The 144179-nt window shown below is 40.5% G+C and overlaps 1 protein-coding gene and 1 long non-coding RNA gene across 3 annotated transcripts; one reads left to right on the top strand and one right to left on the bottom strand.

The window, feature by feature from the left end:
- The first annotated feature begins 461 nt into the window (after positions 1-461).
- Positions 462-9534, top strand: LOC110369361. Of its 2 annotated transcripts, XR_004933462.1 has the most exons (3): positions 462-713; positions 4613-4681; positions 8858-9534. It is a non-coding gene; the product is annotated as an uncharacterized LOC110369361 (long non-coding RNA). The 2 variants fall into 2 exon arrangements; XR_002428970.2 differs by lacking the exons at positions 462-713; positions 4613-4681 and adding an exon at positions 6616-7762.
- Positions 9403-71667, bottom strand: LOC105935584 (zinc finger protein 469). Its single transcript, XM_036151162.1, is given in 4 exon segments — positions 9403-12895; positions 12897-21926; positions 71295-71503; positions 71601-71667. Coding segments are annotated over 2 exon segments (11292 nt in total). The 5' UTR covers positions 21738-21926; positions 71295-71503; positions 71601-71667; the 3' UTR covers positions 9403-10444.
- Between the last annotated feature and the right edge of the window lie 72512 nt (positions 71668-144179).

Raw genomic sequence — 144179 nt, forward strand, 5'->3', positions numbered from 1 at the left:
CGGACAGCAACACCAATCTCCACCGATGCAGACGCCACAGCAGGCATCCATCTCAATGCACTCAGAAGGGGCTCCTTCTTTTCCTGTTTCTGTTTTTTTTTTCATTCCCACTGATCTAAAAGAATTAGATGGGTCAAGGTGGACTGCCCATTAGGCACTAATAGGAGACACACACAGAGAATGTGGAGGAGCAGGAATAAAAAAAAGCTCAATGTAAAACTCCTGGCAGGAATGTTACTTCAGTAGAGCTTTATTATGAGCAGTAAAAAAAAAAAAAGGGAAAGAGATTCAGCTAAAATTAATAGTGTCGCTTCTGTTAGGCTCTTGTTATTCTGCATAGAGCCACGGTTTTAGTGTTGGGTCATTCACCTGTGGTGGCTTTGAAAAATAGCAGCAATAATAGGAAGAAAAAAAAAAGAGATAAAATAGTAGAATAAGGGAGGGAGAGATGGGAGGAGTATACTACTGTATGGAGTGCGAGGCTGGGAGAGATGGGGAGAGGGAAACACACACACACAAACACACACAGAGAGAGGGTGCAGATAGCGGGAGGGGAAAACCTCCTCTCTGAAAGGGATGATGTCAGTCTCTGCAGCTGAGCCCCATTTCCCGACTCTCCCTGCCTCCTGAAAACACACCGGCAGACTGATCCACATGAGGGGAGCACAGGCAAACTTCGAGGGGGAGAACCCGGCGGCTGACACCCCCTCCAGGTACGTATCCCACATTATCACCCATCAGTTAGTGCAGGTCATTCACTGTTATTTTGTCACCTGCCGTTATGCTTTTAACTGCTTTGAGCGGCTCACCTCTTCAGGGCGCTATCACTGTTTTCACAGTGTGTCACAGCAAAGCTCCCAACGGGGGTGCGTTTAGTGTAGACTTCTGCATCTCAGCGAGAATTTGTGCAGGTTTATGTGAGTGTGTGTATTTCATGTGAGTACGAATGAGAGATGCACACGCACCGATTTGTGGAAAGTTTCTTTTATATTCAAAAGGGAAGGAAAACGTTGCCAAAAATCCAAATCCAACCAGATTGGAAGACAAAGATTTATTGTGAGAAAGAGAAAAAGCATTGACCAATGCATGTTTGTTAGAAGGTTCTTCCTTTGTTTGCATTTAGGTTCTATTTGGTTAAAACGATGCCTTTCGGGATAGTGGTGACATAGCTTTGGTGAGTCATCCTGTAACATCTGTCACTGGCACCTCTGCTTCCCATTTTGCTTCTGGGACGATGTTACGGTATAATATGTTAATTAAAACATCCAATCACACACCTCTCAGGCGGTCCAAAGAATGTGTTGTTTATTGCAACAGGAAAATTGATTTCCTGCTGCTGGGATTAGTTATGAATGTCACCAGCAATCCAGGACACAATGTGTGGAGAGTCACATTCAACGCACAAAACAACAAGAGATGATATTGATAAAAAGTTTATTTCTTCTCTCTGTCTGATGAGTACCTTTTTGGCCATCAGAATAAAAAAGCAGGTCCAAGAAGCCGGCTATTTATACGCTAGGGCTGTTGGCACATCACTCAATTAGTCACATTGTGGATTGCATTCTACGAGGGGCTCGAGGACAAAATCACAGTGGATATCCAATTTTGTGCCACATTAAATGTCAGGTTAGTCACCTCAGATTTTCTGTAATGAATACAGACGGTTGTGGAATAAGATGACAGAGAGCATCTCACAGGAAGGGGGGATAAAGGTTGTAGTGGGAAACCAATCAGGTTGGGCGTAGGTGGGGAGAGGAGAGCTGTAGAGGTTTTTGATGTGGGCGATGTGGCTCGCCATCCTGGGTGGCATTCCTTCAAGGGGCAGTACAAGCACTCAAGAGAGAGAAAAAAAACAGTACGTCAGCTGCCACCTTGAATTTTGTGTACATATTTGCTTGTCAAATCAATTAGAAGTTGGGACCCCCGTGTTGCGCACAATGAAACAATAAATATCTTTGCTTCTTGGATCTCTGACAACTTAGGAATCACTGAACCCAGCGGTAAATCGAGGCGGTATTTCAAAGTTTTAAATGAATCGGAATTGCATTTGAAAATCTCTAGTCAAATATCTGGAAGGCTTTGACAGGTAGAACACGAATTTAGTTGTTTTACAATGAAACAAAGTTTACATTGTGTTTTAGCAGATCTCAAAACAAAATTTGAGATCTTCTAAACCTTTATTTTAAATGTGAAAACATGAATAATTAGGTTTCTTAAAAGTAATGTCAAAAGGTGGTCCCCCGTTTTGACATTTTGTGACTCCCTTAGATTTAAAACCGGTATTGATAAACCAGACTAAATTTGAAGGACACATTTCTCAAAATGATATTGATCAATCGGTTTCAAATGCTACATTGTCAAACCACAACAAAAAAAAGAAGAATGTGTCTGAAAACAAAATTACTCCAGCTTTATGGTCAATGGTGCACAAAAGGTGAGGTATCTTCTCCAAGCCGTGCCAGATCCAGATCAGTTAACGTCTCTGTTTGTCTTCATAGAAAGAAAATACTTTCTGTATTTACATAAAATAGCTACAAGTGAATCTTTTGTGCTTTTAAAATACTACAAAATAATATTAATAACAAGAGAGCTCGCTGAAGATAAAAATATCTCTATGGTGCAAATTTTTCTTTTTCTTTAAAACAGTAGCCTGTCCTCAGTGAAGCCAGCAGCTCTGTACACACCTGCTGCTGTTTGCTGTGTTGCACTTACACTAAAAGCCTTTCATTTGTTTGCAAAGCCGCGCCATTTATTTCTGTAAACCTAGGACATCGACACAGGTACTTTTAGCCATCGTGTACAGCCCGCTCCCTCCTCTGGTGCTGACTGAAATGACAAATGGTCGAGTTGACAAAGGCTCTGTTGGCTGAAAGAGACCACGACTTCCTGGTGAGAGGCCCCATTCATTTGAAAATCTAGAGCAAGCTTAGTATTGCTTTTTTTTTTTAGTTTACTTTTTGCACACTGGCAGGTGCACCTCCACAAGTTTTATAAGAGGTTCCAAGAAGGGCGAGGGGGAGGGGGGGGGGGGGTGCTACACTGAAACCAAGAGCTTTAAATTAGGTAGCTTTGCCTTGAAATTCAAGTCAGCTCAAAAATATAAAAATATAATATGATAATCTTGATTCATCTTAAAAATACTTCAATATTTTTAAGCTTGTGGTTTCAAGTGCCTTTGTGCTGAAGATCAACTGATTTGATGGAAGTGAAAATTTCACCATGAGTTCCATGTAACCCTCCTTAATTTTAGACTTGAATATGTGAGTCTATGACAAGGGGTGCTGAAGAGGACTAAAAAGAAAGCATATTGATTTAAATACATAGATAAATGCTGCAACTTGTTGAAGTTTATTCTTTCATCTCAGATATTTGTGCATAAAAACTGTGTATATATATGTTGGTTTGGGGAGAACGCTTTGGCCCCTTTGGTCCCCCCTTGGTGACACCCTTGCTTAGCAGTTTAATTGGTTCTTACAATCCACACTTGTTGATTTGATTTACAACGGGACCAGGGGATGTGAGAGTATTTCAGCAGAATGGCTAAAGATCAAAAGGTGAATTGTCTTTTTCATCTATGCACCTGATAATTTTGGAGAGTGTGGGCTCGAATATTCAGAATAATCATCTACATCTTTACCAAAACTGTCGACTGCAATTACACATTACCATCACTTTATCTGCGGGATGAATATTTCAGTCTTCAAAAACAAAACATTCTCCCAGAAATTTGGATTTGTCTCACTGCCCCCACCACCAATAATTTTATGCTTAATACTCCCTAAACATTCTCATGCCACACATAAATGATTTTAGACATAATCCCAAAACAAATTTATCATATGTGCTGAAAAACAGGTTGCTCACTCATCCCTCCCGTTTAGTGCAGCAGATTCTTCCCCATATTTCTATCTGGTAATCTCCCCTCGACGGTTAAAGCCTCAAATTCCCAAGAGAGGCGACCCGAGTGGCCTCACAGCCCACATGTCATTACCGCTGACCAGCAGCCCATCTCTATCTGCCCCTGATCTCATGACCTCCCTCAGAGGCAGCCGGCAGCACGATCCAGAGCGAGACAGGAGGATACGAAGTGAGGGAATGGAGATAGATGCAGAGGAATAGGTGGATGTCTGGAAAAGGAGAGGAAACACTGGGGGGAAAATAGCAGTTTCACTGAGATAAAGGGAGGCAGAAGAAATTGGGGAGAGACACAAAGAAAAACAGGAAGAGGGGCTGACGCACAGAAATGGAAATTGATGGCAAGGAGGCAAGAAAAGCAAGGGAGAAGAGAAGAGCGGGAAAATGAGGGTGGCGACTGAGGAAAATAGATGCGGGAGAGAAACAGCAGAGAGGGAGAGAGAGAGAGAGAGAGATGAGATGCTATTTCAAGACCATACTTACTGATAATGTCACTCTACTTCAAAGTGCAAAGCGTTCCTGTCATGCTCCTGCATAACTGTGCCTCTGGAGAATTTCCCTCATAGATCAGATGATAAAAAGACGCCTGACAGTGGGGTGTGTGGGTCTCCCACTCACTCTGTGTGACACATTCTGGGCTAAACTTTGACAAAACGCACTGAAGTCTCTGCTTTAATTCTGTCTTAATCAACCACAGCTCCTGACCAGAGGGCCCCGGGGGGGATTTTCACCGGTGCAGAAAGGCAAAGCGCGGGACGAGGTTCAGGTAAAAACCATGTGCACATGCAGCAAAAATATATAAAAGAGAAAACACTTTCATCCTTCTTTAAATTAATAAAACAGTTTGATCATGGGAAGATAGATTCAAAAGGTAAAACGTACCTTTTCTTACCGTTTCACGCTGTGACATGTTAATCACAGGCCTACTGCCTGCACTTCTCGGTGGCTCTGACGTCACCGAAGTCATCAATCATGCAGCCTTCAGGGCACCGTGCTCATGAATGAGTCCTTGACTCGCCAAGATTCCTGTGGTGTGATGTATTTTAATCCCAGCTTGCATGAAAAATGAAGCGTGCATCCTCTGAAGAAGCCGCTAAACTTAACTTATTATTCACACAGAAACTCTGGCAATGGCAATACTTATTTCTGCATATTTTTGGCCACATTATCATCAACACAGAACATGTTGATCAAGCTGTTCAGCACAAGCTCAAATTGTTCAGAGGGAGATCCAACCACTTTCGGTGTTGTGTGTATTTAAATGCCTCATTTGTGTAATTACGTCAAGTCTCATTACAATCCACGACTAGTAATTTATTTTCTAATCATAGTTTTTAAAACGACATTCAAATAGGGGTTTCCATTTACAGCCGCAGCACTAACAGATGGCTATCCGTGCTTCCCCTCTGACCCTTCCTGCTGCCAGAAATTCAAATAGCGGTTGTACCGAAGGCAGGGAATGGGAACTAAACCACTGAACATTTGATGCTTTTGTTGCGAAGCGCAGCAGTAGTCTCTCAACGCATCAGCAGACTTAACGGCAACATGTCGGCTGATAGCAACTGAAAATCACCAAGGTATGTCAAAGTAATCAGGAAAGGCTCCATGAAAAAAAGTATTTTTGCAATTATTACAGTGTCAATCAAAGCCCGTTCACCCAGTCAGATGCCTGCAGGCAGCCAGTTTTTGTCTGGAAAAAGGCAGACTAGAACTACACTGATTAATTACTGATTATAATATTTATAGGCTGCACAAAAGTAGGCAGGCATTATGCCTCATTTCATGAAACATCTTCATTAGAGAAGATTAAACCTATTTTTCTGCCGTCTCTGTGCGTTTAAAACTATGTAGATTCTGCAAAAAAAATTCATATTTCCAAATATTAAAATAATTTAGATAAAATAATTAATAAAATTAATTTAAAATAATTTAGAATTTATGGTAATTTTGGCTAAACAAAATGTTAAAAACAGTATTTATTTGGAGTTGTGCCAAAAATTAGTCTGAGACCAGAACTGCCTGATCATGAATTTGATCAACCATGATCTGCGATTTGCTGGAAGGGAACTGAAAAATCTGAGCTTTTTTCTGATTAGTGAAAGCACCATACATAGATTATAGACCCTGTTACCAAGAGAAGGAGGCTCAGAGTTGGCTACTTTTCAGTATCCTTGAGGTTTTCAGAAGTTAGGCAAAGCAAAACAATTAAAGAATCTGCAGTTAAGTCAGGATGTAAGAGAACAAAACTTTGGGCAGATAACAGGAAGGCAGAGCATCCATCCATCGCCTGACACTTATCCTGGATTGGGTTGCAGGGTGACAGTTCCGGGAGGGAAACCCAGAAATCACTCTCCTCAGACGTGTTCCCAAGCCGGTATATATTCTCTTCCTTCTCTCTTCTCTGTCTCTTCCCCGGAGTCTCCTTCTAGTGGGACATGTCTGGCAAACCTCCTAAAGGAGGCGCTCAGAGCAGATGCCTGAAGCCCCTCAAAAGCAGCTCCATCCTGGATGACGAAGCTCTTCAACCTATCTCTAAGACTGATTCCAGCCATCCTCTGAAGGAAGCCCGTTTTGTCCACTTTTGTCCAGGATCTCATGTTTTTGGCCATGATCCGTACCTCATGACCATATTTAAGGGTTGGGATGTAGATGGACTGGTAAACTGACAGTTTTACTTTTTGTCTCAGCTCTTTCTTCACAATAGACGGAGCAGTGCCTCCATCACTGCTGACAAAGCCCAAATCCTCTGCTTCTGGTAGAGACTGACCCCCGACCCAAAGAGGGCAATCCACCATTTTCCGGTCGGGGACCATGGCCTCGGGCTCAGAGGAGCTGACTTTCATCCTGGCCGCTACACAGTCCAAGAGGCCAGGACCCCCTCCTCTCCATGACTACGCCTTGAGATCCTATCCATGAACACCACAGCCAGGATCGGTGACAAAGGGGCAACCCTGGCGGTGTCCAGCTCGTGCTGGGAACAGGCTCGACTTTGTGCCGAGAACGCTGACACAGCTCTTGCTTTTGGCATGCAAGAATTGGATAGCCCTTAAAAGCCACCCAGACACCCTATACTCCCACAGCACCCCCCCACAAAATACCTCGGGGGACAGGGTTGTTAGCCTTCTCCAGATCCACAAAACACACGACAACCGCAGACGCATACTCCCACTGTATGACGCCCTCAGCAATTCCACGAGGTTAAATATCTGGTCCACTCTTTCACAGCCAGGACGAAAGCCACACGGCTCCTCCTGGATCCGAGGTTTGAATATCATTCAGAGCCTTCTTACCAACACCCCAGAGTAAGCTTTCCCAGGGAGGCTGAAAACGGTGATCCCCAGATAATTGGAACACACGCTCCGATCCCAGAAGGCAGAACAAAGCACGGGTTTATCTCTCTGAGCTTTAAACCTCTGTCTGTCTTGAAAAAACACTAAATCTGACAAGGTTTGGAGTCCTTTGGAAATCTCAGCGTGAAGGTAAAAGGTCCATATTCTCCAGGGAATGCATATTGCTAATTAATTGCTCATAAAGGATTGTGAACTTTGCGATAATTTAATCTTTTCAAGTTTTGAGTAAAACCTTGTTTTGCAGCGATTGCTCTCTCACGGACCCTGTGTGACGTCACTTCTGCTTCTGATGAAGGGCTAAATATCAGAAATAGGGGGCCAATATACTAATAGCTGCATTTCCAACAGACATGGACCATGGGAAGAAGGAAAGATGTAAAATCTCCAAGTTTGATGAAAAAAAATTCAAAAGATCTGCTGAAAGTTGGAGATTTCTGTGAGATTCCCTATCTCTGCAAAAGAAAAGCTGTCTTGACAGATGCCTGCAGAAACTGAGAGTGAGTTTATATCCTTAGCATGCTGTTCATGAATTTTACTGGACCGTAACAAAAGGTCAAAATGTAACACACCTGCCAACGTTCTGTTGAGAATTTCAATGCAACCCTCCTGGTGAGACTTTGATAGCGTGTACGACTCTGCAGAGACCGGCATGAACCAAGGTCTGTAATTCCCCCCCAAAATGTTAAGCTTGTTTTATTTCCTGCTGTCACCGAGTCCAGAAATATGGTGTCTGTGGCTGCTGCCAAACCGCCGTTCCCACTAAATTAATTAGAGAGGTATTTCAGAAGCACTGTTTTCACCACACTGACTTCGAATCAACACTCAGGCAGACGGCAGCGTATACTGAAAACAGCAGCGTGGTAATAACGCAAATGAGAGCACCAGTTGGAAATGATGGCAAGCACATTGTTTTCTTTTCGTATGAATGTGTTTTGGTGAGCCTTATGATTATTGTTGCACCGCATATATCATGTATTACGCATCTTATATGAAAAAAAATTAAACACAATGTTTTATGATTTACATTCCAGAGCTTAGAGTTCAAACCCAAGTCCTACTTTTACTTTTAAATATGTTAGAATATCATTATGAAAAGGAAAATACATAGATTAACACAGACTGAGGAAAGCCTGTATTTCTGTTAGTTATGCTCCAGCTAATAAAAAATACTGCATCTGACTAATAAAAAAAAAGCTAATTTCTTTATGCAGAAATAGGGGCTTAGGAAAAAGTTCAACTGATACCAGTTCAAAGTAACTTTTTCCTAAAGGGGCTTTCAATCTGACAAACAAGCCTGTCAGAAATGCATATCTTAACTTATTGAATCAATCCATCTATCAATGTATATATATATATATATATATATATATATATATATATATATATATATATATATATATATATATATATATACATAAAACTTTCATTCTTCAGTTCAAGTAAATTTACTTTAAAAGAAAAAACAACGTAAAACTTAAACTTCTCTGATTCTTATTTCTAAAGAAATACATTCATTTTAAGTTTTGATAAGCATACATAAATAAAATGACTTATTTTTCTCTATTGTTTCTTCTTTCTCCAATCTTCCTCAGGTCTCATGGTAATTCAGGAAGAGGAAGATGTGAGCGCACGCCTCCTTACTCGCAGTCTCTGCGTTCTACATGCAAGCCACGGTGTAATATGGCTTTTTATTCCTATGTGATGATACAAAATATTCATGTAGGAATAGAAGCTATTTTATATGTGGTAAGAGAGCAGCACAACACACGCAAGAACCGCTGGCCGCTCACGGAGACAGACGCACGGCTGGATAAATGTCTCTGTCTTCTGCTCAATGCTTCCCTGTAGTAAAAAGGTACATTTATGCTCATCTTTCAATTGATGAGAGAACTCACTGAAGTGCTCATCTGAAAGAGGGAGAAAAACAGAAAAAAAGAAAGCAACAAAAAAAAGAAAACAACAAAAACAAAAAAAAAAGTCAGACTTTGTTGTGTGTGCACCTGTTTTTTTGCCTCTAGGCACAAGCAGCCTCCACTGCTTCGGCTGTTTGATGCATTTGGTGACAGATGCCGTCCGCGGGGAAGCAGGAAACATTTGCAAAACATCCCAAGAACAAAGGAAGAGAAGAGCAACGAGAGACCAATACAGATCTTTAATAACAAACTGTAAAACAGGCACTTTAGTGAACCACTTTACAACCTGCAAGAGGCAGTTTCCCTTTCTGTTCAATGTCATTCATTTTGCAAATTATTAAAATAAAACTTTGTCATGAAGCATTACATCAAACAATATCCTACCTACAATACTATACAATGAAGGTACATACAGTATAAACAAGATAAAGCACCTTTGTTGTCCTAGTAAATACTATTAATAATTAAACATTTGGAGTTACAGACACAGATAAACGAGTTGTCATTTGTGTGTGGTATTATCAGTGCATGGAAATAACTCCAAATACAGGTCCTGGGACTGACGTCCTCGCTAGCACCTGAGTTTACGTATACACCAGAAGCTGTTGTAAGTTGTGAGTTTTTAATCAGCCTACACACCAATGACTTGGTTTATACAGTTTGTTCAATAAAGTACAAAAACAGTCGGATGTATATGCTATAACTGCTACAGATCTCCTGTTCCCTTCTGAGGACGTCGGCGTTCACATTTACATTTAAACAACACGTAGCACCAAGGTGTTTATACAAAGCCGTATAGTAATGAATGCCAACGCGGTACAGTAAAGTGTAAAAACAATACAAAATGTATAGTTCGTAAGCATGTACTCAAGGTGCACAAATGTCCTAGTAAGATACGGCACAATTTGGTCCTTTAGCTAAAAAAAAAGGGCTAAAAAACTTCTGTAAAAAATGGAGATCAATTTCTTAAAAGAACATAATTTTACTTTGTTTTCAAGTATACTTTTTTTTTTCTTTTCAAATCTCCTTTATGTAAGTGATGTTTTAGCCCCAACTGGAAGATTCAGTTCATATCTCCCATTCGTCCTCACATTTGTGTAATTAAAAAAAAAACACGAACATAAGAAGACATAAAGTGACTACGGAAGTAATTAACGATAGCATTTCACAGAAAACAGCTGTGCAATCTCATTCACCATAATGACTTGTCTTAAACATTTATAAGTGTGAAAATTTACAGACTCTTATTCACAGACCCCCCCGCTCTCAGTTCATAGATTCGGATGTGTCCTTCCTCAAAGGAATCTTAAAGCTGGTGAGCTTTTGACCAAACAGCTGACTCAGAATGTGGTTCTGGGACTCTGCTGTCCGGTAGGAGTTACTCTCCACTGTCCTGACCCCCATCTTTGGCCTTGGCTTGTTCAGAGAATTGTTTATTGGAACTGAAGGCACTTTAGACCCAGGAGAATGCACAGATCTCCCAAGAGGTCCCCTTTTGGCTTTGTACTCCCCGTTTTGAGGTGTAATGCTGTCGGGTTTCTTGGGCGTGCAGCTTTCAAGCAGACCCCGTCTCGCCTGTAAGCTGAAGTTTACATTCTTGCACTTGGAATTTATTTTGTTGCTAACGACGTCATCCCGCACGGAGGAGAGCACGGGATACTCGTTAGCTCCGTCCGACTTCCTCTGCAGGGAGGGATTTGCACACTTGCTCGGCCGAAATTTCTTTTTGGGCTTAGAATCAACACCGAAGTTCTCTTGCGTGACCGCTGAGGAAACCCTCTGCATCGTGTTCGCGGATTTCATGTCCTTCCTTCTCTTCTGCGGTTTCACCAAGTCCTTGTTGTCGCTTGTAGCCGATGCCAGAAGGGATGCCTTGGACAGGGGGGCTGGTGTTGCTTCTATTACCTTTGCACAGCCAGCTCCAGCAGCGGTTTTAGCGTTATCTGGCGTTGTGGCTGGGACAGCATTATTTTTCATCTGGCTGCTACTTTCTTGCTCAGCACCGTGAGATAATGCCTGCTGTTTAGTGTCATTACAAGACAATGTGCAATCCCCCTGCTCATCATCGCCCTGCTGGTTCATCTCATCAATGGCTAATTCTGCAGACTCAGGTGTCTGCAGAAAAATGGGATTTTCTGTTGAGCAGACAGAAGAGTTCTCAAAAACAGCTGGAGGCAAATCTGTTTTATCTTTAACCACCCCCTCCTCCCCTACTATGCTACTTTCTTTCGACGCCGTACACGAAGTAGCCTCTGTTCTAATGCAGACTGACTCGTGCTCTTCTTTTACATCGCACGATTCACTAATCGATTTCCCGTCGCCCTCTTTATCGAGGTTGGGCAAAAGAGTCCCATCGGATTCCTCTTTCTTGGGTGTGGCAGAGCCAGACGAGCTCAGATGAATACAGTTCTCCAAGTCGTCAAGCAGCTGAGAGCAGTCGGCAGTAATGTCCTCCATTTTCACAGTGGCATTGCTTGAGCTGTCGCGGTATTCATTCGGGACGGTCTGCGTAGAGTCGTCGGCGGTGGACACGCAGGGCTTTGAAGACTGCGTGTCGGCGTTCTGATTTAAGTGGAGTGAGCTCAGGCTGGAGATGCCACTGTCTGAGCTGTTTTCTGTCAGGCTGTCAGAGAGAAGCCTTTTCTTCTTACTCGCAGGTGAATCACACTCATTTTCTTTGGAGGCAGACGCTTTGACAGGTCTGAGGACGCCCCTGAATTTGAAAATCTTATTCCCCCCCGACATGTGCTTCTCCATGTGACGGTCAAACTGCTCTTTTTTGGAGAATGTGTAGTTGCAGGTGCTGCAGATGAAGGACTTTTTAATCACGTGCATGACGTCGGCGCAGAGCTCGCAGGTGTAAAGAGTCGTGTGCTTCGAATCCAGATCGTCGACCTCCTCGTGAGCTCTCTTCAGATGCTTTTTGAGCTCCTGGGCCTCCTGATAGGAAATGGGGCACTTGTGGCACAGAAAAATCCTCTCCAGGTTGTGCACCACTAGGTGCCTCTGGAGTTTGAAGGGTTTGGGGAACTGTTTCCCACAGTGGTGGCAGTCTCTTGAAGGGTCCTTGCAGTTGGGATGCATCTCCACACTCTTAGGTGCTTCTGTTTTGTGGAGGACCTCGATCGGGGTTAAAGTGCTCTGTTTCCCCCCTCCTCCGCTGCCGGATTTAGTTTTGTTCGCTTTCGTCTCAGCCCCCTCCGAGATTTTTCCCTCTCCTGTAGCTGCTTTCTCCTGTTCTTTAGTAGCTTTGCTGCTTGCCGCTCTGCTGGCTTTGCTGGGCCGCTGCTGCATGATGGAGGAAATAAAGTTCTTCACAGCCGTTTCCTGCATCAGGCAGCCTGAAATGCCAAGCATGGAGCCTTGAGCCTGGCCTCTCCTGGCGAACTGAGTGGCGTGCTCTCTTAAGTGCTCGTTGTACATCCAAACGTCTGAGATCTCCTTCAGACACATGCCGCAGGTCCAGATCCCCGTCTTGTTCTTGGCGTGCTTTTCCCTCAGGTGGTCTCTCAGCTGCTCCCTGGAGCTGAACTTGCGCTGCACGCACATGTAACAGGTGGGAGGAGGGGAGGGATTGTGGGAGAGCTTGTGGAAGTTCAGCTCTCCCAGAGTGAGGAACCAAGTGAAACACACCTTGCATTTGTACTGCTTGTCCTTGACCTTCATTCCTCCGTCTTGTCGCTTCCGGCCCCGGCGCTCCGTCTCTTTCTTTGACTTTCTCATCCTCTTTGCCATCCACATCGGCAGCCTCAGGGAGGGGAGCCACTTGGACGTCTTTTTCCGAGTCAAAGAACTGTATCTCGGGAAGCTGAAATGTGGTGTTGATGTTTTGTATGTCGATGGTTGGGAAGGACTGGGCACCCTCTGTGGCCTGCGGCTCTACCACGCAGGGAGCAGATGGTTGAGGATCTTCATGTTTGCAGCTGTTGGGTTCAGAGCTCCCTACTGGGCAGACGCTAAAGCCGGTGAAATCACTGGACGAGCTCCAGTCAGCTTTAGATTCATGGACAGCGCTTTCGAGGGGATTCAACAGGTTTTTGCCGAGCTCACAGACATCTTGCTGATCGTTTGGTTTAGCATCCGGCACTGACTTGCCGTCAGCCTTTAAAGTGCTGTTGTGACACATGTTTAGCATGATGGCATCATCAATGGAAATGGTCTCGTATTCACAGCGACTACTTTGATGGTCAGTGATGGTCTGCGCACTTTGGGCTTCCACATATTGGTCTTTATTTTGCACGAAGGCTTCAGGAGCGACGTAATCTGCGGCCACGTCCGAAGGGGTCGATACCTTCAGTCTTTTGTTTCTCTTGCCATACACCCTGGGGCACTTTTTCCTCTTGGCTTCCTCGTCTCGGGGGAACAGCTGCGAGAATGTGGTGTCGTCGTCGAGTATGGCCCTCAAGTCCGAGCTGATGCCGGGTGGACTGGGAGGGGGGGAATTCCTGCAGGAGAAGGGATTTAGATTGTCGGCAGGGCATTTTATGTCTGCTGAAACGTTTCGTGGAATCTCCTGGGCTGGGCCGTCCTCCATTCCTTTCGGTTCGGTCTTGTCAAAATCTCCAGTAATCTCTTTCTCTACAGATGCACTTTCCACATGTCCTTCTGTACGCGTCTCTAAGTACGCCACCTCTGTCACGTTCTCCTCTCCGAACTGATTGTGCGACACGGTTTCACTCATCTCGTTTGGTTCTTTGGCTGGGGTTGGGGTTGCGTTGTGAAAGGCAGGGTCTGCAGCGACGCGGTAAAGGAACTCCTCTGTCCCAGCAACAGTTTTTACCTCGAGGGATTTGCTTTGCTCCTGTAGGGTGTTGCTTTTAAACTCGGGGGTTATGGCTTGAAGTATGTCTGTTTTTAATATTTTCAAGAGCTCATCAGAGAAGGGGTCAGGATTCAGCTCACTGCTCTTGTTCTTTCTTCCTTTGTTGCTCTTCTTTGCCTTTGCCTGCACTGGGGGGATCTGATGGCTTAGTTCATCTGCCGCCGCGCTGCTCATCTCAGTTGCCATTTCCTCCAGGACTGATTCCATCTCTGCTGTTTTAGAGGTGAGAGAGTCGCTTATCTCAGGCAGCCCATCTATTTTAGTTATTGGGAAACACCTCTGTGAATCATCTTTTGGCTTTTTCACCGGCGCTTCATAAATAAGCGCCGTCCCCTCATGGCTGGACGTCGTGCTCTGTGTGCATTTCTCAGCTCTGATCACATGCTTCATGGCCTTGTGTCTCTTCAGCCCAGGCACAGTTCTGAAACACATGAAGCAAATCTCACAGAGCACTTTGCCCTGTGGATCGCTGCTCTGCGGCTTCTTGTGTGTTGTCTCTTTGTGTGTTTTCTGACCTGCTGAACACGGGCCACTCTCTATTGTTGGCTGCTTCTCCGGGGGGAGGGGCACTTTCTCACAAACGATGAGTGGCTGGGCTTCTTCGGGAAGAGTAGCGTCTTCAAAAGGCGCCTTGTGAGAATCTAAAGTGGCTGATGCGGCTTTTGTCAGGAGGTCAGGCTGGCTGCGCAAATCTTCAACAGGCTGAACGAGATCATGGAATACCTGCAGGCTTATCTTTCCATTATCAGCTGAGGAGTTAGTCTTTGGGATGTCAGGTGGGAGACCCAATGAGAAACAGGAGAATTTCATGCTCTCCTGTAGGACCACGGGCTCATCGGACGGCTGTAGTTTAGCTTCAGGAACTGAGCCGAGTGGCATTGTTGCTTCTGTCTCAGTTTGATGAAAAATCAGTGCAGGGTTAACACTCAGGTCACATGACTCGCAGCTCTCTGTGGCTCTCTGCTCGGTGCCAAGAGCCTCCTCAGGCTTGCTGGCAGGTGATATCGGTATGTAGTTGTACTGATTCAGCTGTGGAGGCTCATCTGAGAGGTCCTTGTAGTTCAGGGGGCTGAGCTTTAAATCATACATCAGATCACCTTTTATAACTCCGTCTGTCACCTCTGGCCGTTCTGCTGTATGGCTCGTAGGAACAGGAGCGGCGCTGACAGTCTCCGATGTTGGCCTCATGCTGAAGTCCAGCTGAGGCGTGTTTATCAGAGGACATTTCAGCTCAGCCGCGCTCTTTAATGAATCAGCGCTTACTGCCTCTTCGTGGTCCTTTAATGCGGGAGACTTTGCATTTTGAGAGTGCTGGTCCAGAAAATCATTGCCGCATTCATCTTTTGCATTAAAAGCTCCTTTCAAGTCAAACTTCTGTGCTGTTGTTGGATGAGATAGTAAAAGAGGGCTGGCTGGCGAGGCAGAGTCCAAAAAGACGCAGCGGCTTTCTTCTGCCGCCTCTCTGCATGGGGAGTTGTGCTGGCTTGCCATGAAATCGACAGGAAGATGCTCTTTGATGTCCTGAACATTCAGAATCTCTTCTTCCTCAGCAAAGACGATGCCCGTGTCAGTCTGTAACGGCTCATTAAACGGAGTCACTTTGCAGGAATCGCCGTTAATGATGCCGTCAGACTGTGACAGGATCAACAGATTGTTTTGTCCCTCTGCAGATTGGGTGTCACGGAGGGGCGAGAAGCGTCTTTCTGGATTGCTTTTAACCAGCTCAGGACTGCAGGGCTTATCTTTCATAACCATCTCTGATGACATATTCGATTTACTGTATGGATTTGAAGGGCTCGAGTCGTCAGAGCCAGACATTGCAATCAAATTACCTTGTTTCGACGTCTCAGTTATTTCACCCACTCTCGACTCTGCAGCTTGTGATGAACTAATGTCTTCAGGATTGTTGCTGTCATTAGCGTATTGTTGCTGCAGCGCAGCTTTAATCACATCTGCCATTTTCTCGCCAATCTCCTGAGTGGGGTCAGCTGGAGCTGGTGATGAGGGGTGACCTTCAGGTTGATGAGCGATCTCCTCCGCCGCCTCTGGTTCCTCGCGGCCTTCTCCGCCATCGCTGTTGTTTTGAATCAGCTGATTTAACTCGGGTCCCTCCCCGCCAGCTGAGCAGTAAGCAGACCTGACGTCTGATGCAACTGTGGCTCCTGCGTCGCGATCCTCGCTCTCTGCGGGCTCGCGTTTCTTCGAGGAAACTGTCTGCTTGCCTCCAGATGAAGGGTCAGCGCCGTTGGGGACCGATGACTGCGGCTCATCGAGAATGATTTCAATTTCATCCTTCTGCTCGTTGATATTTGGAAGCGATGAAATGCTCTCCCTTACGGTAATTGCTTCCTTCTCGCAGCAATCTTCCCTCTCAGCTGCATCAGGGGCCTGACATTCAGGTTGTTCATGTTGTTGACTGGTGGGAGATTTGACATTTGGCTCCTTATGTTCTGATATAATAGGTTCTTTTTGGAAGATAGAGTCTGAAATCACCTCCAAGCTTTTCATGAGATTTTCAGCGTATCTCCTTTGCTCTAAAATGTCTTCTTTTGTTTCTGCGCAAGCCTCCTCCTCGGCTCCGCTCTGCCCTATTTTTATGTCACGGTGGAGGTGCTCGTGTTTAAGGGCCGCTGCTTCACCGTGAATCTGAGAGTGGGGGCTGTGGCTTTCACTCACCAGGTCAAACTGGAACGCACTGGGCCACGGGAGTTCTGAGTCGGCTAAAGTCTCCGAAGAGTCGATTGTTAGATCAGAGCATTTAATGTTCAACCTGTTCCCTTCACGCTCGTCAGCAATTCGTAAAGGTGAAAATTTGCTCATCTGCAGCTGCTTTGGGGTCTCCTGTATCAGGAGCGGTGGGCTTTCCAGCTTAGTCGTCTGAAGCTGATTTTCAAGCTCGTTTACTATTCTCTTTATCTCCAGCTCGTCCTCTGATACACAGGTGCCGAGACTCGCGCTGTAGTCGATTATTTTCTCCGGCAGAGACAGCGGGATGTGACTATAATCTGACTTCTTCTCGTTTGACTTCTCGGAAATACCTTTGTACTGAGCTGTCTCGTCTCGTAGCACGGGGTTGACCATGAGGTTCCAGTCTCTTTGTTCCATGAAAGGAGAAAAAGGTGAGACAAACGCCTCCTTTTTGTCAGTTGTGCTATCCACTGAATGGAAGCTGTCTTTCTGAATGGGCATCTCCGAGTAAAGGCCGCTGTCAAAGCCCGCGAGGTCCCCGAACATGGAGGAGGTGTCAAAGGAAAGTGGGGATTTGATGAGGCCGTGCTCCTGATCCATGGAGTAGGGCATGAGGTGGAGTGCATCTTTCTGTATCAGTGGGCTCTGGCTTTCAGTCGGGGACAGGCACACCTCATCCATCAAAGACGTGCAAAGGGATGTGGGTCTGTGTGCATCTAGGTCATTGACCAAAATAATTGCCTTTTTCACCATGCAGACGCTCTCACTCTGTTTCTCCAATGTGGCAGCGTCTGATAGCCGGAGCTGCGCGGCTTTTGGCCCCTCGCCTGTTTTCCTCTTTGTGTCTCTGTCTACATTAAAATCAGCTTCTCCGGTGATAGCAGGAGTTGGTACCTCGACCTCTAGGATGCTGTTCTGTGTTGGTCCATCTTCGCTGTTTGGTTTCTCCATCCCCTGCAGGGCGTTGGAAACTGAGAAACGCTCCTTTCTGTCAGGCGCAGGTTTGTCTCCAGATTTGGCCTGAGAGTTCTTCACTGCCTCTCTTGCTTTTCGGGGAGATGGCAGCAGATCGGGAGCTTCTGGATTTGAATACTTCTCTGGGTCCTCCGCCGTTCCTTTGCTATCGGAATGCTTTGTCTTGTCGATATTATATTTCTTGACAGATTTTGTGAATGTCAGTGCGAGGGTGCTGGACTCTTTAAAGAGCTTCTGCGGGCTGGATTTGTCATGGTTCTTCTCCTCTGTGAAGTCTTTCTTTCTCTCGCTGTCTGAATCAGTGCGGTCGGTGCTTTTGGGGCTCACAGACGTGCTGAGGTCACTGCTCGTGGACGACCTGCTGCCTCGCCTCCTCAGTCTTGGGTGTTTCTCTGGCGTGAGAGACAGCTCCTCGCTTTTCTTCATCTCAAAGCACTCTTTGGACTCGTGCCTCCACGCCGCCTGCTCTCTCTCGCTCCTCGCTCGCCATTTACACTGCTTGGTGTAGGTGTATTTACAGCGGCTGCTTTGGTTCAGACGGCCTTGGCTCGCTATCTTCACGGGCTCGCACTCGTCGTCCGAGTCGGAGACGTAATCGTACTCTCCAAACGCAGGATTCTGCACGGTTGGGGTGAGCCGCTCCATCACCAGGGAAAACTGCAGATTTTTGGTACCTTTAACGTGAAGCTTGTGGAGTTTATTTTTCTGCTGCACTATTTTGTGGATGAGCTCTTTGCTCCAGGTGCCCCCTCCCGTGCTTTTCCTCTTGCTTTCTTTAGCTCCGGCTCTCAAGGTTGGAGACGTGGAGGCCTGCGAGGCTGCTGACCCTCGCCGCTCAGGGCTGTCCTGAAAGCTTTTTAAGCCACAATTCTCAGAAAACTTGCTGGAAAGGAGAAACCTTTGTGGGCTCGTGTTTTTGTCCACGCTTTTACACGGCTTTCTCGTCTCTTTCACTTTGCTCTCTTGTTCCCACGCCTTCTCCCTGGAGGCGAGTTTTGAATTTTTATGAGAGCCATCTTTTTTAATGCTAATTTTTTGGTCTCCCTGTAAACTCGTAGCCATTTTCCCTTTGCTTTCGGCATCAAAGTTGTGACACTTTTCCTGTGCGAGGGTTCTTTCATCGGCCGCTTGTTTAGCTTTGCTCTCAGGAAGGGCAGGTTCTTTTGTTTTCAGACACAGTTTGCTCGATGATGTTTTGACTGTGGTGAGGTCATCATCAACAAATGCGTCAATAAAGCTGCTGTCAATCTCCGCATTGTCGGACTGATATCCAAGTCCATTCAGAGCTTCTGTTATCAGGCTGTCTAGCTTGGCGTCCTCCATCTCCAGCTCCGGCAGCGAGACGGGACCAGAGAACAAACCCAGCTTCAGCGGGTCATCTTTACCGTCTCCTTTTCCTTCACTGTCAGTAATCAGCTCTCCATTTTTGTTGAGGCCCAACAACGAGAGGTGAAGGTCCGACGGACACCTTGGGAGTGAAGTATTTGACACAGCTAGAGCTGCTTTAACTGGTTCTGTGTGGAACTTTCTGTTGTCCTCCATTTTGGATAAATCTTTGAGTTCATTCTGGGCAAGCGTGTTCTGAGCGCAGTACTGCTTGTGGCCTAAAAATGATGCCAGGTTGCTGAAATTCTGATCACACTGTTTGCACGTCAGGAGCACGTCCAACTGATCCAGATTGGCGGTGGCGAGCGGGCTGGCTAGGAGCGGGTGTGCAGAATAAGGAGGAGGAGGCTGGTGGTGCTCCACACCAAAACTATCCACATAGCCTTTACTACTGTCCATGGCTGTCTTTGGATGTGTGCTGTTCTGCAGGTAGCTCATTGTTTCGTCTTTGGCTCTGTCTGGCGCGTAGGGAAGGCTTCGTTGAGAGTTGGAATGCACCTGGTGGGAGTGCGTGTTCATGTGATCTGATTGGATCTGAGCTTTGGCCTGTGGTGGCTGATAGAACAGATGAGGCGGGCCTGACTTTGACATCTGACTCTCTTCTGAGCTGATATTGACGGGGCTGGTGGATGCCGGGGAGAGGGAGGAGCAGGTACTGCTGGATGCAGGGTTGTGGACTGGAGATGGCAAAGGAGACTCATATGGGGACACCTTTAAAAGCCCCATGGGTGAGACCTGCAGTGGCGGATAGCTGTAGTTTCTCGATGGAGCTGTCGGAAGGGTCGGACTGAGTCCAAAGTACACTGATTTATTCTTGGCCTCGCACACCTGTGCGTGGTTCATTTCCAGTTTGAAAGCTGAGACGGTGGTGCTGTTGTGTTTTACGGTTTCGTGCCTTTGGTTTGAAAGCACGTCCCCACTTCTGCTGCCCTGGAACGAGTTATGCTTGTGCACTTTACTCTCATCCTGCCAGTCAGATGGAGCGACTATATAGGGCATTTTCTGATTGCTGATTTGCCTTGACGGGTCGATCCTGTTAAAGTACGGAACGGCAGAGTTTGGCTGTATTTGCTGCCAGGGCATTCTGTTGCTCTTAGACGAATTCGGCCGGTGGTCCATTGCTGTCTGGTTCTGGAACTGAAACTTCTCATTCATAACAGGGTACTGAGTGGTGTTTTGATCCGCTGTCAAATATGCCTTGTTAGGCCCCTCCCACGAGTGCGGGAGCCTATTCACGACCTTACTGTTGACGGATTTATCAAAAGGCGTGGAACCCGAGCGGACGCTGTTGGCTACAGGAGTGTTAAATGTTCTGCTGGGAAAGTGCATAGGGGAGCCTGGACTCTGTGAAATGTTTCTTGCGCACACACCAGCCTGGATGAGTGTTCTCTGGCTGGCAGCTGCATCTTTGGGGTGACAGTTTCTCTTACTCCCAGATGTGATGGCTGCATCCTGACAATCTCCCTGAGAACTCGTGTCTGAGCTCTCAGGTAGAGCAGTCTTCCCCTGTTCTGATTGCTGTGAGCTGGAACCCGAGCTGTCACTGCTGGGTGAGTCTTCACTCAGAGTTCTGGATCGCTGGATGGATGATGCCACCCCCTGAATAAATTGGGGCTGCTGTGGGCTGGGATAAGAGCTTCTTTCCAGCTGATGGTCGGCGCTGAACTGAGAGCTGTTCTGAGAAGTGTTTTGCCCATTTCCAGGCGAGAAGGAAAAAGGGTTCTGGGTGATATGTGATTGGGAGTTCTGATCGCAGGCAAACGATTCGGGGGTTGATTGCTCCAGTAAATGATATCCGTACTGAAACTGAGCAGGCACAAAGGCGCTCGCCTTACCGGCTTCTGACAGAGCGGTGGACTTTTGTGATGAAACCCCATAATTAGCACCATTATAGGTCCGTTCAGGAGACTGCCACACATTTGAACCACTAAGTGGACACTCAGCCATGATCAGCTGACTTCCAGGCGGTGCGCCGTTAGTCTCCATCGACGGCGGCTGTTGCTGTGGCGGGGGTGCGTGTGAGTGCGATGATGTTCCGCTCGAGGAGCCCAGTGCCTGTGAGGTATAGCTTGGGGAGGTAACGTTAGAGGGATTCTCCTGGAAGTAGCGGCTGTAGCTGACCTCTTGCTGCTGCAGCTCAACCTCTCTGTCTGGCATGGTGGGAACGTTCAGTCTGTAGCTGCCCGACACCGGGCCGCGGCCAGGCTCCAACTTCTTGGTTGGCAGAACCTTCTGTTGTGGGTAGGCTATTCCAATGGTGCGAGGATTTGTAATGCTTAGTCGGTACAGCTGCTGGGGATTGCTACGCTCTGTTTTTCCCGACCTCTTCCCCTTCTCCCGGCTGCGGCCCTTTCCACTCGGTGACTGGGGACTGACTTTCCCGCTCGACCAAGTCCGATCAGTGACAAATTTTGATCTGTTCTGCAGTGAACTGAAATCAATCTTCCCCGTCTGCTGTGGCCTTATGACAGCTTCACGCTGCTGAGGACAGTCCCTTTCTTTCTCTAGTTTTTCAGCCTTGGCCCCTCCAGTGCTGAGCCCGGCCTCAGTGCCTGTGCTTGAAAAGTGCTCCAAAGACGCCCTTGTGGTTTTATCGCTCTGCTGTTCCAGCGCCGTCCCCTCATCCTGCTGTTTGGACTCAGCATCCAGCTCTTTGACTGTATGCATTTGCTGAGTCTCTCCTGCCATGGTGCACAGTCAGTGCTGTGAAGGCCTGGTCCTCAGAATCGCTATCTGGGAGACAGGGACATCATCTTCTGGGTAACAGGATTCAGCAGATGTCCAGTGGCAGGAACTGCAGGGTTGGGGCTGCTCGCTGCAAGCTCATCTTTTTACCCTCATGGTGGACACCGGATCTGGCACTGAAGCAAAGCAGACCTGGAGGTAAAAGAAAACAAGAAAAGGTTTTAGTCTTTTGCTTTACAATGTATTTTCTGTGTGTCTTCTAAAAACCTGGCAATATATTTTTAATCTGATAAACATCTGCTTCTAAAATAAAGGTGCACCTTTAAAATTACTTATTTTTGTCTAGGTATTAATACAGAAAACTGAGCTGTGAATTTCTTAATAAAGCAAATAAAAGACTAGGCTTCACTACAGGTTAAGAAGAAAGCTTTTTCATTCAGGTTCTAATGAGGGTCAGTGGGTCAAAACGTTAGCCTCTATTAAAATATGAGCCTGGAAGAAACCGGGGGAATGAGAGATCCGCCAACCTTAAGGCAAAGCCTTAATGTTATAATATTAGTGTTGCCATTATAAACCTTCATTCTGCACTGATACTGTGTTTTCTGTTCCTGCCAGCAGAGAGCACTATTGCATTATTACACTGCAGTGCTGTTGCTGCACAAGACTGAACGTAATTACTGAGGATTTTAAGTAATCACCATACTCCTATTTCTACTCATACAACCCCTATAGAACCTATCATTAAATTACCCACTTCTGAGAAAAAGGAGGCGTTTATAAAAACATAAACACAAGATTTTTTTCCTGAGAGTCACATTACTGCCCCTTTAAAAACAGCAGTGACTGGATAGTACATCAAAAGTCTGCATCCCCAATGCAAACGGTCACAAAAGAGCCAGTTCAGGCCTAAAAATATGAAATGCACTAGAGCACTGAATATAAGAAAATACAGCGTACGGATCCAAAAGGTTTTGCCAGTAAATGAATCACAGGCTCCTTAAGAGCAGGGACACAATGCCACAGTGTTCTGTTGCTGCAGAGGGCTTCAGGTTTAGATCATGGAGGAATATCGAGGATTAGTCAGCCAGCCCTCAGAAAGTGAGAACTGTGGGCATGAGGATGTCTGTTGCCCTTCCACAGGCATCCCAGACACAACTTCTCAGGTCTGGGTTTACTTTGGCCTTTTGCTTCTTTTGAGGTCCGACCAAATGAAGCCGGGACTTAGCACCAAAATGGGATTTCTAGGCCTGGTCACTGCACTTTCATCCAAAGTTCCTGTCTGTGTCCCCTGGCCATCAGCGATGGCGGGGGAGGCCTGCGGTCACAGAGACTACAGTTTATCTCTGTTTTAGCTAATATCCAATATACTGAAGAGCCCTTGAGCATTCTTCTAGCTTTGCTGGAAAAGAGTCTTGATCTGTAGGAGTCAGCAGAGATTTTATAATGAAATCCCAACCCTAATGTATAAAACGTTTGGCATCTTTTGCACAGGGCCTCTCCCTTGGGCAATGACTACTCACAAGACTGTCAAACACACCTACTGCAAGATGCATTTTCTCCAGTCTGCACCATAAATTTTTTCAACCGTCTGAGAACTGGTCAAATGTGCAAAGATGAAAAGATACCGTAAACATATCAATCCTCATAAATCTCTCCAGAGATCGTGTTTTTAAAGCTCTCAGGGTCATTTTGGGCTCAGCACCTGATTTTGTTTCCTGCTTGAAAGCCTCTTTATCAGTCTAGAGGCTTAGTAGCTATCTTATGCTGCGGCAGTAATTGCATTATATGAAGGATTCTGAGTCTGTCACATTTTCCATTTTAAAGCAACAATGCTGAATGAAGTTAAAATATTTATTAAACACACTCTTGCTGAATAAGACACCTAGGTTTAGTAGATTTCAGCCATAAACAGACAATGAGCAGTTCGCTCTATATAAAGGCCACTACAAACAATGCCATGACAACATATTCTTATACCTTGGATTTCTGTTTCAAATAAGTTTTTATGGTGTATAGCTTTACAAAGTAGTGTATGATCAAGATTTAAGAAGTTTTATTGTCACTGTGTGTTACTGTGGTGAAAGTATTACATTTTTTAATGTAATACTTTTTTTTGTCAGCCGATTCAAGTCAATACATTGTAAAACACTTTTTAGTGTAGCATCAGATGCAGGTACTGGTATTCTTCTGCCACAGCTTTGAACAACGTCTGACAAGAAAGGTGGACTGCTTTGTGGCATAGTGTGGAAACAATCATCTCATTCTGAATGTGGAAAAAACAAAGGAGATTTCAGGAGAAACAGGATTATGTCTAACACTATTACCATCCTGGGAGAAGAAGCGGAGGTGGTGGAGGAGTATAACTACCTTAGTGCTCACCTAGATAACAAACTGTCTACAAGAAAGAACAGAGAAAGCTGTACTTCCTGAGGAAGCTTAGGTCCTTCAGTGGGATCTCCTCTGCCATCATCTGATGGGGTGGAAGCATCAGAGCGACTGACCTAAAGAAGCACAGCAAGCTGATAAAGAAGACAGGCCCTGTTGTGGGGACTCTTCTAGAACCTCTGGAAATGACTTTGCAAAGAAGGATTCTTCATAACATTAAAAACATTATGGACAACGTCTTTACCTCTTAATCTGCTTTAACAACAGAGTGTCTTCACTCAGAGGCTTTCCTTATCTCCTGTGAGACAGAACGCTACAGGAGATTATTCCTGCCTGCAGCCATCACCGTCTACAACAACTCGTTGAAGGAAGCTCTGTAACATGAGTTACGCAAGCATTTAATTTCCCTTTGGGATTAATAAAGTATTTTTGAATTGTATTTTTCATTTTTACTTAAGGTGGTCTTTCTCTGGTGTCTGTTCCCCTGTCTCATCTTTGCTTAACTTTCTGGAGGTATTTAACAGGTTACAAGGGAACCTTCAGACTGAGACCTAGTCGGGTTTTGGTCTGGTTGTGAAAAATCACATCCCCTTTACACCTCTGCAGAATCTGAAAGCCAGTGTCTGCTACTATCTCCGCCACGGGTTGGGGAAACTGGGGTTAATGGCCCTGCCAGCATTTCCAGTGGGTAACACTTGATCTAGCACCGCAAAGTCAACAGGGCTCATAAATCACAACTCCAATTGTGTTTACCTAGACTGGCTGTTGCGGTTTCGGCCTTCGAAAGAATACCTCCAACAACAAAAAGAGCAGTATGAGTATCACAAGGACTTTAGAGAAGTAGCACCGAAGCCTGAGCTGCCAGTTTGCAAAGAGTGAGAGGTCATTTATGTCCTTTCAGATGCCTTGTTGACTTCCCCTACTGCCCCGTGCGGCTAGATAAATCTTTCCTTGCATCAGTTTCCTCCATATAAGTCGGAATTACTTCATACACACGCTCTAAGCTTATTAATCTGCCGCCTTTGAGGCATCTTTGGTTTTCAGTTTTATCTCAAAAAGCATAAATTGCTCTTGGGCTGTGTATAAAAGAAAATGTGGTGGTGACAGAATTGCAAGCTGGGTATATCCTGATGTGAAATCCTCAGCGACCAGTCTAAAATTTGTTCTGTAAAATTGTGCTTTAATGGAGTTTTTACAAGTCAATTAAGACGCATGTGCGTATGTGCACTCTTTAGGCCTCCCGTTGAATCCCACAACCTCTCCAACTGTGGCGCCCCATATGGCTTGACCACAACACCACCCTGATGCGTGAGACTGCTGAGTGCTTAAGGACTGGTGTATTTGTGGTGTGCGCCCATCTGTGTTTTGTGTGTGGGCAAGTAACTAACCAGACCAAAAGTGGATGAACTTTTTTTTTTTCTTTTCTTCATTACTCTCACAGGGGTGTGTGTTGATTTCTCGCAGGAATGAGGGAGTGGGTAAAAGGTGCTAGAATGAAAAGTCAATTTCCTGAAAGTCTTTTTCCTGTCATTTTTGTGGAGGATGTATGCGGTGCTGGCCCGAGTGAAAAGCACTGGGCAGTAGCACTGTGAAAATCTTTGTCCATTCATCACATCAATGCCTTACATAATTACTTCTGCAGTTCCTAAGAGGTAATAGGTCCAAATAAACATTCCTGTTTCCTTGGACTCTCACTGCTTTTGCACTTATTTTTCACAAGTGGATGACTAGAGACAAGCGGTCAGGCCTAGAAAACAGATCTACAGTATCTGAAAGTGACTTATTCAGAAACTGGAATAGCAAAGACCTAAAACAGGCAGAGGCAGTTCATGCATGAATGGCAACCTGGAAGAGCCCCTTCTTCACGACTCCTTATATTTCAAATGTCAAATTGTCTATACATAAATATAAAGATGCCCTGATGAAGTGATACACTGACATGCATACTTATAGTATGGTAGCTGTTAGCAGATGGGATGTAATAGAGAGCAAGGGAACATTTTGTCCTTGAAGTTGGTCGGTTAGAAGCAGGAAAAACCAGCCAGCGTAAGTATTAGAGTGAAATTAACAAGGACCAGATTGTGATGGTTAGGCAACTTGGCCAGGGCAGATCCAAACCTGCGGTTCTTATGAGGTGTTCCCAGTCTACAGATGTTCGGATCTGGGAAACGTTGTCCAGGGAAGGAACAGTGGCGAGCCATTTAATGCTAAGGCTCACTGTAGCAAACTGCAACCCTAACCCGGAAGTGAAGGTTATCCTTTGTGGTCCAGCGAAATACATGAGTGACTGTAGCTCAGACTGCTAAAGAGGTTAATGCTGATTCTGATGGGAAAGTGTCCGAACACACAGTGGATGCCACCTTGTTGCCTATGAGGCTGTATAGTTGCTGCAGCTCCTCTCAGCAGGATAACGCAGCGTGCCACAAAACAAAATTGGTTCAGGAATGCTTTTAGGAGCGCCACAAAAAACAAGTTTGAGGTCTTGACTCTGCCTCCAAATTCCCCAGATTCTAATCCAATCAAGAAGCTGTGGGATGTGTGTAGAAGCAAGTCTGATAAACGAACTATGAGTTTTTGAGACACGTTAAAGACTACAGAGAGACACCAGGCTTTATTGAGGATCTGTTTTGCTCAAAGTTGGCCAAAAGGCCAACAAGTGGTTCTAGTGTCAGCTCTTATATACTAACCTTACACATGGAGGAATGTTACTACACCTGTATGCATTATCAATACATATATCATCACCAGCTATCAGCTGAAGTAGTTACATATTTTAAGACTTAGATTTCTAGGAATAGTATTGGTTCCTAAGTTCTTTCAGCTATGTTCTAGTTTGTGCACAGAAGCAGGGAAAGAAGGCAATGGCTGCAATTACAATGGACATGATGGATGATTATACAACGGTAAAGAAAATTAGTTTCTACACTAACGCTAACTACAAGAATTACAACATCTTGGAGGCAGATACCGCATCACACCTTCTCTGTCTCAATAGTAGAGGACAGTTTCGGCCAACATGCTATTCAACAAGTGGTATGGCAAAATTGTGGTAGAAATAATTTTCTTTCTTTCACAAAAACAGAAAAGGTTTAAAAGAAAATCACAAACTGTATTTTGAAAAATCTACTAAACGCTGGATTATCTATTTCAAGGATGTCCAGTCTAAGCATTTTAGATTTTGAACCAGAGATAATAAAAGCACTCCAGACTACTTCACCAGGAGTGAAGCATCCCTTTCCTGTTGTTCAGAATAAGAAGCTGTGAATCAGATCGTCAGCACCGGTAGCCAGTGGCAGCGTACAGCCATACTTTCTCACAGTGTGCACAGCACAGACTAGCCACACCCCATTGATTACACATGGTAAGAAATAACATAAAACTAATTTGGGACCAAACTAATAACTTATTTTTTTTCTTGTCCATGCTGCCCCTCGACAGAGTGCTGCCCTGGGCAAAAGCCAGGTCAGCAACATCATAAACAAGAGTTGAGAGACTTCAGCTGATCAACTGCTGAATTTCAGGGAATCAACTTGTTGGTCTTAAAATGGTGCTAATCAAAACCGCACTCTTCTGATAATGGTCAGTTTCTGGACTAAAAAATAGTTGAGAAAGCAGCCGTGTGTAAAGATGAAATATTTTTCAAGACAACGTTAAGAAATTACACACTAATTTAAGTCACTCAGGCAAAAAAAAAAAAAAAATTGAGGCTTGAATGAAGACCTTTTCTACCGGACAGCATATATGACAGAAACAGTTGTGGCAACAGTGATAGCCCAAAGACACAAAGCTCTTATAGAGCCAGCAGAGAGGTAGCAGCCGGGCGAGCAATCCACTCCTACAAACAATGACTTCTTTTATAATAATGTAAACCAATAACTGGCACTAGCAGGAATTTCTCAGCGTGTTCATCCTTTCCAGATGCTTGCACACTGAAATATCATCACAAAGTGGTCTCCGAGATCAGAGACAAGGCAAAGCCAGATGAAGATGAGGGATGATGAGGTCAGAGTCAATGGAGAGTAAAGGTAATGTATTATCTGGATCGCAGGGAATGCCATTAAAGAAAGGGAAAATGGTACAAAGTGGTAAGTGTCAGAAAGCAAACAGAGAGGGAGGATGATGGGCTTTCTGCATGCGTAGTCTAGTAGGCTGTGTAATGGAAGTGATGGAGCGGGCCTGGATCAGGTGGCAGAATGAAAAGCGTCTGACTGCTCCCCTCACACCTCATCCAGTACTCATGGTCCAGCGCAGGGAATGCACAGTGAGAAAGGCTGGCCCAGGGCCCGTGCTGGGGCGCGCCGCCAAACCTCGGTCAGCTCGCCTGCCTACTCCTCTGTATTTTTGGAAACATCTATTATGCAAGCATTTCAGCTTTAAGATCTTTCCGTCTTTCTGTCTGTTTATAAAGGAGGAGAGAGGAGGGGAGATATGTCAGAGAGTCCTACCGTCTTTCACAACTCAGCGACCACACACTTATTAAAACAGAAGCCCTTCATGTGGATGCGCTAACAGTGGCTCCCCTTCAGAGCGCTGCAGCTTTAATTTCTCAATTTCTGATTGAGACAGCATAATTAATAAGCCATCTGGCGGGGGGCTGGTGACGTTCCGTCAGAACCCTTCGGAGCATTTGAAAGATGCCAACGTCTCCGCGCTTCAAACGAAACGGCGATTGCAGTTATCCGTGCGCCTTCATACCACCGTCAACCCAAACCCCACCCTTCGCAGAGTGCGGTGAACTGCTCTGTGGGGAAGACACAGGCAGCACGAATGTGTGCTTGTGCACATTGGAGTGTGTGTCTAATGGGTTTTGGCGTGTAATTCCAGAGGCTCCCCTTCAACTCCCCCCTTCAAGATTTTCCTCCTTCTCAGACAAACTTTTTCTTTTCTTTTCTAACCACTGGATTCTGGACCCAGTCTGTTTCCATATTACAAACCACAACATTCCACAAACATGATGGAATCTTTGTTTTAGAGCATTAAAGGTTATTTTTTCCCCCCCGTTTTTTGACCCAATTTTCCGGATTTGAGCATGTGTGTGGAATATTACGTGTGTGGCTGGAAAAGAAATAGGTTTTCGGATATAGACTGAAGAACATGACAGAGTAGATAAGGATATTAAGGGTGGCCCAGACAAAATTTCCTGGCTCCAACTTATAGCCACAGTAATTTCATCCTTAATGGACAAAATCCTGCTTTCAGATGTTATCCCTCTTTAATGTGTCAATATTTGCTTGTCCTTTCTTCTGCTTGGGCTGAAGTATTCGGTTGCCTTTCTAAATTGCTACAGGTTTATTAAATGGAAAGAAACTGAGAGGAAATAAGACGAGGATTCATTAACATGAGCTATGCAACCTCCAAGGTAATTACTGCACCGTTGTCTGGGGTTGCGCGGGTGCACATTAGGGGTGATTTTAATCAGGCTGCAATTAATATCATACCACACACTAAGTTGTAGAAGAAAAACATCTAACTTGTAAAGTCTGCAAAAATACTTATTAGTAATGGGTGACTAATTCAGTGTTTTAAGCAGACATGTTGAAAACATGGTAAGCTAATTAAAGATCATCTGGTTAAAATGTCCTAATTTTTGCACACAATGTGTCTGTAGGGCTCAAGACAGGCAGAATATGGTCATTTGCATAACAAATGGAAGTGTGCAACTGTGGTGGCTTTTCAATAGTCAGGTGCAGCCACAATGAAAAATGCCGTAACAAAGCGCAGACACAGAAAACATTAACTGTGAAATGAAAAGTAATTATCACATCTGTTCTCTAATAATCGATTTTTCAGTATTTCCATTCCATTTTGGGGTTATTTTTTGTGTAAGTCCTATTTATAAATGGCATGGGACACTGGACAGACGTTTGGACATTTGTAACCTTTTGGCTTCCATGGGACTTCATGCTGGTCTCTAATTGGGTACTTAAGGATTCTACTCGGAGCGCCGGTGGCCAATCATTGCTTTTTGTGTCATTCTTCATCCAGACAGATTAAATCATAATACCACACCCCGTCATTTTAGGCACAAATGTAATTTAAAAGTAAAAATGAAAATTGGAAGAGTCAAACAAGAACGACATGAAGACAGGAGAGAATGGTACAGGGGAAAAAATTCAGTCATTTATATACAAATTAATAATTTTACAAGGGTTTGGCTGGAAGAAAAAAAATGGTTAAAGGAATTTTGACTAGACCGACTGGATTTAAAAATCCAACAGCAACCAAGAGACTAGACACATTTATTTTTAAGTAAAGTTAATGGTTGTGCTGTAAATCCTGACTCCTAATGCACTCATCCCCACAAAAAACTTTTTTTTTTAATCACCAGCTGCCAATGTTGTGCAATATTTGTTAAGTGAGGCTCTTTTATAAGATTGTAAGCAGTTAATATCTTACAACCAGTGGACAACGTTCTCGGCCTCTTTTTGTAGTAACAGTCCATATTAGTTGCACCCAAAGGATTAAGACAATGGCTATTCTGAGAGGGGTTAAGACCAAAGTGGATTTAAACTGTCCAATGTCCAAAACATCATATCAGTTTATGGAAAGGTTATTTTTCTGATATTTATGTAGCCACCCTTTTCTATTGGGTCATCACTATGTCCGTAACGTCTAAAATACTTAATGTTCACACAGGAAAATCAATCGTGGCACAACTTCTACGGCCTCCATTTCCTGTGTAAATGATTAGCAGTATATGTGTAAATGACATCCATATGAAAATGTAACTATGATTAAAAGGTGAATTAAACACTTTCAAATGAGCTGGTATTGCATTTTTTTTTAACTAAAGTTGTTTTAAGATATTACATATCTGCTTTAGACTTGGCCTGTCTTGGACTAGCCATTGGCTTCAGTCTCTGGGATTAATTTATGTGATTTAAAAGAAAATCTAAACTGTACCTTTAATATTTCTCAGAATATTAGAAAACGAGCAATTTTTACTTTAGTCTACTACAATAACAATTATGATGGACTGTATGTGCTTTAATATCAATGTCACTATATGCCTGGACTGTATAAGAAGAAAATCAATTGACTTCAATCGAATATAGACTGAAGTTGATACAAACTGTACCTGTTTGGCTGAATGGACATGGCATTTCCTGTAATTTGGAACCATGTGAATAAAACTGAGTTAAATTCAGTTGAATCAAAAAAGTGAGGAGTTGTATGTCTTCTTTAAGCAAGAGCGAACTATTTGCAATAAAATAGAACCACTATAATGAATATTTCTAAACATTGGATAAAGGTTCGGTGAATTTCCTGATATGACAGATATCATAATGATTTAAAGGCACAGGGTTATTTTAAAGCTGCCATTGTGTCAGCAGTAGTGTTGCAGTGGTTGGACCTCCCAGAAGTAAACAAAGACTGAAGGGATGAAATATGGGAACCTCATCTTCAGGCTCACGCAACAAGGAAATAATAAATCAGCCATTTAAGCCGTCCTTCCAATTGCAGAAGGGAACTGAACCTGCAAATAACAACAAAGTCGGCAAAACTGTGTTTTACGTTTTCAGCAGCAGATTTGTGACGCTGGGGTTAGCCATACAAAAGAAGAGACTTTTCATTTTAACTTCTGAGTTCAAAATGTGGACTTTTCATCTCAAAATGAGACAGATGTTCTTGGAGCCTTAAATCTCCCTGTGTCACATTCATTTTCCAGCTCAACATACGTCAAATTACACCTAAAAGAGTTCCAGCTTTATGTACAGTGCTAAGAAGTTAGTGTTTATCTATTATCTAACGCAAACATTTCTGCAGTTCCATGGTTACTAAGTGATTTCTGCAAGCGCACTTTAACAGTCTCCCATTGATGATTGCTGCTTCGGAAATCCATCACAGGGGAAGCTTTTTATTTTTTGAAGGAACTGCATGTTTTGCTCCATTACTTCAAGGAAGCTGGAGTCAGCGAGTGGTGTGTGGGGCCAACGTCGCATAGGTGAAAGTCCAGAGATGGGACTGGGCCTGCAGAGGCATAGTTAGAGCCCGGGTCTCAGTGGCCTCTGGGGACTCTGCCTTCTCCTTACTGACCTGTCACCCAGCTGCCCATGAATCACTGAGCAAACGCACCCGGGGAAGGCGTGCACAGACAGGCAGGCTCGTGTGTCCTCGTGCCACCGCGTTAGGCCTGACGTAGAATGCGTGCACTGCAAGACAATCCTTCAGTGCTGCCCGTTTTATTTGTACAGCGTTACCAAAGTTCAATAATGATTTTCACAGATGGTGTGTGGTTGGTGCTTCACAGTAGGGGCCTGATGTTTTTGAGCAGTTTGGACGTTTTATGTTCTTCTGCAAAAAAACAGAACCAAACAAAACAAAACAAAACAAAACTGAACAGAAACCCACTGATAACTGGAATCTAAGGCACCCCATGTGTTCAAATAAATAAATAAAAATAGCTAGCATAAATTAGCATTTTTCACAAAAGCAACTCAGCTGTGTTGGATTCTTTGCAATATCACTTTCAAACTGAGTTTTATTTAAAAAGTGACACGTCTTAAGGCTATAAGGAGAAAGTTTATTTGCCCTTTGGGCAACCCTAGTAACCTTTCACCTTGAGCAAAGATTGTTGCTTGCAAGGCAGAGCTTTCTTTGCATTTAACAAGAGGATAGACAGTCGAGTCCCAACATGTGACCGCGGAAGGGATTTTCCTTTAAACCCGAGGGACTAGGCTTCATGAATTCACCAATGCCAAATAAAATAAGCTACATTATGTAAAATGTGGTCTTCCTGTGAGACTATAAACCTAACAGATGTACACAAGAGCCATTTGTAAACAAATCCTTGGTCTAAGTTCATTAGAGCAATTAGGAGAATTGAAGGCTTTGGGCGTTACGTGACTTCACAGTGCGTGCGACTGCTATATGCCATTAAAATGTGTATAAATGTGAAGTATGCAATTTATTTAATGTGTAATTTTACTATTCGTTCTGTGATTGACATACCTTTTGCTTGGGAATTTTTTTTTTTTTCAAAGAGTTGCTTCCATGCACCTTTATTAGCAGATGAAGCCACATGTGAAATTGGGGCAGCAGACAAGCACATACAGGGTCTTGTATGCGAATTCCCTTTGAACTTTGTCACACTTTGTTACAACGCAACCACAAACGTAGTGCATAAATATGAACTCAGAGGAACATGATGAATAGCTTTCTAGTCCTTTACAAACAAAAATTGCGTGAATGTTAAATGCATATTTGTTCAGTCTGTCTGAGTCAATACTAGAATCACTTTTGGCTGCATTTACAGCTTTGGGTTTTGTGTGGTATGTCTCTACCAGCTTTGAGGAATCTAGACATGGAAAATGTTTACCGTTTCTGCTTTGCAAAATAGCTCATTCCAGTTGGATGGAGGGCATCTGTAAGCATCAATTTTCATGTCTTGCCAGCTGCCACGGATTCTTAATTGGATTTAATTGCACGGTTATAGTCTTTTTCCTTCTAGACGAGGAACCTTCACCAAAAGCCTGTAGATTTGTACAACCCCTGGGAGGTTTTCTTCAGAGAAGCTTCCCTATCCCTTTCGAAGAAAGGCATTCCCGCAGCACGATGCTGCCACTAGCACGTTTCACCAGGGGAAAGTGTGTTCAGAGTGATGCGAAAAGTTAGTTTTTTACCATCCAGCATTTTGCATGTGTGAGACCCTCACAAAGAGTGAAATAGTTTTTATTTTAATTGAAAATGAAAATGCAAGTTAAAAGTATTTTAATGTACTGTAATGGTTATTTAGCCAAATAATATCAGTAGAAATCCGCTGTAGATCGCTAGGATGAGAAACGGAACCTTTCTGTCATAGTCCGTGTTTCCAGGTGCTCCCTCCCCTCAGAGGAGTTTTGGAAACGAAAGAGAATGGTTCGGTGTTCTTGATCCTGTGATCATTCACTCTGTTTTTCAGGTTAGTACAACGTGAAAACAACCTCAACTTATCCCTTAAGATTCAATAGTTTATGTGAAGTTACTGGGAGACCGTTTATGACATTTTTGAGTGCTTTAGATCGAGTTTTAGACACTATAAAAAGTCCGCGATTTTCGCCGGTTGTGCTGCTGTTATTGCCATGGCAACGGGCGGCTTTGTGACACTGAAGATGGTGCCGTCCACCGCATGTACTAAACACAGAGAGATGGTTGTTTATATTCATCTACGATATTACTACTGTTGGTTACCTGATTACTTGACAACTGTATTTTATTAGGTGAAGGGTTTTGTTATCTTTACATTTATTATAATACTTTAATATTTCTTCTCTTTACATTTCCAAATATTTGTGTTTAAGGGTTTACTGTACACTATATGGTTTATGAAGATAAGTGAGCCTTTGGTACACTTATTGTTGTTGGAATGGTTTGAACATATTTGTTATTTTTCATTTTTATTCCCCATTTGCAATGATGTCAATACGTTTTGAAAAGACATATAGAGTATTCTGAGCAGCTTTAAGCTAAAGAAAATGAAAGTGGATTCATATTGCACTATAGTTGTGATTAGCAGCACTACAAAAACTGCACTGGCTAACAGTATTATTTGTACTATTTAATGGCAGCTATATGGAATAGTACCTATACAGAGAGTGCCCGTGGATATATATATATTTCAATGTGAAATGATGATGGGTTTAAGTGTTTATTGAAGTCGAAGCGTGATACTGAGTGTGAGAGGACACTGAAAGAGACACTATTGCAGATTTTGGGAATATTTTATTGGTTGCTTGATTGATTGTTTTGTTATATAATTGTGAATAAATGAGAGGAGTTTTGGAAACGAAAGAGAATGGTTCGGTGTTCTTGATCCTGTGATCATTCACTCTGTTTTTCAGAGCCCAAAGCCAGCGAGACACTGAACACTCATCTTCATCTTTTTTTCAATATTGTGACGTGGTACCCGGCCCAGCTTGGGACCCGTTACACATGCAGGACAAAAAGTTTAATTTTGCTCGGATCTGACAAGAGCACCTTCTTTTCTGCATTCACTGTAACCCCAACTAACTTCTGCTAAACCTTACAGAAGAGCCTTATGGCTTTCTTTACTGTCATTCGTCCTTAAAGGCCCACAGAATCCCTCATGTGGGCTGTAGGCCTCGGCATGATCTCCACGTCTGGGCCAGTCAGTTTGAGTTGCACAGCCGTGTCTTAGTAAGTCTGCAGTCCTGCCATATTCCTTACATTTTCAGATGATGGATCAAACAGAGCTCTGTGAGATGTTAAGAGCTTGGGATCTTCTTTTCAAACCTGAACTTCTTCACAACTTTATCCTGATGGTGTTTGTTCAGTGGTGTTCTTTAACAAACCTCGGAGGCCTTCAAAGAACAGCTGAACTTATTCTCAGATTACATCACTCACAGGTTTACTAACAGGGTGATTTGTAAAAAGTCGTAAAATTGCTTTCTCTAGATTTTATTTATCAGAGTAAAGTGGTTGCTTACAAACGCACATGATGCTTTATTGGATTTTCTTTGTTTTGTTTTAGCAAAACCATTAATCCTTTTTTACTTCCCTTTCACAATTACATGCCACAATGTGTTGGTCTATAAAATAAAAACTCAATAAATTGTTCTCCGAGTGTAAAAACGTTCAAGGTGTACAGATCACTTCCCAAAGCACTTTAGACATCTAAATCAAAATTAGGTCAGATTGATTAAAATTGGTAAATTGTTTCTTTAAGACTTGGCTGCAGATAATTCACGATGTAGACTGAGATCAGAAACTGATAAAAAAAAATTGGCCAAAGATCCAAAAATGGCTCAAAAAGGGAATACGGATAAACTTCCACCAAAACATGTCCATGCTTCTGCTCTTTCTTTAGTATTCCTCGCTGTATGTTCAGTCTTTCCTTCTTTCTTCAACCTACACGCACATGAAAGCACGTTTCTTGACCTTGGCATCAGGCCACGGGAACACAAGGGCAGGTGGGGGTTTGTGCTGGGAGGAAACAAAAACATTTATAGAAGATTTAGGATGAAGTTAGTGGAGCAGCAGAATGACTGGCAGTCATGGCTTAATGCTAGAGGAAACAGAGCTAACGCAAAGAATAAGGCCATGAGCTGAGATTATTTGGAGTTAAGTACTGCGGGGGCGAACCTCAAAAGTTTTTCTCTACAGCTTAATTTTGGATCTTATAAAAAGAGATGGTTGGAAAGGGCAACGGAGAACAAAAACTCACATTAATACTTTTTTTTTTGGTATTTTCTTTACTTTTCGGTTTCAATGGTAAAGAGAGAATTCCAGGCAGTTTGTTTGAGTCAGAAGCATTTTCCAAATTAACTCTGCCTGCATCTCTTTAAATAGCCCAAGGAAATGTCCAAATGACCTAATTACGACCCAGGCTTTCCCAAGCAGCCTGCGTTGACGCATTTCAAGGTTTTCAAAAATACCAAGAGTCAAAAAAGCACACACACACAAAAAAAAAAAAACAGCAGAAATCTGGTGGCAGATTGCTCTTTTTCTGCTAAGGTTTTATTGGTGGGACAGCAAGCTGGATTATGTCAGCTTTTTATGGTTCTTTCTTTTGTCTCATAACTCTCAAGGCCGTCCATGTTCGGGGGCAGACCTTCAAAGAGTCGCTGGACTTAAACGATCTGCCAGACATTCACTGTGGTAGATTTGACCAGACTACTTCATCACTGAATGTTGCAATACTCCACAAGCTCTGTTTCAGTGAATCTCCGAAGAGCCCTCAGAGCACTGCTCAACTGTGACATTGATTGGCACTTGCACTAAAAAGCTGCGTTGGCTGAACAAACACCATTAAAAAGTTCTTTCAGTTTTGGCACCCAGATGCATTGGTCCACTTCAGCTGCACGTTAAAAACAGGATTTGGAAACAATAACATTGAATCGCACAAAAACCTTATTCACAACAAGCAAAATCAAAGCTGAGCTGCCGTGTAGTGAAAATGGAGAAGATGTTTTTACTCTGTTCGTTTTGGTGCATTCGGAAATATGTTATAGACCCTTTAAGCAAATCTTGTTTGGAACCGTTTGGACAAGCCATGGCAGTAAAATCAAAATGAAGCGGGGTGCTAGACATGATGAAGTGCTTTGCATTCTTGAAAAAACATTTTAAATGTTTCATTAATCAGTCACGGTGTTTTATATCTTCGGCAGGAGAACATTGTGTCCGCAAACTCAACATGTTCAATGCAGGAAAAATGGGACAGCGTAAGGATCAAGTCTAAACATGGCCAAAACTGTGATGGCCAGACAACGGGATCAGAGCATCTCCAAAAGCTGCAGCTGCTGTGGGGTTTTCCCAGTCTGCAGTGGTCACTATCTGTCAGAAATGGCCAAAGGAAGAACCAGATGTGAACCTGAGACAAGGTCATTTAGACACAAGAGGCCTAATAGACAAGTTGCTGTAGCCTACGCTGTCAAGCCGCCCATGCTGTCAGTTAACCATCCATCCATCCATGCATCCATCCATCCATCCATCCATCCATGCATCCATCCATGCATCCATCCATCCATCCATCCATGCATCCATCCATCCATCCATGCATCCATCCATCCATCCATCCATCCATCCATCCATCCATCCATCCATCCTCTTCTAAATTGTTATGATTGATGCTGCTGCCATATTCTGCCATTTATTTCCCATGCAGCAATCTTTTGGATCAGGTTCACCTGCACCTCATCTAATCAGTCTCCAGCCACAGCTCTTATCTGTTACATAAATACCTCAGCTCAGTCTCCGCCTCCTTGCCAGATTAATCAACTGCATTTGCAAGCAGAGATCCAGCATTTCCTTCCTTGTTTATTGATATTGACCATTGTTGTTCGAACATGGATTCGGCACCTCTGCCTAGGCCTTGAAGGATCTTTTCAGCAAATCTGTATACTGGACAATGAGCCTTGCTCTGCTTTATGACCTTCAGTCATTGCCTGCCCCTTTTGGAGGACCATTGCCTGTCTACTGTTTTTGTCTTTGGATTCTGGATATAGCCCCAAAGGGGAGGTTTTTTTGTGCATCACTTTGTGCTTGAAGTTACACAGATTGAAGATGATGGCCTGTTTAATTCAACCCCCCCTGGTCAAGTCAAGCCTCGGAGCTTCCTTTTCCTTATCTTCTCTGACGGCACTGAGGCTACAGCTGTTTAACACACTTTAAAGGTTGGTTGGATTTACCGTCTCTTACTTTTTGCAGTGCCAAGCAATCTCACTCTTCTCACAGTGCTTCCAGAGGAAGGTCCATTGCTGAATATCCCGTCAGAAGTTTCAATAAACCTTTTTGTAGTTTATCCACTCCTCTGATTTTCTGGGTTCCCGAGTATGAATCCTAATCTAATAACAAGTCGCAGAGGTTATGAGTGTAGACATCCCTCTCACCAGCAACACTCTCCAACTCATTCTTGGAGGATCCAAAGGTGCTCCCAGAGTGGAAGGGATCTATAAACTATCCCGTCAGTACTGAGGCTGGCTCTTTGACTGCTTATGGTCAGGAGACATTCTGATCAGAGGCATGATCCATCTCATGAGATCCCCCCTTTTTTTTTTTTTTTTTACTTTTGGAGTGAAGGAGCGAATCAACTTCAAGCACTCCCATCCAACCCCTAGATCACAGAGCTCCTCACACTATCTACAAAGCTGAAGCCAGATCATGATGCATACATATCTGACAGCCAAAGGTGAGGGTCAGATTGAGGATGGACCAATGAATTGACAACTTTGCTTTCAGGCTTAGTTTCTCCACTATGACAGTCCACAGCAATACCTTCATTACTGCAGAAAAGGCTTTATTCGGTCTGTATAGCCTTCACTAATGAATAAAACACAAAGATACCTGAACTCCTCCGCTTGAGTAATAGGCTCACCCTCAACCTACTTTTTTTCCCTGCTTGAAAACTGTATAGTAGACGTTTGTGATTCACCTTTCAAAATAGTCTGGGAAAAAAAAAACAGAAATTACAATAGAAGGGTGCAGAGAGAGGATATTAGGAAGAGGAGAGGAAGTCAAGCAGAGAGGAGACAGATTCCTGGTCCCAGAGCTCTGAGTGCAGACCGCCAATCTCCCAACCATCCAGGATGAGATGATACAGTAGCTTTTCTTTACCAGACAGATGCAGTTCAACAGGATCCTCTTGAGCGGAGGATGGAAATAAAATATGCCGTCCTCCTGAGGGTTGAGCTACGTTTAACAGTAATTGCATCAGCCTTCCCTACATTACAATAGACATTATCCAATTCAGCTTAATGTCACCTGGACTCTGGTTTCAGCAACACTTTCAAAGATTTCTTGTCATTATTTCACCCGATTTTCAATCTTTTGCTCCCATCCCACCCTCAGCATTCTTTCAGCATCTGTCTCATAAGCATGTGACCCAAAGCATGATGGGGCTGCAGCGGGAGGACTACCTGGTGTGTCGCTGTGCCGAACGCGACCAAGAGGTCCACTGTTGAAAAGGGGCTCTATGCTGCATCTGCAGGATCACCTTACACGACCACTTCCTGCTTCCGACCCCGCTCCTCACAGGCAAGCCCTGTATGCCAGTGCCGAAAAAAGCTCACACAGAGGGGTTCAGTGCACCCAGGGGCTGAGCACAGGACCCTATTCATCCTCTTCCTGAAGCTCCTCCCTGTTACTCTCCGACCAGTCTCGGTAAAGCTTTATTTAAACAATTTCAGGAATATTCCTCTCTCTGAGGCACCCAGATAAAGCAACTGTCCGGTCTTCTCTTTTCGGGGGAGCTTAGGAGACAAAGCTTGCCAGCTCTTCCATAAAATTTGGCAAAGGAAACAAGCCAGTGTCTTGTCTTGTACAGCCTTTGTCTGTTTGGCTGGGTTATGTCTGGCTAGATGAGGAGATGAGGAGCTGACAATGAGGTCAAAGATAAGATGGTACTCTAAAAAAAGAAAAATGTACAAAAGACACTTCATGGCACAGCTTCTTTCAATTGTATTGATATGCTTTAAACTTTTACACATGTCCCATTATGACAACAAATTTCAATATATTTTTTCAGAATCAGCTTCATTTGCCAGGTATATGTATACATACGAGTAATTTGACCCCGGATTGCACAATTCTCATGATGTGCTTACTTAATGCAGTAATAAAAAATAACCACAGTCTGCAGTATAGAGGACACACACTATAAACAAGCGGACAGATTGATAAAACAACGCAATGGTGCAATAAGCATAGTGCAAAGGATGCAGGAGTATTTATCATTACAATTGTTGTTATTTACACCTTGGAGGTGGGATTGATGTACAGGTGCAAATACACTTGGAAAAATATGTTTGCAGTGATTTATTTGGTTTTTATGTGATGGACCAACACCTAGCGGTGATTAATTGTGAAACGAAAAGAAAATGAAGCCAAGTTTTCAAAAAATATTGTATGAAAAAAGGGAAGAAATGTCCCATGTATTTATATTCAAGCTACCTCAGTAAATTCTTTGTGGAGTCACATTTTGCGGTAATTCCAGCTGCAGTTCTTTTGTGGTACTGCATGCCTCTATCAGCTTTGCACATCTACGTCCTGAGATATATTCCCCTTACCTGTTTGCAAAATAGTTCAGACCTAGTCGGATTGGATGGAGAATGTCTGTGAAGAACAATCAAACCTGAGTCCTGGACTTTGACTAGGCCAGTCTAACATATATACATATATATGTTTACCCTGGCTGTTGTCCTGCTGAAAGGTGAACATATTCTGTTACAGCCTCTAACAGATTTTTTCTTCCAGTAGTGCCCTGTGGTAACCATCCTCCTATCACCTCTGCTGACGTAAAGCGCTCCCAGAGCATGATGCTGCCACCGCCACGTCTCACAGAGGGTGGTGTGCAGTGTCAGCTGTTTTGTAGCTTGTAGCTTGAATTTTTAGTTTAAAAATATTTTTGAAAGCCATGTTTGTTTTCCATCCACTCACAATTATGCAGCACTACTTTGTGTTGTTCCATCAGATAAAACCCCAATAAAATACATCAAAAGTTGTGTGTTTTACCGTCACGTGTTACAAATCCATCAAGGAGTGTGACCTCTGTGTCTGGGGGGGTGGGGTGTGAGGGGTGAGTGCAGGTGGAAGCTGCTGGAGTCATGCTGCTATTCCTGGAATGCTCACTTAATCCAATCGAGACCTGGCATCAGAAGGATTGTAGGCTCCACCTGAGCTGGAATATTTTCACAAGAACCCTACGAGGGCGAAGGGAGCAGGGGCATTTAAGATTCTTGGGGAAATGGTAAAGTGGGGAAAAAAAAGTCCAAAGATCAACAAAACCGAGGCATTAATGATGATCGTGTCACTGCAGTGGATGGTGTTGCTTCCCTCTCCTCTAAACAGGAAAGCCTCAGCGAACCTGACTTCACTACTGTCCTTGTCATCACACCTTGGCCGGAGGACACTGACTTGTTTTTCTACTTTAAATGCATTAAAACAGCACCTGATATATCCATTCCTACCAGGGGGGACAGAAAAACATTTAGCTTGCAGACTCCCTGGGCTTCCCCCTCGTGTGTCAGCCTCAGATGAGGCGCGAGAAGAATGAGGCTCTGTACGGCCGCTGCAAGAAGCCATTCATGCAGAAGCGGCTCGAACGGCAGAGAGCGCAGAACCTACCCATCGTGGCTGAAACAGAACCAGTACTGATCCGTCGCCCCTGCTGTCCCAGCATCCCACAACATCGGTATTGATCTAGTCCATTCTGAACAAGCCTGGCTCTGGTCAGACTTCATGTTCAGAGACTGAGCAGGATCACTGCTGGGTTTCATCAGGGTGGACAATATCACCTCTGATTCCACCAGAAAGATGGGCTGTCTGCAGGATTTTTCTGAAGACCTGCATGGATCAGTAAAAACATGGGGATACTCAACCTTGCACACCATAAGTCCCTGACAGAGCACCGACAGAGGTTTAGCAGCACGTTGAAAACCTGAGTTTACACAGCTAATCATGGCTGATCAACAAACTCATTCAACCCAGACTTCTGTCCTTTCTCTTGAGCTCTCCCCATTGCTGAACAGGGGCTCTTATTATTTGCTGGTGACTAACTGGACACTTTAGAACAAACCAGAGTCCCTGGCAGAGCTCATGTTGTTCCCCTCGGAGAGGCTCAGGCTCGCTGGAGACCAGTGCTGGAGGCTGTGAGAGAGAAATGAGCTTCTGTGCATCTGCAACGCTCCAGCCTGTCAGCCTGCACATGCCTGTGTGAAACGCTGGCAGCCGGGCCAAGCCAAGATTCACCTAAAACGAACAGTGTGTATTTAAGAATTTATTTTTTTTAATTAAGTCCTGTGGAAAAACATTTCCTGCTTTGACAGGATGAATAAACAGGTGATATTTTGTCCATGTCCCCAACTTGATGCTGAGCTGCTAAAGGTGCAAAAATCGAGGCCTTTATGAAAGCGTCACGAGGAAAACGCCATTGTTCAAAGAAAAGCGAATGAAGGACAGCTTCCAGGGTGCCACAAACCAGAGACAGAGCAAACATGTGGAAGAAGGTCCTCTGGTCAGAAGAGACGGTTTTTGGCGTACATGAAAAAATAAACATGCGTGGCAGAGAACTATCACAGCAGATCCCCCTTAAAATATTATCTTTACAGCATGGCGTTGGGAGTATCATGCTATAGGGTTGCTTTCTTTCAGCGGGGATTTGGAAGCTGGATAGAGTTAATGGTAAATAGTAAATGCGGGTGAAGTGTGTTGCCCAAGCACACAACGACTGAGAGGGTCAGTAAAGGGGATCGAACAGGCAACCCGCCAGTCACAGGACTAACTCCCTAACTGTGCCACCATCACCACCACAGGTTCACCTTCCTGCAGGATAAAAACCCTAAACTAACAGCCAGAACTGTATAGATCAAAGCATATCCATGTGTTAGAATGGCCTAGTCAAAGTCCAGACCTGAATACAACTGAGAATCCTTGGCACAACGTAAAAATAATAGTTTACAGACACTCTCCATCCAATAAGACTGAGCTTGAGGTATTTTACAAATAAGAATGGGCAAAATGCACCAAACAACTCTAAGCCGTAAGTGCAGCGAAAAACAAACTACTGATGACCGAATACAGATGCATGACACATTTAATCAGAAAACATTTTGACAACCATACATCATTTTCCTTCCAGTTCACATTTATGCATTGCTGTGTTTTCGTTAACAGGTCGTTAAAATACATCAAAGGTTGTAATGTGAAAGAAAAACTCACAAAGTTCAAGGGGTATGAATAACTCCATAAGGTACTGTACACACACATGTAAATGTTGCTTTTTTATCACTGTAGAGAACAACAATGTCAAGGAGAAGTGTAAACACTGCCAAGGAAAGTTTAGAACAGTATTAAAACAGTCGATAAAATAGTACAAACTTGGAGATCTCTATGTAAACAAAAAACTGCGGAAAAAAATCGCTATCTGTATCCGTGACAGGTTTAAACTTTGATGTACAACACTGAAAGGTATAAAGAAATCTGTACAGATTAAAATGCTCACAAAAGTGTTTCTTTTTAGAAATCCACCAGTCAGACATGACTAGGCCGAAAGCCTTTCAAATGTATGCATACACATTCCTGCCATCTCTGAAATAAAGAAAACTAAATGATGCAAAAAAAAAGTACTACAGGTGTTTGTTTCAATAGCTTCATGGTTCTAAAATAGCAATTTTCACTTATCTTCAATACATCATTTATCAAAGTAACACAAATAGAATGTAACTTAATATTAAAGTATTGTTATTAATCCGTTTTAGAGTTTTCTACCTGTTTTATCAGTTTAATGTTCTGTTCTCTGTAGTCGTCAGCACCTTGCAATCGTCAAAAACAATCTCTTTCTCACTATAGTTCTGAGTTTGTGGAATCTTGGTCGTCTACTTTCTTTGTCATCCCTGAAAACTACCCGCTAGTCCGGGAGGTTTCTAGTAGCGTCCGAAACGCTTCTAGATGTAGTCACTTCCCACTGCATTGCACACATAGAGACTAAGGAACAAGCTGGAAAGATGCTACATTGTAGTATTTGTAACCTGGAGTAATGTTGTCCCCCGTCTCATGAATCATATTTTCCTTCTCCTTCATATTTTTACAGCTGTGAAAAACTAGATCTGCTCAAATACTTTAATACTTGTTGACTGGAGGGGAGGCAAGACATCCAGAAGCTCAGTTTCTCACAGTAACTCAACCAATCAATTATTCCCTCTTGACCCTAAATACACAAGATTATTCATTTACATGCACTGTAATGTATATGTGCCTGTTTCCATGGAGCACTCTGGAAAAAAATGGCATGCCAGGATATTTTTGAGCAAAACCTCTGATAAGACTATTCTATTTTAGACCAGAGGACAGGAAGCTACAGTGAAACATCAGACAGTCTCAACATGGACACTTGGAAAGAATCGAGTGAGTCACCAAAGAGAAAAATACTGTCTGAGACCAGCAGTGTTAAGGGTTGTTTTTCTTTTTCATGCCAAAAAAACTCATTTAAACTGTTAAAACATACATATTACAACTTCAGCCTCTGTTTTGTGACCTGTAATCAATACCCCAGATGAAATGACTGCTTGCAGACTCAAGGCAGCACTGCTGGCAACTTTTACTTTTTGGCTTATAAGTCTCATCAGATGGAAACGTTTCCACTTACACAAACCAAATCTCGGATAGCACACTTCAACTTATGTGTCAAACTGTATGCCTAAAATGTGCTAGTGCTGCACCCTGAGCAGCTCTGATGAATAAACCATTTGGCCAGGCTATCAGGATCGGGGGCCCTGTCACAGTCCATTAAAAGTCTGAGGCAGAGCAAGCAGTTAGCATCTGTAAACCTGTGCTGGTGACCTTCCAGCTTAGTGTTGTGATCCTAATTGTGTTCCCATAAAGCTCCACGAGAGAAACTGTTGGTTTGAGCCTTGAAAAGCCTTCTGCTTTTCTGCCCCCTCCTCTGTCATACTAGTATCGCGTGCCCAAACATTTGTGTTGGCACATCCTGCATCTCTGGGCACATAAAACCTATTAATCTGGAGCCAACTGGATTTCAGAGGACCACTGGTCACTAAAACACATGTCTACCTGCTCAGACATTTAGTCATATATATATATATATATATATATATATATATATATATATATATATATATATATATATATATATATATATATATATATATAAATTTGACATATAAAAAACAACATACAATGGATTTCTAAATCTGTAAAGACTATGAAATGCCGCATTGTTAGGATAAATGATTCCATGATGAATTATTTTAGGACTTTTTCCGCTTTTACTGTGAACTTCATCCTGCACAAATCCACAGAAAAATAGTCTGGAGAAACTAGAAAATCTAAAAGCAGTAACCTGGTTGCAGAGAACCCTAAAGTGTGCATATGTCAAAGCAGATTTGTATTCTGTCAGCTTTCAGTCTTCTCTGGCATAAGACTGCCACATATCTACTCAACTATGCAAGAGTTATGCAGATCTATCAGACAGCGATTTCAGGACTCATGCTAGGAGAGTCATAAACTTTAAATATCTGCAGGTGACGCAATTCTTTTTTTGGTTTGTTTCAGTGGATCGTTTTCACTGTGATGGTGAAAAATGAAACCAGTCTTTACCTTAAACTGTCCAGCTGACACCAGAAGGTTCTGGGTCTAAACTCACTGGCATTTCAAACTCTTTATAGTTTCCTCCATCTTGAGCATGGATGAAGTTTAGTTTTAGCGAATATTAGCCAAGCCAGGATGTTTTTTTTGGATAATAACATTTCTGTCTTGCAAACCTGCACCATCGTCCGGACATATGGAGAGAATACAGGAAGCTGTCGTCACAAAACCTGCTGGAAATTTCAGCAGTATCTCCATTGCTGCTGCAGGCTTTTCTACGGTCTCCATGAGCAGTTGTCAACTATACAGAAATATCTGCTTTTTTTGAATGTCACTGAAGTAAAATATTTTATTTACTTCAAAAGGCCTTTCTTCAATGTACCATGTTATATAACTAAAATGTTGAGGTGTTTTGCCCCCTATATGAACAGTTAACCTTTTAACTGTTTTTAACTATCTTGTTGATCTATTTTAGCTTTTCTGCGTCTAACTTGTCTAATTATTTAAATGTTATTGTTATTTTCAGTATATATTTAAAGCCCTTTTCTTACCCAGGTTATTTGAAAGTGCTTTATAAGTAAAAGTGGTATAGTATGGTATGGTATGGTTATTAACTGGTACCTTTGTACAGTGATATTCTTTTCATCTTTTGTATCTTCTATGCAAACTTTAGCTAAAGGAGGCAAATCCTATTCGGACAGCTGAATTTTGTCTTGGCTCATCTCATTCACTATAAATAATGCCATGATCAACAGAATTCAAAATGTTACATTTCACAGAAAGTGTAAAAAGTTTGAAAACATGTTATTATTGTCTCATTTTTGTAACACAAAGCACAATGAGGGTTTATCACACATTATATATTCACTGTGTGTAACAGCAAGGCTTTTATTATGGAAGGAATTAAAAAAAGTAAGAATCTTGTAACCTTTCTTTTATATTTACAAAAAGAAACATTAAAAGTTAATGAATGTAAAACTATGAGGGGTTGTTTCTCTTCCCAGAATTCTAAGACGGATTAAACATGAACATAATCTTGTCTGATAATCAAGAGACAGTATCCAGTGACCATTCATTCAAGAAGTCAAAGGAGCAGAAGGCAATGAAAATGTAATCTGATATGTTAAAGTTTAGAGGCAATTAGAAACTGGCTCAAAGAACCATTAGGAGCATGTTTATGTTGCTGTGAATAAAATGATAAATAGAAACTGCATTTATAGGCCTGCCTTTACTGTAAATCTGCCCAAGCATGTGTTGTTTTCTCATACTGGCATACCTTTCTTTGTATGGTGAGGAAGTCTGCTCCCACTGCTCAGACGCAGCAATGAGAGCAATTACAGAGTCAAACATGTCACCAGGTTTCATATGCTTGGCAGCAATAGAGGAGGAATTTATGAATGGCTTTTGGTTTGTCTCCTCGTTGGTCTCAGCAGTTTTTCAACCATTTTATTTCCCTCAGACTGCTGCTGCTCCAACACTTGAGTACCCTTAGTGATGCAATCTCTCCACAGATGTGGAGCTGCTGTTCCATTGTTAAAGGAAGCAGAATCTGGGAGTGGGAAAATTACGTCACTACGTTAAAAAGGCAAAGCTGATAAGACTTTTAACTGTAGGTTCCTTATGCAATCTTGTTCTAAACTTGAGGAATCCATATGTTGCTTATCGGCTATAGTGGGTAACAGCACCATTGAAATTGAACTCTTGGCATCCAGAACTTTACGCCATCTGAATATCTGGAGGGAGGTGAAGCTGGAGAAAGAATGACAGAATGTCTTTACAAGTCCCTGTTAAAGCTGGAATGTTAAAATCAAGCGAGATGAGAGTCTGTGCCTCACTGGGAGTCAGAAGGAAGGAGATATGACTTGTGGCAGAGCCAGGATTTTATCAGAGTAAGAACTGAGTGGAAACACATTGTTGCTTCAAACAACTCAGTTATAATTGGAGAGTCACATTTTAACACACTAGGTAATGTTTGGCGAAGCAACCACTTCAAATGAGAACAATAACATGAAGGAGAATTAAGCAACCCACTTTAAAACTAATTCTACGTGTTGGTTGCCATCTTGGAAATGCCTTTGGACCAATATTATGAAATTTATCAGGGGGAATGCATGTTACCCTGTTGATTGGGTCCAGTGAATACACCTAGTAGCTAATGTTCTTTAAATAATACTCAGTACTTCCCCTCGTTGAACTCCTCTGCTTGGTGCAAAGACTGACCCCAACCCAAAGGGGGCAATTCAGGAGGACTCAGAGTTAAAGGAGTGGTCTCTCATCCCAGTAGCTTTCTATATGTTGTCTCCAAACCATTGCTAGAAAACACGCCATTATTTCTAGACCCTATAAGAAACTACCAAAAAACAACTAAAACACTAGATTAACAAAGCCAGCCCTGTAGCTCTATCGGCTCTAGAGTAGATACTTTACAAATGGAGATTTTTCCCATTCCACATTTGTCTCAGTTTGCCTTGAATCTGTTCCTACTTAACTTCAAATATTATGTGGCTAATGACTACAAGAAAAGGGGCAAAGCATGCAAAACAAGGGAAACCTCCCAAAAACTAAACAAAACAATCCCACAAGAGCTGCAATGTTTTTGGTTAGAACCCCTACTTTAGTGCTGTTTTAGAAATGTTCAAACCCTTCTTTTGCATTTTGATGTCCTTAACGGTATAGTGGATGATTTTTCTGGAAATGTAGCCAAGAAACGGCCAAGTTCGTTTTTGAATAACTCTGCATGCACAAGACCATCTTAGCTGTTCTTCCGCTCGTCAAGGGGATCGCGTGAAAGAATCTCCCAAATACACTCTGGTCTTACTTCTTTCTTCTGAGGACTTCCTCTTAGTCTCATAAACTTGTAAGACAGTTTGCTTCTTGCAACTCTCAGCCATTTCCAAAGTATACGGTGAGAGCAGCTAATGAATGGTTGAAGCCGAAGCCCACTGGATGCATAAACACTAGAAGTGCGCAGCCGCTAAGAGGAACCTAGCAAGGATTCATTAGGCGAGCCTGTCACAATGATTGGCATGTGGGACAACCAATAGATAAGATGAACCCCTGGAGATTATAGCCGAAAAAAGATTGTCCACTATACCTTTAATGTTAACATTATTACTGCCTGATGGTTGTACAAAAGTATTACAATATTTTTTAATGAAATTCATATAGTACAACTATGGTTTTTCACAAACCATGAAAAAAAATCTATTTTAAAAATAATTGCGTATCCAGAGCCTGTATGTGGTGCTGAAATGCCACCAATATAATAGGCTAAGAACACAGAAGAATGCACAGAGTATGTGTATAAACACTATTAAAGGGTGCCATTTCAGGATTATTTTGACTTTGAAACATGTTAAAACCCAATAGTTTCAGGGCTCCTACAACAACGTTATATGTGGATGAAAGGCGAAAATAAACACAAGTAATAAAATAATACAGTTGTATTATTCTTATGTCCTTGTAGTAAGTTAATATAGATTTTCAGATGTAGATGAATTTGGGTGATTTGAAACTGCCATTAGGTTTTTGCTTTTGCAACTTTCCAACAACATAACTGAATAATTTTTTCCAGGTTTGCAAGACAATTTACTTTTTGATGAAGTGGATTTCATCTTTGAATTCCCACATGGCTTTCTGTTTAGGGTTAAATTGAAACCACAAATAAAAAAAAATTATTTTCAAATGCAAAGGTTTGACACCACAATTTATTTTGTAACAAGCTTCGCTTTTATTTTCAAGGGTTACCATAAGTACCTGTACTGAGCATGATATCATCTGCAAACATTTGGTTGCAGTTTGATGTTGTTTATTACCAAACACAGATGGCTTTCTGTTGCAGTCTGATTGTAATGCGATACATTGCACGTAAAAAAAGTCTGTATGAGTATCCTGTACTTTGAAAAAATATCCTAAGTTGTGGGAACAGGAAACAAGCGAAGTATGCAAGGAGAAGACGTATCTGATGATGAGTTGAGATGAATGTTAGTGAACAGGGTCAGAGAGTGTTTTAGTTTCCAAGGAAAAGTCTGAAAATCCCATCCAAGGGCGATGTCTACTATTTCTGGAACTATTCTCAGTCTTTGTTAAACGCTCTTTAGTCTTTGGTGCAAATCACCAAATCCTCCCAAAAATAAACACTGTCTCGTTCTGCTAATTTTCCTGTTAGTCAGTGGAAAGAGAGAAACAGAACAGTAACAGATGAGGATGAGCCGCCAGGATGGGTGGAAAGCTGCTTGGACACAAAAGGCAACCTGTGAGTTCCCTGCATGCAGACTGGAAAGCAGTGAGGCATCTGAGGAATGAATGACTGTTTGGTATGTGAGTGAATCAGTGCATGTGTGGTGACCTTGTTGGAAAAGGGCCATGCCAGCAGCCCTTTAAAGGTTCCTCAGTTGTTCCATATTTCCAGGCATAAGGTGGTTTTATTGCCGCACCGGCACTCAAAAAAGCCCCAGGGCCAAATACTGATTATGCATAATAGCACCAAACTTGTCCAGGGAGCCTGGCCGGTGGGGTGAAAGTAAATATTTGGCACAGCACTTGATCCACCCACTCGGTATCCTCTCGGGCTTCACTAACTGTCAATTTCTTGAGGAATCATCTGTTCCCAGGACTCTCCCTCCTTTGCATTTGTTGCAGTTACTCAGCGTGTGCCCTCCCACCCCATTTTCCATTTCAATCCCTCCCTCTTGCCTTGACTCTTCTTTTTGTTTGGTCCTCTGTCGCTCTTTTGAGTCTCCCTCTTTGGAGACAAACTCCTTAACAAGCCCGCCCCAGTGGGCAGTAGACAGAGAGGAGAGGTTATTTTTAGATTACCCACAGATTAAAAGCGGAACATTTTTCTTCATCCTCGTAAAAAAAAAGTTCTCTTCCTCCCCTTTATGACAGAGTTTAGCTCCTCTGCTGGGGATGTCTTGTCGCCCCCTCTGTGCAAACTCTTCCCTTCCCAGACTTATCAACCCCCCACCACCACCACCACCCCCACCCCCCACACACTCATGCTCTCCAAACACTGACATCATTTGACAGACTGTACTCTTTCCTCTGCCTGTGGGGGCTGCTCTGTTCCGTCTGCACACCATGAAATGGGTGAGGATAAACTCTTGACACAAATCAAGCAACGGAAGAACAAAACAAGCTGTCAGAAAACACACATCTGCTGCAGAAAAACAAGCCCAATGCATCATTGGGTCCTTAGAACAGTTCTCCTCACATGACCTTTTTCCTCCGCGACACCACTGCATTAGACTCGTAGCTTGCCATTACTAATTCTTGCATATGTGCAGATTCACACCAACAAAAACTCTCACAAGTATGATGTATATGGTATGAATCACGCAGTAATTAGGCCAGCACTTTATCCGGGAGTCTAGCAGGTGACGGGTGGGCTTACTTCAGCGTTTTCCTGTCTTGGACCAAAACACGTGGCTGACTTTTTCCTCCTGTCTCTGCAAATACAAACACACTTACCCCGAAATTCCCCCACCATGTGGATCACATCATCTCTGGCCTGAAATGGTGAAGCAAAAAAAAAAAAAAGAGGGGGGGGGGGGGACACGGTCCTATTGATTTTACTAGTGCTACGCTTCATGACCCATGCAAAAGGTCTACAGTTGAATGTAGCTCCTGTTAGTTTCCTTGAAAATGGCCCTGTTTCTTTAAGAGATATTCTGTTTTTAGACTCACAGCTTTTCCCTCACCCTTAATTTAAAGGAGCGACTTCTTAAGCAGCAGGAGATATTGCGTGGTAGTCGGCCTGGCACGAACAGAGCAGGAAATCTTTCATTAAAACTCACTCCGGGTCCTTCGTGACTTAAAGCTGTGTGTTTGATTTTGACTAAAAGAGACCGAGAAAAGTTCAGCTGAAGGCAGTGGTGGTTCCTGCATAAAATCGGCCCTGGGAGAGCCCCTCCATATAACTTCCACCCCATATATGTAGTAATATATAACAAAAGTAATTCAGAGAAAGAGTAACAAATTAGACACTTTTTTTTAAGAATTTGAATTAATGTGGAATAATTCTGTTGGGTCAATCAATTGTATTATTCACACTTTTCTTGATCAAAGGTAGTCCAAATATCAAAAAGGAAGTTCAGACAGGAAGTTAAATGTATATAGGGCTGTTACAAGCTTATAAAAACGACCAAACAATCGTTTGATCATGATAAAATAAAGTTATATACACTAAACCTCCACCCTGATAATGTTTTGATGATCCTTTTGTGGATAAAAATACCCCCAGCACCAGGTGCGATGACCAGATATCAACAGATGTCACCACATCAATATCACAGAACTATCATAATGCCAGCTTGCTTAACTAATAAAACAGTATTAAATAATACTGGACCAAGCCTGACCCTCTACAATGCCTTGGAGTAAAGTGGCAGCTTGGCATGATCAAAGACCAACCATTATTAATTAAATACAACAATCTACAACATCTTTAAGAGCCTCGTATCAGAACATTTACTCACGTCATTCAACTTTGAGCAATCGACAGGTTTAGTGTCCGCTTCAGTGAACTCCAACGTTTATATTGTATACCCAGCAACATTCCAGTCTTTTCCTTCTTGGAATCATAATTTTTTATTTATTTTTTTTAACTGGATCTTGGACCATACTACAATGTTTCACTGGGAGACGCTAATAGCCGTTAGCTTCTTCTTGTTTTATCCCCTGCTGCACATGTGCAGTGTTGTACTTCTCTGTTATTAAAATAAACACAAAAGGCTTTACTTACTAACAAATTGAGCAAAAACAAAGTGTAAAATGGCAAAATAATAACTAATACGCCAGCAGGACGCAATAATCTTTCATAAAAACTTTATATGCAACCAGAGTGAACTACTGATGCATAAATAAAAATGTCAAATAAAGGTGGCTATGCACCTTTAAGCATATTTTTGAGAAGGCAAAGAATCTAAATTTTCTAAATGTTTTTACAAAAGGAATAAAGGTTTAATAAACCGGGAATTGTATTTTGTTCAGTAAAGAACAATCTGATTCACGTTCTACTTGTATTTTAGATTGTTAACTAGACATAAAGAAATGTTGCTCAAATTGCTTTTATAACATTGAACCAGCTCCTTTAGCGCTAAGAACATAAGCAGTATAAAATTTGCTATTTTGTTTCTCTTTGGGGTGCTCATGCCACCCCCTAAAAGGATGATGTCCTGGGCAGTGAGCCACAAAGCCAATTTAAAAAGCTGCCCTTGCCTGAAGGATTAGCTAGTCCTGCATCGCAGCCTATGATGAAAACAACCACGGTTGTAAAGTCATGTATCAAGCTTTGGGATTTGAAGTGTTTGTGTGTGTGTGTGTGCGTGAGTGAGTGTGTGTGTGTGTGTGTGTGTACATGATCAAAGACTTGCTTTTCAAATGAACTTTTAGGATATGCTCACAGTAAAATCTCCACAAAGAGCAAAGGCAAAGAGCTAGCTGCTGTAAAAGAAAAAAGAGAAACTTGAGAAGAGAAGGTGATAAAGATGAACCCAAGGAGAATATAAAGTCTAATAACAGAACACTTTGGTAAGTTACCATACATCAAACCACTTTAAAATGCTCTTTCTCAAGCCCATTTTATTGAAGCATCAGGAGCTGTAGTCAGAAAAAAAGGAACAAATTTGGGCTAATTGACAATTACATGTAAAAATATCTATGTGGATTTGTTACTTTATCCATAACACATGCTGCAAATGAAAGAAACAGTCCTGCACCCGAAATCCATCTTCTCTTTCACTCTCACTCTCTTTTTATCTTTCATCTCACTCACTTAGAAAAGCTATGGAAAAATAAATGTCCGCAATAATAGTTATTTTTCTGCAATGCAACTGAGCTGGGCTGAAACATAATTTCTTTAAAGCAGACTGCTTCAAGTACTTTTGGAAATATAAAACAATCTCACAACAGATCAGGGTCAGACCAATAGCTGGCAGTTCTGCAGTTCTCCTAAGTGGGCCTTCCTTGTTGTGCTAAGGTGATTAGACTACAGCGACGGTGTAGAGTTTCACACAGTCAAGAGGATTTAAAGGGAGCAAAATGAGGTGAATCGACAGGTAACATTCCCCTACATGCAGGGCAGCAAAGACTTGAGGGTGTGTTTACGTCTGGGGACATGAAAGAAGGAGCACCTGATGTAGAAAAAAGACAGAAAGGGTTTTGTACAGAAAATTGGGGTAGAGAAGGAGTTTACATTAGTGCTCCTTGTTGAAAGTCAGCACATTCTGTTTAACTTCTCAAATAAAAAAACAGAAAAAGAACCTTTCTTGGTGTTGGTGTGCTCATTAAGTGTTCTACTATACAAAGAAATCTGATATGTTTCCTCTTTTTCTGATCTGCAGCAGGAAAAGTGTTTCCACTCGAGGCTATGGAGCATTTATGTTAACAACTTGGCCTCCTGTATGAAATCTCTTATGCAGCTCTCAGTCAATGCAAATAACAGCCTAAAGTTCTGACATAGTATGTCATAGTAGGCCTTTTATTGAATGTTGATAGAAATGGTGGAATTCTCTAAAAACGTCCCTTTCATGTCTTATTTCTTGTTCGTACATAACAACCAAATAATATAAACATGCTTGAGAAGTAAAAGATCCCTCTTTAGGCACTAACCTAATGTAAGTCACACTAGGCCTATAGTATATATATTTTTGGCTTAGCAGTTGTGGATAACTACTTAAATCATATTACAGATGGTTCTGGAAAATACTTGGTGTCCTATACTTATATCTTGTGGAAAACTAAGCATTCTCGTTTTTTATGTTTCGCAAAGAATCCAGGTTTCATACACCACAAATATTGTTATCTGTGATATGTACATAAGAATCCAGTCTACATTTGGCAAGTCAACATATTATGTTATTTTACTAATTCTAAGCTGGTTCTCACCCCAAAAAAGAAAGAAATAACAAACAAATTTGAAATGCTTCTTTTTGTGTTCTAACTAATACCATGAAAGGTTTTATAAATGACTAAATGTGTTTAAAAGAATATCTGTTCAGTGTGGGGTCATCCAGGCAAAGTTTGATCAGTATTCAATTATTGTTGAAAAACTATGAAATAGCCTTTTAGTTTAGCGCTGACTGGAAGTTATAAAGCAGACACTAACAGATTGTACCAGCTAGCCGTTTGTGATGTCCTCATGGTACTTACGAGTCAATTTATGTGTCTCACTCTGTTATGATTTTTTTCCCCCACTGAGTTTGAAAAATGTTAGTACAGAAACCTTTTAAGGTGATGGAAGCTTTTTCAGTGCTTTTGTTAGAACATAATTTTAAGAGCTGTCTGCCTGCTAATCCACAATGCTTTTTTTACAACACAATCTTGCAGTTGAAGAGGTACTTCCTTCCTCACTTCAAAATAAGAGTCTAAAACCTAGACACAACAGGGTTTCAAGCTCAAAGCTCTCCCTATTACATCCAATTTCCATAATAACATTTATTTCTTATATTAGACAAAGTCACACACTGTCAACTACTGGATAGTTCTCTATTAAAATACTTTGTTTAATGAGAAATTTTGCCATTTTAATATCACCCCTACTATGTCTACAACTGAATGGTACTTACTGAATGGTTGATTTGTGCTTTTGAAGCTCAAAGATGAGAAAACTTAATTTGTGTCAAGTCTTGATGTTTTATTAACTCCCTTTTTCTAATAGCTTTGATTAGAGGCTTCTGCAGAGTTCACTATATATATATTCCCTGGGAATATTTATACTCCTGCAACAATGTGGCCAAATCATTGCTTTACTTGGGTGCTCAGTTTCTGATGTAAATTCAGTGTTGAGTGGAATTAACTCTGACTTTATCGGGTTATCTGTTGTTTAACAAATGTTGAACAACAGTTAATTTTACACAATGTGTTGCAGCCCCCGTGACCCCATGAGGGATTAAGTGGGTCAGAAAATGGATGGATGGATGGATGTTGCAACTGGGATGTAAAAATCAGAATTTCTGTAACATTCATGGATGTTGGTTAAAAACTGTAACAAATTTACAATTTAACATAGAGTTAACCAAAGCACATGAACTCAGAATCCATCATTCCAAAGGGCAAGAAACAAAAAAAAATCATCCCTACCAATTTAAAGAGAGATTAAATATTATGAATAAATGTGCTATTTTTAGAAGGTTTACCTTAAAAACACAGAAAGAATAAGAAAAAAACCTCTATCCCAAGCGACAGAAGTAATTGCCTTGCTCTTTGGCTGTCAAGGAGTTGTTAACATCTCGCAGATTGTCAGTCTAATGTCTAACGTTCAGAGAAGGTGAAAGAGATTGGCAGATGAAGCCACACTCTTTGACCTGCTTGCTGCCTTAACAGTTCCCATCTGCATCAGCAATCACATATGGTTCACATAGAAAATCCTTTTCTTCTCTCTAGCAGTTAAAGGCAACATACAAACGCGGAAATGAGATATACAGCACTGTGCTGGGACTCGTTCTCGAAGGGTAACATTGGCTTTATGCTGCAGAAATTTAACTAAGAGATAGCAATGAGAACTTACAAAGCACAATTTAAATAAAAACACATGGAAGGCAGCACCAACATAGCTGCACACATATATGGAAACAGACAGAGATTATCCTCTACTTCAGAAATGGAACATTCTTAAACATTAAAGCAAATGGCTATTATTTAGGGGTATGATTCTAACTCGTGGTACAGGAGGTTTTGTTTCAGATCCCGGACGAGCCCCCAATATGCTAAACATCATCTTCTTTAGGGATAAAGGGAAGAAAAATGGGAAACAGCCAGGTAGTATGGTTGACCAGACTTGACAGTTTTAGTCAGATTTCTAGTCTAAACATTTTTAATGGGCAACATTATACTTTTCAGAGGGCAACCTCATTCAAAAGCAGGAGGCTGAAAGTACATGGACATAACTTGAATCAATTCAACTAAAACACCCCAATCAGCTATTACTTAAAACTAATATATCTCTCAAATCAAAAATAAACAAACTTTCTACTGTATATTTTGAACTGCTCTAACCAATGGCATTCACAATTTCAGTCAAGTGTCTAATGAGTAAAATAAACTCATGTACTGTTTTATCCTTATACCTGATTTCACACATGCACATTTAACAATAATATTTTTCTCAGCAATCGGTATCCAAAGAAAACTATCTACTGCTATGAATTCACCAGCATCTTTGTTACGACTAAATCTCTTTGTTGATAGAGTCCACTCATTTAATATATAGTGCAGCAGATTGGGTATGGAGGCTTTTCTTTTAATAACTCTCTCGCAAAGAATTTACAAGATTATAACAACATAGATAGCCATGGTTTGACTCTATTAAAATGTTGTCAAATCTAAACACTAAATATGTTCCAATGTACACCATAAATAGCAAATTTAAGAGCAAGGAACAATACAGTGGGTGAATGTGTGTCAAATTTCTGAATGAATAGAGCGACATTAGTTTAACAAGGAGAAAATCAGATGTTAAAACGAAGTAATGTTTAATTTGTTCTAAACAACTCAGTCATATTTCACAGTCCTTTATTTGAGCATCAATGCCGTGATTATTGTGACGCTACGGGTAACATGGCCAGCAGTTGTTATCAGGAATGAATGGCCTGCAGTGCAAATAACCCCGGATAAAAAAATCGAGTGTATACTTTCACAGAAAATGTACATCACAGCTGCATTCGTTATATATCACACAACCAACTTGCTTGCATCTTACGTGTAGTAAGAGCCAGGACAATGACGTCAAAGACAGATGAAATGCGGCATGATCGTTCAGAAAAATATCCGATACGTATCCTATTTAGTTCCACATATGGAAGTGGCACAAATCAGATCTTTTTTTTTTTTTTTTTTTGGATGAAAAGATTGGAATTTGGCCATTCACACTGCCAAGAAAAGAATGTGATCATAGCCAAAGTAAAGTCTTGAGTCAAAGATAATGAACCTGAGTAAAGTTTCATGTCCAAGACCCGAAACCTAAGACAGGTAGTCATTAAAGTGTAAATCTGAATTCTTTTGCGCAACATAAAGATGACTGGAGTCACCATCTCCGGCTTTATCTATTAAGTAAAACCTGGACCTTCCAAACATGATATCCAAGCAGTATGATTCCTGAACAAAGTGTCTGTACAACATAGGTTAATCCTATGTCTCTGTCCATGCAAACAACAAAAGTTGTTCAGCGCAAAAATAACTTTTAGCACAAAAAGGTGAGACAGAGTCACAGTTTGCCTTGAGATTTAAGGAGGGGATCTGCCAGCTAAGCCGGTGCAGATTGGTTCAGATGGGCTGGAACAGGAATCCAATCAGCAACAGCAGATGGGTGTCAACCAGCCTACAGTCTGCTTTAAAGGCAAAGATAAAGCAGAATCCGGTAGGTAGAGGGAAGTACCATGGCAATAACATAGAGTTATAACACCGGCATAGAAACAAAACAAAAATATTTCACAAAGCAGCAGGCAAGTAGAGGTACTGTCTAGAAAGTGGAACACTCCCACCCAAAATGACAATGTTTGACTCACATTCCTTCTGGAGATAGTTATTACTCCACCCTGTCACTTCATCCATCCCTACCTTCAGTCTCCACAGCCCTGCCACCTGCTTCATGATCAACAAGGAAGTGACTTCATGACATTCGAATTTAGGTCAACAAACTGCACAACCTGCATACTTTAAATACACATATCCACATGCATGATCTTCAAATAGCTTACATCAGCATTGATCATTTAGAAAATAAGGGATTTTTTAAGGAGAAATTGAACTGTCTGATAGTCTTGTTAAAAATCGGATTCAAACTGGTGTCAGCTTCCATGTCTGTCTGTGTGAGTATGCTTGAGCGCTAGTGGAATATGAGTCAAGTTCACCAAGTTCAGCAAGACACAGACACACACAGACAAGCAACACCTAGACCACGCACACACACACACACGCACACAGTTTGCTGTTTGTGTTATCATTACTCCAGTGGACATCACATTGATTCATATGTTGGAGACTTAACCCTTACCCTGACCATAATCATTACCTGCCTAACTCCAGCCTCAACCCTAAAGTCGGCTCAACTCTCTACTCTGAAATGCCATGATTTATGTTATGCGGACTTTCTGTCCACAAAGGAGAGGCGGGTCCCCACATTAGAAGTGTGTGAATATACTGATCTCCACATAATTCAGCAGATGCATAGATACAGACACACACACATACAGGTTATTCATTACTCCCTTTTCCTCTTGATACGGACTCTGTGAATGTTTGGCTGTGCCAGCTGTGTGAGCTTGAGGCAGGGTGTGGGGTGTATACAACAGTTTGAGAGACTGCATGCTGTGTATACACACAGTCATAAACAGTATCTAGAGAGGAAGCACTGATCATCTAGATGTGCTTGACCTCATGACCTCAGAGCTGAACTGTTATCTTAGCTCTGCCTATAATATTTAGCCCCCAAGGCTGCAGGAAACACTGGGTGCTGCTCTGCACAATGTGATGACTGTGAGAGTTCGAGCGGCACATATGAGCACACACTCACCAAACCTTTCCTGATTTCATCTCCATTGTTTATCTTCTTCTTGTGCAAAAGTAAATATAAATGATCCAAAAGTCTGTTTGCGTGTCTGTGCATGAAAATGCATAAACATGTCAGCGTCCAAGTCTTTGAAGTTGACCACAGTGGCACAGCACTGTAGTGAACTTTTGAGCCGTGGAGGCGAGACCCACAGACACACATTTAGTGTGTCAGAAACATCTGGCCTTATTTATAACTTCTCTGGAAAAAAATGACAAGAATGGAACTAAACGAATGCTCAAAAAGTGGGAAGACTGAAAAAGTGTTGCAGAGGAGCTCCTTCTGTATTTCTGGAATGACACAGAAATGCGTACCAATAAACGCCAAACAAAGGGCAAACAAATGCACAGCCCACCTGAAATGTGACACCTGTCATACCATGCAGTAAAGCAAGCACTGCTTTTGAAAACATTTGATGACAGTTTTACCTTTTAACCCAATTAATCTATACATCTTAAGCATGGAGAGTATGAAAGGTAAAAGTGTGTACCAGAGACAAGCTGCGTAGACTAAATGCAACTTTCTATGTATGTGTCTGAGCACCTGTGAGTGACGAAACTGAAAGATAACAATAATCTGCATACATTGCATGTCATTCATTCCAGCCTTTAACTGTTATAGAACCAAGAAGCCACCGTGAACCCCTTTAGCAAACACTTAGGAGCGAGGAGAAAAGCACTGAGGGATGAGGAACTGGCAAACATGCCTGTTTGACCCGGAAATATTCAGGAGGGTTAGAACTCTAAACTATTTGAAGTGTGGACACTAGAGAGGACCTGGCAAATATATTTGTTAGAAGACCAAACAGTGGAGAAGACAGAGCACCTATGTGGAATCTGACAGCAGAGCCTGATACTCACCTGCAGCTTACACTCCACAATGCCGATGGTCAAAGTGAGAAGCCACAATAAGCTTGATTACCAAAGAAGAGAAGGTCCATTCGGGTTTAGAAGACACATTGATTTCCTTACTGCCAACTCTCTTTCTTCAGTAGGGTACTGGTCAGAGTTCATAATAAGATGGATGAAGCTAAATATAAGGCAATGCTGAAAGAAAACCTGTTAGAGGCAGCAGTAGACTTGAGGCTGGTGCTAAACTTCACATTCCAGCAGGTCAGCGTCTATAGACACACAGACCGACCTACAGTGGAACGGTTTAGATCAAAGCGTATTTGGGCGTAAGAATTGTCCAGTCAAACTCCAGACCTACATCCAGTTGTAAATATATTCCAAGACTTAAATACTGATGTTCACCAAAGCTTTTCATCCAGTCTGACTGAGCTTGAACAGTTGAGCAGGCAAAGAATATCAGTGCCAAGATCTGGTAGAGACATACCCCAAAATACTACCTGGGGTACAACTACAAATGAATACTCCTCTGATTTAAAAAAGGAAACCATGTAGCCTTTTCCTTCCAGTGTAAAATTATACTTGACTTAGTGTTGTCTGGTCACATAGAATTCTATTAAAATACAAAGAAGTATGTGGTTGTAATTTTAAACAGTTTGAATACATTTGCAAGGTGATGTTATTAGAGAGGAATGACAACAAAGCAGCATGCAGCTCACCTTACCTATATAAAAGCTTGTCATGCTTCTTAATTCAGTTCAGGGGCATGTCCTCTTATCTGATTCTGTTTATGGTATCAGGTTTTCCTCCCTCATACCACCAACAGTTCTTGGATAGACTTTAAATTACGCCCAGCATTGTCTTTGTAAAAATGGCAGGTTGCTCTTTTATGACAAACCTTGGCGTCATAGAGGTTTAAAACCACAAAGTTTAAAACTTGGGCCTCCCCTCTGAACCTTCACAAAAGGACTCGCCTGTCAGCACTTGAAATGAGTGTGGTCATCTGTCCACGACACAGACTGCTGAGCCACGGGTGACACTCATCAGTAGACCTAGACAGCCGCTTTGAAGTCAAAGCCACGTGAACTTCTTGCCTCCCAGTTCACATGGATTTCCTTTAAATAGAGCATGTTGTCAGACCTTTCTCAAGTCTACTGGCTCAAGCCCAAAATAACTGCATCCACAACAATGCCACATCTGGAGTAAAGTGTTCTAGTGAAAAACTGAGGAAGGTGAATGTTGTGAAAGTGGGTTAAAATGCTGTTTAGATCTCAAATTCAGGCCAAATTCACCGGAACTTTAGTTATAGTTTACCTCCACAGCTTTCCACAAAAGACATGCTAGAACTATTGATAAAAAACCCAAGTAAACAATGTGTACAACAGCCCCTCTTAAATACTTGCTAATCAATCCGCAGATCAGTAAACAAGTTTAAATTGTCAGTTCTGGAGGTTCACGCTGGAGCATTGCTGTTGCAATGACCTGGATAACTAAGAATTTGCACAAGAACTCCTCAGATGTTTTTCAAACCAGAACCAAACACGGAGAAGCAGCAATATAGTTACTATGCCCCATATATCTGGAACAAACTCCAAGAGAACTGTAAAAGGACTGAAACCCTAAGTTAATTTAAATCAAGGTTAAAACCATATTTGTTTAGAATTCCCTTTCAATGTTAATGTTTTAGCTTGTAGTCCAGTTTGTTTTATATCTTAACCTACTGCTACTATTCCACTGCAATATGCTTTCCTCTGTAATATTTTCCCCTTTGTCTCTGTAATGCTGTTCTTTCCTCTGTAATGTATTTGTTTTATTCATGGACAGCATTTTGAGGCGTCTTAGAACTGAAAAGTGCTTTATAAATAAACTTGCCTTGTAATTACGGAAATAAAAAAAAAAAAACGTACGTAATCTCTAATTTGCAGCATAAGTCGAGAGAAGCAAAGAGGATTGGGCTAGATTCTATTTCCTGGGATGTTTCGGCATCATCTCTGGAGAAGTTCATCAGAAAGTTTTCTGAGGAAGCCTGTTCTTGTTGCTCGTGTCAGAAGCAATCAGAACCTTCCTTCAGCAGAAGGAGCAGAAATCCAAGGCAAGAACCGTAGCCAATTTCTTCCTGTTGGAGAAAGTGTCCAATAAACACACAATGACTGATCCAGCAGTTATTTGTCAGTAGACACATAGTATACCGCCCACGGTCTGACACTGATAGTTGAACTTGCAGTCAAAGATGTATAAAAATACAATCCAACGCTCACACACACACACACACACACAGATAGATAGATAGATAGATAGATAGATAGATAGATAGATAGATAGATAGATAGATAGATAGATAGATAGATAGATAGATAGATAGATAGATAGATAGATAGATAGATAGATAGATAGATAGATAGATAGATAGATAGATAGATAGATAGATAGATAGATAGATAGATAGATACAGATGTTAGGAGACTCACCACGGGTAATGTTTTACAAAAGCAGTTAAGTATAGCATATTCAGTGTCATAACTCTGATTCCCCAAATCTTATTTATAGGATGCAAGGTTTGTTGGTGAAAAAAACCCAACATGACTGGGTCAGCAGAGGGAGAGGGTCATAAAGTAGCAGATGACTCACATTTACATCCTTAATATAAAAGATGTTGAGACTGGAGCCAGCTAAGATAATTAAAGAGCAATAACAGGCTGAAAACTAGGAGTTACTGAACTGAGAAAAAACTGGAGACTGCAGACCCAATAAAACACCAACTGTACCATCAGCTTTCATTTAGCAAAAGAAGGTCCGTTAATCAAGGCTCTTCTCGGCAGCTACAGGAATAACATAAATAATAATCCAGGAAATTATTGTCAATGCACCTTTTTTTCCTTGGAAGCTCAAATATTTGTACGTTTATAGACCAAATTAATAGGAAAATAATAGAAATAGGGTGGGGTATGATGCCTCCAGCTCACAATATTAGAATACACAATCTTGGGTATAGAGATCCCAAAAAATGGAAACACTGAGAACTCTTGATTTTGCATACAGGGTAAAGATTTCCTGAATTATAAACTGTGTTTTAACATCTATAAACAGCACAGAGTCTTTGTTGGGTCAGAGTAGATGTTGTCGACTTGTTTATCTCAACCTAAGTCGTTCCTAAGTCACTCATTTTGGGTTACACAGTTTTTAATCTATTTATTTCACTTTTGTTTTTTAACTAAATGCAGTCCAGACACATATAAAATGGTTAAACGTCAGCACATTTAGCCGCAGTATTCTGACAAATCGTTTGTGTTTCTCAATGTTTCGTTTTTCAGGCAGGAATCCAGTGTTCTGACACAAAAGAAGTCCTTACAAGTCGGCTCTGTCAATGTAGCATGGCAAGAACTCAACCGTCTTTCTGGTTTGAAAATAGGAATCCCCAGCGAAATGGACGGAGCATCTTATTAATTGCTTCGACTGATACAGCAGCCAAATGGTGTTTGACAGACTTCAGTTTGTGACTAAACATCCTCATGTTTTATACCAGTATGTCAGTATGTTTTACCTGGTGTGAATTCTAAGTCATCCTGGGCACGATTCAAAGACCAGATTGTTGATCAAGTGTTTATATAGTAGAAGTCTGGACTTCTTTTCTTGTTTCATCCATCCAGCCATTTTCTAACATGTCTATCCCTTGTGGGGTCACGAGGGCCGCTGGTGCCTATCTCCAGCTGTCAATGGGCGAGAGGCGAAGTACACCCTGGACAGGTCGGCAGTCTATCCCAGTTCTTGTTTCATATCTTGTTTCATAGAGATGTTTAAACTCACACCCAAACAACTTCTTCAGTTTTCATCATAGATTGGGACTCCAGGCATATAACTCATTCTAAGGACAAATGTACTAGTAGGCCCATTTTGGCCACACAAGCCTCTGTCTCACCTGCCCAGTCAGTGAACTGTTTGGGCCACCTTCAGGCGCTGGTTAATTTGTCCCTTTTCTATTTTATACCTTTTGAGTTCTGGTCGATTAGTACCAAACTTTTCCATATATGTGGATACCTGCTGGAGAATGATTTACACCCAATTTGACAACAAACAATTAAAAGCTATTTTGTACATTCTAATCATGCTCCACTGTAGGGACAGTTGGATTTATGACGCCACACTCTGATGAGTATTTATCTCCATAATTCAAGAAAATTCTTAATGACAGGGAGAAACACATGGGTGATGGTAAAGTCTGAAAAACTGTATGAGATGGTTGGTTTACTGGTCTAATGGAGGTAAGAAGGGATGAAATGGCAGCATGAAGGTACTAAAAAATAAGGATACTGAAACCTATGCTACTGACTTGCCCCCTCTCCCCATGCCGTTTCACAGCCATTCACACCTTAAGAGATATGACTGTAACGTCTGATATTTTTGTTTTGTTATGGAGTACTGTAATTTCCCTCTGGGATTATTAAAGTATTTCTGATTCTGAGTATCGTCCAAGTGACAATGACCCATAGTCACCCAGAGAAAAGACAGACGAGATGATGATTCCAGATGTGGATTTTCCTATTAGTGCGATTGTCCAAACTCCCTGGAACTTCCCACCAGGGAACTGAAGATATGATTTGGATGAGGTGAAGCATAAAAATAAACCCAGCTCCCCTGATTTACACACTAAAAATTAGGATTAATTTTGTTCCTAATCTGGATTCAAAAATGTAAACCTAACATTCATATTTCTAATATGACAAATAAACATAAGCCTATATATATTTATAGTATAAATCAGTTGACAAACACACCAATTTTTTTCATCTCTTCAATTAGGTACTTAAATTTAGCAGAAAATTATAAGGGCTCTGAAATTGAGGTTTGGCTTCCTAATGGGTTGATTGAGGAAAAAGGAAACTCAAGAAGTTCTCAAAGTTTTAATGACTGGGAGCAAATCCTAGCAGCCTATTATTTAAAATCTAAATCCAATAATTTATGATTCACTACAGGTATAACCAAGTAAGAGCATAATCATGTCTTCCCTTCAGCTTCCTCTGGTTGGTTGATGCTGTGCTTTTTAGTGGCATCATATACCGCCTCTCTGCTAACATTAAGGAGGCAGCAGTTTAAACTGGTCTTTTCCTAATTAAAAAGATGGATAGAGGAAGATGGAGAGAGAACATTCCCACAGGCCACAGCATGGATTTTATGATTCAGAATATTCTCGTCATAGCGATGCCAACTTTACTTGCCATGCTTTATGGCAGTTGTCAGTAAAATCTGAGGAAGAGCTCCATGCTGCAGCAGTTTTGTCACAAAGATTTACTGGATAATTTGATAGTTAGAGAATAAGCTAAAGTTGTGATGTATATTTAACCAAGAAAAAAAAAACATCTACAAACCTCTCCTGAGAAAATCTAAAATCAAAGAATAATGTACATGTTAAGATTATAAGACTGATGTGAGAACTTTGAGCCTTTCCCTATGTATCAGCATGACCTTATTGTAATTTACAGCTTCGCAATACTGCATCAGCAGGGACTGCCTGGAAGCAGTTTTGGAAGGCTATAATGTTTCATGTGCCATGCATTTAATTTCTGCTTATAAATAATAAATGCAAAATATATTTTTTAGCCAATTTAATATATTTAGGCAATAGGATGGACTTTTACTTTATATAGAACTAGGAGACCGAGATGCTAAAGCTGAGAGAGAATGGCATCGTGATTTTGGAAGATAAAGCCAGCAGGGAGGAAAAAGTGTTAATCAAAAACAACCGATATCTTAATCACAATCATTAACTATTGTATTGCTATGTCATGTGTTCCTTATATTATGAACCTCTACTACTATTATAGTGAAGTTGCACTAATATGATCTTATGATACAGAAATGATTCATCCATCCATTGTCTATCACCACTTGCAGGGAGCTGGTGCATATCTCCAATGGTCCGTTTCTGCGTACTTATGCATTTTTAGCTATCCATCCGCTTCAGCTTAGCAGAAATTAGTTAAAAATTGTAACAGGTTTCTGTTTAAGCCTAATAATCCATAGAAGAATGAAATGAAGAAGAGTCAGATGAAAAAAAATACAACGGCTCAATAAAATGTAAACATTTCGCCTGGAAGAGCTAAGTTTTAGATATCTACATTTATCAAAGAAAAATGCAATAAGTTCAGCTCCAGCTTCAGTGAATGAACTGTAAAAGAAAATCACTGTTTCAACCTGAGTGAGAAATGAAGTGGCTTAGTATACTGGCTGACTCTCACATTCACTCTCTTCAGTCCAGTCCTTTTTGTTTTTATCTGTGCCGTTTTCAGATCTGGATTTCTACTCATCATGTGGGTGGAAATGGTCTATAAAGCAATTTTGCCATGGTTCAAAGCAATCTGTTTCCTTGCTTGGCCATTCTTTGTCAGAGTACCAGCATTCAGTGAACATCAGGCTTTTGCAAACAAATGTTTCCTACTTTGCTCCTATCAATTTATACTGTTGACGAATAAAGTTTGCACCTTATTACAACACTTCATAAAACTATTTATACCTGTTCCCATATTATGCCTAACCACTAACTTCATTATATTTTATTGGGATTTGGTGCCCATTTGTATTTACCTCCCAGGACCGAGGCTCTGGAACAGGGGTCTGCAACCCTTTACACTCCAAAGAGCCACATTTGCCCTCTGTCTAGCTGTCATTTAAAAAAAAATAATTGTTTCTACTTTTAGGTTTTAAAATAAATAAAAAATATAAACATTTTCAAAACAGAAAATTATTTTGTTGTTGATATGTGTAGAAGATTGGACAATTTTGATTAAAAAAGCTCTTAGATTTCAGCCTACTGAGAAGAAAGACATATTACTAGTACTTTAGTGTCATCCAGTTGTAGAAACTGAATGCAATTATTCAATGAACAAACTATCTTTAAAACATTTCAGTTATATTTTAAGTCAAGTTATTAGGAGCCATGGTGGAAGGTCCATAGAGCTACTTGAGGCTCAGGAGCCGCATGTTACAGACCTCTGATCTAGAACCACATTTTGCTGCAATTACATCAGCAAATCTGGCTCTAGGGACTGATATATCTGGCCACTCTTCTTTGCAAAATAGCTCAAGTTCAATTAGATTGAATTGAAAGAATCTTCTACAATTTCTGGGTGAACTGAACACATAATTAAGCATGGATGTAAACCATTCTGTTGTAGCTTCATATGAGTGCTGAAAGGTGAACCATCAACTTGACCAGATTCCTTTTCCCCGCTGAAGAAGAGCATCTCAAATTATGATAATAATGCTACCACCATGTTTTTTATATCAGTGGTGTGTTTAGGGTTATTTACAGAGAAGGACTAATTTTCCTCCAGAGCTGACATGGGCACGAAGCCCAATCTTACTTACATCCGAACAGAGCACGTTCTTCCATGACACTAGCAATGATCTGATGTTAGAACCATTTCTTTAAAATAGAATAATGAGAGACAGATTGAAGGACTTTTCACACATGAATAACTCCCACTGAACTGACAATCAACCAGCCCTAAAGGTGGCATCACACCAAAGTCACATAAACAGATTTTTTTATTTTATTTATAAAAGCACCATCATGATGTCATAATCCGATGGCAGATTATGATACACTGGTTTGTTCCTATGGAGTTCCATTACGGCTTGTTCAAATTCCAGATATTGTATAAATCATTAAAAGGAGAAGTATCATCAGAAATATCATAGATCTAAACAAAAACCCTTCTAGTTGTGTGTGCATATCTTTCAATATGCACACACAATGGATGGTGATGTTTTGGCAGGGCTGGGGTGGGGTGATGGGAGTGTTTAAGGGAAGCCAGCAGTTAACTGGTAGCGTTGCACGCAGGAGGTGGTGACGGGGTCAGGGGTCACAGCACCAGGACAAACACATGAACCACCCAGCAAGGAAGTCAACAAGAGATGCTTTCCTACGAAGCCCTGGTAACAGCGACGGCTGGCAAACATGTGTGTGACAAACGTGCCATCTGATCCAATGACAGAGTCTCTATCATTGCCATATGGGGCTGCCACACAAACATACCAGAGAGGGTGGGAGAGCCACAGCAGGAGGTGAGGAGAAACAGGCAAAGCAGGAAGGGTAGCACCAGACACTGTAAAAGACAACAAGGCTAATACTGATAAGACATTTTCGCGTGGGTTATGGTCTTTCAGCTGCTCTACCGGATCTGTACTGTAAACTCTGCAAACTGCTCAAGTGTGGGTAAATGTTATGAGGACTCCCTGATGTGAAAATCATGGGAGAGATGCTTCAGTTAGCTAGCCTGCAATCAGGCAGGTTTTACTGTAGGTTCTATTGTTTCTCTTTAGGGCTTAATGACTGGCAACCAGCCTCATGATGGCCCCTCTCTGCCATTATATCCCCCTTAAATCCCATTTTATGAACTTTAACTGTCCTGAGAAAACACACAAAGCTAAACCGGGGGTCTTTACCAACTGCTTCTTTTTCCATCTGCGATTCTATCACACGAAATCTGATGAATCATCTCGTTTGCCTCTAGATCCGCTTTGTTCTGCACTAATGTTTTCAAGCATTCCTGTTGATTTTCCACACTTTCATTTCATATTTTATTTGCTTCAGCTTTCTTTCTGTCCTCCATCTCAAGCTCTGTTTGTATTTTTCTTTCTCCTCCTCTTCCCCTCGCCAGCTCTGGAAAGTACATTCGCTCAGTTCAGCAGTGACACAAGGACCGTCTCCTTCAAGGCAGACCATGCTTATGTTTTTTCAATTAAGCTCAGCTCCTGTACATTTGGGAAACCATAATTCTCAGGGTCCGGCAAAAAGCAGTGGAAAGTCGCTGTTTTTTTTTCTTTCTGGGAGAGGGATTGGAAAGACATGTTTCCTTGAAGCAAGTCAAAGTAGTGAGGATGGAGAATAAAATCATAGGAAAACCATCAATGAGATTAGAGAAACTGTTGATATAAACGGAAGGCCTCGCCAAGGGGCTTTCGGGGTGCTACAAACCGTGGGGTGAATAGGATCAGGAAGGCGATGAGGGAGAGAATGCATATGGATGGATTTCCCAGGGAATGTGGATGGAAGTAAGAACTGCAGGCCGGATCTGGATTGCCCAGCGGGGAGGAGGACATATCCACTGAAATCACTTCAAAGCCTGGTGTCACTGGGCTGCACATGCCTCTTGTCAATTATATTTACAGAGATGAGCCCCAGGAGCCTGTCTCCTTCAGCTGCCTTTAGCAGCTTTCAGTTGTACAAATAAACAAATCACCACCCTGTATACAATTTAACTACTCACTCAAGATTGTAGTGTGACTGTATTTGATATTGATACTTTTGCCAATCATCAATTACTTTACATTTAACAAAAAGTAACTGCATACAATATTCATGCTGGCCTGAAGGTGGAGCCACTCATTATGCAGAAAACAGATTTCTGAACAAAGGACCTAAACAAACATGCCCTTAATTCTTTGTTTAAATGTTTCAGCCACAAACTTTATGGAGGCACATTACCAGGGCATCAAAATATAACCAACGTAATAAACACAGCCTGATTAAACGAATGCAAGGCGAGGCACATCCAAAGCAGGATCTCAAGCTGAAGAGAAAAGTGTATGAAATCAAGTTTTAAACTCAAAATAAATACCCCAAAATGATGTGCAGATGCAAACATCAGGTCCCAATACCCTTGTTACACTATCTACCTCACATTTAAGGCAAAGACACTCCAGCATTGGCTTCCAACACATCTGGGACTGCAGTGCATGCTGGCTTAGCTTTGGAACTTAGCATAAGCATCTCAACTCTGAGATTTTGCTCCAAATGACTCAATAAAAACAGATGTTAATCTCATGCCACGCTATGCCGACGCTAATTCTGCACTGCTGAAGATTCACTCACTCCAAACGACTTCAAGTGGCTCCAACTGATGGGAGGCTGATCCATTTTCTGATTAATTCAGCTGATACCCATTCTACCACTTGGGGACACCCACAGATTGTGCACACAGACCAGAGCTGGAGCTGTTCAGGGGATCAGTAAAAATATATACATATATATGTAGATGTTATGGCAAAAGTAGTGTACTTAGCCCTGACAGAGCAGAAAACTACATGTACCCTAAATCCACTGCATACACACTTTTGAGGATGCATCAAAGATTTAGATCTACATAAATACTTATTTTTCTACATGCCAGCATACCTGGCGCAACAGACAACTGTGTGATAGTAGCTTAATAATCAAACACCTCTGAGAAGTGCTTGGTTATTAAGCTACTATATACCCTGTATGATGCATTTGTACTACCAAATTTAAAAGTGAGTCAGTTGTTACTGACCTGCACTTGGTACATGAAGGTCTGCTGGTTCCATTTTTTTTTTAATACAACAACACTAGCAAGGTTTTTACAAAATGCTACCCTGGATTATATAAATAATCCACTTGAATGAATGCATTTTCTCTAGACCTGCTTTGAGTCACAGGTCAGTTAGTCTGTGTCCAATAACTCTCGGATCGCATTATATTCCTTTTAGTCAGCTATGAACCCACTGACCTAATCCAGCATCAGGACCAATTTCAAAACTTTCTTAATGAAACATCACATGTAGTCACCTCTGATCAGGATAACCTCAGACACACACAGACACAGACACACACAGACACAGACACAGACACACAATAAGAGGCAGCTGTGTTTAGAGAATCCAATGAATTTCTGCTTGTGGAAAAAATAAGGATTCATTGGGCAAGAATATAAATAAATACCACATCTTTCTGGTTGAGATTTTTGCAGCCTGATTTACTTTACTGACCCAATTCAGAGGATATAAAGCCCTAGACTAGACAGCAAGTGGATCATATGCAGACATTTGCAAAACGGGATAAAATCTGGTAGTGAGGAATGACTTACTCAACCTTTAATTGGTACCAAAGGTCTCGGCTTATTATCTCATCTTGACATCCTTTTTCAAGAATGTGACAGTTTCCTTCTTTCAACGAAGTAGTTTATCAGCATTAGCATAAATCTTTCACTGTCAAACTTAAACTAAGTTCATAAGTGCATGTTCATGTGAGAATGCACGGGTGGATGTAAAGAGTAAATACACACAAACACATGTGTATTAAAAGTGGGAGTGACTTCCACTGTACAGCCCCCAAAATGCCCCCTCCCCACCAGAACCCCCCCACCACAACAATCAGCTGGGACAGAGAGCAAAGGAGATCATACTTATAAAGAATCGCAGGAGCAACAAATAAGGAAGTCTTACCTCAAGGGTGTTTCTGTAAAGCCAACACAAGCAAAAGACTCATGATCGTAGCAGTTTGTCTCAGTCTCAGTCTCTTTGTGTCATTTAGCTGCGGCAGACGGGAGCTGGGACGCAACGCTGCAGAGTGGAGACGCTTTCGGCACACTTCACAGACAGGGAGGGCTGTGGAGCAGCGCAGACCCCAGGCCCGTCCGCTCACACTCTGCCGTCTGAGGATGAAAAGAGAAGACTTCATTACCAACACAGGACACGCCTCTACCCCTCTGGTCTCCCTCCTCCCGAGCCCATTCTCTCCTCCTCAACTACCTCCTGGTTTTCCTTCCACACTCCCAGGCAGTAGCACGCTCCAGGGGCTGCCACAGCTAAAAAGAGGGGTAGCAGACTGCTGGGGGAAAAAAAAGAAAAGAAAAGAAAAACTCCCATCCCAAAGCCTGCCAGTGCAAAGTACAGGAAAGAGAGACAGAAACACAAAAGAATTGGGACAGTGGAGAAACAGAGAGGTTGCATCTATCGCTGTAGCTATAAATTATAATTTCAACTTTTTACATCAAATGCACTGTCCTAGAGTTAGTTTTGCCAGTGAAGATGAAAATGACTGAACCAGCTTTAAGAAAGAAAGAAATGCTGCAAATAATCAAGAGTATTATTTATTTTTTCAGAATTAACCAAGTTTTTCAGAAGAAGAGAGAAACACAGACACGCTCAGGCTGAGACATAAGATTAATTACCATGTTTCACAGCATAGAGTTAAAGGGAAAAAATGCGAAATACAACCTGGGGTTGTTGTAAATTCTAATTACGACTTTCTGTAAGAGAAATCACATCAAAAGAACGTTGCTCACGAGTGAACTTGTGTCTGGCTTCATGGGGTGGGGATAAAGTCTGTCTCTGTGTGTATGTGCATCTATAAACCTAACTTTACTTCAGCTCTTTGCAAGCTGCTTCCATAGACAACACCCAGAATAAAGTTTCAAAATTGTTGTCCTTTCTCTGTCCCCTCCTTTTCCTCATCCACTCAGCAAGTAGAAAATAGATGTGGAACATTAGCCTTTTACTGCCTGTAACTACAATTGGCTGGTTATAGTCAGCTGAGGCAAGTTCTATGTTTTAACGGTGGATAGGACAAAACCGAGTCTTCATTAAATAATGTTCCAATATTGTTTTTTCACACATGGACTTATGTAGCAAACACAATTTGTACAAAACTCTGAGAAACTATATTTGATCGCGTGTGACGCCATGCAGACTCTCGGTTTACACCGATCAAGAATCCCTTAGTTCAATATAGTGGATGCTTGGTACGAGCAGATAGGTAGGTAGGTAAGTAGCAGCCCATTATAATTCAGCAACAAATAATGTAACCACTTGGATGTACAAAAGAAATGTAATGATAATATAACCCGGCCCTATGTGAAAAAACTTTTGCCCTCAAATAACTTGTTGGGCTACCACTCCTGTTGGCAACAACTACAATAATTGGTAGTGAATCTTGTAGTGAATTTTGAAACACTCAAGAACTGTTTTAGTTCAGCTACAAATGGACGCATTTCAAGCTTGTTTAAAGGAGACATGTCCTGCTTTGCAGTTCTTCATTTTCACATTTGAATCGTCATTATAGTTCACTTGCAAAAAGTACAATGTGAAACCAAGGCACATCAGGAAAATTAATAAATAAATAAATAAATAAGGTCCGCTTTTGGTCCGGACCAAAGATGTAGACCAAGGACGTTCCTGGTGGGAATACACCCTGAGACCTTCTGTTTTTTTTGTTTTTTTTTTACTCTTGCTGTATTTCAGATCATTGTCTTTCTGCAGAACCCACGAGTGCTTGAGCATTTATGACTATAAATTCTCCTTGAGGATTTTCTGGTACCGATCAGATTTCCTGGTCCCATCACTCTACCACCACCATGTTTTATTTTTGTTGAGGATCTATGAGAGGCTGTATTAAATCCTTTCAAATGGTTCCCCTTTATTCTCATCAGTCCACAAACTATATTCCTAAAAGTTTCATTGTGAGATCAGTTTTGTGTTCTTTCTGGCAAGTAGTGATTTAGGCCTTGCAACTTTACCACTGTAGGATTTTTTTAGGTCTATTTCTTATTGCTGAATAACATACACTGACCTCAACCCTGGCAAGTGAGCAAAAAGTGCTTTCTGGATTATTTGTGCAATTTCCCCTTAAGGAATTGTTGATGTCCTCTTGTAGTAATTTTGATAGACCAGCATTTCTTTGAATGGTTCACCACTAATCCATGTTATCTCCAGGTCTGGCTATTCACTCTCACCGGGGTTCTCTGGAGTCTCAATTCCTTTTCAGACATTTAGATTGCAATTACTTTGATCTTCATCTGTTTTTTTTTTTTTTTAAGCTCGAGGCATGATGTGTTGATTTTTGAGATCTTTTAGTCAATTTCATGTCATCAGACAGGTTCTATTTTAGAGACGTCTTCAATATGTAGGACAAGCTGTAATCAAGCCTGGGTGTGGCCATTGAAACTGAACACAACAGTTGGTAATCACAGTTAAGGGAATATTTAACGGAGGTGGGGCTGGTGTTGCTGTACCTCAGGTTTTCAAATAGGGAAACCCTTTTTGCATTTACTCAGTTTGTCTTTGTTTGGTATTAAATAGTTTGAGGATCTAGAACTTTTAAATGTGGGCAATAAAAGAATAAATTAAAAACAGAAGAAACTTTTAATGGGCAAATTTTTGTTCAATGCATTACATCTTCACTTACTTTATGATAAACTCAACTAACAATTATTTGACTACTTGGGAACACTTCTAGTCTTGAACTTTCATCCCTAGATGGTCAGCTGAGCTGTAAAAATGGAAAAAAAGTATATGTAACACTGATGGAGTATAACATTGAATTAGTAAAGAAAAGGGAACTCTCTCCCCACTGAGTGGGGGGAAATATGTTTTAAAGGAGCATTTCACATTTTTTCTTTTCCATACATGCCCTTACAATTGCCTGATGTGTAAAATTAGTTTTCCTCTATTTACCACAGTTGTCCCCTTAGGCCCCATTAGTCAGTTTATGAGAGAGCGATTCGGGTCATATTCTCTGGGTGTTTGCGTGATGTGCTGGTCACTCTCGTTCACCAGGCTACTTTGGGCGACTGTGGCTTGGTGGGTTGAGTAGTCGTCTGGCAATCTGAGGGTTGTGGGTTCGATTCCAGCTTCCCCCTGCCACATGTCGATGTGCCCCTGGGCAAGGCACTTAACCCCAAGTTGCCTACCGAGCTGCATCTCGGTGTATAAATGTGTGCGTGTTAGTGAGAGCGACTGGGTGAATGTGGCTATAGTGTACAGCGCTTTGGGTGGTCAGCATGACTGGAAAAGCGCTATATAAGTTCAGTCCATTTACCATTTACTTTGTTGAGTCTCCGCTGCCATTGATGCATTAGCGAGAGAACAAGGGCTAACTTTGATATTTACAACTTTTTTACTTCAGAAGAAATTACACCTCTATAGAATATTAACAAAATGTGTTTAAAAATAAAATGCTCAGAAGTCTTTAGCAAATAACAGTCATGGTTTGAAAGTGCAATACAGTCCGTTGATTTGGAGTGCCAAAAGTAGGGGTTTACCCAAAAAACCTGATATATGTTGCTGCTCAAACTCCAGATTACCACATGTGGGCCAAACCTTGACCCTGATGGAAAATATTAAGAGCCATCACTAAATCCACCACAACTGCTAAATGAAGAACACAAAAACCCAACAAAGTTGTAATTTCCTGATTACTTCTTAGGAACAAGACAAATCGTAGATGGTAAAACATTTAAAGTGTTTACAAAGAAGCAAGGAGAGAGTCAAAAGATCCCAGAGAAGCACAGAGGGATAGGAATGTCGGCGTAAAGTAATAAAACAGCAACATTTTTCTGGGCAGCACATAATGAAGTAAGCAGGGATTATACTGGATCTCTGGCAGCCTCCCACACTAACATTAACACCTACACAGACCCTCTCTGTGGCATAATGGTGTCAAATTTACACAGGTCCACTAAACAGTACTTAAGGTTATGGACTGCCTGCTCTGAAGCTGGGGCTGGGGTTTCAGACAAACAGCTGCAGCAGGCTTGACAGAGAAAGGAGAGATTAACTAATTTTAGTGTGCTTTAATGCTAACATTACCACTAATTCTGAAAAAAAAAAAAAAACATAGACAGCCTCATGTGATGTATTTTGTCTTTTAATCAAGGGACTTTTTATGACAGAGAACCAGCTATTCTTTGTTTAAAGTTTACACGATATGTTAAGTGCTGTAACAACAGTGAATTGATAGAAATAGCAAAAATGGCTATATAATGAGGACAATTAGAAACATAGTGAGAGACTTTGAATCACACTGCTGCAAAAGAATTAGTGATGAATCAGCATCTAATTGGGGGATTTAAAGCTATAGTGGCATTTCTAGGAATGAGTCAATATCAAAACCAACCACCAGGGGCTGAACAACATCAAACTAAAACAAAGAGCAGGAAACTTTCATACTTTAATATGCTCCTCTCTGGTCTGCCCAAGGAACCCTTTGAGCAGTTTAAGTTGACAACTAGTTACTATATGTGTAAAGTTTAATTATTTCTGACATATTTGGCTTCATCCAGCCACACTGTTACTGTTTTACAAATACAAGGCAAATATGATAGGCTTTATACATCTTGAATAATTCAACTAAGATCCTGGATTGATTTATTTGAACTTCAAAAACAACAGATAAATATGGCTCGAGTAGAAACAATCGTTATTGTGACAGATTGCACACTCAGCAGTGCACAGCGCTCTAAGTCAGAAATCCGCTCATTTGCATCCTCTCCTGCTCCTGATGAAAACACTGACAGTATTTCCTCCTCTCTGACAAAGCTGAGAGTATCGCTGGAAGTTCAGAACCACCCCATATTTGAAAGAAATATAGCATACTTTTTTTGGAAACATACTAGTCCAGATATGATTCCTGTGGCAAAAACCATTATGTTTGGATTGTGTGGAAAGTTGGAGGCAATTTGGCAAGCACCAGGAGTGCAGTAGCATCATGCTTGAGGTTTTCTAAATTTGCCTCTATCCAGCTGTTTAATCCATGCTTAATTGGTCTTGGGGGGTCCTAAGGACTCCAGGCTATACTTAATCCGATGTGAAGGGAGCCTTTAAAAGTAAAAAAAAAAAAAAAAAAAAGAAATCTAACGGCAAAAGCTGGCAGTTTCTGACAAACCAATTGACTGTAGGAAAATCGAGTATAAATAAAAACATGACGGACAGCATGTAGAGTGCATCTAGAGGGTGCTTGGTTTTTAGAATGAAACTTGTGAATTTTATAAAATAAACTTTCTCCTTAATATTCCCATAGTGAAACTGACTCAGTTCAAATAAAAAGAAAGGAAAGTTTTGGTGTTCAGTGCACAGAAAAGCTTTGTAGGAGGTATCAGTGTGATGCTGACAACTGACTATTGAAATTAATACCTGAAGAATGTGTAAATTACAACTACAGCTTGTATGTTACCTGCCTAAACAAGGATAATGATTGTTATTTTATTCTTCAAGATATACAGACACCCTTCCAGACATTAAATGTGCATAAATAGTCCTTCAATCACTCTAAGATTTAAAAAAAATGAACCAAAACATCATTATATTACATGTAAAATCTTTTAATAGCTCTAGAGTATCCTGATCTTTCCTTAGAGACCAATAAGCTGGTAAAATAAAAAACAAAATAAATTGTGACATTCTTTGACTTATATGCAGTCTGGTATTTACTGACTCACTGAACTTTTGATAAATATATTCCCAAAAAAGTAAATAAAGGTTACTTTAGGAAATTTAGTTTTGCATTCATGGCCTTCTTCACAGCGTTTAGTGCAAAAAGCAGCCATGACAAGACTTTAAATTCAAGCCACGCATCTTCAACCACCTTCTATGGCGCACGTCAACAACAAAGTAAAGTTGTTGTAGCTTAAGGTGTTTGTTGGACAAAGCTGGATAATTGAGTGCCTTTGTTGCTAATAAAGAGATTAAGTTTCTGCCTGGTGTTTTGTCACGGTTACTTCAGTCTGACATGCACACAGCCCTTCAGTAAAGTACAGCCTCAGCTCTGCCTTCCTTTCAAGTCGTAAAATGATATCTTCAACCTGATTTTGCCACAGTTGCGGTGAACATTCAGAGCGCCAGGGTTATTCCAGGTCAAGTTGGTGACACACCCAATACCCCAATGAAAGGCTTCTCCATCACAACCAACACAAGTGCCCCTGTAACTGTCAATTAAGACCACTGACTGTAGGCACTGACTACATGTGGTCACTCTATTCCATGACTCATTGACTGTTAAACACCTGAAAGGGCCAATAAAAACAGTTGCATTAAGACTCAACAGCAGGAATAGACAGTGTTTTACTCACACAAGGACCAGTTCGGTGAGGGCACCAGGACAACAAAACGAGACTGTGGGTTTTAACCCAAACACAGGTGATGGTGGCAAACCAAACACATTTGTTTCTTTCCTGTGTCTGTGCAGCTGTCGGGTTCTGGAGCTACTGGGCTCGGCAGACTACCTGAGCACAGGGAATTTCACACCTTCGACAACCCCAAACTAGAGATAGGTAGAAACTATCGCACCCTGGTGTTCCATTTCTGACCCAAAAAACACGCTCTTCTCCAGGGCAAACAGGGGACGCCTCTGCCAGTGTAGACTTAGCAGCTCGGCGATGTGTACTCGGCGTGTCATGTCGACCAGGGGCGATTGTGTTCCCAGGGCGACAACGTCTTGTGGTATGGCTTTGGAATTGGGATATATTAAGTGAAAGGAGAACTAAGAGAAGGAGAGAAAAGATGTGTCTTAAGTTGTGGCCATTATTAAAGCAGCAAAGCACAACTCAAGGCCCAATAATTCCTAGTCAGAAAGACACACACAAACAACTGTGGACATTTGTAGGAATCAAGTATTGCATTAGATGCTGCTTGGTGGCTGCAATTCATATTTGAGCAGTGTAGTAGCATTTATGGTTTGTGATGTTCTTCTAAAGCCATAAAAATGAATGCAATCTTCATTCTGCTGACCCTGCTAGGGGTGCTGGTCTTTGTACTTTATCTGTTCTGGTTGTTTCAAACTTAACTTTTTCAAATGCAACAAGCAGCAATCTCCCATGGGATGTTTTGTACTGAATATGGCTCGATTTGTACCCATATTTGGGTGGTTCTGTACTTGCTGTTACAACTAATTATCAACTCATGGTCTACAATTATAAAAATCCGTTAAGTGAATCTAATGGTTAAGGTCTACCAGCAAGCAATATTTTGGTTTGATAATGGGTCACAGGTTCTTATATTTCTAGACTGATCTTTTCAAGGATCAAGTTCAACAACTATGGACATATAATTTACATGGAACAAAATATAAGATTCAGACATTCTTATGATTATATATTTTGATAATTCTTCAAAATACTATGCTTCCTGAAGAAACTAACCTATAAAGAGTAGTTGAACACATTATTATTAGATTTAATAGAATTTCTATTGAACCAACATGTTTGCTTCTAACATGAAATTAGTAAGGTCATTGATAATGATAATAAATATAAAACTATCTAAACTAAATCAACTTCAAAAAATGTTTGTCTGTTTGTTTTTGCATTATAAGGAAAATGTGTCAAACATTGTTGATACTGTTCTCAATAACCAACTGAGAAATCTTTGTTGGCATTATAGCTATGAAACCCTTCTTTTAATTGCTAGCCAACATTTGACATGTGTCCGCTGGTAATATGATGCACTTAATTGTATTTATTTCTATTAACTCAGCACAAGAAATATTCTAAGAGACATCTGTATTGTATGGCCTAGTTTTCATATTCTTAAAAAGAACAAAAGTTGGCCTATGATCAAAATATAGTATAACCTGCGCCCTACTTGCTAAGGACCAGGTATAGCAGAGGACCTAACAGAGTTATGGTGAGATTTCTGAATAAACAGGGAGAAGACAAAGGGAAAGGCAGGTGAAGAAATTAACGCAGGTGAAGGACATGAAGGTAAGTAGACTGAGGGAGAGAGGGCAGTGATACGGCCTGGAAAAGAATGAAAACAGAACGTAACAAATTCATGATGAATGAACATACGTAGCAAAATAAACCCACTAGCTAAATTAAAGACAGGCAGGAAAATAGGGATCTAACATAAACAAGAATAAACTACTAAATTATAATGAGACGAAAACTAACTAATGACAGGAACAAGATTCTACAGATAATAAACAATACAAAACTGAGAAAACACAAACAGAACTGCAGGATCCTCAGAAACCCAAGTAACCAAACCCCTGAGCATCCTGACGAAACTATGCTTTTAACTGAAGATCTGCTGAGAAATAAGATCATTACTTTAAAAAATGACATGACTGAGACTCAGTTTGGTGATTAAACGCATATCTGTGCTGCATTTTTCAGTTTCCCTGTCTTTCTAGTGTCAAACTGAAGTGTCTGGATGAAAATAGAGAAAGGTGCATAGAGCTAACATTCAGCTGCAGCAGAGCCACAGCCCTGCAAACACACAGATGCCCAGCCCTCTTCCGCACAAATGAGCCTTTCAATATTTCCCCTCACTTTTGTCCCATCAATACCTTACTCTTCAGCGAGACCAAAGCCACCAACTCCAACATTCCCTTTGCCCATTTCCAAACACACAGAGGAGTGAATGGTGTCTACTGTACCTTATGCCACTCCCCTCTCTGTGGGGTAAAACACATCTTGACAGACCTGTATTTATGGCCAGCTGGATTCGTGGTGGAAAGAATCATGAAAAGGACCAAAATCATCCTGCAGGATGCTCATTTATATTGAACGTTGGTCAGCTGAGCGGGTCTGCTTGTGTGGCCAGATCCGAGAGAATGGTGCTTGTGTGTGTGTGTGTGTGTGTGTGTGTGTGTGTGTGTGTGTGCGGTGCATGTTAATACAAGCCCATTAATGGTGAACAAAATGTAGTTTTTGTTCTGTGCTTATCCTGTCTGTCTGTGTGGATAAATTTGTCATATTTTAATTTCTTGGCAACATTCAATGGAATATCATTATATACCTGTATTTAACCTAATTATAAGCAAAATTGTATTAAAGTATGACCTTCAGGACAAATTGGTAGAAGAAATAGAAGATATTGCATCTTTTAAAGTTTGCACAAAACTTTAAAATTAAATACATTTTGAAATATAGTGAATACATATATCCCTTATTTATAGGAAATGCACACTTTATACGATGTAAAACTTAGATTTAATGTAAAATAAATCCATGGTTTCTTATGAAAATCCTCTCCTGAGAGCTGAAAGATCCCTGGTGACCCAATAAAAACTATATTAGAAGGGAAAGACGTTGCAAAAGAAAGGACTTTGTTTGTCTTCACACAGACACGTGCTGTGCATACTGTATCGCTCCAGGAATCCTCCAGGACAGAGAGCCTCAGTGGGTCCGTTGTTAACAATTGGAGCTGGGGTGAGCTAGTTCAAAGATCTCTGGTCCTTCCCCACATAAACCTTTTAATATGAGGCCTCCTCAGAACCAGTCGGCCATCTAAAAGCACTAAACCCTGTAATTGACCTTAAAAATACTTTCCGTGGAGGTCGCCAGTCATGTCATTGGCCTTCGGCCCAAGCAGCGGCCGCATCTCCTCAGCCCAGAAGGAGCCTGGGAAGGCCTCACAGGGTATATTTAGTGGCCCTGTCCTTTTGAGAGGAGCAGGAGATGTAGATAATGCCAGTCTACATATAAAACCGCTCCACCGCCCACGAGTGTGCCTCTGACAGCAACATTTCCCACTCCCATGGGGACATGTTTCCTGAGGTCACAGGTTAATTACATGAAAGGCGAAGTGCAGGTGACAGTAAATGGCTCTAGAAGAGACCAGACACATGACAGAAATATGGCATTCCAAACTTGCAGGCATTCGCCACAAAGAGCACAAATAAATTAATTAATTACTGCAGCAACATTATCTCACACTAAAAGATTGAGGAAAAATGAAACCTTTTATATGAAAACATTACAAAAGTCCCAATTCATTGCTTTTTTTATCTAAAAGTGGAAGAAATAGCATCCCTAAAAATCTTGTTAAACAAATTTAACTAAAGCATTTTTTGTTGTTTTTACTCTACCTTTTTAAGTTGATCAGAGCTTCTGGGAGCTTCTTTTGAGTAATTTGACTTTCTGTTTCTTTAGGGAATGAAGCTGGCACAGAGACATGACATAGAGGCCGATTTGTCACTAGGTGGGATGAGGATCCATATTTATCTTCCTATTGCACACAATGAGCAGGATGGTAAATAAAAGGTTCAAAAAAGAATCCAAATCTCCTCTTGGAGAACTGTAACAAAGACAGGCATCCTGGGGTCCGTTATTCGTACGTCGCTAACTCAGTTAGCTGGATTTGATTGTTGACGATTTGGCATGATCTTGGATCGTTTGGTTCTTCGAAACTCATCTTGGACTTGTTGTCATAGCAACATGTGTGCAAGCTTAAACCTGCTCGAGAGCAGGCTTATTTCATGTAAACAGTATTAGATCACAGCTTTATAAGTGGAGGAGATAGGGAAGTCTGTCATAGCCATGTCCATTTTTACGACAGCAACCTGTTGTGAAAGGTGCAAGAATCATTTCAGAGCTCTTCGAATTAATCGCGTATTGCGCAATAGACAGGATCCTTTAGCGTAGCGCGCCAGTGTAATTGCAGAGAGATTTTCTTGGTGGCTGTTATAAACAGACAAGCGCATCATTTAACAGTGACTTTTAAAGAGGAAAAAGTGGTGTTAGAGCCATAAATAGAAAATATTAAAGTTATTTGTATGATGGTTTGCTTTTTATTTTTATCCTATTCAGTAAGAAGATTTGTTCAGGCCATTGTATTGTGAAGTTTAGTTTTACTTTGAAAGGCTTGCTTCCTGTCGAGCCGTATATTGTATTACAAAAAAGTATGGATGTATTATCTAGACACTGAGCAATACAGTTTTACCGTGTAAACTGTGAATGACTCGGAAAAGGAAGAACTTCATTTTTTATAGATAAAGATTTTTTTTGTCAAAATTCCCAGTTTACACGTGTTCTTTACTTCCCATGTCTAAGCAATGACACCGAAATTTGGATCTCTTGACATAACAAGTGCCTTTTTAAAATAAAGTATAATAATTAAAGGCTACCATTTTGTAGAATATTCTCGTATTTCACTTTTACTTGTCCCCATGTTGTAGTGGGTCCGGTGGAGGCTCTGATATAAAATAACAAAGTAAATATCAAATGATTAAAATGCAAAAATTCATACTGTAAAAAGTGATAGAAACATCTACCATGGACAGTATTTAAGCATTAATTTGTCTGCTACTTTTTGCCAGCCCTCTCTCCTGGCTTTAACAGATTTTGAGGTGTTTTAATTAATGACTCAAATTTGGCATAACCTTTCATTAAAAGCTTGCGTTCTGCTTGGGAGAAAAACTGTGGGCGTTCTTTGTCCATGCTGAACAGCCAATAGCAGTGCTGCTGATCATTGTTTCTACTATCGATACATTTCCCCTTTTAAACAAACGCATGAACGCGCAGTTATCTCAGATAACTCAATCCAGCCATACTAATCATAAACAACAGGTGTGTTTGAAGAACACAATTAGCCGGATCATGATTAGCCGGATGAAATCATCTTGGATGTATCATTTGATCTCAAATGTTTTAAGCAACGTACGAAGAACGGTCCCCTGTACTGAAACAACCTCTATCACAAAACAAAGTTTTACCTTTAGAGTAGCATCTGTTTGTATAGCCAAAAAGTATTGCTATGAAATGTGAAAAAAAACTTTTTATTATCCTTTTCATCATCATTATTGTATTAAATGAAACTAAACACAGTGATAAGAGTCCATATTTTCCCATCTGTAGATCCATTAAATGTGACTGGTGCCATACGTGTCCACAACAAAGACAGATGTAATTTCTTCCATCTATGTCAGTGCATGCCAAAGCATCACTGTGCCTAAACTCCTTCACCTGTTGTCACTCACATGCTACGCTCCTGATGGTTTCTCTTAAAGACTTTTGTCAGACGCATCTGGGAGATAATTTACGATGCCTTTCATGAAATGTTTAAGATGGAAAAGAATCACACTGTTTTTCCCCTGTCTTGTAAATACTTTAAAAGTGAAAACCCGAGTTGAAATAAGAACAAAAGCCGCCCAAATGTCTTCCTGTGCTGAGCCCTTCAGTCAGGCAGACACTCCATAAAATTAAAATCTCCTGGCATCCCAACAGGCAAATACTGGGACACGGATGACGACAGCACAGTGACGGTACAAAGGGGGAAACATCTGAGCATGCTTATAAAAAAAAAAGAAACTCAATTAACGTCAATTTGCCATCATGCCCAGCAGGTGATGTAATGAGCGCTCCTAGTAACAAGCACGGGTTGACTCCAAGCAGCTGGCAGCCGATGTGTTGTAACGCTCACATCTGTCAGGGTCTTATCAATCTTACTTTGGAGAGTAATGAAAATTTCTGTGTCTCTTGTGGGTGAGAAAAAGAGTAAAGGGGATAGTATTCCCTCATAACATGGAAATCACACCTTTAAATTCTTTCCGATGGCAGTGAGAGGCTGAAGATCACTTGCTCCCCAGCTCTGGAAACTACAAGCCTTGGCAAGCTTCAGCAATAACCTCCTCTAACTATATAGATTTTGTGACCTCCAGCGATGTTGGCTTTTACACAACCTTTTAATCATCCATAAAATCATCCACTGGTGTTTAAAACCTTTTGCTATTTTTTAATCTGATATCATGTCTCTTTTACCTTTGGGTTATTTTTTGAGAGTCCGTCTCATTAAAGCAGGGATTCAATCCTCAAATTTAGAAGGGGAGAAAAAAAGAGAAAAAACTTCTATTCTAGAGCTGCAGCCCCCGCGAATGAAATCCTGACCCAACAACAACAAAGAAAGACTTTTGATCCGCTGTATGAAAGGACAGCTACAGAGCTCAACAGGCCAGGGGTTCGTGTGCTCTCTGTGCTCATGGCGACAGATCTGCCGACCACTCCTTGCCCATCTGGGCTGCCGGTGGTGCTCTTCCTTCTCTCAGAGGACAGCGAGTTCAGACTAGTAATTTAGTTCAGATGAGCTAAAGTAATATTTCCAGATTAATACGAGCCATATTCCTTCAGAACTGTCCTTTCTTTCTTCTTCGTCTGCTTGTTTTTTCACATCTTACATGTTCAAGTCGTCTGGCTGAGGATCAAAGAGAGTAGTGGAGGAGAGAAAAAGAGAGAAAGGGAAGATGGATAACTTTGAAACTTAGTGAGGAAAACCAATTTTTTGGAATTTTTTTAAAACTCTTCTGAAACATATTTACTATTACTAAGGTCAGAAAATAGACTTATTGCTTCCTGCAATTTTCTAAAAAGTAAACTATTATGAGTTAATCTTATAATAGTTTAGCAAATCTATAAAGTTCTTCCATTTCACCTGATTTTTGTTGAAAATAAGTATTAGAAATTCATTTTTTATGGGATTAAATGGATGGATCTAGTGTAAATGGGGTTAAATATTGCAAATCCAATTAAAATAGTTAAACATATATTATATAGAGTAATGACGTCCAGAGTGACGTATTTTGAAGTTTTCACGATTATAGCTTACAGCAAAAGAAAGTTCGAAATTCACTTTCTCAGAAAATGTGAACATTACTCAATCATGGAGAAGACTGATTACTTGACCAATGCCCAGCAGATAGTTGCAGAACTGTATCCTCTATAAGCAGACGAGGTAAAGGTATCTGCTAAAAAACATGGATCTACAGGTCTGTCTAAAAAGTCGATCAGACAGCTGCAGCTGATCTAGAATGCTGCTCCTCTCGTTCTCACTAAAACTAAGAAAGTAGAGCATATCACCCCGTTTCTGAAGTCCTTACACTGGCTGCCAGTATTTCAGAGACTAGACTTTGAAACAAACTGTTTATAAATCACCAAATTGCGTAGCACCAAAATACATTAATTTGTTGTATCAACCTGTCACACCATTCAAGTCTTCTGGTTCAACTCTGTTTTGCATCCCCAGAATCAGAACCAAACATGGAGAAGCAGTATTCAGTTTTTATGCTCCACTAATCTGGAAAAAAAACTCCCAGAAGACTCCAAAAATGACAAAACCCAATCTTCAATTTTTAAACCATTAAAGCTATAGTTGGTAATCCAGTTCACAAACAGGATTTTTTTGAAACGAAGTTTTCATCATGTAAAGCATGATGAAAACATGTCTTGTTGCTGAATCCAAGCAACTTAGCATAATAATGGAAAGTTGAGTGGAAGGACCAAGGTTTGTTAAAAGGGTGCAAAAGTTACAGTGATAACTGCCACCAAAGGTTGTGAAACAAAGCCCGTTCAAGAGGCACGACAGAAAGACATATCGAGGACATACAACTGCTACATATTGCTTGTGTTTAGCCACCCTTGAACAAGAGACGTCAGAAGTGTCTTACCTCGGCTGAAGAAGGAAAAAAAGGACTAGACTGTAGGAGACTGGTGTGCCACAGAATCTTACAGAATCTTATTTGCTTGAGTGCCAGTGTGAAAGGTTTGCCTTTGCCTCAGTGTGAAAGTCAAAAATCAGTACAGCCGATTACCAGGAAATCTTAAGGCACTTTGTTCTTTCTTCTACTGACATCCTTTATAGAGATGCTGATATAATTTTTCTGCAGGACTTGGCACGTGCCCTCACTGTTCAAGGTACCAAAAGCTGGTTCAATGACCATATCGTTACTGTGCTTGATTGAGCAGTCAGTTACTCCGACCTAAAGCCCACTGAGAATCTATGAGGCATTGTGAACAGGAAGATGAGAAAACAGCAGAGCTAATAATGGGGATGAGTTTAAGGCACCTATTAAAGCAACGTGGGCTTCCATGACCCTGCAGTAGTACAACAGGCTGATCTGCTCCATGCCACTCTACACTGATGCAGTAATTAGGGATGTTTTTGAATGTAGGTCATAGTCTAGATTTACGCGCTACTTTTCATACGTCTTCTTTCGACACCATGAAACGCGGCCATACTGCTGACATTGCATCTCTGCTTCATTCATAAAAACCCACAATGCTGGCTACAATGCATTACTGTCAATGTCTCATAGTCCAAAACAAATGAAAAAAACGCATGACCAACCCCATCCCTTCCCCCTCCTGAAACACAGACACAAAGGACAACTAGATGGAAAAAAAACATCAGTTGTTGATATCGGCCCAGTTTTCCTTATCACACCATAACCGAAGTTAATGCCGAAATGAAAGCTGATAGATAAAATTAGTTTAAAACAGGTACAGCCTGTATATAAGGTTTAGCACAATGCCATACTTTTAGTAGGTTGACATCTCTGTCCCAAAAATCACATTTATGTGTGTAATGCAATATTCTACATTTTTTGAATAACTGGCTCTCCATATAAATCACTGTCTGGGAGCAAATATTCATCAGGACGCTGGGTTTCGCTTCAGATTCTACATCAGAAGGAGATTGAATAAAAAAACTATTCTGATGCATCATATTGAAATTAAAGCCGTGTGGCTCTCCGTATTTAATATCCAAACATGATATAAGTGACAGAATATTTTATGTGTTTTTAATCTAATTCAAAACAGAAAAAATATACATTTCTCCCGTTTCAACCATTGCGGTGCCGTATTTTTAACCTGGGTTTGAGGATGAAATAGGAAAAATGCTTACTTTTTTGTTAGATATTTATTTCTATAATGGCACCCATATGCAGAAAAAACTTAATGCTTTGTCAAATCCATATAAAGTAGCACTTGTCAATGTAAACCATAAGCAGAGAGAAATATTTCCTTTATGCCCCCTGTCCAGACCTTGCAGAGCCACACTGACTGACATCATCATATTGATGGAAAATGGGACAGGAGCCTCATTTTATTAGCCATGAGCAAATCAACAGAGTTCTGCACCAAAGACCTCGCCATCATGCTGCCCTGTCATCATCCTAGGCACAGGTAAAGGCACGTGAAGCAGAGGAATCCTTCTATGACCAATACTGTAAAACTATGCTGACAAAAAACCCTCTGATTTTTCTATCACAGAAGAGGGTGATCATGTGGCATTGACTTTTTGGATAAATTGTAACATATATAGAGTTGTGCACACTTTTAATTAAAAACCACATTGATCAGAATCACCTTATTGTCTTTGTTTCTCTTCATAGGTCCATTAATGTCAAGGGTTTCCACACATGGGTACAGATCGTGTGACTGCAATGCCAGCCCCTCGTTGATTAACCTATTCACAGGTGTGAACAGACCTATTCATAACTGAGGAGAAACACATGTTGATCACCAACGGCCAAAACTGCTATCTTTGAGCCAAAGAATGTATAATCCCTCTTTTCTGAATCAGCAATAACAACGTACCAACATGTTTACTTGAAAACTGCATCAGATACAAAACTTAAACAGTTAACGACTGAATTAAATTCAAATAAACTAGACTGAATTAAAATGAACTGAACTGAAAACGACTGAAACCACATAAACTAAACTGAAGCCAAACTGAATTTAGTGAACTGAATTGACGAAGGTTAAAGCTGAACGTCTAAACTGCGCTCAACTGAATGGAACTAAAAAATCAATTGAACTGAATTTAAGTTACCTGAATTGATTTCAATTTACATTGAATTTAATATGACTGAATTGAATTGAGTTGAATCCTCTCACTGGTTGGCTGTTTTGAGTGGAGATCATTCATCCTTCCACTAAAAGCTACTTTACTATACATGAGATCCATAGGGGTCCTCGGTGAATTGTGGAGGAAGCATGGTAATGATGCACGCAATGTTTAATTTTACACTAAAGTAACTGAACGCCACTGTGTTCATGCTTCGCAAGCAAGTCCTCTTGGCTGGATGCTTTGCTGAAACCAGTTTTGCTGATCATGTCTTGTTCTATAATAAAATCTAAGTTTAACTTAGTTTGTTGCTGCTCTGTTTCTGGAGCTCTTCCCAATGTCTTATTCAACTGCTGCTCTGCATGTGTATGATGACAGGACTGGGCAATCTCACTGGTTAGGCTCTCATCAACCAGTTTCTGGTTAAAGAACTGAGAACTGAGCATTGGCTATTTAAGAAAACATGAAATTAGTGGTCAACTCATCTCTGCCCACCATGTTATTAAATCATTTATTTACCAGAAATAATTTAAATCAATTTAAAATTCCATGAAATCAGACCAACCAAAAGTTCCCGAAAAACGTACACCGACCGCAGAGATGTTCTTTCACATTCTGTGGCTCTTCTAACACAATAGGAAAACAAAGCAGGTATTGAAGCAAGAAAATATCAATTTACATTGAAGTACAGAATCAGCAACCTTTCTTTAATGGAAATCCTGTTTTTTCCTCAAGTTTAATGTGTGGTGTTGTACAGCAGCTGTTGTAATGAGGTGCCATGTGAGACATGACAAGAAAACGTCATAGTTACTGAGAAAGTGCAGAATAATGTGGAAAGGTTGTGGTTTTACATCTGAATGTTGTTGGTTTTATGGAGAGAATTCAAATATTTTTGAAAGGGGAATCCTTTTTATGTCACATTAGAGGTGCGATGTATGCCACAAATATGCAGTGGTCACTCATAGAAGGAAGAAGCGAAAGGAGAAAGATGTTGATTCATCACAAGAATACATACAAAAAGGAAAAAAAAAACTGATCTTTTATACTTCTAGATGCATTCTTTTTTCTATTTGAACTTCATGTCCTTCGGAAAAATCTGCAATCAACTACTTTTAGTCTTCCAAATTATCATGCAGCCGTTGCAGAGCCAGCTCAACATTACGGCATAGCAACCATCACCTAACAAGGATGGTGGGAAGAATAAACTTTGCAAGTGTTCAACTCATCCGAATGGCAAAGTTAACACCCGACTCATCCACACATTCCCATGCTTGAGGTTGCCATTAACCCTGGTGACCTGTAACTGTGTGTTTGTGTGAGTGTGCTCTGTGTGTTTGCATATCTATTGCTCCTTCTGTAGTGGAAGGCCAAAGGGACCACACTAGAAGAACAGAGGAGCCCTTCTATTATAAACAACTTTTAAATCAGACAGTGTGGAGGAGCAGAGTTTTTTCTTTTTTCCCCCGCAACAGATTTCCAGCCAGTGGCGAGGAGCTGTTATTTGTTGATCTACAGTGAAAGTGTTTTAAATAATGGGCAATCCCTTCTGCTAAACAATGTATTATTTTCCATAAATGACGGCAAGTTCTTAAGTACATTTAATAACGTCACAATTCATAATGGCACGTAATAAATGTTCCCATTTACAGCAGATTCATTGTGTCTTTACCTATCACAGTCGTTCATCTTCTCCCCCTTTGATCCAGCCTAATGCCTCTGTGACCAGGGCTTGAACGAGGCACGAGTTGCACATTTCAGCTGCTGTATCTAGCCAGTGCACGTTTGGCCTGGTGGAATGCAGCTTTGCATTGCTGAGTGCAGTGCAGATTTATGTTAGTGCTGTGGGGTGTGCATGTGGCTAGCAGATGGTGGCATCCTGCACGTCTTTCCTGCATCAGCTCATAACTGCTTACGCAGTACTCCAGCCAGTCCCTGCAGAATCTTTAACAACGAAATACGCTGGAGTTCTTAAACACTATTACTTCAAATGTTTGCAGGATGGCCAACATCTAAATCTGTGACAATAAGCACATCCATCTCACTGTCGAAAACACCTTTGAAAATAACTGTCAAATAAAACCCAATTCTCATACCTAAATGACAGAATAGGTTGAATGCCATAGTGATTTATATTGCCATATAAAGCTGAACAGAGGATTTCAGCATAAATGTGTTTTGAGAATGCAAGGATTGTGAAGATGTGTTTCCCTCAAGATTCTCCCTTCAGGGACTGAGATGTAGTTTCTGTGGTCATCAAGTTACTGTATCAAATGTTTTTTCACGCACTGACAGTTTGTCACTTGTGTAAAATTTCAATAAAAAAGCTACAAAAATAGATTTTTTTTACAGTAACTGACAGGTAATTTGTAGTAAACACTATGTGCCAACAAGATTAGTTTAATTATCGTTAGACCATTGATCATCCAAAATGTGTGTGGATTTTATCTCCCTTTATTTAAAAGTTAAATGCTGACTCTTTGTAAAAAGTTTTTTATGGAAAGATTGTGTTCATGGAGCTAAATTCCATTGTCCTAACGGAACCTTAAAGCTGTAGCAGGTAACTTTTGTACAATGGAATTTTTATATATTAAAATTTTCACCATGTCCTAACAGTAAAATTTGAGACAGATAATCTGTAAATAAATAAATAAATAAATAAATAAATAAAGCTCCTCTGGCTCCTCCCAGTGATTCTACTGCCATTTTCAGATATCCACCGCTCCCGGTCCGAAACAACCAATCAGAGCCAGGGGGAGTGTCTGAGCAGAGTCAATCCCCCTCATGTATGTGCTGCTTACACCCTTCCCTCCTTACAACAGCTTTAATCAAAAAGTGATAACTAAAGTATTTAGGATAAAAAGATTAATATAGAAGTATAAATCAATGTTGTGAGCATCAAAGTTATAATGATTTTTTGAAGATTTTGAAGTATTTAAGTGAGGATTTAAAAGATAAACTTATAATGAGCAAAATGAAATTAATTAGTGTGAACTGAATTCAGCTGAGGGCTGCAAGGTGGCAGGCTGTTAGCATGTTGCTTCATAACAAGATGGTTCAGTGCTTCTGTCTGTTTACATTTTCTTCCAACGCCTGGGGAGGATTTGTCCAGGTGCTCGAGCTCCGTATCAGGGTCCAAAATCTGGTATGTTTTTTTGTTTTTTTTAACTCCACATTATACTAAAGAATGAGTATATATGGTTGTTTGTCCTTTTTGTCTTTGTGTTGCCCTGTGATGTACTGTGTCCCAGGGCATCCTGAGTGAACCAGTCCGGATCTCCTGCATTGCTTCTGGGGTTACAGAAAATAGATTATATTGAATTAAACCTGATAAATAAATTCAGCGGGACATATTTTGATTAAAGGGTCTTGTACTATGGGTCACTGGTCATGTACTATGACTTTACAAATTTCTATGCTAGTAGCTCACTATGGTTGTATGCAACGGTTTCCCGATTAAATTTTCACACCCTGTTGGCTTATTATATTTTATTTCTGTGTCTTACACTTTTTGCTTTATTTGTTAGTTAACAAAGTGTTTCTGTGTATATTTACAACAACATGACAACGTAACCGGAAGTATGATACTATGCAAGCGCATAATGAGTGAACAAGGAGAAACAATAGAATTGACAGACATATATACAACATTATAATTATGTTATAACTATGTGTTCATTCTTAGCAGTGAAAGTTAATGTCAGTTGATCTGGTTTCAGTTAGATTGCAAAATAAATTACCATTTATAAGATAATTTTCATACCAATATAAAAACATGGGAGCTTTCTTTGGTCTTCCTCCGAATTCAGAGGTGGCCAACCAGCGCCAGTATAAGATCCAACAGCATTGCAAAGCTCGACAAAAAAAAATAACACATTTTTAATAGCTCAAATGCTATATAACATAACCCTTAATAGCTTTTAAGATTTTTTTACATCAGATATTCCTTTTCCTTAACTGACTCAAATACAAATCAGTTTAACTTTGCTCCCCCTAGTGGATCAGTTGGCGTAACTGCAATAAAGATGGCTGAACTGCAGACATGTGTAGAGAGCATCGTCGTTGGACAAACAAGCTGAAAGCAGAAGGAAGTTAACATTTTTCTGCAAGTTAAAATGATAACCTTTGACAAACCTGTCAAGTCGCTGCGAGCTGCACAGGACAGGGAGAAGAGCCACATATGGCACGTTCACCATGTGTTCACCACTTCTGTCCGAAATTAGTTAATAACATATATTAAGCAAATGCTATCAATGTTGAACACAACTCACATTTGTGTAATAATGCTTTAGCATACAAAACACGACCCTTCCAGTTCAGAAAAAGCTTTACCATCTGATGATCATGCAGAAAAGCTTTCATAGATCTAATTTAGAAGGGTTTACAAACAGCTCTTGCATAAAACCACAAGAAACAGTGTCATATGCCTCTCTGAGTCCACTAAACCAGATAAAGGTGGCTGGGAAGCTTCCAAAAACCCATCTTTGCAAGATTTAAGAGCTGGGCCAGTTTTCCAAAATCAAAATGAATGTCATGCTTCTCCTGTGATTCCGATGTTTGCCACTAGTTAGACTCTTCTTTTTTGCATCCTGTCATGGACAAGCTGAAAAGTATAATCTCAAATAAGACAAGTTTACAAGATCATGGACCTTGAGGAAGTCAGACTGACTCTCATCCATTCCTAAGGCAATGTCACTGTGAGCTCAAAAGATGTTTCTAGTAAGTTAGTCGGACACCAACAATTGCCACCAGTTGACAGAGTTTTGTTTATTTGTTAAATCAGACATTACATTTAAATAGCAGCTGTTTAAATGTAATCCAATGGTGTGAATGTACCACCATTGGATTGCAAATGAACTATGATTCTGAGATGAAACGGTTGAATGGGTAATAAATCAAGTCATAATGGACCACTCTCATTGGATGACAACCAAAGTTGAAGAAAATCCCCCTTTGACCCAAAATTAACAGCCAGTCAATAAGACCAGCAATTGTAACAGTCATACATTGCATTTTAGCTAGAATTAGCATGTGGAAGAAAGTAATTTACACAGCCTCAAGTGCCGCCACATGGGAGCTTACCAGCGAATACTTAATCTCATAAAAACCCAGTCAGAGCTGAGTGTTCCTTCCCACACACCTTGAAATAGCACGAGGCGCATGGGTCGCATTTATGTGCAGACGCAGATAAACACACAGATGCAATCGGACGAGTACACAACCCCCCCTCCCTTAGCATACGTTTTGCAAGTGTTCCACTTAGCAAATCAGATCCCACTCTCAGAGTCTGGGAATGTACAACAGTGTGGTTTTGTGTCACACTTTGCACCGCGACTTTGGGAATCACCTCGAGGTACTCTGATTCATCAATGTTTGCGTGGGTGTGTGTGGTGTTGTATGTGCGCGTGTATACAGTGTCTGCATGCACCGAGTCAATGAGACCACAAGGCTCAGACCACAAGAAGTTAAGGACACTAAGTGCTGTGACTACTGCATGTATGTAGACACACGTGCCACCACAAATCTACACATGCAGGCACTCATGTGCAATAACACACTCAGCTCGGGAAAAAAAGCAACATTTGTCACTGAGGACAAGGTGGCAATACCAATGCATGCCGCTTCTAAGTATTTTTCTTACTCGTTTTTTTTTTTTTTTTTTTTTAGAAAAGGAGAGTTCTTCTCTCACCTCATTAACTCAAAGTAAAACACTATCAGGAGACACTCGGAAAATAGAAAGGAAATGAAATTAGTCTGTTTTCCATTCATTCATCATCCTGTATCTCTGCTTAGTAAGCATACTCCCGTTTAAAATAAAGTGCTGGTAAGAATTTCCAGCTCACTCGTTCACCAGAAAACTGTTTTTTTCCCCAAACGTATCAGCACCATTGATGGGATAAAAAGGAAATGACAAAAAGACTGAGAAGAGAGCTCCAGTTAAGGAAAATTCTGTTGGAGACACACAAAAAAAAACACTGGATTCTATGCATTTACTACTTATTAATAAAACAGGAATTGATGTAGGTGCACCTTCAGTAAGCGTAGCAGATGTTCTGGCAGCGTTTGTCATCTGAACCTGTTTTTGAATGGTGCAGGTATAACTCTGGAGGTATAAGAGACTCTCTGTGCGAGCTTGTACAGCTCCTGTCCACAATTCAGGGTATCCTAAAGCAAAAATACCAGATCATAAATTCTCTCTGACATATCAGTCTAGGAAAAACTGCAGCTCACTTTTTGCAAAACATCTGTCAAGCTCACTGGAGTTGCAGCTACTTCTATTTCTGACTCACAGCTAAGTATTAAATGTATACAATTCAAAACTATGACTGAGTTTTAACCCCCGCTCATCCTGCTGGGAGCTTTTTGTCTCAGAGTGAAGCTTTTCTTGATTTAGAAAATAGTTCATTGTTCATCTGTGCTGTATGGGTCAGAGTTGTGTATCTTCACAGCAATTCAACATCCTATTGCCATCCCTAACCTCCCATTTCCAAGTCTTTAGAATCTGGCATCTGAATCAGACGAGTTTGTTTATACGATGGGGAGTACAGTCCATGAGTTCAGTAGGGGTACCTTTGTTAAAGCTCCTGGATGAGAATGCGTTCATTATGTTTTGTTGCTCAGTGGTTTTTAGGTGAATGCTATCCCGACAGCCATCCCTCTAAGGTTTGTAAGACAGTCTTGTAATGTGTTTCAGGCTGAAATAGATCGATTTTGTATCTTGAGATCAAAAGCCACGATATCAGAATATGTACCTTACAACAGTATTTATACCTTTTGACCCTTTTCAACATTTTGTCACACTGACCAATCAGTGACTGCAAATTGCCCCCGAGCTGCACGCCCTTAGCTCTGACAACATTGTTGGGGTTTTACATTACCAACACATTGCAGTCAGAGGAATTTTGTTATAAAACATAGGTACAAATGTCTGTATGAAGGTAACTTAATTTTAGTTCATAGTTCCATTGTATGCCTAATAGATAAATTGAAGGGTGATGCTTATCACTTCTGGTGTGTTTTATAGATTTTGGATATACTCTATGTACTGTATGTTGCAACTTCTTGTTGTATAAATTGGGTTTTGTTAGCAGTGATAACCCAACAGGATTTTTTTTTTTGCACAAACGTTTAGTTTAAAATAACATTTGCTCTCTTAATAATTTCACTGTAAATTATTGCCATGGATAGCTTGATGGCAGCATGGAAACATTTACTGCAGTCTGTTGTAACTATTTTAAGTTACTAATACATTTTTTTAAGTTATATATAAACTGGGTATTAAAACTTGGGCTTTAATGTTGTGAAATAACTTCACTGACTTGATGTACAACTTATTTGAAAATTTTGTTCCTTGACGTTTTTGCCTTAATGTTGGTAGATGAGCCACAAAGCGAGCATAATAGAAATTCCTTACCCCATTTCCCATTGGGGGACAAAATCAGTTGTGCGGCAATTGCACACAAGGCAGGTTCAGGGATTAAGTTGTGGAAGTTTTATGCAAGGTTAAGTAAAAAAAACAACAACAAAAAAAACTTAAGCTTTGTGTCTTTCATAGAGCACCGTTCAGGTCCTCATCCAAAGAGCATAAAGGCACCTTGAAAACATGATGGTGGCAGCATGGTGTGGGATTCCTTATTTTTATCAGGGGCAGGAAAGCTGATCAGACTTGAGCCTTGAGGTGGGAGCAGAGGGTCCCTTGCAGCAGGACAACGACCCGAAACAGCGAGCCAGAGTTAACGAAAAGATGAATTTCTTAGATCTAAACATATTCATGTGTTATGACCCAGTCATAGTTCACACATAAATTAATTTAGCTGAGTTTAAACTATGCCGTTGAAAAACCTTAAATGGCATGAATATGTTTGCAGGACTCCGTGAGAAACATTCATTTTGTAACATGCAGTATATTATAGGTTATAGTAATCGTACATTTTTAAACTAAATATGTTTCAGCAAAACAAAGTATTACTGAAAGACATCTAAGTGAAAAGCTGAATATTAAATGCTTTGCATTATAACTAATACTTATTGAATGCATAAAACCAACTTATAATTGAGGAAGTTGTTTTCTTCGACAAAAGTAGTAAAGTAAACAATTTTTCCCAGCCAATGGTTTGTTGAGAGATTGTAAAAGGACAGCATTAATATCCCTTCAGAACTGCAAAAGACATGTTTGACAAGGTGTGTAAGGGTGTCTGAGACAATATACAAACAACTTTAGGCCAAAGGAAAAAAAAAGCTAACACATTTTAAAGTTAGTAGTATCATTTAAGGTTTAACTCAAGATTTAACTACATCCTTTAACTGAGGATAAATATCTAAGACTGGGTTTGGGAATTCTTGTTGAATGGACCGAACTAAAGAGCTTCAGACTTGCTTTAGCTGAGCAGTTTATGCATTTATCTGGAAGGAAATGCTCAGCCAATATTTGTGTAAGCTTCCTTAAAGCCAAGTGATAACTTGAGCTTTGATTATTCATCTCCACACTTATTTGGCTCTAGGTTTGTTATGACTACGTAGAATACCATTTTAATTGGCTGAACTGATGTATGACAGCTTGTTATCCTTACAACCTCCAGTTGTAAGGATAACGGGTATAGCGAGAAACCCAGTTTTCCCTCCCAATGGCAACACATTGTAGCTCATTCCAAGGCATTCCTAAGGTCTGAAGCGAAAGACAGTCGTTCTATAGTATTTTGGGTTTGACCCAGGGTGAAACCTTCAACATTAGTGAATCAGGATGCTGTATGGACATCAACTGACTCCTTTCGATGCAGAAGAGGAAAGGATTTACTTAAAGTTACAGTGGACAATCTTTTTTCTTGCTTCAAGTTCCGGGGGGGGGGGGGGGGGGGGGTCATCTTATCTATTGGTTGTCCCACATGCCAATCATTATGACACATTCACATAACACCAATGTGTGTACTCAATCTTACATAGTCTCCTAGGTAGGAGAAAGAGAGCAGCTAGCATGGTCTTGCACGTGTACAGTTCTTCAAAAAGTGACTTGGGTATTTCTTACCTACATTTCCGTAAAAATCGTTCACTATACTGTTAAGGTTTTCCCTGTATGACCGAGCTTCTCATCCAATCTCTGAAGGTGAACCCAGCCACCCTACAGATCAAGCTCATTTCAGACGCTTTGATCCAAGATGCTGTTGTTTCATGAACAACTTTCTTGTGTACAAGACACCATGATACATATTTAAACTACTCTGCTTTAAACAATGACTGATCTCCGACCTGCAGGTTGCAAGCCAACTTTTTCCAGTTTTGGTCCAACCCTGTATTAGTTGATGTGAACTATCTACAGTTTTGCAAGAGTGTTAAGTTTGTGGCTGTTTCTTTCAGCCAAAGAATGTCCGTGTTACTGCCCTAAAAAGTATTGTTGGCTGAGACTGTTGGTATTATCAATCTGCTTCATTAGATGTGACTCATTAGTTTGCTCTATGTGAGCCAAAAGTCGAAGGAACTTTGGGGGTTTGCGAGAGGGAAGGAAAAAGTATGTTTCTGCGCTTTTCTAAATTTCATCGCTGTTTGGAAATAATCCCAGAGGACTGATGATCAGCTAATGGGTGACTGATACAGCTAGCAACCCCAGGCAAGAGAAATATGCATCAAAACAGACATTGTGTGCGTGAGGAGACCTTCCCAAACTTACCATTTGGTTATGTTTAGACAATTAATATCCACAAATAGAGCTACATTAAAATTAAAGGTTAGAGCTGTTTTAGATTGCTAAAATGTGGGGCAAGTCTGACAAGCTATACGCCTGTCACCTCTCTGATGGGAAATCATTTTATTACATGTAAAAATCAGAACTATTTTTTGAAAAGGTAAAATAATTTACAGTATATAATACACTTGTGAGCTTATCTGAATAATAATGCCACACAAATGTTTCAAACACAAATATTCTAAACACAAATGGGGAGAACAGCATAAACCAACTCTCTGTGCAACTCTTGCAACCCTGGCTCTGACATTACTAGGCTCCACTTGTTGCTGATCCAAGCATGCTGGGTCTCCTGTGTGCACTCATTTCCTTCCTTTCTTCTAACAATGTAATGGTGAAGGAGAGGCTCAGTCTTGAAGAGCAAAGAAAGAGATGTGGGGAAGATGCAAATCTATCTGCATAAGTCTGTTATTACCAATGTGACAGGACTTTTCTAAAGAGAAAAAGAGTATCTATGAACAGATTTCGTTTTAGCTGCACTTACAGTATGTCTTTGGAGGCAGTGATATAAGTGCTACCATTGCTTCTGCAGACAGTGAAATATGGAATGCCAGTGCTGCCGAAATTTGACAAATATTTGGCTTGTGGACCCCAAACAAAATGTCCTATAATAGAGATAACCCCATGATGTCTTAGAGAGTCATAGAGAGTGGTTTGTCCTATAAAAAGAAACATAACACCTTCTAGTACCGTCACCCTTCAATCATCTCCATGATGTCAAACAGGTGGGTGTCCCTCAGAAACTTTGTTCATTGTCTTTAGTATTTATTGTTCTACTAATACTGTATAAGACAGTGATCCTAGCACTGTTTTCATATAAGATTTCTGACTACTATGCTGAATATTACAGGCATTTTCTGAACATATTTTGGTGGGGTTATTTTTTTTCTTTACTCTTTACTATATAAATAATCAAGATACAAATGGCCTGTCACACTTCAACTCAGTCAACACAAGTTATCTCAAGGCACTTTACAAAGTCAAATTTTATCAAATCATTCAGAACAATTGGTCAAAAAGTTTCCTATCAAAGGAAACCAAGTAGATTGCATCAACTCTTGACAGGCAACATTCACTCCTCCTGAGACAGCGCATAGCCACAGTGGACAGTCGCCTGCATTGTTGATGTCTTTGCAGCAATCCCTCATACTGAGCATGCATGTAGCGACAGTGGAGAGAAAAACTCCCCTTTAACAGGAAGAAACTTCGAGCAGAACCAAGTTCAGTAACAACAAATTGAATTTGTATTCAGTTGTTCCAATCAACTAATTTTGATGGCTAACGTTGTACTTACCTGCAATCGAGTACCTTACCTGCTTCAGACATTACAACGTTTTTTTTTTCCCCAAAGGTAAATGGTATCTGGTTGAAGTACAAGAATATGACAGTATATTTCCACTTTGCCTAACCCTAACTAAAAGCAACTTACTGGAATATCCTAATGTCTGCACTTGCACATGTACTGATGAGCAGGTGAGGACTTGCATGAAATTTTTCCGAATATAAGAATGCTTCTTGCTCTATATATACAACGCTGCATGAGCACATAGAAGCAAGAAGTGAGCATGTGTATTTTCAAAAAACAGTCTTTTAAGTTTAAAAAAAACAACGCTTCAGATTCAGACGGGCAGTTTGCCAGTAGTTTGTCACAGTGACTCCTCAAACATATTAGGAAACCGAGTTCATATTTTACTGCAGCATTATGATTGTTGAGCTACATCGAGTGAGACACAGAGAAAGTTTAACTGAACGAGAGAAAATAAGTTAGAAAGAAGATTAAAAAAGCAGTCAAAATAACAGGTTAGAAAGTGGAATTGATCAATGAAATCATACCACCACCAGTCATCCCCAATCATTGACATAAGGCAGAGATGTATTGGATAAAAAGGAAGGAAGCGGGAAGGAGGGGAGGAATGTGGGGGGGAAAGTCTGCTTATAGGGATTTCATTGATGCAGCATTTACCGGATGACAGAACGACTGGACACCAGGCCAAAATAGCTGTCAGAAGGCAGGACAAAAAATTTCCTTCACTTCTTTGCACCACTGACACATCCTCTTATTTGGCTAACGTTTAATGCCTTTGGCAGTAAATGACACTCGTTAGCTTTTCTGTTTTAGAAAGCCTGTGTTTTCAGTTTCTGTCAAACTCCATATGCATTTTATATTGTTCTCAGCAGACTCTGCAGATCTGCATCTGCGAATCTGCATTCCTGATGTCCTTTTGCATCCAATCTCATAAATCAATCAGTTCGCCCATAAAAAGATTTTAAAGGAATACCGGGTTAGTCCCTTGGTACTGGAAACAAGATTTTAATCGCTGGCTCCTGGAATTGTGTCTCCTCCTGCTCTGTCAATGTAATTGTGCTTCCATTGTCTTTTTCGTTCAAATAGATGGATTATATATGGTACCACTCTATTATGCAAACATGTTTAACGTATTCATCCAAGATTGCAAAAAAATAAAAAAATAAATAAGACATGGTTTATAGCCTTACTACTGTTCAGTCTGACTCACAGCAAACCCACATCCTTTACCCCTTGGAGGTGGAACGTAGTAATCTGAGCTAATTATATTGAACACTACAAGTATTTGGCAGAAACGTGTGTGATGTACGCACATTATGCCAATAAAAAGATTATATCAGCACGTGCAACTGCTCAGTTTATATTGTGCATCGATCTAATAAAGCCCTGCGCACACACACACACACAGCCCAGCATTCTTGTCTGCTGCACTCAGACAAGTTGATGGCACACCTGGCAAAATACAACGCTGCTATTACACAGGGGGAATGCCACACCTGGCAGGAGCGGGTATGATTTTCCACCTTTTAAATAAGTGCTGTAGTTAGGCTGGCACAAGGCAGCAGACTGGCATGATAGGGCAGGCTGCGGTTTCCGAGAGGGGAGGCGAGGAAATGTGAGGCGGAGACATTGTTTGATGAGGTTATATAAATTGGGGGGCGAGGTATTTTCTCTGCAGAAGCAGTGGACCTGTCTGTATGCTCTACCTCAGCCCTGACATGGACATGTGCCACACCCTGGAAGCGCTTTTCTCTGTAAAGTGTCAGCATTGGGCTGAAGGCTGCAGGGCTACAATTGTCAAATAAATCTAATAAAGGAAAGAGCATGTGGAAGGCAAGTGTTAACAGTATCATAACAGGTATAAGCAGAATGATTGCTGCTGCTACATTATAGTATTTGAACACAGATTTTAAAGCCAGCATGCTTGCAACATCTAAAACAAACAAACAAACTCAAATGATCTTGTTTCAATCTTCTACAGCTGATTCCTGCTCCTTGTCTGTGTCATAACATATAATTCCTCCTAGAAACACAAGTCTTTTCTAGCTGGAAACCACCACACTGAATGTCACAGCAAAACCTTCAGACAGCCCATATTGTGTCCAGATGAGGTCTTCAATCTCTGTGGTTTGTCTGTCCTTCAGTGTGTGTCCACTGCTAATACTGCTGGCTGAACAATTCTTCGCCGCTGGAGCTTTCTCAAAAGTTGAAAGCAAAGCTAAAGTAAAATTAATCAAATGCATGTGCACAACTGTGTCCACCCATGTGCACCGACCTCCACTGTGTGTCTTTAGCCATGCACCACGCTATGATTCATGCAGACACCAAACTGCGATTTTGGAAAAGCAAAGCTGTCAAACACACTTCAACATTCTGATCAATGACGCAAGCACTGTTTGCACCCTGAGATGTGAATAGCACCCTTCACTAAGTTAGATTCAAAGAAAAATCACACATTTGGCCTCACAGATATCCTGTGCACATACAGGCATAGAAGAATTGTAAAGATATTTTACCCACAGCTCACTCTTCTGTGCTGCACAGTGACTTCTTCAAACTCCAGAATGTCAGGTGTGCGGCAATCAGTCCTCTCCTTCCTTCGCCTCCCCTTTCCTGCACCCACTTCTCAACCTGTAGTTATCGTGTGGCACTAGTTGCACTCAGCTGTGGTGTGTAGTGAACTAAGACAGAGGGGGAAAAGGAGGAGAGATGGGAGGGATAGAAGGACAAATGAGTCCTGCCCAGACTGATGATAGAGGCTTCCAAAAAAACGCCCTCAGGAGAGAAAAGATTAGAACACGTCGCTTGAAGTTTAACTTTCTCATCACTGTGCTGTTTCCACTCGCTTATTTTACCAGCTTAATTTTCTTCTGTTCCATTGTCCCAGTAAGTTTTCCTAAAACCAATCTTGCCCTCCTGATGTTCTGCCAATCCTTAAACCACAATCTCTGCATGCCTTGTTCTCTGTCCCTACAACTCAGAAAATCTCTCCCTTCTGCAGTCTTTCCTGTTTTCATCCAAATTTGTCTTAATTCCCTCTGTTTTCCCCCTTGGCTGTCTTTTTGCATATACATACTATGCTTAGAGTTTGCCCCTTTCTGTCCAAATGACTACGTCTCTCCTCTCACAATCTGGTGTGCAGCTGTAAAATAAGAGACACACCTGTGTGTGCAACTGTGCATGTAGGTGCATTTGGGAGGTGGAGACCTCACTGTCAAGTAAAGTCAGAAATATTTTTGAGTTTACCATCCATACTGTTTTTTTTAGCTTCAGTCTGGATCCCAGAACACGTAAACTTTGACTATAAACTTATATTCTGCCTTTTTTTTCTCTCTCACTATTTATTGAAGTACTCATTTTATAGAAAATCACAGTTTATTTACTGGTGGCCAGAGCAAGCAGGTCCATCTCAAATTCATCTGGCAAATGCAAAGGACGACAGGGAATCTTCTGTGGAACTGTTATTGACTTAAATATGCTGACTCCAACAAATAATTACATGTGGTGTGCCACATGCTTGTGCTTTGTCTAAAATGTTATGCACTAATAATAAAAGAAAATTATCAAAAATCCTATAATTCACTTTGATTTTAGATTATATTGCAATATATTTCATAGTAAAAGCATATTATAAACTCAGTCTTATAATGTATGACTTTGAAATTCATCCATCCATTGTCTATACCCACTTTTCTACACTATCTCCAACATGGTCATTGTGCAAGAGGCAGAGTACACCCTGGACAGGTCACCAGTTCATCACAGAGACTCAGGACAAACAACCATGTATGCACACACTCACCTGAGGGTGATTTAGAGAGACCATCTAATCTAAGAGTCAAGTTTTTGGACTGTGTGAGGAAGCCAGGGTACCCCGAGAGAACCCACACAGGCACAGGAAAATGTAGAAAGATCCGAGGCCAGGGCTTGACCTGTAAAATCTAGAAATATGTTAAGATTGAATTACTGTTGGTCGCCTGTGGGGACTACAAAGGTCTGTGTTAGGTCCTAAATATTTTATAGATTGCATAGGATCACATGTCCTAGGAGATCAAGGGTTTCTAAAATACATCCCATCTGGCAGAAAACAAGCATGTGAAAATTAAAGTGACTTTAATTCCACTTCTCCGTGTGATTGCCGGATTTGCTATTTGTATGAACAAGCAGATGAACATCTGTATCCAATAAAGTGGCTGATGAGGGTAAAAGTGATTATATAAAAAAAGTAGTTTTAATACCCTTATAATTCTGCCCACATTTTTTTTGGTCTATAATTTCTTTGACTGTTCCCTAACTGAATTTCAGCTTGTTTGCAGTTGTTTCACAGATGTTATTGCTCATCGAACAAAACGTATTCTTGCCAAAAAGAGGGGGAAAAATGGACACAGCAAAGCATGGGCACTAGATAAGAGTGATACGCACATATACACATTAGTCATAGCCTTGACAGCAATTCAACTTGTTTGTTGGGGAGAGAGTGCACGTGTTTTAAGGTTAAAATTACTGGGGGGTTTCACTTGGGCCCTGACCTCATTAAATTGAAGGCAAATTGAGAAAAAAAAAATCTATGCTTCAAAATGTTCATTGAAAGTCCAAAAAACATGATCTACAACCTGTCCCAACTTAAATGTACTCAAACATTTGGGGGGGAAAAAGAGACAGGAACAAGAGCTGGTTTCCAGTCCAGCTGTTAAGTCATCTCATAACGTGATGTAGAGATAAACCAGAGCGCCGCTGACATCTTACCGATCATGTTAACACATATTGAGTTTCATAAAATATAACAGGCCAGAGAAAACAGCACTGAGCAGGTTAAAATTCTGGGTCACCAAGACCAACTTGACAATCATCTTGACCTGTTTTATCAGCACACATGGGATATCTCCATGATGACTATCAGCCACATCTTCTGTATCCTTATCTGCGGTCACATGCACTTTCCTTCCTCAGACGAGGATTACTGCGATACGATTCCTTTTCTCATTCTCCCCCATATTCCCAGGGAGTAGTACTTGAATCAAACTTGAGTGGATGAGAGTAGAAAATGATTCAGTGCTTAAATGATGAGAAAAATCCTGTTTACGGCTTTGGGGGCCTTGACCTATGAGTCACTGCAGTCTTCGAGAATTTCACACAGCTTCCTCTCTTTGCTGGAGAGCTATCCCTGTCTTCTATTATCCCTGCTGGTCTAGTTAAAACAGTCTTAGCTTTGGTTTTTCAAAACATAGATTTATTCTGTTGTAAATATTTTATTAGGACTGTTGTATAAATGTATCTGTCAGTCTATGTATTTGGTGATACTTGAAGGGAAAAAGTGCTGGACAATCCTCAAATTGGAAGGTTCTCGGTCAAAAAGGATTTTTTTTCTGCCATCTGTTTATTTTGTTTTTTAGGTACACCAAATGAATACACCTGCCTATGATGTGAAACCTAAAACTTAATGTTTTGGGAATCAAGTGGCCGAACTGAGCTTCCTTTGGAGGGTGGCTGGGCTCAGCCTTAGAGATAGGGAGTAGAGTCGCTGCTTATCTGCATTGAAAGGATCCAGTTGAGGTGGTCTGGCCATCTGATCAGGATGTCCCTCGGGCACCATCGTTTGGGGGCTTTCTTGGCACCGCCCACTGGGAGGGGAGACCCCAGGGGTAACCCAGAACTAATTGGAGAGACTATATATGCCATGTGGCCAGAGAATACTTTGGTATCCCCCAGAATGAACTGGAGGATGTTGCTGGGGAGACGGATGTCTGGGCTTAGCTTCTGGACCCGTTTCCCCCGCGACCTGATCTCAGATAAGCAGAAGACGAACGATGGATGGATGGATGGATGGATGGATGGATGGATGGATGGATGGATGGATGGATGGATGGATGGATGGATGGATGGATGGACGGATAGATGGGAATCAGGATAAGAAATATGAAATGTTTTTCATTATTGGACAGAAGACTATCTCCAGCAATCTGTTACAGTAGGTGGTGGTGTATCTGTTAAGATTTCAGTGATTGGATCAACATCTTGGCCTTTGTCACACACTTTTAGCAAGTTTGACAATCTTTGCCTGAGGGGTGGAACACTATCTGAAGGGGCAGAATGTAATAAGTGGTCTGCTTGGTTTGCAACAGTGTTGAGATGCTTGGTTTAAATGAGGATCAACATAATAAGTTAGTGGATGGGGATGCAGTTCTTAAATTGATATTTTTAAATGCCAATTTGATCGGGTGTTTTCTGGCATTCTTAAACCTTTACAATTATTATGTAGCTTGTTAGCATATTTATATTTGATAAAAAGCACAAGTCTCACAGAATTTGCATCAGATTATATGACCACTCATACAGCAGTTGCTGGTATCTCACATACTGAATTACAAATGAAACAGTGTGGCAATTTTAAAACTTGATTATTTAAAACCAATGAAATCCCATGTGCATTGCCAAGAAAGCTCGATGTTTTTCACATTTTGCAAAGTGACAACCAAAACTTCAACCTATATTGATGAGATGTCATTTGACAGGACAGTACAAAGTACATAATTGTTAAGTGGAAAGAAAAAAATGTTTTCAGGTGTTTTTACATAGAAAATTCTGAAAATTTACGGTGCATTTGTTTATAGCCCCCTCTACTTTATTTTACTCAAAATAAAATCGGATGCAACTAGTTGCTTTCACAGGTGACCTTGGAAGAAAATAGAGTCGAGACGGGTGTAATTTCATGTCAGTATAAATTAGGACTGAGATTTAGATTTTTTTTAAAGTTAATTTTATATATTAAATATTTACAGAAAAATAAAACACAGTAATCACACTGTAAAATGTAAACCGATATGCCATCTAAACTACAGTAAAGAAAAGATTTCCAATTAAATGCACAATGATCTGCGAGCTGCAAAATGCTCCCCTCCCTCTTGCCTTGGCCAGAAGCAGACAGAAATAAACAGGGCACCATTTATTGGGGCGTTATGTGATGAAACAGTGATGGGAAACTGAAGTAAAATTTGACCAAACCTGAATGAAATAGCTTCAATTCCAAGATCAGAATGTACTTCGGCTTTCAGAGTCCTGGCAGAGAGACATTATTTTGATGCAGGTATGCTAGAGAAGGGAAGCAACTAAAAATTTCATGATAGTAGCTCTAAAGGATTGGAATGAGCAACATCACAATAGGCAATGTAATTTACTCCAAATACTAAAATGATTCAGTTGCTTTCTCAAATATCACTCCCATTCCAACATCACAGCAAGGAAAATTCTAACCTGTTGTAATAAGTGTAAACCCTGGTTATATGGTGCCATTGCATTCATGGGTTTTCAACAATTCACTGCAAGTCCATCCATCCATCCATCCATCCATCCATTTTCCTACACGCTTTATCCCTGTTGGTGCCTATCTCCAACTCTCAATGGGCGAGAGGCGGGTACACCCTGGACAGGTCGCCAGTCTGTCGCAGTCACTGCAAGTCTTTCATGGATATTTGAATTTAACCAGTTCTTCTCTTTATTTTGGGCATAACATTATCACCACCTACAACCAAAATAACCCTGACGTGTGAAGGCATGGACTACACAAGACCACTCAAGTGTGGTGTGGCATCTTCCTGCAAGATGTTAGTAATAGTTATTTTAAGTCTGATCAATTGCACAGAGGGGCATCGATTGGGTTGGACTTGTTTGTCCAACAAATCCCACAGATGCCTAATTTGATTTAGATACAGGGAATCTGGAGATGAAAGAAAATAAGGGGAATAAGCATTTTTGAGTTCCTTAAACTATTCCCTGAGCATCTTGTGATTTGTGGCAGGGTGTGTCATGTTGAATTGATCCCTGATACATGCCACCCACTAACAGATCCACCTATGAAAATATAATTCAAGTTATTTCCAGTGGTCATAATGTTAGACCTGACAGATGTATGATGAAGAATGAATTTTATTAGGCCAGAAGCTCCCCTTTAAATTTCACCTAAACAAATACGATGGACATCAGGTTTGGTTAGAGAGTTTTCAACCATCTTTCAACCACATTTAGGCATGAATAGACATATTTATGTGAATGTCTTTTCCCATTTCACTTTTAACCGCAATTTAAAAGCTGTTTAGACAGATGCTAAAATTATGTTTTATATGTTTAGTAAAACTGCTTGAGGGGTTGCTGATACTTTCTATTACAAAAACATACAGCTGGTATTAGAGCAAGAATGGGAAAAATCCCATAGGCACTTGTACAAAATAGAAATAATATCAAAATAATTCCTATTCAGTGCCAAATCATCCTACAAATAAAAAAAAAACTTACTGTCATAAAGCCAAGCTCATGCCAGCTATCAAGAAACATTTACTTCACCCCAGCAGTACCAGCGATTTGTTTCGTATTGAAGAATGAATTTAGCATTTTGGATGTAACTCCAGTTCTACTAGTGTGCTTTGCCAATTCTGCTGTGTTTATTTCCTATAGTTTTAAAAACCGCCGAACTCTCTCCCAGACTGTTTTTGATAATGCAGTCCACTCGTTTTCAGGTTCGCTTTGCAGTGAAGGCAGTTGCTGCCAGTGTTGGAATAGTATTTTTTTTTCCCCTGCAGGATTTTCCGCTATTAAATCAGGCTTTCCACTATCTGCAGGGATGTGTATGTGTGCTTGCATTTGCACAGGAGCCATTAGGACCGCAGTCTCTGAAAAATTATTAGCTAAAGTATTCCCCATACTGGCTTGATTTTCCCAAAAACACAGCCAAAGAGGAGGTGCAGCAGTTTTTGTTTCTCTAGGATGACTTAAATTAAACTAAACTGAAAGATAATTATGACATTTTTCCACACTGACACTGAAGAATTACTACCTAAACCACCTCTAAGCTCATTATGACCCTTAACCTGAAGTACTGTATGACTTAGATGTGAATCATTTTCGTATGCACTGGGGTCCCACGTGACTCAACATGTGGTTAAGTATGGTTTAAGCGTATATTGTGATAAATGGTTTGAAGAGAAACACTCACTGGAAATTTTTGTGCATCGCAGTTCCAGTTAAGAGTTAGGCTTACCAGCATCCGCAGGGGGCCGTATTAACATACGGGATAAAGGTATGAGGAGGTGGAACATTGTGATTTGGTAATTCATGAACTTTAGAAAACATTCACATTGACAAGAATCATTTAGTCATCACAAGTAAGGCAACCCCAGGACCAAAAAGTCAAAAGATTGCCCACAAATACGTTTTTTTTTTGTTTTTGTTTTTTGTTATCGAAGGTCTGGCCAAACGTTTGACTGGAATCGTGTGTTGAAATTTTTAAATGTTTAAATGGCAACAAAGGAATAAAGGATCTCTTTTCTTCTGACATGCATCACTACCAGTTCCAAAAACACCATACTGAGATTTTTCTTTCTGTCTGGCAACAACGCTCCCGCTTGTTTGAACATTTGCACCCTTTTTTTTCTAAAAGACAGGTGCTTCAAATAAATTAAAGGCTGCAAAATACCCAATTATCATGACCTCATCAAATGTGAAATGCAATAAACCATAAGTTCATGCAGGCAAACTGCCGTCAGATCAGGACAGACTTAAAAGATTCCAAAACGGCAAAGTGCAGCATAGCTCTGAGGATGATAAATTACAAAAAGAACCCTTTCTCATAAAGGGTCTATCGGCAGAGAAACTAGAAATGTAGCCCTCGAGCTAAAAGACATGTATGTGCATTATAAGGGTCATTTGAGCAGATAATAAGTGGAATCCAAGCCCAGCGGTGTTAAATTCTTCACTGGGTGACTGAACTAAAAGGTAAAGCAAAAGGTGTAGATGTGTTTTTGTTGAGGTGGATATGCCTGATGTAACAACGGTGAGATTCAGCTGTACTGGACTGGAATGCACTGAAGTCAATTGGTAATGTTTCCATTTGGTCTTATCATAGCTGGAGATATACAGAGCTTTGGAAAAGGAACTTCGGTTAATGTTGTGGGGGGGCTATGTGACAGATCAACACAATGTGAGTAAATGAAGATTTAAAGTAGGTTTTAAAACTTTTTTACTAATGAAATTCTGAAATTTGTGGCATACAAAGTTAAAACTTTCCAGAAACATGTTTCGCTGCCTTAACAGCTGCCGTCTTTAGGCTTTGCCTTCACCAGATTTGTACATACTGGAATTTGTAGGCATTCTTCTTCATGAAATTGCTCAAGCTCTGTCAGATTGGACGGAGAGAGTCCGCGGACACCAGATCTCAAGTTCTGCCACAAATTCTAGACTAAAGGACTTTGACTGGGCCATTCTCACACAGGAGTAAGCTTTGATCCTGTCATTGTAGCTCTGTTTAAAGCGGTTGACTCTCCTTTCCAGTCAGAAGTCTTTTGAAGCCACTTGTTGATTGTCCTCCAGGATTGCCCTGTATTTAGCTCCCGTTAACTTGATAAGCTTAAATGGCTTTTCAAGGCATCTCCCACAGCCTGATGGTACCATCACCATGTTTCACAAAAGAGATGGTGTTTCCATGTGGATTTAAAAGTTATACATCAGTTTCAGTGGATGTCGAAAACACTGCAGACACTGGGAAGTGTATTCATAGACAAACAAAATTTACTTTTTATTATCCATTTTATTATTATTCGATTAACTGCGGATTGCAAATAAAAATTTAGACTATTAGCATTGAGCAAAATATGTTGTACTGGAAACACACAACAGCATAATGCTTCCACCACCATGCTTTACTTTGTGGATTGTGTTGATAAGGAACAGGGTAAAATGCTACTGTTCTTTCACGCATTATATTTTCAATGTTTCCTGTGTCTACAATTTCTCAAAGGCAACATGTGGCACGAGTGGAAACAATGCACTGACCTTTGCAAATTAATCGATGGTTTGGAAATCAAATGGATTTGTTGGACATTGGATAAGAGCTTTTTACCCATTTTTACTACCCCAAAACTAGCTAAACAACAAGTTATGCTATGGTTTATCAATTTTTACCAACTCAATCCGTGAGAGGCAGGGTACAAATGATAAACAATTAGGCAACCAAATACAGTGACAAATTAACCTGCATCCATCATTTTGAATGATGGGAAGAAGCCAGAAAAGGACCCATGCATACACAGGGAAAACATGCAAACTTCTCCCAGAAAGGCCCCAAACATGATTTCAACCCTCTTGCAGCAAGGCAACAATGATACAAAATGATCAGCAATGCTAACACTGAGTGGAATACAAGTGTTTCTTTTTAAGCATGTTACCTTTATATTTTGGATGTATACATTATGTCACATGCTTTTATAAAGGTATCCTTAGTACACTCATACATTCAGCGTACAGCCTTTGAAGATCAAACACTGTTATTTTATCTGTGCATGACATAATATTTGATTATTAATTTTATTGGACATTTTAAACAAGAATCGTTATTTGAAGTCATCTGAAATGTGAACAACTTCCATAAAACACAATATGACACCAGGAGGAGGCTAAGATTACTACAAGGGAAAGAGCATGTTTTCGTATTATTTCATTTCCAAAACATGTTTATGTAACTAAACCGTGCAACCTTATAACTGCAGAATTTATCCAACACAAAAAACCAAAGCTCTGCCGACTATTAAACATGAGTTGTGATCACCTGGAAGGGTTTCTTCACTTTCTGTCACTTTGCGTTCTCTTCATCCACCCCCTGCTGTGCCCATGTGGGGGTGAAGGGTGTCAGACAGGATGGGGATGAGACAGGATAGGATGAGGAGGACGTGCGACCTAAATATGGCTATTGCAGCCTTGGCCACAGGGAGACAGAGAAGGGGACCACAGACCTCAGCAGCGTACAATTATCCAAAACAAGAAAGTCAAGCCAACCTCCTCTCACTGAGACTCACGACACGAGTATTACGGAATAAAGCCAATGCAGGATTTTGCTGTCCCTCACCAATCCGCAACACACTTTCAGTTTGTTGTAAACACATAATGATTTGCAAAACCCCTTCACAGCGTGCATGGTGGCACTACAGCATGATGAGCAATCTAAATATAAATATCTACCACTCCTTATAGCACTTGGAAGACCGTTGTACAACTAAATATATCTCAGGAATAACATCATTACCGCATGCGTTAGGCAAATAGCCAAACCCCAACAACGCCGACCGTTATAAGTGTGCACTTCAAACCGTGTAACTTCTGACACAGAGATAAGGTCTTCTCTGCCTTTGGAGTATATAACTGGGAGTAAAATGTTAAAGGCCGCCTGAAGCTGGCACCAACTGGCATTCCACAGGACCAGCCAGGGGCTTCCCGAGGGAGTCGGCGCCTGAGCGGCAGAGCACAATTTCCTCATACATTGCTTTCTGTTGTACCTGAGAAGGCCGCGTGAGTGCTGCAGTTCAGATTGCACCTAAAGTGACCGATTGTTTGCATACATGCAGCGAACTAGATCAGAAGGTTTCCACTCCCCGCTGGACCTGGAGGACATCCAGCTACAGGAGATCCATCCAGGCTGGACAGGCTTGAAGAGGCTCCCTCCTTCAGGGAGGCCCAGAAAGGGAGAAAGATCAAAGGCTGGCCAGTCGCTGCGCACTCAAGTGGATGCGGGTGTGAACATGTTACAGATGAGAGAGGATGCCAGAGAACCATCTGGGGTTATATAATAATACCGAGGTCAGGTCACAATAATATGGATGTATTGTTGAAATCATTTCACTAAACAAATGTAAGAAAAGTATCTATTTTATGTATTTTTCTAAATCTTATCACATTGAATTAATTCATATATTCATGTTTCAGTTTTTATTTTTCTCCATTGTGGAAGGCTGGATATTCTCCCAGCTGTCACCAGACTGCAGGAGGGGTACACGTACGTCATCTTAAGCTTTTCCAAACTCAGATTTCCAAAGTCTGCGTCCTTTTTGATCAATTTTTAAGCGTTAACATGTGGATTTACGAAAGAAATTTCTACAGTGGCCAGGCTTTTTAAAAAAAGAACCTGCAAAAAGTCACAGACAGAATAAAACTAATGGGTGGGTGGATGGATGGATGGATGGATGGATGGATGGATGGATGGATGGATGGATGGATGGATGGATGGATGGATGGATGGATGGATGGATGGATGGATGGATGGATGGATGGATATTTAGGACAGACTGATAAGTAAAAAACATGGATATACAATAAAACTACAGCTACCACATTTGCAAAGTGTTTCTGCTTTAACATCCAGCTACTTGAAATGTAAAAAAAATATATATTGTCCATTTTTTTAATTTTCTTAAACCTATCACAATACCTTGGTACATAATACCCAGAACCTTGTACAGAATGATCATAATCCTTCAATTATCATAATCTTTGACCACAAGAGCAGAGGTTAAACCTTTTTACTTAGCTTTCCTAATGCTTGTACTCCAACAGCGCCTTAGGGAAAGTAGTAAGAAGGATCTTTTAAGCAACACTGACGAGTGAATACCTTTTGTCAAACAGATCATGGACCTTCAATGTAAAAACAACTGTACACAAGGGCCGTCTGTTTGACTGGTGTTAAAGGTGTGGAAAGTTTCAGATTAATGGTGCTACTGATTTCCTGTCACTGAAGAGATGAATGACAAGAAGAAAGAGAAGAACAACAAAGCACAATGGAATAGGCTCTTTGAATCAATAGAATAAGTGGGGTGGAATGAACTGAAACAAATATGATGAGGAATTTCCATTGAAGACATTTTAATAAATTAAATAGTGTAAATGCTCTTTATTAAGTAATCACATAACTTAACTACAGATTAAACAAATGGTCCCCACATTTTTTTCTGATTGTGGGATGTAAAATCATAATAATCTGTCCAGTCAGTTCTGTGCACCATTAACTATTTAAAACAAAATGTAATCAGGCCCTTGTTAGTGGTTCAGACATTATATTTTGGCCACATGACCAATGCTAGTTCATATCTACTAAGCATTTGAACACAGACTAGAAAATACTTACAACTGAGAGTATTGTCATTTTACCCAATGTCAAACAACTACATATTTATGTGCAGACAGCGGAGTATAAATATAGGAGATGAAAAAAAAAACTTGACTTTCTAATCATAAATCTTCCAGATTATCTGCATTGGTAGTGCATTACCACAATCTTAAACTTTGGAAATCTCATGGAGCATTGCTCAATTAATTATCTGACACCAAACCTGCCAAGAAATGGGCGTGGTGGAAAGCATTAACTTAATCAGAGAAGAGGTCAATGCGACCACGGCAACTCTGGAGGAGCTCCAGTGATCCACAGCTCAGGGGGGGAAATCTGTACATCAACTATTAGTTTTGTACCCGTAAAAGCCAAGTGTTTATGGCACTGTGCTGGGTTCTCACCAGTGCATTTCAGCATATGCTGTCAATTACCAAAATGATGCTGTAATTTGGCATTTTACTCTGATCTTCAATCAGAGTAGCAGCTCTTGGGCTGACATATGGGCTCCCGTTCCACAGGGTATCCCCGACTGACCCATTCACATCTGCCCAAATTGTTGCACTTCCGCTGACAGCAGCGCACAGCCCAATGACGGAGTTCTGTTAGTCTGAGCTCCTCCTTTGAGCTGCACCGCGCAACACTCCACAGCTTGGTCTAATAAATAAATACTGAAGCAACAAAATAACAACCCCCACGATATTTACCATTACGCTGACAAAAATCCTGGTGAGAACAGTGCTATGACAAAAAAAAAAAAAAAATAAGGAAACGCGCAAGAAGTCTTGATAGCAGTTTTGCCTTTGTTTGTTAGTATGGAACAAGATGTTAATTGAACCACTGCCAATTCCTTCCAGTGCTTTCCAGTTCAATACATTGAAATCTTTACCGTTGTCATTTTTGCATCACCGTAATACACATCTTTATGTTGTTCTGTCACATGAGTTTCTTGGCTCTTACCCTTTGTTCTGACAAGTCTCAACAAAATATACTGACGTCGGTAGCGTTAAAAAATGTGAAAAAGTACAAAGGTCATTAATACTTTTCGGAAGCCGCTATACATCAGTGATCCCTGTCCATGACTAAGATTTTCCTCTCATATACCAATAAACCTTTATTACCCAATGCCACGGGTATTGTGCAACAATAGCAGGATAACTCTGCACACATCTCAACAACTTTATGCCTTGCTGGTGAAGATTCTCAGTCATCCAGCTCATGGTCATTCCAAAGAAAGTAAAAAACAAAGCAACTGGACTTGTTTTCCGTAGTTGAAGTTTTCTGTCGTTTTTTTTGAATTGAGAAAGCTTCCTGGAGAGGAAGCGGAATGTCTTCAACTACGGAAAACAAGTCCAGTTGCTTTGTTTTTTACTTTCTTTGGAACTTTATGCCTTGCATTGTTTCATCTTGGGAACTTGGTAGCAAGACAGTTTTTTTTTTTTAAACTATCTCAAGTAAATAGCCTGAGGTCAGTGGCATACTGTATGTACTGTATAGGCAGTCATTATACTCCCCTTCAGATAGATCTTGAATTCAGAGCAGCGTTCAGCTCTCATTGTTGTATTACTCACTGTGGTCATCTTTCAGCTCATAAAATCAAAAAGCTACAAAAAGACTGTAATTTTGTAGACGTGTAATTTACCTGTTTAGGTTTATAGCTTTAGGTTAACCCTTAGCATAAAATTATGTCCGACTTAGCCTGCTGCTCAGAGCAAAGCCAGTCAGCACAAAGATCTTAGAAGAATTGTTTGTAGGTATGTTTGAGTCAACTGTATGCGCAGAAGCTAAAGTGTTGTATGTGGGATCAATCCATCGTCAGTCAACCCACAGCTAAGTTTAAGTCGCTGTAAGCACAGCTGGGTCTATTACTTTCTTGAAGGGGCTCACATGAGTTACAAACTTCCATTCAGTAATGCTTTCCCATCCTTAGATCATTCTTAGTACTCCAGATTATGGACTGCTTCCTTAAATAATATTTCTAATATTGAAGTATTCACCCACATCTATGTCAATACTATGTAGATGCTGGTAAAACTCATCATTTCAGAGCAATAAACTGAAAATTAAACAAATGTGTTTAAATAGAACACCATCTATTGACTCAGATTTCAAAAAAAGTGTTCCTGACTTCTCCAGAGTGATAAGTGAGTCAAAGATCCACTCCCTCTTCACACTAACAGACCACTTGTCTATCACCAGCAAACATTAAACAAGAGTGTCACTGTGCATGTCTGGTCGTGAAACTGGGATTCACCCTCAGGTCTGTACGCCCCATGACCCCCTAACTCACTCTAATCACGTCAGTCACGCAGCATACTTTCAACCTGGGGAAGGAAGACCCAACACATTATAAAACCTGCACAAACAACTTCTTACACAAGGTGTTTTCAACCGTTCATATTTACAGGTACTGCAAACTTCCCTTACAGAGCACACTAATAGGTATTAGGTATGTTAAAGTGTAGATGTAATTGTAGATTTAGAGCTTTGTTAAAGTTATAGTTTAGTTACTCATGTTCAAATAAAACTTCACAACATATTAAAGATGCACCTCAGTGGGTTCAAACAGTTATTTCAGCTATTTCCTCTACTCATATATAATGTAGATTATTTTATGCACAGAGTGCTATAGTATAAACCTTTTCAAATTTGTCTATTCTTAATTTAACCAATAGTCACTGAAACATTATATCTTGTTTATAAGTATCCTAGCCTTAATGTTTGCAGTTCAAGGCAGCAGAAAACATACAACACAAAAAGATGTCCACCTATTTTCTTCAGTTTTGATGACTATGACTAAAAATCCAATCTTCAGTTTTCAGAGAACTGGAATGGTACATAAGACCAATGACAAGAATTTTATATACAGAGTGTCCAGCACACAGTCATTTACTCAGTCTATAAGGGCATGTCATGAAGTGTAGGTTGTGAAGGACATAAAAAACAAAGGAGAATTTACTCGGAAATCATAAGACGAAAAGGAATATGATAAAGGGGCCAGAAGATCTAATCAGGGGAGATGTGGACCAATTGTGACAGAATGGAAGCAAGGAAGCTGAGAGAGGGAGACAAATTAACACAGAGGAAGCTGAATATGGATAAACAGAAACTACTAACTAGGGGGTAAAGTCTATTACTGACCACAGAGAATAAAGTAAAATACACATGGAAAAAGACCACAAGAAACTGTACCTTAAGGAAAAAACTTGCATGGCAAGACCTTTCTGACACACATGAACACAAATGACTACTAAATACTGCAAGACAATACAGAACATGAATAAACAACAGGGAAATTATAAAAATACAAACAAATGAAAAAAAAACAACAACAAATAAACATCTGTGGATCATAACAAGGTAGGCCATGAAAGGTCACTGCTAAAGAAGCTGGCTGTTCACAGTGTATGCAATCATATTAATGGAAAAATGAATGGAGAAAAAAAAATGTGGTTACAAAATATCCACTCAAGCAACAGGGGCAACCACAATTCTGAGGGACTACGCTGGACTGTTGCTAAGGGGTCCGAAATGTTCTTTTCCGTATTTCATTCTTAAAATCATGGGATCCCAGAGGCACAGAATCCTTGATGCTTTAGGTTTTGCTCAAAGTTTCCGCAGTCAAAATAAAACAAGGAGGCTGTCATTGGGTGCGAGGCGGGGTACGCCATGGACTGGTTGCCAGTCCATCACAGGGACAGGACAACATTCTTGGATTTAGATAAAAAAGTTTTAATTATTGGTCTATTCTCATAATCTGCTCTAAGCCATATTCCATCAAATTAACTGAAATAAACTCCTGAAATATATCATTTGATGTGTAGCGACTATTGATAATATGAGATTGACGTTTTGAACTGAATTACAGAAATAAATGAAGTTTTTAATGGTGTCTAATATGGTGAGATGTGCTTTGATCATAGCTTGTCAACCTATGAACAGTGTAGGCCACTGTCAGTCAAGGGCAAAATTAAAACCAAATAAAAAATTAACTATTCATTTTTATCATATATATATATAAACTAGCAATTAAATATAAATCAGGAATGTAGAAACTAATAACACTGTCAAATTTAAAGAATTTTTTATTTCTTCTATAAAATGTTCACCTACTTAACCTCCGTCAAACAGCATAATTCTTCTTTTAATGAAGTTCACTCTGAGGTCTACATCATTAGCCTGATATTAATTATGACTGTTTTATTCCCTTTGGTTTTTCACCAAGTTTTAATCACAATTTTATTCAGAGCAACTCTGCTGAAATCCTCTGCATCTTGTACTTGTAGTTTAGAACTTAAAATATTACACTGTTATCTTACATCAAAATCCATTATTTAATTCCTTTACTGTTTCTCATGCCTCTGGATAAGTATTGTTTTCTCACAAAAACCTATCTACCTGCCCCTTAGCTCCACTATTGTATGATTTGTGGGGAGGGAGTTGTTCTTGAGTTCGCTCTAACTTTGCTTTAGTGTGACTTTTTTTTTAACAAGACAACAAACTGTAATGTGATTTAACTGATGTGGAAGTGTTGAATTGTTAACATCCAGCAAATTTTGTGATTATTACCTTTTCCTTCATATTTATTTAAGAATATGCTGTTTATTTTAGATGCTGAGGTATATCTTCACAGATAACTGTCCTCAACATGTGTATGCTGAGACAATAACGAAATATAGCCTCCATAAGTAAAAATAAATAAAAAAAGGAGAAAAGGTGAAAGAGAAAGAGGAGAGAAAAGGGGGAGAATGATACAACATCCTCAGTCTGCTTCTTCATCTGCAAAGAGAGACGTAAAAAGAACAGCAAAGCTAGCCGATAAAGTATTACAGATACAATCAATGATACGACATGTATGAAGTGACAGCTGAAGATAATAATAGGGGTTTTCTGTGCACAAGATCTTTTTCAAGTTCCCACGTTCATCAGTTCAGGAAAAAAATAACTTGTCGGTATTGACTAAACGCTTTAGTGCTATCTACCCACAGATGAGACTTCCTTGAACATTTTCCCTCCCTCCCAATCAACTGGAAAAATATGTGAATCATCATACCTGAGGTGTAAGTCCTCTATGTTGAGTTAAAAACATTTTTTTGAAAAGCAGACCACATGTGAACATGGGTTAAACTCTCTTTCTTCTCTATGCTTGGGTGACCAGATTTCCTGATTTGTGCGGAACTGTCCCGCGTTATTCACTGTTGTCCCCCTGTCCCAGAAGCTGAAACAATGTCCCACATTTGACTGGGTCAAATTCGGAAAAGTAAGAAAATTATTCCTCATGCGCTTTTCGTGAAACAAAGAACGCCGAGCTGCAGTCATTGTCAATGAGAGCTGCGTCGGCTGTCATTTAATATGCAGCAGTGTCCCACCTCGTGAGCAGCTGTGCAGCAGGACGCCTGTACAGTAAAGTGACAAGGATTTTAATGCATACAGATTGTTAAGGGAACTATGTAAAAGGGAAATAAACTCCAGATACAAAATGGACTGTAGAAGGGTTTGGAACTGGATGAGGCAAAAGAAAATTGATTCTCAGACACGTTTTTCTGAAGTTTGCCAAAGTTTTTTTCTCTCCAATTTCACATGAAAGGTAGCGTGATACGACGCAACACTGTAGAAACGAGTAACACGAGAAACACAGCTGAAAAAGCCTCCTATCGATCTATGGACTAATTTTTACCTGCCAGACAGACAAGGTACAGCAGCTAAGATTAACTTAAACAATACTAACTGACATTATTTATATCCCATCCCTTCCATGAAGCTGTTTCAGTGCTGGAGAGCTCCTTAAGTGGCCGACTGCTGCATCCTAAATGCACAAAGGATTGTTATCGCAGATCCTTCCTCCCAGTAGCTGTTAGACTTTAAAACCAGCACTGCTCCCAACAAACTGGATGAGTGTTCATATCGCTGCTGTTTATGTGTTTTTTGCTTTCTTGTAAATAGTCTGTCGTGGTTTTTATGCATAAATATACATACACTTTTTCATATTTTTTTTAGGTCACCCTGCTCAGTTCCACACTTCTTTGTTTTTTTGCTGTTGTTGTTTAGTTTATTTGATTATGGTAATTTCAACAACTGACAGCTGCAAATTTGTCTTTACTGCACAGCATCCAATTCGTATTTTTTTTACCCTAATGTGTATCTGTATGCTTCTATATAGGTTTAGTTTGCTTTTGGAACATGTGAAATTCTGCGCTTTGGGACAATAAAGACTATTTCTATTCAATTTATGTGATCAATTGACTTTTTGCTGTATTGTAAATATAATCGAATTGCACTACATGTAATGTAATGTAGCGTATGAATTGGTATGAAATGAATTTGGGCTCAACTACATGCTGTATAACTGCTTATGAATTTGACCAGTCTGTAAAGCTCTATTGGAAATCACCTGCCATAATGTTGCAATATAAAAATAAACATATTTTAATTTAGTTAATGTTTGTTCTTCCCTATGTCCTCTCATTGAAGTTTGCATTAACGTAAAAGTCTAGATCTTGCATAAAAAAACAATCCATCTGAATTTAATATAAAATAAAAATGTAATTTATTGAAATTGTTTAAAATTGACAATCAAATGTTACATCTTGGCTGCTAAATAAAACAATTAAAACTAGCATTTTAGTTCTGTAACTAAGATGAAAAGATAACCTGGTGGCAGTACATTTAAAGCACTTGGTGAGTGGGAAAAAACTGCTGTGAATAAACTTCTGGGAGAACTAAAGCTCAAAAGTGTCCACACTCCCTCTGACGTTTCTTAACCTCTTTTTGTGGCTTTGAAACCTCATGTCTTTGGCCTCCAGTCACTCTCTATTTATGCAAGAAAATAAAGAAGAGAACGCTGCCCCTCCTAAATCTGTAAACTGCAATTAAGCTAAATTCCAAGTTTATTTCCAAATGCCGTCCTTGCTCCAGACCATGTGAGAGACTCAACTCTAAAATTATAACACTTTTGGTCTAGAGGCCAAGACAAAGCCAGAGCCGGGGCTGTCTTCTTACAGGCCATAGTATCACAAGGCGTGATGGATCACTGACACCGACATTGTAATAATCTGGGGACAGGACTCAGGAACGTATCATGTAACACAGATCAAGAGACGGCCTTTATTGAGGTGTTTCTACAGCTACTTAAGTCAGACGTAAAATGCTTAATAGTTCCTCCGCCCCTTTAAAACAAAGATCTATTGCAGTGAGACAGCTTAACTAAAGGCATCATGTCAGTTTAACTGTTTTATGTTAGACCCTCTAACCAACAGTCTTACGGCTGCAGGCAAACAAGAAGCAGCCCACGCACCTCAGCAAACCTCTCCCTCTGTCTCCCTCACTGTGGATGTCGGTCCATCATGTGTTTACGCACTGTAGGAGTAAGTGACAGGGCTGTAATCGGAAGTCTACAAGCGTGTCATTTAAAAGGCTGTTGTCTTTTCCTGTGAACGTAGTTGTCAGCAGAGAAAAACAAGATTTACATCTCAAAGGGAAGGGTAAAGCATCAACCATGCATTATCCCCTATTGGCTGTGGTCAGGGATGGGCGTTAACTTGTGGGAGAGGTAGACGAAAGATGCAGACAAAAACCTTAGCGAGGGGAGAAAGTTTTACATGAAAGGCAGGGAAATTTTTATTTTCTGAGTATAGGAAAAATAAATCTCAAACGGAAGCCATGCTGTATACAGGGGACAGCATTTTAGCCTCTCGTGAAGCAGGACGCAAGCTCTTGTAAACTTAGAAACCTACAAATTCCAGGTATGTGCTGTACCATTCCTTCAAGGCAGCATATGTTGTCAGCCTTTCCGAGACACAAAATACCACATATAAACACAAGAGAGAACACTGGTAAACACAAATGTCACAAAATGTGGTTTCTGGAAAAGACGTTTGGGCATTTCAGAAGTTACTTATTGACCACTGTATTTTTTTTCCTGTAATTGCCTTTGATATCAGAGCAACTTTCCATCCTCAGTCGGATGTAGAAAATATAGAGTATATAATTAAAACTGACTTTGCTGTGCTTTCATTGCAGTTTTATATGTTTCAATCAAAATGTTTACTGTTTTTTCCTTCCAAAACTATGAAGTTTACCACTACAAGCTTTCTTTCACCACCTGGAAAAAATTACAGAGACGCTTGGAGTAAATGTAATGTCTTTAAGTTTTTTGTCAAAGGATTAAATATAGAATCAAAAATAGAACTGATAATTTATTATACATTAATATTATATTTATGTCCCTTAAGTTACAGTTTTTAACCATAAGATTTACTTGAGATGTACTGATCACAGAAAACTGAAGACCAACAGAGGGCAGGTGGACCGGGCTCTGGAGAGCAGCAGCATCCCTAAGCTTACGGGTATAAGGCATCACCCCCGGGAAACCATAGACTAAACCTAGGACCCAGACAGGGACCCAGTCTGTTTGGTAGTCCAGGCCCACAACAACAACCAGCAGCAAGTCAGTCCAGTGCCAAGCAGGCGAGACCCCCTCTGAGCCCCCAACTTGACAGGCAGGCACCAGCATCTGTGTGTTATTAATAGGGTTTTTCTAGCTTTCACTGACAGCTGGTGCTTGCGCCAGTCTTTTACTGGTTCTATTAAGGAAATTGTTTTGTTTTCCATAATACAAGAGCAATATGCACAATATGTATTACTCTGGACTGATTTGGATTTGTGAAGGTTTGCCTCAATGGGGTAAGTGTACCTATGCAAATCTCATTATTTATGTCCGCATCCTTAGTAGCATCATTTCTCAACGCTTATATCAACTATAAGTATAATCATAAATGCTTGGTATTGGTATAATCTGGTCTGCTTCATTTTCCAGCAGGACTGAGAAACAGGAGTTTCACACAGAGTTTAAAGGAGACATATGCTTTCCAGTTCTTCCTTTTTACATTCGGTTGTGGTCTATACAATGTGGAACGGCAATGCTTTGGTCTGAAGTCATCGTTTATTTAACCCCCACGTTCCCCCTTTTTACCCTTGTTCTGAGCTGCATCTGAGAATAATTCATTTTGGTGTGGTCTCTTGAAATCTAAATGAGGAACTTCACACCCTTCCTTCCCTCCAGGTTGTAGAACATTCCACTTTACCCCACTCGGCCATTTTTGTAGTATGGTCAGGGACGATGTATGAGGTTTTCTGCACTCCTAGAGACTCCTAGGCCACAACAAAATTTATATATTGAATATAAATGTTGATTTTGCTTATGTCCCCCTTAAAGCAGGATTCATTAGCCCAATCTGGCAACAATAAAAGACTAATAGTGTTTGAAAACTAAGTCAGAAACAGTGAGTTGCAAGTCTTTCTGGCACATTTACCAACATAATGGCACATAGAACCAAATAACAGCAGGGACATAAAAGTCAGTGAGTTTTCCAATGATAATCTGACTTTTTATCAAGAGTTAAAGGAAACATGAGGCCTGATTTTGAAACATGGAGCTTTTAACATTTAAATTAATTGTTAGTCTATTGAAACCAGCCTAAAATAAGCAGTTATGTCCTCTGCCCCATTGAAGAGTTGGTTTCAAGATGCCACCAGTTCATTGGTGATAGAGCCAATGCTTGCTGTGGTGGAAACGCAAAGAACTGGACCTAAGAAAGTACAAGCACATGTTTAGCACTGGAACCTGTTTGGTGGATAAACAAAACAACCAAGTCTCCAAGTAACCACTAGAAACCATCTGCATGCAAACTGGTTATTTGGAGTTGCCAGTGGAGAGCCTATTTTCTCCTAGCATCACAGGGAATGTGTGGTGTTTGGTAAACACTACTGCATCTGTAACTGGAACCAAATTTTTTCTGTGACACCAGGATAGAACTTTCTGGAAACAAAATCTCCCTGCGGTTTTGGTGTAAAACAAACGATATATGTTTGGAACAACACCCCATGTCAAGTGATGAGTATGGTGTAGGATCTGTGATGCCGTGAGCCTGTTTCTCCTTCAAAAGCCCTAGAGCCTAGCAAGACTGCATGGCATTTTTTCAGCCTTTGAAACACCAGGACATTTTGAATAAAAATCTGGGGGCAATGATCGGACTTTCCACAGGAATGATCACAAACATATGATCAAATAAACACAGAAACAGTTCAGCAGACACAAAATCCACCTTCCTCCATGATCATATCTTCTGTTTGTCAGGTTTGTTTAGAAGTTTTTTCCTAATGTCTTGTATCTGGTGTTGGGAATGTAAATTTTTGCCCTCTATTTATTCTTCCGTATATCGACCTTTGGTCCTGTGTGGTTGTTGAAAGTACACAGTACATTTTGATTGGATTATGAACCAAATCAAACTTCTAAAATGAAGGCAATTGTTATTTGCAGTGATCCAAAAGATGACCCCCCCCCCCCCAAAAAAAAAAAAAAACCTTGTTGTTCAATAATATGTTCAGCCTCTGTTCACTTGTTTTAGATTCATCCTGATAAGGTATGTGTCTGAACTCTTTGGATCCAAAACAGCTTTTGAGTGAAGAGTAGAAACAGTCATATGTCCCTGCAGCATGCGGTGTTTTCAAATGAATCCAGCCAGACACGGTTAATCCTGTACAGGTTGAAAGCCTCGCCAGTGCACATGTGGCATCAACATGAACAAAGCTGAAGCAAACACTGGAGAGAGACTCAAAGAACAAAGGCGGCGAGAAAAAGGAGACCATGACTAATGCCTTGAATTGTGTTGCGTCTCTGAAAAATTTAAAACAAAGCTTATATTTTCCCAGCCATGTGTGTAAGTATATATGTAAGTGGGTGTTTTTATAGAAAACATAAATCCAGTTTCATTGGTTGGGCTTAGTGAGCAAAGCAATCATGCACAAACAAGCTGTATTCTTTGTTCTTACAAACTGCTGAAAATTAAACAACTACTACTTTCACTTAACGACATACAAAACTACATTAATCAATGTAGTGCATCAGTTTTTACTCACAGCAGACATTACACAGAGGAACTGGTTTACAAAAACTTTTCAGTGTGTCATGCAAATTTTCATACAGTAAGTCATAAACCAACTCCTAATGAACTCCTCACAAGCAGAGTACTCCAGACTGTTCGTCTTCAAAATGCATAAATGGACAAACCTGACCATAGCCAAATGGATTTCTCTCCGCCTAACTCCACTCACATCCATCCATTGTCCTTAGGCCTAAGTTACCACACAACTTTTGATTCAATCTTTAATATTTATTAACAATTTCTTTTTAATAATTTAACATTGAATTTCTCATCCGTAAAACACTGCTAAAGGTAAGGTAAGTTAAGGTAAATTAGAAAATTGATACTGCCCTGTGATGGACTGGCGACCTGTCCCCACCTCTCACCCACTGACTGCTGGAGATAGGCATCCTCCCCCCGCATGAGCCAAAAATCCTCTTAAAGAAGCTTATCTCAGACCAGTTGTCCAGGTCAAATCTCTAGTTTTTAGGGCACAAGTCAAGTCTGAGGTCTTTTTAAATTATGTGCATCTTAAGTTGGTAGCTCAAACTCAAGCCACCATCTCTAGTTTGGGATAATTGTCTTGCAGAACAGTCAGCCTCCATTTCATCTTTAGATTCTTATAAAAAATGTCCCAGTACATTTCTCTACTACTATCCATCTGGTTATATAAAGGTCTACTAGTACTGTATAATAAAAAACTAGCCCCACACCATGGTGTTCCCGTCTCCAAACTCCACTGTTGTTGTTATGATGGTTTGTGTGTAATTTTGGTCACATTTGGCTAGACTTTATTCTCCCTGTATTTCATTGAGTTGTCCAAATGTTCTACTGCAAACCTTAAACAACCTTCAACATTGTTTTTCTTCAGCAGTGGAGTATTGCACAGTGAGGAGGTGTAGAGGCCTCCTCACTGTGCAAGTCGAATGCATTACTTCAGGTTTTCAGGTGGAAATGTGTCTTTTTTTATCTTGTCTTTATTTTATTCTGTATGAGTAATGTGTTTTTTTATTTCTAGACTATGGCCCCAAACAGCAATGTTGTACCTGTGTGCAATCTGTTACATTATCTGTCATTATAAACACACCTTTTCTGAAAGTCCCCAGAGGATGCAAAACCACTAAGCATCACGCCATCGGAGGCATCACGCCATGAACACCAAGGAGCTTTCCAAACAAGTCAGAGACAAAGTTAAGAAGTACAAGTCAGGGTGGGGTTGTAAAAAAAAAAAAAAAAATCTTAGATGGTCCTCTGGAGCACCGTCAAATCCATCATCTCCAAATGGAAAGCACGTGGTAGCACGGCAAACCTGCCAAGAGAGGGCCGCACACCAAAACTCACAGACTGGGCAAGGAGTGCATTGATCAGAGAGACAACAGAGACTAAAGGTCACCCTGAAGGAGCTGCAGATCTCCAAGGCAAAGACTGGAGGATCTGTCCATAGGACCACAATAACCCGTACATGCCATAGAGCTTTGTGGAAGAGTGGCCAGAAAAAAGTTATTACTTTGTGTTGAAAAAAAGAAAGGCACGTTTTGAGTTTGCCAAAAGGGACATGGGCGAATCCCCAAATGTATGAAGGAAATGTGCCCTGGTCAGATATATATTGTATGAATATTGAACTTTTAAGTCACCAAGGAGAGGCTATGTCTGGCACAAACCCAACACATCCCATCACTCCAAATACACCACACACTCCACATACACAGCAGTGTAACAAACAATTAGACTTAAGCTGGAATTACTAGTTTAAATAACAAAATTACATCGTCCCATATGAAGTGTAAATTTCCAAAAGGCAAACACCAGTGATATATAAAACGACATGATTTATTCTTTGAAGTAGACCTAAAAACATTCTCAGGAATATTATCCAAACACACGCTCACAGTAAGACATAAGAAATGGTTCAGTACATTTTCAGATGGAGACCTTCAACATCTGCATCACATATTGTGTCACATTCCAAAAGTTCCTTGTGAATTATAACCACCTTTGATTTAAAGAACAAAAAAAGTCATCATTTGGACTTGTGCTATATTGTTTAGCACATGTATACTGTTCACCACGTGGATCTGATATTACACATCTTTACTGTGTGTGTGTGTTTTCTTTCTTTTTTTAACATCTGAGTATACACACAGCTGGCCACTTGCAATTTATACCCATTACCCCTGTGCTTTGAGACCACCCTTGCATGCAGAGGTGTAAAGGTAAACATATATCAATGCATTCGACAGGGGAAAGCCCTGCTGTAGTGTGACTGCATTATGAAGGCCAAAGAGTGCTATTCTGAAGCTAAACAGTCAAAGCAAGAGCTGGGGGACTCTCAGAGGCCTCACTAAGTACAGAAATATGGAACTCTGGCAGAAAAAAAACAGGCTGTTTAGCAGCTGCACACATTAACTAACAGCTGATACAATGCAGGGAAGGTTTGGAAGGTTACCCTTGTATTCAGGAGAGTCTTATTACTCTTCTTTGCAGCACTTTCACCACACGAGATTTATGTATCCACAAAGGGAACACGGTCACTCTCAATATTAAAAGACCATTAAATTTGACACAAATACATCATGCTGGCGTGAAACGATGTGCCAATATCATGTATAAAAATTCAAAAATTCAAAAATGTTTTGTAATAGTGGTCCAACAATTTAAAGTCTTTATAAAAGAAAGTGCTGAAGTGAATGGAGTTTTGCCTGGCTGTGGCATACAGTAGCAACCCATCCCCATCCGTTGCTATTCACTGCTGTTCAACTTGTGAAAGAAATGTTTTTTTTTTTTTTTTAAGTGTACTGAATCGTTACCTTAGGCAAACACTATAGTGGGTCTTGTTATCCTGCAGCATCAGTGGCAGAAGTCCTGTGCAAAAACAAAGAAAAATAAGACATTCCAACCAAAAAACATGAAGTTGGAGAGGAATCAGAGAAACGGCAACAGCAATAAGAAACAACACAAAGTGGAAATAACATTAATAATAATAATAATAATAATAATGATATAATAATAAGATAAAGCAGACTCTAAAACTTAATTTGCCTATGCAAATGTAATGTACCAGTTTCTTAAATGCTCTATTCTCCTTGTGTGTGCATATAATTGTGTGTAGGTTTGTGTTTTTCTGTATGTGTTTATATGGATGTGTGCACAGTAAAGGAGGCAGAGGTTTTCTGTCACAGAAGGGGACGATGGCACCCCCACCATTTCTGAAGGGGGATATGTTTCAGAGATCCCAATCAGAAATACACCGGGATTGCCCCCCTGACGTCAGAATTCCCACTGGGAAAGTCCGAGGTCACCTAGAAACCCAGTATCCATGGAGACTGAAAGAGCGTCAGCCATCACTCTTATAAATGCAACACGGTGTAGTTGGTAAGCAATGAGCGGCATGTCTAGTAGGCAGCTGACTGCAGGCTTGCTAACCGAAAAACCTCAGCTTGCTTGTCACTATATAAAAACTGCGACGATATTGAATGGGTTCATATATTTACAGTATATATACCTGGGTTTGAATCCTGGTTGTGTCATGGCATTCAGCTTAAAAACTCTGCCAAGTACAAATTGTAATGAGTTACTGTGGTGAGGCGAAGAGAAGCCGAAATGTGTCTCTCTTTCTCATATATATATATATATATATATATATATATATATATATATATATATATATATATATATATATATATAATAGCTTGGTGCAATCAAATGCTGTTTTCACCATCTTAACAATGCTATCGTAGACATGGACATAGCAGTGCTATGTCGGCAGTTTGTTTTGAGTTGGACTTGTTTGACTTTTTTCCAAACAGTTATTTAGCTCTATTCTTATTGTTTATAGGAATGTAGATTTAGTGGCTCGTTGTATTATCTTCTTCTATTTCTAGTCAGACCCTAGATCTCACATTTATCCTTCATAAAAAAGTCTGCTAAAGATAAAGGTAATCTAATCTCAAGAAACTAAGCCCTTAATGGTCAAAATACTCTCCAACTTTGAATCAAATAGACATCAATAAAAGCAACGCCTGACCTGAACTGCAGAACAAAGACTTGGCAGTGCATGATAGATCAAGAGCTAAGCTTTGATTACAGTAGGTAAAGCAACTCAAATAACAACTTGAGACACGGGTAAAACTAAAATTAAACTTAATTTTATCATCTCCTCATGTTAGTTAGGGTCTGTGCAGATGTCCATGTGCAGCCAAGAATTTATGGCTCCACCATGCAGACACACACCACAGTATAAACAGAACCGCATGTGTGTCCACATCTGTGTCTGTTTCTGGATATATCACGGCCTTAGGAATAAGGGTGCTAACAATATTGGCTTGCAACCTACTTGTGAACTTGTGACCTGAAAACTGCATGTCAGTCAACTGCACTTAAATTAAAAAGGTATATTCGCTTTCACCTTTACAGTTCGTAGTTTTCCTACATCGTCTTTAGAGCTACAGGTTTGAATGAAACTGTGACCAAAAAATAACAGAAAGTTAGATAAATACATTAATATTTTGTCTGCATTAATGTGGGAGCTGCTTCGGTCTTTTGTGGTGACGAAAGAGCAGAGCCAAAAAGGAAAGCTCTCCATCCACTGGTCCGTCCACATTGAAACTCTCATCTGTGGGCATGAGGCACGACCTAAAGAACAAGGTCCTGGATACAAGCTGCCAAAATGAGCTTCCTCCAGAGGGTAGCCGGGCTCAGACTTTGTTTTAGCGTGACAAGCTCCATCATCTGTGGGCAGCTCAAAGTAGAACTCCAGCAACAGCTGCTTCTCCACATAAAAGGGGTCAGGGGGGTTCGGACATCTGATCAGGATACCCCCTGGGCGATGCCCTTTGGGGGTTTTCTGAGCATGGCCCACTGAGAAGGAGACCATGGGAAAGACCCAGAACTCACTGGAGGGACTATATATCCCGTCTGGCCTGGGAACACCTTAGTATCCCTTCAGAGTGAGCTGATGAATGTTGCTGGGGAGCAACATCCATTGTCGTCTCACATAAGCAGATGACAATGGATGCATGGATGGATGGATGGATGGATGCATGGATGGATGCATGGACAGTACATTTTGGATAATTTGTTAGACCTTTAAAGAGCTTCAAGCTCTGCTTCCCATGTTTAGTATAAGTTAGTTAAGCTTATTTTAAATATTTGTAATAAATAGGTATGCATGCACTTATAGGAAAATTAGGGCGGATATCAATATTTGATAGTAATATCGCTGTTATGATTCCTGATGACCGACACCATCCTCACCCCACCACAGCAAATACACAGAAGGCAAAAACATAGACAAAAACATCAGTTGTTAAAATCTGCCAATTTTTTACTTATAGGACCTGTACAGATGATTAAAAAATGGCATCAGCCAATACTGATGATCATGCAGACGTCTTTACACTGTTTTGAAATGAACTAAAAAAAAAAAAACAAAACACTGGAGCCACTGGAAATAGTTACCTGAATAAAATCTGATATGACTAGTGAGTCAGAAGATCAAAAAACATCTGCCACCCACAGAGAACTCCGCCTTTACCACATTTATATGACCTATACCTGACACAGTTAGTTATCCGTTCCGCTTGATTAAGATGGATGATATTTCCAGACTCTGACTAATCTTTAACGATAAATGTTTAATTAAAATAAAACAGCTGTTTGCTACATTATCTCAAAGGAATGTCTGTGCACACGTTTTGTGTTTGTTTAACATTTAGCAATCAATGACTAATAAAAAGTATAATTGGAATGGAACAAAGTAAAAAAACGTACTAACGAGGGAGGGGTGGGGTTGGGATTAAAGTATTGACTGAACAAATAAACCAGTAAAGCCAATAGATGAAAGAAAATGGTTTTGTCACTTCCTCAGCTTGTAAATAAACAACCAAACCAGATGCCCTTGATTCATGTTTGCCCTGCCATTTGTGTTCTCTCCTCCACAGCAAAAAACCAAAAATGCGCAGTCAAACGCAGGATCAAAACCAAATGTCCATTTGTTAGAGCCTTAAGCAATTCTGAACCACACAAAGCAAAATAAAGGAACATATCAAAAGACAGGAAAAACCACATATGAATCAGCTTTTGTCAGCAATCGATTGAAACTATTAACAAAAACTGTCTTAGTCATGAGGAGTGGTTACTATCATCCTTCAAATCAACCGCCAGTGACTCACAACAGTCTGGAGAGCTGCGATTGTTAATGGCCTGCAGCTCTTCCATCTGCATGGCCTTCACCGTGACCTTTAAATTTCATTAGTGCCCCACATGGACCAGTAGAGTCAGATGCATGAGCCATTTATGCCATCTTCAATTTGTTTCAGTGTGCTCTCTGGAAATGCTCATCACACAGCAACCTCAGTTCAGACAGTTTCATGTCCCTGCATTTCTGCAAAGAGCATTTCGTGTTTTTATGTGTTTCTGCTAATTGTCCAGAGGAAAAGCAGCTGGAACCCTAAATAATTCCAGTGGGGGTCTGGCTAGTTTTCCCACTGCTTTAATACTCTTTAGCAACCTTCTAGTTGTCCGTGACACTTCCACTTGTCATCTGATTTAACAGTTATCGGCTCGGGCACTACGAAAGGTTCAAAAAGTTGTGTTTCCAGATGTTTGGTTAGTACTGTACACATCTAACTATATAACATTATGACCCCTGACTGGTAATGTAATGAGTATTTCTGCTCATTGTGTTGCAGTTCAACATATTTTCTGTATATTGGCAGAGTGCTAACTATACATTAAGCTCACAAGATGACATGATAGTCAGTATTGGACACATACAGCAGAATGAAACAAGTACTGTTTCTCAACAAAATTTTGCATGTATAAATCATGCAGAGCACTATGGCGAATGCGACAAGGCTCCCCTTGTAAAAGTAAAATCTGTTGGGCTCTTTTAGGCATTAAGAAAACAATTCTTATTGCCACATTGCCAGACAGGACACTATTTAAAAAAACTAACTATAATTGGTCTAGGATAATGTCATACAGGTTTGACCTATAGTGAAACCCGATTGTATCCATAACTGATGGCAGCTTTAAGGCTTAACATTTCGGAGCAACCTATCCGGAATCCAGACTTGAATCAGATATAGACTCTGTGGAGGGAAATAAAGATAAGCTAAATATTAGGGTGACTCAGAAAAGGTCTTCCAACCGCAGAGACTTGGAGAAACATGCAAAAAAAAAGGTTATAATTTATAACAAGGGCTTGACTCAATGAATGCAAATAAAAAAAATGTCATTGATCGTTTTGAAAGGTGTGAATAATTTTCAAAGTGCCCTTTTAAACTAATAAATAAATAAAACAAATTATTTTTTTTTCCAAAATCCAATATCTTTTTACATTATTTCATCAGCTAAGATATGCTTTTCTTATTTCCAATCAGAAACAAACTCTTCAGTAGAATTCATGTAACACCTTTCTGGTCATACTGATCACTCAGATGCTTCACACTAGAGCCCGATTCCCCCAGTCACACTCACAAACACCTAGATTGATAGGCAACTATGGGTTGCCCAGGGACACATGGACATGTGGCAAGAGGAAGCTGGGATCGAAGCCACAACGTTCGGATTGTAAGGGGACTACTCTTTCCATTTCTTCACCATATGGTGGTTTTCTTGTCCGTCTCAGTGTATGGTGGTCCTAACGCCATAACGCAGGTGCTACAAAGTTAAAATCTACCAGGTTCAGAAAAATTAGACAAGTTTGGGTCTTTGCATAATTTGGAGAAAAACTAAGTAATACCCTTTTATGTTTCTACAAACAAGGTAAAAGTTTCACACATCCCAAACTGTATTTTAAAGAAGTTGTCCCTGGCAATTAAGTCCAGGTGTGATTATGCTGACATATCTAATTCTAAGGTGACCATTATACCAAAAAAAAAAAAAAACAACACAGACATGTGTCTCCCTTTTTATGTTTTACAAATAGAACAAAGGTTTCATGATTATTTAAAGGATCTCTCAGACAATGAAAGTCTAGACTAATTAAAACCTGTGAATCATCTCTTTAGTGTAGCACTGATAAGAAGTAAACCAGATGCTAACTTTCATGTTGCTGGCAGGCAACAGTTGCAGTATTTTCATATTTGTTATCATTCGCTCCCTCTATGTCAAACGTTGTTTTTTTTTTTTTTTTTACCAGTGACTTAAAATGCCAAACTAATTATTTGAAAATGGTGGTGCATTATTCAACAATCGTTAACAAAATCAGCTCAGCCAAGAGATCCCATTAAAAACTTCGCATTTTGTAACCTGCCTTAATATTGGCACTTGCCTCAAGTCACCTAAGCATCAAACCAGCACACAACCCACAAGGTAACAGCACAACTATAGCTCTTACCATTCATGAATTGCCTTGACAACCCTCGGAGAATGTTAAATGCTTTAACCCAGAGTTCAAATCCCTCCAAAATCAATATATCAATATGATATGAATACGATATCTTTTTGGGGCAGTTCACTGAGAACTCACAGGAGCAAAACAGGAGATTTGTTGTTGTTGTTAATGACTCAGATGCATAATTTTTTGTGGCCATGCCGTGGCTACAGAGAGCTGCTCTAATAGCAAAAGTTGGTGGCTTTTAAAATGTAATACAGGTGGTTGTTATGTTATGGCTTTGCGGCCCACACATCTTCTCTCAAAAAGTGTTGGCTGCATTTCAGGGTCAATCCAGAGAATGCAAATCATAGAAAAACTTAAGTTCACCAACCCTGACTGTCTCCGGATACATTTTGTTTAACATCTCTATCATGCTTGAGTCCCCAGGGTCTCTGTTGTTATGTAGACACAAACACACAGCCCACATAATAATAAATGCAGTTAAAACCAGACAGCACAAGAGCTCTGGTCAGGCACAGACCAGAACAAAAATACTGGTCTTGTCTGTTTGCCACTGGTCAGTCTCTTGGTGTTACTGTCCATCTATCTTTGTCTTAACTGTTTCTCAAGATGGAGGCAGGCATCCCTGCAGCTAGACAGATGTGTGATTGCTTTACACTTCTAAACAGCTGAGCTCTTCATATGAGCCAGGGAATCGGGCAGAAATCTTGTGTCTGTCAGACAAACAGCAAAACAGATGAATCTCAGAGGGCATAAAAGATTGAAAAGTTATTTCCTGAGCGAAAACGTGCACACAAACAGATGTTCATCTCCCTAACTCTGTGAGGACCCTATCTACACAAGGCATTGACTGAAGCGTACCCTCAATCGAACCTGAAACTTGAGCAGCATAGTATTCCTCAAAACTGCTTTAGTACCTGTGGGAAATGCAATTTAGTCCCATTGTTTACAGGACGTCTCCATAAGTTGATTTTGGAAGGATTTGTGACTCTACCATGATACACACACATATATTACAGTTGTCCAGGGCCAAAGAAAATGTTTGTGTCCATAACTATGTGATCCATTTTAAACATGCCAACCAAGAAAATGATGTAGCAGCTTTTAATTGAATGAGAAGCAGTTGGGCTAAACCAAAATCTTTTTATATGTCTTTTTGGAAACAACAGTCAGTTGAACTTGTGCAGCAATAGAAAACTGGTCCAAGATACTTATTATATGAAAGCAGAGTAAATGTCATGCTGTTGTGATCTCCTCATCATCATCTCTCTTTATGTTACCAACTGTTTTTATGTCTGTTTTCTTGTTTTATCCTGAAATCATGCCACTTGACCATGATTGTACCTGCCTCTTACTGGGCCTTGGGTCCCACGAACCCCACAGAACCCAAGAGAAGGGCCTGACCACAAGAACTAAGCGAGTGAAGCAAAACCACTTTCATAAAATACCTTTTACAAAAGGCCAAGAACATTCTGCACTCCTCCGAAGGATTACAAGATGCTTGATGGCTCTGGGGCAACAGACTGGCATTCCCTCCCAGGAGACTTGGTTCTCAGTCACCTAGCTTATCTTCACAGCTCCAGCTTATGCACCCACTGCTATTTCTACTTCCATGCCCACAACCCAAAAGCCCCATTTACACTACCCTTGTTAAACCAAGCCATGCCGAGCTTGGTCCGAGTTTGGATGAGTTAACCAAGCCGAAAGGAGGAAAGGAGGAAATCAAGCAAATAAAAATGGCGGCGCCCGTATCATTCAGGAAGTTATGCTTGGTTATATTTCGTTATTTGCGGAGAGTCAGGCGAAGACGGCAACTTTTGGTGAATTTACTTGATAGAGTCGGCTTTTGGGAAGTGGATAAGACAAACGAACTTCTAATAAGGATTTACAGACGCAGGAAACAATGACAGACACTGAGCTTCATCACACTGCTAAGCAGAATCATCACTGGAAATTGTGTGTCACGGTAGGGAAGCTAGTATTTTTATGAATGTTTGAAATGTCAACTGACTGTACGGAGATGACGCGGTCTGCTCATGAGCTCTTTGTCATCTGAGAACCAAGCTACTGAAAAACCGAGCCGAGCTCACACATGGAACTGGTCTGCATTTAGCGCGGTCCAGTTGTGTCTGGCTCGGTTCAGTTCAGTTTGCGTTCCATTTGCACTCGATAGTTATCTCGGTTACCGAGCTCGGACTGCTCTCAGCAAGGTTAAAAAGGGGTAGTGTAAACGGGGTAATAATCTGCTCCACCTTCTAAACTATCTTAAAAATAAAACCTGGCAGCCCACTGCTATGCATTGTGGACCCTAGAACCACTTTTATATTTCGATTGCGATTTTGTAGTCCATGCTCAAGGGTGCTGAAGCTACAGGTGGATAAGTGATAAAGTTTGGGTGTGCTAATCCACACATTTCATTACACTGTCCCCCAGCATACTACATAAATGGCCAAACAGGAAAAAGTGGAATGCTCTGCCACCTGAAGGGGACGAGGTGTCTCCTTTGCATTTAAAGAAACTGCATCAAAAAAGTAAATATTGTGATCTGTGCCCACTAAGATTCTCTCTTTGAAGTCAGGGGAGTGGCCAGATGTCTGCCTGTGAACACTTGGGCCCGATATTCCTGGTCTAGGGATTCTTCATTTTTAGGTTTGGTTCAGGTGTGATTTTTAAGCACGCACACTCTTTATATCTGAGCCATTGATGCTCACTTCCCATATCTTATACATTTTTATTTTATGATTTACAAGATTTGATTACATTTAGATTAATTAAATTGGTGCACCTTCATTTTTTTGTCATTGCCAAACAGTGTCAGTCTATGAAAATAGCAGGCAAACTGCTATCAATAAAGACTAATGTCGCTTTAGGTTCTTTCTGGATGCTTTTCTCTAGGCGTAGTTTATTTGCATCCCTTTGTATCTTTAACTGTGCACTTTTGTTTTATCCCTGCTGTTCTGTGTTATTCCTGATGCATCATCAGCTATGCTGATTAGCTGTTCCAAAGTAAGGCTGTTAGAGAGTCTAGACGCTGGTAGACTGAGGTGGGAGTGCATTCATAACATTTAACCACACTCACACTGATGTGTAATCTGTAACTATATTGTGCCCCGAGCTGCTACTTTGAGTGATTTCTGTGAAAGTAGCTGCAATACGTTTTGCCTTGGTGTCAAGAAAGCAGGGCTAATCTACCTCAGAAGTGTCCCGGCAAGAGTATTTGCATACATGCACGCATGCAAACACACCACAAACCACAGGTATGCATTTAGATTTGAACCTCTTCATCTTGTTAAGGTGCACAGAAGAGGAAAAACGTGAACTTCATGACCTCAATCTAGCAGCAAGACAACACAAACATTTCAATTTGCAGCTATGACCCGGTGCCAAACATTACTGATTTCCTTTATCCACCAATTCCAACCTCAGACTAGACACCAAATCCAATCCATACCCCCAGTATTAACATTCCCCTAACCTAACCTTTAACCCTAACATACAAAAAACACCTCACCTAGATTCTCAAATGATTCAAACTAAGATTCCAGTTGAGACCTGAACCAAGGCCTTATCTGAAAAAATATATTGGGTGCTTCTTTTAAACACCAAATAATTCCTGAGATAAAAGCTTAGAGGAAAGAAAAATACCTATCTGGGGTCTAAGCAGAGACAATGATGCGTTTTACTGGGCTTAATTTATTACCTCAAGGGTAAAAAAGAGGGCTGAGCAGAGGCCACATTGAGGCTTTGAAAGCAGGCTGGAGAAGTGAAAATGAGCACAGCTGCAATCTGAAATGAGGGGTTACCCACAAAGGATGGTGGTATTATCAAACTGAAGCGCTCTAATGCTCACAAAGACACACACAAACATGCACACGCAACACATGTAATCATGACCACGAGAAAGAGTCCCGTCTTGATCCCTGTCTTTGGCAGCAGGCACTTCCTCAGGATACGGACCCGTTTTGTTTAACTTCAAACACCGCCTCTCCCCAGTTCCTGCCCTGTCGGGTTCCCCTTCCCCTTCTCTCCCATTATTTGTTTTATTTCCTTCTTATTTCCTTTCCTGCGAGAAGGAATCAGGGAGCAAAAGTGAAACAGGAAGACTGACAAGAAGAGAAAACCTCAGAGGTTTTTTATTTTTTTTTTCATCTGCAGCAGACAGGGAGAAACAAAGCTGCTGCTGCTGACTTCCGCCGAGTCAAACCAGCTCCAGCCATAAGTTATCCTCACCCCAATACTAACCACACACTTAACCCAAAATTACAATCTGCCAAGCATGACAATCTCACAAGCCCACCCACAACTCCAGCAAAATCGCTGCCTCAAAGAAGGACAAAGACTACCACTACAACTACTACCTCTGCCACAGCCGAGGCACTGTAATCAGCCGGGTCTCAGGCAACTATTTTGTGGGTGTGCGCACATAAAGAAATCTTTGATAGTGCACAGGCCTATAAACTAAGCGAGGTAAGAAGAAATTATGAGCAGGTGTGCTCGACTGAGAGAGACAAGACATGTTGCTTGTTCGCCCGTCACACAACCTTTCAACTTCTGCCAAAGTTGGGAGTCGCTTTTAACAACATCCCCAGATAGCATCGCCGCCTGTGGTTACGTTATCAAGCGCAGAAGGTGGGGCAGAAGCTGCGCGATCTTATCTCGATTGTTAGACTGTGACTGTGAGTAAGCAGCGAGAGGTGCGAGCTGCGCAAAGTGACAGAAAATCTGATCTGAGCATTTTCACTGACTGCTCGCCAAAACGGTTGTGTATCTGAAGCTAATGGCAGCAGAATGGAAGCCGCTCGCAGTGCTTTGCTACTGTGCGCTATGCCAGGCTGTAATTATGATGATTTAAGGGCTGTTAAATGCAATCAGTCTGTCTGAGCATAATGCAGGCATGTGATCTGTCGCAGTGAGACAAACTAGTTATCTTCATAGTGAATCTGGCTTGGTCCATTCAGCATAGTGTCGCAGCTGTCGACATTAGTTTTTCAAACATTCCCTCTACTCTTAACGATACAAAAAAAACAACTACTTCACAGACGGTTAAAGTCACAGAAGTTAACTAAAAAAAATGCAGGTAGAAAAACATAAGCACTAAGAAAAAACAGGATTTTGGCAATATTCTTTTTTTGAGGGTCCAAATCAAAAGATATTTGCTCCTATTAAACAGCTCCAAGTATTTTGTTCCTAGAATAAAGAAAACAATACTATAGAACAAAATAAAGATTCACCTTTAAAAAAAACTGCAAGTTCAATGGCTGTTGTAATGCATCTGTGTCTACATGGCTTGTTAGGAGAAACAAAGTATAAATAAGTGCCAACAGCAATAAAACGGGTACCTCAAATAGATCAAATTCGTGTTGCAGGACATTCAGGTAATATTCCCACTTTATGTTGCAAAAAGGGAAATTAAGTATGTTAAAAAAAAAATTTAATTAGTATTTGTCCTGGATTTGAGCAGGCAAGTTTAAATAATCTGCCAATGGAATAAGGTTCTTGCACTTAAAATAGGAACAACTCATCTCCACCACCTTATTTCAGGTGTAGAATATCTAATTGTCTTATTTTAGGGGTAAAAGTACTCATTTCATTGGTAGATAATCTTATTTACCTGCTCAAATCAAGGACAAATACACTCGTTTCAAGAAAATCTTACTTGCTTTTAGATCCCTTTTTGCAGTGTAGAGCATTTGATATAAAAACCTGTGTAGTTGCAGATCAGGGTGGAGGTGCAATATTTTAAGAAAAGTGACCAGAGACTGTGTTCCACCTATCAAATGACAACACTTCCCAGTTAGGGTGTTCAACCGCATAATTGGCTTTATCTGTAGGCTTCAGGCTGTTAATGAGCAGCAGATCTTTATACCCCCGTTGCTGATGCATCTTGGGAGTTTGGCTGTCCAGTCCATAAGTGTTTAGGGCGTCTGAAATGTCTTTGAACATTTTGTGTGAGATCCGACTCGAGCCGGGTGATGCTTTTTAGTCTTACCCTTTGTATAACCTCAGCAAGGGCTGTACCTGCATTCTTGGTTTTAACTTGAACTTATTGCCAGTGCAGTTTGGGCTTCTCCAAGGCTAACCCCATTTCATTGATCCCATGTGTGGCATTCATGAACAGGATGGCAATGTGTGGTTATCGGTTTTTACCGGCTTTGTTCTTCTGTTGCCATCCTCAGGAAGAAGAGATTCAGCTCCAAGGGTGAGAGCATATTCTGAACCTGAAAATGGTTAACTACTCCACAGAAATAATTCACCCTGCTGAATTATTTCTGTCTTTTTCACAAGGGCTGGTATGATAACATATGAGAATGGTAGATGAGTTGAAGCCTTGTCTGTGATAATGTGGACGTTGTGGTCTTTTGTGGTGAAGAAGATCTTGATTTGTCAATCTTTGCATTTTTCGCACCTCACACAGTCATGACATTCAGACCACTTCAAAAAAAGAGATGCCAGATACAAGAGGGGGAAACGAGCTTCCTCAATAGAGTGGCTAGGCTCGGCCTCAGGGATAGGAAGAGGAATTTTGTCATTCAGGAATTGCTCAGGGTTGAGCTGCTGCTACTCCGTATCAAAAGGGATCAGCTGAGGTGGTTCAGGTATCTGATAAGGATGGGCAACTTTTTCAGAGGTTTTCCTGGTATGTACCACTGGGAGGAGACCCTGGGTCCTTCCTGGATCTGAAGATGCCGGATGGACGTACAGATGAAAACACTTATTTACTTGTTATCCTCTCACAACTGACATGAAATGAATCAAATCAACTCTCTAACACAAATTAAATAGTTCTAAGTGTAAAAAAATGTATGAAATGATAGGCTGGAGCTAAATCTCAAGGAAACCTTCAGTGTTCGCAGCTGCAATAAGTGCAAAGCCCTTTGCACTTTCAGCTTAAGACAGAATTCTCTCAGACTGTTACAGAATGCAGCAAAATCATACAAAGCTAGCATTATGTTAATATCATGATGAATCATAGATGCTACTAATTGTTCAACTTTTAGCAAGGATTGTCTGAGTCTTCAATAAATATCTATTGCTACCTTACTAAGGACATTTTGTGTATTCTCGGAGACCTTGGGGGACTGTAAAACCCTATCACAAAGTAACCTGGCAAGATGGGTGTTTAACACAGTGGAATGGTGTAACATTAACATTTTCACCTCAAAATGTGCACAAGTGGTACAATTTTCACATTTGATATCTTCAACCTCCCAAATGTACAATGCAAGCCCAAAAAAAAGGGACAGCATATGTCATAACCTGCCATTAAAAGACTTTTACAATTGATATTCATAAAATCAGCCTAAGCACAGCTCAAAGTTAGACAATTTTCAGAATCAGAATCAGAATAATTTATTTGTCACTGTGGCAAAATTTTCTTTGGCTCCTTCGGTTCTCATTACAGTTCACATTACACATAATGAAGGCAAAAAAAACTGACAAACATGCAATGAACAAGGTTTTTTTTAGCATTCAGAAAAGTCACAGATAAAGATAATGAGGTAGTACGGTGCTTATTGAACAATGATGATTGAGGCTTCGTTTACAGATTTCACTTTCCTCCACCCATGTGGCTCGGGGAAAAAAATGACAAATTGAAGGAGGCTGGTTTAATTTTAGATTTTGTGGAACTTGTGGCTTTTACTGGCAGTAATCAGACAAGAAAAGGACAAAGAGAGAAAAGGGGAAGACATACAGCAAAGGTCTAAAGGTCAGAAATTGATTTCCTAGATGGATGTGTTGAAGACTAATAGGCTCCTTATTGGGGGCGCTAACGCTACAACGAGGCCAAAGCGCCGCCCCGGGATGCTGGGCTATTGACAGGGTTTCTGTTTATGGAAAATTTGCACAAATTTACTATTGTACTATAAAATCCCATGCAGAGACATAAAAGAACAGTAATTGTTTTAAAAAGTTAATTTCCTCTAAATCTCAGCAGCGTGTGAGGCCTTTATTACTCTGGATTAAACCAGAAGGCATTTTAGTTGATGACTGCTGTCTTGTCCCTCAGGCTTGTAAAACCAAAGGGGATCTGTCTGTACTTTATAAAAGCTATCAATGAGGCCTTGGTCCCACTGGGCAGCTACACACTAAAGTAACAAGCATGACCTCTTCAATCTAAACATTAGATTTCACCACCTACTCATGACACTGGTGGGTTTGGATTAGAACAAGCCTTTGATCTATTGTCTTTTTTTGGCTGCGCAATATAACAAAATCTTTTCCAAAGCGCTGTCATCCAACAAAACTGGACTCCAAGCAAACTCACCCAGAAAGGGGACATTGTATTCAAAAAGATAATGCAAATGAACTGCATGACTTTTTTATTTTATTACAAACTTTTGTAACATTTCCAGTCCTGGAAAAAATAACTGAAAATACGCAAACTTTCCGAGTAACACTCGGATTTAGGTGTATTTTCTGTTCACTGAGGCAGAGAGCTCCATGTGTGTGTCTTGGCTCTACCCCCGGTGAATTTAAGATGAAGAATGAGCAGAGACAGCCGGCTACCTGTTATCAATTCAAATATTTTTCTTCCACATACCCCGAGTTAATTTAATCTGCACTCAACAAATGACTGCATATTAAATTAACTAAAACAATTTAAATCCGCCTTTTTTTAGGGGACGAGGGTCTTGCAGGTAGCCAGTTGCTGAGCGGTCAAAGGTGTAAAGTTCACTGATCGAGAGCCAACACGTCCACTTAAGATCACAGATGATAGCTAAAACATATGGACATCATATAAATAATGTTTCATATAAGATGTCAAAATAACATTCAGAGGAAAACCAGGAGTTTGCATTTTCATTTAAAACCTGCTGATAGTCAGATTTTGAATAAGATATATTTGGCTTGTTTCAAAATACACTATATTGCCAAAAGTATTTGCTCACCCACCCACACATCAAGTGGAAATCAGGGGTTCCAATCACGTCCATGGCCACAGGTGTGAAACACTCCAGAGTCAATGGTCAGTGGTGCTATAACACAGTGGAAGCGATCTGGAATGACAGCAACTCTGCCACAAAGCGTCAGGCCACGTAAGCTGAGAGCGGGGGCAGCAGATGTTGAGGTGCAGACGTCACCAACCTTCTGCAGTCAGTCGCTACAGGTCCACTACTTCACGTAGCCTTCGAGTTGGCTCAAGAGGAGTGCATGGACAGCTTCATGGAATGAGTTTCCAAGGCTGAGCAGCTGTATCCAAGACACACATCACCAAGTGCAATGCAAAGTGTTGGACACAGTGGCGTAAAGCACGCCACCACTGGACTCTAGAGCAGTTGAGGCATATTGCCTGGAGTGACGAATTGTGCTTCTCCATCTGGCCATCTGATGGACAAATCTGGGTTTGGCAGTTTCCAGGAGAACGGTACTTATCTGACTGTATTGTAAAAAGTGTAAAGTTTGGTGGAGGGGGGACTCTGGTGTGGGGTTGTTTTTCAGGAGCTGGGCTTGGCCGCTTAGTTCCAGTGAAAGGAACTCTGAATGCTTCAGCATACCAAAAGATTGTGTACAATTTCATGCAACCAGCTTTGTTGGAACAGTTTGGAGATGGTCCCTTCCTCTTTCAACATGACTGACCACCAGGGCACAAAGCAAGGTCCATAACGACATGCATGAGAGAGTCTGGCGTGGATGACCTTGGCTGGCCTGCACAGAGTCCTGACCTTAACCCAATAGAATACCTTTGGGATAAATTGCAGCGGAGACTGACAGCCAGGCTTCTTGTCCAGCATCAGTGTATGACCTCACAAATGCACTTCTAGAAGAAATGGTCAAAAATTCCCATGAACACACTCCAAAACCTTGTAGACAGCCTTCCCAGAAAAGCAGAAATTGTTATACCTGCAAAGGATGGACCAATGTCATATTCAACACTATGGATTAAGAATGGGATGTCACTCAATTTCATTTGCAAGTCAAGGCAAGTGAGCGAATGCTTTATGTGATAAACAGTAGTGTATTTAGCTATATCAAGAGTTATAATATAGAGGCATTCTAAGTGATCTTTTATCTAAATCTTATGCCTTTGTCTTAAATAGCTGTGAACGATCATTCCGAGTTTGCAGGGGATCCTTTCAATACCCTTCATTAACTCTAAATTACCCTTAACAGTAAATGAAAGGATAGGAGAGACAAAGAGGCACCTTGATCCCATCTTGCTGTGTTATACCTCCTTACTCTGCTATTAGTGTGAAACTCTGCTGTGCGTCAGGTCCATAAAGTATGACTTCCCTCGGATATATGGGGTTTCATTTTTGGCTTATCTTTGCGTAGCAGGGGTTTTCAAAATTCTTCTACAAATTTGACTTCTAGATAAGATTCTGAACAACCGATAAGGAGCAAATCCCTTTCACCAACTTAGCTTATGACTTAGAACAAAGAGAAGAACATTGTATGCTATCAAAATGACAGAATGATTGTGACTTTAAGCTGCTCTATTTTTGACTGTAGAGCGTATTGACCACTCTAATGAAGCTAAAATGCTGATTGAATTTTTTTTTTTTGAAAGGTTTTAATCATCTACATGTCAATAACATGTATTTTGTTCCATTTGAAAGTCAAGAAATATATTTATCTTATATATTGTAAGGTTAAGAGGTTAATTTAAAATTCCCACCAAATTTGGTTAGCATTACACAATTCTGGATTTGTGGATCTAGATCAGAGTCTGAACTTTGAGAAATTAAGTTTCAAAACCATCGTTAAAACTAATTTCCTTGAAGGCTTTGGCTTCAAACAGTGCTAACCGTGTAAGGTGTATGACACTAATTCACAATACTGGCCCACTACAGTGCATAAATTATGTGTAGATTTCCCACAAAATCCAAAACCCTGTTTCCATGTAAAATGACAAGCATTCCTCATTCGTTACTCACTAATCTGGCCTTGATGTAGCATTGTTATGGGTTTCTTGTTTATAGCTTAATTATGCTGAAATGACAGTAAATATTCAATCCTTTCATTTCAATGTAGTTGTGCAAGTAATCTTATCAGAAGATGGAAAATCCAACTTTGCTTAGTTCTCATCCCCTAATGATAATTTGTACATCAGACCTGCACCACTTCACGGTCTTCTATTACTAACTGCATTAGAGTTCTAGCTGTTTACAGCTCTGTAAATATGGCAGGAAGTCTCGTGAGGCATTGTGGGTAGTGAGTGATTTTAGTGCATTTTAAACCATAGGATCAACAACCAAAAAGCGTCCTGTGAAGAATCAGCGTTTGATTTCAGCAACAGCATAAGACACCATGAAGTGATTGAGCTGAAGAAGCAAAACCCGACCACAATGGAAGACCACAGCTTGCATCACTTCAAACTTTTACTAAATTATGTTTTTTTTTTTTTCCTTTTTTTGTTCCTGTGTGATATTTGGCCACATGAGGATTCAAACCACAGAACATTAGATTTATGCTGACAGCTCGCCAACCAATAAGAGAACAAGTTCCAGTGGGCTTATATAGCACGTTTTATAAGACAGAGTCTGCGGCGCTGTTAGTGATTCCGCCTAATAAAAAACCATCAGGGGCCTTCCTGTTTTGTCTTCACTGTGCTGTAAGAGCTGACAATCATTCAGGCCTGAAACGTTCTTCTGTGTTTTCTTTAGTTAACCAAAAAAAAAAAAAAAAAAATGCTGAACCCCAACTTCTGCACACTACCTGGAACACACCTTTCTAAGGGCCTCGATGAGGACATAAACTATTACAAATAAATTGGAGAATTTTTATCATACAAGGTCCGGTTTGCGATTGTAGAAAGCTCCAGAAAGCCATTAGTTTCCAAAGCATCGAGGAACATAATCAGGCAAGTGTTCAAATAAACATTGCAAGAACAGGCCCATTGAGCACATCTGAGACCACTTTTCAGAATCTTTTAGGGCTAAAGCGTTGCAAAACAGCTAAAACTAATACCATCTAATCAACTATTACTGGACTGATTCTTATTAAATGGTTTATTTGTATTTAAGGGCTGAATAGGAAAAAAGAGTG

Source organism: Fundulus heteroclitus, chromosome 2, assembly GCF_011125445.2.
Source record: "Fundulus heteroclitus isolate FHET01 chromosome 2, MU-UCD_Fhet_4.1, whole genome shotgun sequence".
NCBI classification, from domain to species: domain Eukaryota; kingdom Metazoa; phylum Chordata; class Actinopteri; order Cyprinodontiformes; family Fundulidae; genus Fundulus; species Fundulus heteroclitus.